Below are 144,179 nucleotides of genomic sequence, written 5' to 3'. Positions count from 1 at the left end.
TTGGGAGCCACGTCGCACGACCGCGCAATTGTCAGTTAAATTGACGCAATGCCACAAGCTGAAATTTCACCTGGTCAGGAAGAGGTATATGTGCCCAGTAAGGAAGTGGTTAAAGCAAAGGGAGATTCAACAAAATACTGACACAAGGGGCGATCCTTTTTCCTCAGTGATTCTGTTTTTTATGAGTTTCTGACATGTTGATGTTATATATTTCACTTGGATGTTGTATGTTGTAAATACAGCTGGATAAAACAAAAAACTGTGTCTGTCTTCATTTCTGGCTGCAAAGCAACATTATTTTAAAAGGGGGGGTTATTTTCGAAAACCCACTGAAGGCTTTAATATGTTAATCACTTATGTAATGTCAATCTAAATCTACTACCAGGGAGTGCAGAATTATTAGGCAAGTTGTATTTTTGAGGATTCATTTTATTATTGAACAACAACCATGTTCTCAATGAACCCAAAAAACTCATTAATATCAAAGCTGAATATTTTTGGAAGTAGTTTTTAGTTTGTTTTTAGTTTTAGCTATTTTAGGGGGATATCTGTGTGTGCAGGTGACTATTACTGTGCATAATTATTAGGCAACTTAACAAAAAAAAAATATATACCCATTTCAATTATTTATTTTTACCAGTGAAACCAATATAACATCTCAACATTCACAAATATACATTTCTGACATTCAAAAACAAAACAAAAACAAATCAGTGACCAATATAGCCACCTTTCTTTGCATGGACACTCAAAAGCCTGCCATCCATGGATTCTGTCAGTGTTTTGATCTGTTCACCATCAACATTTCGTGCAGCAGCAACCACAGCCTCCCAGACACTGTTCAGAGAGGTGTATTGTTTTCCCTCCTTGTAAATCTCACATTTGATGATGGACCACAGGTTCTCAATGCGGTTCAGATCAGGTGAACAAGGAGGCCATGTCATTAGTTTTTCTTCTTTTATACCCTTTCTTGCCAGCCACGCTGTGGAGTACTTGGACGCGTGTGATGGAGCATTGTCCTGCATGAAAATCATGTTTTTCTTGAAGGATGCAGACTTCTTCCTGTACCACTGCTTGAAGAAGGTGTCTTCCAGAAACTGGCAGTAGGACTGGGAGTTGAGCTTGACTCCATCCTCAACCCGAAAAGGCCCCACAAGCTCATCTTTGATGATACCAGCCCAAACCAGTACCCCACCTCCACCTTGCTGGCGTCTGAGTCGGACTGGAGCTCTCTGCCCTTTACCAATCCAGCCACGGGCCCATCCATCTGGCCCATCAAGACTCACTCTCATTTCATCAGTCCATAAAACCTTAGAAAAATCAGTCTTGAGATATTTCTAGGCCCAGTCTTGACGTTTCAGCTTGTGTGTCTTGTTCAGTGGTGGTCGTCTTTCAGCCTTTCTTACCTTGGCCATGTCTCTGAGTATTGCACACCTTGTGCTTTTGGGCACTCCAGTGATGTTGCAGCTCTGAAATATGGCCAAACTGGTGGCAAGTGGCATCTTGGCAGCTGCACGCTTGACTTTTCTCAGTTCATGGGCAGTTATTTTGCGCCTTGGTTTTTCCACACGCTTCTTGCGACCCTGTTGACTATTTTGAATGAAACGCTTGATTGTTCGATGATCACGCTTCAGAAGCTTTGCAATTTTAAGAGTGCTGCATCCCTCTGCAAGATATCTCACTATTTTTGACTTTTCTGAGCCTGTCAAGTCCTTCTTTTGACCCATTTTGCCAAAGGAAAGGAAGTTGCCTAATAATTATGCACACCTGATATAGGGTGTTGATGTCATTAGACCACACCCCTTCTCATTACAGAGATGCACATCACCTAATATGCTTAATTGGTAGTAGGCTTTCGAGCCTATACAGCTTTGAGTAAGACAACATGCATAAAGAGGATGATGTGGTCAAAATACTCATTTGCCTAATAATTCTGCACTCCCTGTAGTTCATCTAACACTACCCTCTTCACAGGCTGGAAATTATGCTATCCATATGGGACCACTTTGCTTCTCCGTAGATATAATGAAGGAGTGAGTGTATCCAGCCTAAGGAAGGAAGTGTGTTACTAACCAGACCACTAAGTGAAAAAAAAAAAGAAGCAAAAAAATAAAAGGATTAGTAAGCTGCAATACATTAAATTTTTGTTTTTTGGTTTCTACAGAAATTATTTGAAAGGACCCCAGGGGGGGCAATTTATTTGAGGAAGGGGGAATGGGATAACATCCTGATGTGCAGGACTGAACAACAGTTACCAGAAATATTTGGTTGCAGTTATTGGTGTCCAGGGATCACCACAGTTATTGAAAGCATGCCACACACAGTTTTGTGCAGTAACTTGGGAATATTTTACTCAAATACAGTAAATGGGTTCTCATGTAATTTTAGGATTTGGGTTAAAATCATGTTTTAGGCCGTTTATACAGAAAAATTTACAATTTAAAAGAGTTCATAGAGTTTAGTCAGCAATGATGATGTCTTATGATGGTAGGAACAAGTACCACTGCAAAGAATGGTCAGATCCAGTTGTTTAACTCCATGGGGCAGATCCACAAAAGGATTACGCCGGCATATCTATTGATACACCGGCGTAATTTTAAATTTCCTGCGTCGTATCTTTGTTTTGTATCCACAAAACAAGATACAACGGCATCTGGGATCGATTCGACAGGCATAGGTCTTAGTACGCCGTCGGATCTTAGATGCAATTTTTCGGCGGCCGCTAGGTGGCGTTTCTGTCGAAATCCGCGTCAAGTATGCAAATTAGCTATTTACGGCGATCCACGAACGTACGTCCGGCCGGCGCATTTTTTTTACGTTGTTTTCGTTCGGCTTTTTCCGGCGTATAGTTAAAGGTGCTGTTATGAGGCGTACTCAATGTTAAGTATGGCTGTCGTTCCCGCGTACAATTTTGAAAATTTTACGTCGTTTGCGTAAGTCGTTCGCGAATAGGGATTTGCGTAGAATGACGTCACCGTCGGAAGCATTGGCTTTTTCCGGGTCAATTTCCAGCATGCACACTGGGATACCCCCATGGACGGCGCATGCACAGTTAAAAAAAAATTTGTTTACGTCGGGTCACGACGTATTAACATAAAACACGCCCCCATTACATCCATTTGAATTCTGCGCCCTTACGCCGCTAGAGATGCACTACGCCGCCGTAACTTACGGCGCAAATTCTTTGTGGATTCGAAAAAATAAATAATAAGTTGCGGCGGCGTAGTGTATCTTAGATACGCTGCGCCCGGCGGAAGATTACGCGCAGGTACGTGGATCTGCCCCCATATCTTTCCCACAGGAGTTGTCCTTAGCTTAGAAAGTAACACGTCCACCTGTTACTTTCTCGTCATGTTCTACATTTACAATGAAGCACTGCAATGCCATACTGAACATCCATGATTGTAGCAGTCAGAAATGCACAGCCAGTTTCTTTCTGAATTGCATCAACTAGCAATCACCTGCAAATTACCCTAAAAGACCATAGTAAATTTACATATGCTCAGTGCATGTCCTAAGCTATTCATTTAGCAATAATGACATTCGTAAAGTGGTTGTAAAGACTTGTTTAAAAAAAACTAAAAGCAAACATATTATACTTATCTGCCCTGTGCAGTTGGTTTTGCACAGAGCTGCCCAGATCCTCCTCTTCTCGGGTCCCTCTGTGCTGCTCCTGGCCCCTCCCTCCTATCGAGTTCCCCCTCAGCCAGCAGATTTCTATGGGGGCACCCAAGCCGAGTCAGAGCTCTGTGTATCCATTCAGACACACAGCCCCCGTCCTGGCCCCACCCCCTTTCTCTCCCGATTGACTGACATTGATTGACAGCAGCAGGAGCCTAAGGCGCCACTGCTGTGTCTCAGCCAATCAGGGGGAGAGTCCTGGATGGCTTAGACATTCTTGGACATCGCTGGAGGGAGAAGGGGATCAGGTAAGTAATTAGGGGGTGCTGGGGAAACTGCTACACACAGAAGGTTTTTTAATCTTAATGCATAGAATGCATTAAGATAAAAAAAAACTTCTGCCTTTATAGCTCCTTTAAGGTTTTTCACCTTACTGCATTCTATGCATTAAGGCTAAAAACATTCTGTGTTGCAGCTCCCGACCCAATCACCATTGGACAGATTAATTGGCTTCTGCTGCTGTCAATCAAAAGCTGTGACACGGGAGCTGGGGACAGGGCCTAGTCCCACTGTCTGTGTCAATGGAAGTAGCAGTGAGACTCGTGAACCTGCACGGGAGCCACCATGAAAAGCAGCTTTTTTTCGGGGGCATCCGGTGAAGAGGAGGGGCATGGAGCACCAGCAGGGGGACCCTCAGAAGAAAATGATCTTGGGTGCTCTGTGCAAAACCATTGCATAGAGCAGGTTAGTATAGACATGTTTGCAATTAAAAAAAAAAAAAATCAAACGTTTACAAGCACTTTAGGAAACACTAGGAGAGGCTTACACCTTGAAAAATGGTCCACCCTGCAAAGACTTACTTCTATAAGTAAGCGGATGTTATCATTGACATGATTATTTTTCACACATGTGCTTCTTTAGATCAAGACAGTAAGGGCTCTTTCACACGGAGCGGACCGTTTCTCGGTCCGCTCCGTGTGTCCGCCAAAGCTCAGCGGGGATCCCCGCGGAGCTGTCGGCGGATAGGGCGGTCCCCGCACACAGTGCAGGGACCGCCCTGTCTCTGCTCCGCTCTCCCCTATGGGGGACCGGATGCAGACGGTCCGTCTGTCCGTCTGCATCCGGTCCGTTCTGCCGAACGGAAGAAAAATAGGGTTTCTTCCGTTCGGAAAAGCGGAACCCGACTGACGTGGACGCTAGCGGATGCTCCATCCGCTAACGGACGCGTCCCCATAGGGATTTATTACAAGTCCGTTAACGGACTTGTAATGAACGGACAGACGGAGCGGACGTCTGAAAGGGGCCTTAAAGCTGATATGGTACAGTAGATGTTTCACTTACTGAAGCTATAAATAACCAGATCCCTCAGTATGTACAACTGTAGCACGATGCCTGTGTTTTTGCTGCATGCTTTGGTATCTTCAGAGCTGCAGGAATACAGTAGGGATTTAGTGTCCGTCTGGTAAAAACACAAAGCATAGCCGGGAGTCACAGTTATCTGACACACATGGAAGTGTTGGATGCTGATGACTTTAGTGGCTGGGGTCAAGGAAGTAAATATTAGTGCTGGTAAGAATTCATAATGTACTTTTCCAAGCTTACATTTTTGTTTGTCTTATTTTTTTGTGAGTGTGTTTAACCGCTTGCCAACCAGCCGCCATTATTATACTGCGGCAGGACGGCACGATCCCACAAACCATCATAGCCGTACGTCGGTCCCTTTAAGCAGGATAGCAGGTGCGCATCCTGCACAGCGCGGGTACCGATGCTCGTGACTGGTGGTCAAGATGACCGCCGGCCACTAGTGATCGCGGGAACAAGAGGCAGAACAGGGACGTGTGTAAACACACACATCACTGTTCTGTGAGGAGAGGAGAGGAGAGGAGAGGAGAGAGAGATTGTGAGTTCCTATGAGCTGGGATCCACGATCTCTCATCTCCTATAGTCAGACCCATCCCCCACAGTTAGAACACACACATTAGAGAACACATTTAACCCCTTGATTGCCCCCTAGTTTTAACCCCTTCCCTGCCAGTGACATTTACACAGTAAACAGTGCATTTTTAGAGCACTAATCGCTGTATAAATGCCAAAGGTCCCAAAAATGTGTCAAAAGTGTCAGATATGTCCGCCATAATATGATAAATATGATATAATATGATAAAAATCGCAGATCGCCACCATTACTAGTAAAAAAAAAATAATAATAATAAAAATGCCCTAAATCTATCCCCTATTTTGTAGACGCCAATCAATATACACTTTTTGCGATTTTTATTACCAAAAATATGTAGAAGAATACATATCAGCCTAAACTGAGGAAAAAAAATTGTTTTTTTAAAAAAAAAATAGGGATATTTATTATAGCAAAAAGTAGAAAATTCTGGGCCAGATCCTCAAAAGAGATACGCAGACTTAACTGCTGTTCAGTCTGTGTCTAACTTTGGAAACGATCCTCAAAAGGCTTTTTCCAAAGTTAGGCAGAAGATCAGGCATGTGTAATTGAATTACACTGCCGAATCTTAGGATGCAGTACCGCATCCGCCGCTGGGGGCATTTCGAGTCGAAATGCCATTGCTAGTATGCAAATTAGCACTTAAGGCGATCCACAAAGCTTTCCAGCTTCGTTTTTTCGCCGTAAGTGTTATTTTGCAAGTGTAAAACTAGGGCTGATGTTACAAAGTGTAAACTAGTCACACCATGTAAAAGCCCATTCCAGCGACGGCATTTGGTATGCATTCCCGAGGGAGAACTCCACGGCAATTTGTAAAGACAAAACCGGCATGGGTTCCCCCCCAGGAGCATACCAGGCCCTTAGGTCTGGTATGGGTTGTAAGGAGACCCCCCCACGCCGAAAAATTGACGTAGGGGGTCCCCCTACAATCCATACCAGACCCGTATCCAAAGCACGCTACCCGGCCGGTCAGGAAGGGAGTGGGGACGAGCGAGCGGCCCCCCCCCTCCTGAGCCGTGCCAGGCCGCATGCCCTCAACATGGGGGGGTTGGGTGCTCTGGGGCAGGGGGGCGCACTGCGGGCCCCCCCACCCCAGAGCACCCTGTCCCCATGTTGATGAGGACAGGACCTCTTCCCGACAACCCTTGCCATTGGTTGTCGGGGTCTGCGGGCGGGGGCTTATCGGAATCTGGGAGTCCCCTTTAATAAGGGGGCCCCCAGATACCGGCCCCCCACCCTAAGTGAATGGATATGGGGTACATCGTACCCCTATCCATTCACCTGTAGGCAAAAAGTTAGTTAGTAAACACACAACACAAGGCTTTTTAAAATATTTTATTATTCTGCTCCGGATGCCCCCCCTGTCTTCGTTATTAGCTCAATTAGCAGGGGGGGCTTCTTCTGCTCTCCGGGGGTCTTCCACTCTCCGGGGGTCTTCTCCGCTCTCCGGGGGGGGCTTCTCCGGACTCCGGGGGGCTTCTTCCATCTTCTCCCCTCTTCCGCTGTTGACTCGGCGAACCCCGGTTCTTCTGCAGCTCTCCGGTGCCTTCTTCTTCAGCGCTGGCTGCCTGCTATGTTTGTGTGTTAGCTCGATTTCAAACAGGCAGCCAGCGCGGTCTTCTGTGACGTCAGGGTCTTCTGTTCTTCTCTCCTCTTCCGATGTTGACTCGTCGCCTGTTGTCGCTGTAATGATGGAAGCGCGCCTTGCATCCCATTTATATAGGCATCACCGTCCCATCATGCTCCGGCAGGTACCCACCACGTGGGTACCTACCGGAGCATGATGGGACGGTGATGCCTATATAAATGGGATGCAAGGCGCGCTTCCATCATTACAGCGACAACAGGCGACGAGTCAACATCGGAAGAGGAGAGAAGAACAGAAGACCCTGACGTCACAGAAGACCGCGCCGGCTGCCTGTTTGAAATCAAGCTAACACACAAACATAGCAGGCAGCCAGCGCTGAAGAAGAAGGCACCGGAGAGCTGCAGAAGAACCGGGGTTCGCCGAGTCAACAGCGGAAGAGGGGAGAAGATGGAAGAAGCCCCCCGGAGTCCGGAGAAGCCCCCCCGGAGAGCGGAGAAGACCCCCGGAGAGTGGAAGACCCCCGGAGAGCGGAAGAAGCCCCCCCTGCTAATTGAGCTAATAACGAAGACAGGGGGGGCATCCGGAGCAGAATAATAAAATATTTTAAAAAGCCTTGTGTTGTGTATTTACTAACTAACTTTTTGCCTACAGGTGAATGGATAGGGGTACGATGTACCCCATATCCATTCACTTAGGGTGGGGGGCCGGTATCTGGGGGCCCCCTTATTAAAGGGGACTCCCAGATTCCGATAAGCCCCCGCCCGCAGACCCCGACAACCAATGGCAAGGGTTGTCGGGAAGAGGTCCTGTCCTCATCAACATGGGGACAGGGTGCTCTGAGGTGGGGGGGCCCGCAGTGCGCCCCCCTGCCCCAGAGCACCCAACCCCCCCATGTTGAGGGCATGCGGCCTGGCACGGCTCAGGAGGGGGGGGGGGCGCTCGCTCGTCCCCACTCCCTTCCTGACCGGCCGGGTAGCGTGCTTTGGATACGGGTCTGGTATGGATTGTAGGGGGACCCCCTACGTCAATTTTTCGGCGTGGGGGGGTCTCCTTACAACCCATACCAGACCTAAGGGCCTGGTATGCTCCTGGGGGGGGAACCCATGCCGGTTTTTTCTTTGAAAATTGGCATGGAGTTCTCCCTCAGGAATGCATGCCGCTGTCATTTTTTTTTTCCCGACGCAACTTTTTTAAGCCGTCGCGATCCTCAAAACTCGGCGTAACGTAACTTCGCGCATGCGCAGTACGGCCGGCGCGGGAGCGCGCCTCATTTAAATGGGACTCGCCCCATTTGAATAGGAACGCCTTGCGCCGGCGGAATTTTAGTTACACAGCCTGAAATTTCTAGATAAGTGCTTTGTGGATCGGGCACTTAGGTAGAAACTTTAAGGCAGTGTAACTTAAATGGGATTTTTTAAGTTACGCCAGGTTTTTGTGGATCTGGCCCTCTATGTTTTTTTCAAAATTGTCGATCTTTTTTTGTTTATAGAGCAAAAAAAAACGCAGAGATGATCAAAGACGACCGAAAGAAATCTCTATTTGTGGGAAAAATATACGTTAATTTTGTTTGGGTACAGTGGTGCGCTTTCGCAAAAAATGGCCCGGTCATTGAGCAGCCAATCCTTCCGGGGCTGACGTGGGTAAAAAGAAGCTTTACCCTGTACACAAACATTTGAAAAACACACACTTACCTGTCCCAGGATCCAGCGTTGTCCTCCCCAGATTCTCCTCTTTGCTGCTCTTCGGGTCCAGACGCCAACATCTTAACTGTGTGCAGCGGGCAGCCGACTGGGACTTCTTGCAGGTTCACAACTGGCTGCCCACTGCACATGCACGATCCATGCTGGGCCTTGTGAATGGTACTGCAGTCTCCTGGGACCTGGGACGTTTCCCAAGAAACTACAGGGGAAAGAGGGGTGCTAACTTCTGCTCAGATCACCACAGCAATCTGACCGCAAATGGGAGTGGGTACCTGTCAAAATCAGTAGGTACCTGTAAAAAAAACTATATATATATTCCAAATATGGGAGAGGAGGGTGGGAGGTGGAGGAAAAGCATAAGAACGTTTGGGTGAAGTTACACTTTAAGTGCTTCTATAACAAAAAAATATATGGGGGTTTCCACCAAAGGTCTTTCAGTAACAGATAACTGCGCAGACATTATTTTCCAGCTAAGCTCCTACTTATGGTTTATGATGCCAAAATTATTAGTCATATCACATTCTGGAGGGATATATTCTTTCTACATATATTATTTCATCGTAGTTAAAGCTGGATGAAAACAAAGTTCTGATTTTAACCAAGTATGTTTAAGAAACAATTTGCTAAGTCATAAAAGAAAGCATTATGGAATGAAAGCAAAATGGAGAAATAGGGACATACAAATTGTAATCTCTGAAAACCATTTTGCAGCACTCAGTTGCTGCTAAAAATAACTGACATTAAGTGGGCTCTGCTCTTTGTCTAATCCACATTATGTAATTGAAATTCCTTTGTTATCTTGTAAGAGCATACAAGCCCATACAATAACAAGATGATCCTTGAATTTTTATTCTGTAAAATGTATTTACTGTCTGACATTGCTATTATTTCTTACTCTTATTCCTTTATTTACATACTTATCCATTTAGACCATTTATCCTTGCTGCAATCAAAACATAATGCCATAGTTATAGCAATAATGATTTTAAGTTACAGTATTTATGAGTACAATATATATAATATATTCTGTTATATTTCTCAAATGTTATTGGGGTTGGTTTACTAAAACTGGAGAGTGGAAAATCTAGTGTAGCTCTGCATAGTAACCAATCAGCTTCCAGGTTTTATTGTCAAAGCTTAATTGAATAAGCTGAAGTTAGAAGCTGATTGGCTACCATGCACAGCTGCATCAGATTTCACACTCTCAAGTTTTACTAAATCAATACCACTGTGTCTGCTCTTTAATATTTTATATGCATAGTTATCCCCTCCCACCTGCATAACCATTATGCCCCGTACACACGGCCGGGTTTTCTGATGAGAAAACTGCGAGGAGAGCTTTTGGTCGGGAATCCCGGCCGTGTGTAGAGAGTAGGTTTTTGGCTTTCCCCTCCGGATTTCCGACAGACCTTTTCCCGTCGGGAATCCCGATCTTGTGTACGGGGCATTAAATAGCTATCCCTCTCTTGCTTATCTCCCATAATCCCCCTACAATATTCTTTATGCCCCTTTAGATCAACTGTCTTATATTTCCCCCTTTCCAATCCAGTTGAATTGCCAGCTTCGTATATCACACAATTATTCATCAGACTGACTAGCAGTTCAATTTTAGGTACATGGAGTCATGGTATATGGAGACAGGGTAGGTGAACTTTAGGTACAAAATATACTACTCCTCCAAAAAAGTGAAGATATAGATAGATTGCTTAAACAACATACAGTAATACGCATTTAACTGCATGCTGCACAATGCATGGGCACCTGCCTATGTTGGCTATGCAGAAATGCAGCCCCGCTTCCAGCTCCAGAATGTGAAAGTAGTAGACAATTATTTGATGCTCACCAGAAATGTTGGTATGTAAAATGTATAACCTTATTTATTAAGTCACTGGTATTCCAAATGATATTCTATTTTACAGTATGCTTAATTTTTAGGTAATAGGATAGGTAATAAGGATACCCCTGCTTACTTACAACTGTCTTGCCTAGCTGCATCAGCCAAAGGCTGCCGATCACCCTCCAAACACATTATCCACTCTGTTTTTACTTTGAGTCCTTTTTGCATTTGAGTATCTGGAAAGGTGGCATGAGAAAATGTTCCCCTACAAGTTACACTGTTGGTGAATTGCACACAATGTGGAATCATGTTAGTGCTCACAAACATATGCAGGGGTTGGACAAAAATAATAAAAAACACCAGATAAAATAATTAAATAGTTGCCTAATATGGTGCTGGACCACCTTTGGCATCCAAGATGGCCTGAATGCTTCTGGGAATTGACAAATCGTATTTAGGGTCACAATCCTGCGCAATGTCCTTTTGTTCTGGGGGGTCCTCTAGGATAGGTCATTTAAGGTCACCTGACCCCCCCCCTCCCCAGAACATTTCAGAAATTACCAGGACCCCTATTTAAGAAGATGGTTGAGAGGATTCGTTGCCAGTTGCCAGAGGGATATTTAAAGAGTGCCCCACTGATTTTTACTGAATTGTTTATATTTGTGAAAAACAATAAACAAGGCCGCAGCCGTTATTAATCCAGTTTGGTGTCTAGTGTTCTATGTTTGGAGTTAAGGCCGCCTACCGTCCCATGTTACATCACATTCACTTTCCACACAAAACATGTCGTTACTTTCACAACTGAAAACCATGTAGTGCAGGGGTGCACAACCAGTGGTCGGGGGGGCCACATAATAGAGTGGATTCTAGTATTTTACAAGCACTTTTACACAGTTCCACAAGGAATTCCTGACAGGCAGGGAGGGAGAGGGGGAGAGAAGACAGCACATGGCACGATAAGACCTAGCCCAAAAATAAGCCGTACTGTGTCTTTTTTTGCGAAAATTAATATAAGACCCAGGCTTATTTTTGGGAAAATATAGTAGTTACAAAGGGGGCCTGTGATTTCTTTTGAGTGTGAGTTAGTGTTATCAATATAAAAAATAAATAAAGTACACAACTTATAGTAGTGCACACACACATGTAATCACACAGTCTACACAACTCTTGGTGGCCATCCTATTTTCCACTGGCAACAAAAGTGAGTACACCCTTAAGTGAAAATTTCCAAATTGGGCCCAATTAGCCATCCCCCCCCCCCCGGTGTCATGTGACTTGTTAGTGTTACAAGGTCTCAAGTGCGAATGGGGAGCAGGTGTGTTCAATTTGGTGTTATCGCTGTTACTCTCTCATACTGGTTACTGAAAGTTCAACATGGCACCTCATGGCGAAAAACTCTCTGAGGGTCTGTAAAAAAGAATTGTTGCTCTACATAAAAATAACCTAGGCTATAAGAAGATTGTCAAGACCCTGAAACTGAGCTGCAGCTTGGTGGCCAAGACCATACAGCGGTTTAACAGGACAGGTTCTACTCAGAATCAGTCCTCGCCATGGTCGACCAGAAGTTGAGTGCACATGCCCAGCGTTATATCCAGAGGTTGTCTTTGGAAAATAGAAGTATAAGTGATGCCAGCATTGCTGCAGTGCAGAGGTTGAAAGGGTGGAGGATCAGCTTGTCAGTGCTCAGACCATATGCCACACACTGCATCAAATTGGTCTGCATGGCTGTTGTCCCAGAAGGAAGCCTCTTCTAAAGATGATCGACAAGCAGTTTGCTGAAGACAAGCAGACTAAGGACATGGATTACTGGAACCATGTCCTGTGATCTGATGAGACCAAGATAAACTTATTTGGTTCAGATAGTGTCAAGCGTGTGTTACGGCAACCATGTGATGAGCACAAAGACAAGTGTGTCTTGCCTACAGTCAAGCATGGTGGTGGGAGTGTCATGGTCTGGGGCTGCAAAGTGTAATTTCTTTAGTGTTGTCACATGAAAAGATATAATAAAATATTTACAAAAATACAAGGGGTGTATTCACTTTTGTGAGATACTATATATACACATAAATAACAAATTATCCGAAAACAAAACAATAAAACAAATCGATTCCTTATAACGAATATCTATACTCTACAGAAATAATGAATTATCCGGAAATGAATTAACGAAACATAACAAATATAACAGAACAAAATTATGTATTTTACGAATAAAAACGAAAGGACAATTATATAATATGCTGGCTTCAACAATGCGCCACACACCTACAATAGTTTATCATGTATAAAAGAGTCTTTTTTAGGAAAAATTATTGAGGCACAACTTACACAAGTCATAATCTAAAATTATCATTTTTATTATACAATCTTAATTGATTAAAAATTCAGACACTAAAACGTGAAGTACAAGTGACATCCACTAATCAAGATTCATACACATATCTCTTATAATATAAAAGAATATCTAGTGGGTAAAAAAACCAACACTTCTCTTCCATTCTTTATATTTCATTAACAGGTATTAGCAGGTATTTTTATGATCCTGGCTTGACAAATTTCATGGATAGTCATAGGTGTGCGCAGCCTATTGCATTAGGGTGTGCACCCTAAAGCTCAAACACACACTACCGATCACTCAAAATCTTCATTCAGAAAGGGAAGGGTCCAGTACATTACATATTTACCGGCCCCTTCCCCCACTCATTTAAAAACATCCCCACAGCAACAGCCGACAGGAGAGGAAAGGAGGGAAGCCAGAAGGGCTGTAGGGTGAAGGGGAGGAGCTACGGCAGTAGGGGAAATTTGTGCTGCACAGGGTGATTAAAGTGTGCCTGGGCACACCAGGCACACCCTGTGCACACGTCTATGTGGATAGTATTCCACTTCTTCAGGGGCAAACAGTGGGGGTACAAGGAACATGAAAACAAATACATTATAAAATAAATACAAGGTAAATTGACATGGTTTGTCAAAACAAATGCTGGGTGGAAATATCTACTGTATTTATTGGCGTATAACGCTCACTTTTTTACCCTGAAAATAGAGGGTAAACTGTGCCTGCGTGTTATACGCAGGGTGCTTTGGAAGGTTTTTTCCCTGAATCTTCCCTCTTAAAGTTAGGGTGCGTGTTATACGCCTGTGCGTGTTATACGCCGATAAATACGGTAATTCCTACCAAGAATGGCCCACATGCAGCTCCTAATATCCAAGGGGGAACTACATAGGGAAAGTGTTAGCCCGCTGGGTGAACATAAAACACCCCTTTAAGATGACACTTAGGACAGCTCTCCAAATGCTAGTTTAGGCCTGGTTCCCACCTAAGTGTGTTTTTTTGGTGCTTTTTGCAGAAGTGCATTACAGTTCATTTAACATGGTTTCCTGTGGGGCACATTCACATCTCATTTCAGCAGCTTTTTTCAAAGGTCGGGAATTTTTTTTAAATGCAAAACAGTGCGTTTTTGGTTTAATAGACTTCAATGGAGACGCTGCAGAAAAGCTTGTACTTTGTTCTTGAAGCTTTTTGGGTTTTGTGGATTTAATATGCTCAACGACAAATTGGAAAAAAAAGGCATAAAAAACACAAAACACATAAAAAAAAACACGGAAAACACATAAAAAACTTATGTGCAAAACATACCGCAAAATAGCACTGCAGAAACGGATCAAAAGCAAACTGCATAGGTGTGAACCAGGTTTTAAGCTGTGAAAAGAAATGAGGCAGCACTGATAGTCAGCACTGGTGGGCATTAATAATCAGCACTGATGGGGTTGCACTGATAATCAGTGCCCTGATTATCAGTGTAAACAATGTACTTACTGTGCCGTCAGACTTTCCAGTTATCAGCTCTCCTTTCCTGACACAGGGACAGGGTCTGTTTACATGTGACCAGTTGTGATTGGACACAACTGATCACATGGTAAAGGGCCGCTGTGATTTGCCCTTTACCATTATCTTTAATTGGCTGTGTCACAAGGACAGAGCAGTCACAGAGCGAATCCGATGCAAGGGAGGCACAATCGTGGGAGGACCTCCTCTCAGAAATGGTAGCTGTTGGCTACAGCACAGGCAGGAACCAGTTTAAGGTCCGGTTCACACTGGTGCGAAGCGGGAACACTGCAAATACACTGCGGGTTCCCACATCGCACCAGACCCGCACGGCAGCTTACACTGCCATATGCAAACTGCTGGGAAGTGTTATTATATGTTAACAACACCCCCATTTCAGCTTGCGTTCTGCACTGCGAACTGACAGTTCACACATGAATCGGATCGCATATGTATGAACACACATGCAATCCAATTCTGGTCCGAACAGAAAAAAGGGCCCTGTGCATGTTTGGACCGAATATGGTGCGATATCAGCCATACTATCTGTATGGCTGATATGGCACTGCACAGATATTGCATGTAATGTGAACAGCAGTGCGTTGCGAATTACATGCGATGTCTGGCATCGCACAAGTGTGAACCGGGGATAAATAGCATGATGTTTCTTGTAGCATTTGACAACTGTAGTTGCCCTCAAGAGGCTCAAACAAACCATAGTTTTTTCCCCCTGTTAAATGTAATGGGGTATTATTCATTTTTCTGTGTTTGGTTAAATGCCCATGAATCAAAGTGTTGCTTTCAGGCAACACTACGTACTCAATTTTAGAAACTTTACTTGTATTTATTAGTGGCATCATAGCGCCATCTAGTAGCAAAAAAAAGCCAGTGCAGCAGCAATATATATATATATATATACACATTGCAGCCCATGAACATGTGAATAAACAAAAAGTAAATACCTTGGGGATATGATTTTTATTTATTTTTTATTAATTCACTCTTTATTAAATTTTCCTTTACATATGACATTTACAAATGAAACACATAGATGAAACACATAGATGATACATTATTATATAAATATACAGATAATGAGTGGTGGCCTCTCCGATTGCCTCCTCTCCTTCAAAAAGAAGGAAACAAAACAAGGATGAAACAAGGGGGGGAGGAGGGAGGGGGGAACATAACAATGTGAGTGTCTTCTTGTGATATTTAAGTGTATTCAATTTAGTATTTTTTTTTTTTTATCAAATAAAAATAAGGGGAAAAAGGGGAAGTTTGATATTTCTCCCTCCCTTCCCCTTCATACTATCCTTCCCCATATGTGTATCCTTTGGGGATATGATTTGGTTGTCTGCACACGATCGATGTACCAGAATACGTACACACTTTGGGGCAGATCCACAAAGATCTGCCCCGGCACATCGTATCCGAGATACGCTACGCCGCCGTACCTTCCCTGGCTTTAAATCGAATCCATAAAGAATTTGCGCCGTATGTTACGGCAGCGTAGTGTATCTCAAGCGGCGTAATGGCGCGGAATTCAAATCGGCGATTAGGGGGCGTGTTTCATTTAAATGAAGCGCGTCCCCGCGCCAAATGAACTGCGCATTCGCCGTCCCTAAATTTCCTGCCGTGCATTGCGCTAAATGACGTCACAAGCACGTCATATTTTTTAACATAGACGTGAATTACGTCCATCCCGATTCACGGACGACTTACGCAAAAAAAAAAAAAAATTCTAAATAAACACGGCAACGACGGCCATACTTAACATGGCAAGTCTAACTATACACCGCAAAACACCAGCTTTAAAGGGTCACTAAAGGAATTTTTTTTTTTAGCTGAAATGATTGTTTACAGGGCATAGAGACATAATAGTTAACTGATTCCTTTTAAAAATGATTAAAAAATAGATAAAAAAACAATCATATAATGTGCCTGCAGTGTAGTTTCGTTTTTGCTGTTGTTTCCTGGTTCTCTGATGTACAGAGAGCCACTAGAGGGCAGTCAGCCAATAGAGAGCAGTGATACTTTGTCTAAAACTCCTCAGCACCAATCCAGTTTCGTTTTACACACAATAATCACATTAGTGACCACCGTGAGAAATCTCCCAGCACTGTGGTTATCAGGAAACAGGCAACCAGGAAGTGTCCAGAACAGAGAGGATTTACAGCAACATTAAAAGCAAAAACGAACAATGAGGACATGAAACCAGGACTGCAGTAAGGTAAAGGAAGCTATTTAGCTAAAAAAAAAAATTCCTTTAGTGACCCTTTAACTATACGCCGGAAAAAGCCGACTAGAGACGACATAAGAGAATGCGACGGCCGCGCGTACGTTCGTGGATCGTCTGAAATAGCTAATTTGCATACTCGACGCAGAAAACGTCGAGAACTCCACCCAGCGGACGCCGAAGTATTGCATCTAAGATCCGAAGGCGTATGAAGCCATACGCCTGTCGGATCTAACCCAGATGCCGTTGAATCTTGGTTTGAGGATTCAAACCAAAGATTTGTGCACTTGGTAGTTTTAATATCTGTCTATACTTCCACTACTCTGATTCTTTATTCATACAAGCCTACAAAAGTACATGATACTCACAATACTTGTACAGGTACATTAAGCTAGTAAAGGGTATGAGATTATTAACCTTCATAAGTTTTTAGACTTATGCCGCGTACACGACCATTTTTAGAGTTCTAGAAAAAAACTATTTTTTTTTCGACGTGATTCTTGTCAAGCCTGCCTTGCCTACACACGATCGTGAAAAAAAAATGCTTGAGCAAAGTGCGGTGATGTACAACACGTACAATGGCACTATAAAGGGGAAGTTCCATTCAGATGGCGCCACCCTTTGGGCTGCTTTTGCTGATTTTGTGTTAGTAAAAGTCTGGTGAGAGAGGATTTGCGCTTTTCAGTCTTCATGCTTTTCAGTCTGTTACAGCGTGACAAATGTGCTATCGCCATTACAAACGCAAATTTTACCAAAACAAGCACTCCCGTCTCATAACTTGCTTCTGAGCATGCATGTTTTTCCACATCATTAAAGCTTACACAAAACCGTTTTTCACGACGTGAAAAACAACACGAAAAATTAGAGCATGTTCTTAATTTTTAATGCCCACTTTTCACGTAGAGAAAAATGCTCTGGAGCTCAAACACGATTGTTTTTAATGACCATTTTAAAAAAATAATTAATTTTAACGTCATGAAAAAACGGTCGTGTGTACGCGGCATTACAGTTTTTTCCAGGCAAACATAATAATAAATAATATTTGTGTATTATAATAAACTCCAGGGGTAGGGAACCTTAGAGAGGTGGAGATCTACCTGAACAACACTGGTGAGGTCAAAGATCACCAGACACGGTGTCCTGTTGTTAGGGTCGGTGCACAGCAGAATGAGGTGCCAGAAAGTAATGTTCCATGTGCATTTCCTGCACTGTGTTAAAAAAATGCACTGTGTTTGCGATCTACTGTGGGTTCCAATACTTTATTAACCCCAAATGTAATCCCAAACCTGCAACCTGTTTGTGGGCATGAGATCGCATGGCACTGCAGTATCATGTGATTTGGCACAGTGCATTTTTTAAATGTAGTGCATGCGCATTTTTTTGTGCAGTCTGATGCGACTTGCCGCCCCTTCAAATGAAGGGATTGAAAAATCCCACCACACTGAATCGCACAGGAACGCGGAGCAAGCTCCTCTGAAAAGTGATTTACGTGCAGCTTGCTTTTCATATGTGTTTGGCAGGTGGTGAGGAGGAGATATATCACTTCTTCTCTGCCTGGTTTAAACCTACAATGGTTGTACTACCAAATTATTGGTTTAAATCAGCATCTTCATCACCTGTCAAACATGTTAAGATCACTTTTCAGAAGAGCAGCACTGCCTGTTGCACTTGTAAACCAGCCCTTGCATTTGGTGATGGCACCCTTAGGGCTTGTTTACATGTGAGGTTGGGGTTGGTAAAATCCTGCGGTTAAGCTGCGGTTTTACCTTACTGAATTCCTATCCTTTTAAACTGCAAAGGCAGCAGCTTAAGGTATACACATGCCATGTTGTGCCCATATAGCTGTTATTGTGCATCTATATGGGCACAATAGTATCTATATTGGCACTATAGCATATTTATGCTATTGTGCCCACATAGATGCTGTTGTGCCCATATAGATGCTGTTGTGCCCTATAGCTGTTGTTGTGCCTACATAGATGCTATTGTGCACGAATAGCTACTGTTGTGTATCTACAGTATCTTTTCATGTGACAACCCCGAAGAAATTACACTTTGCTACAATGTACAGTAGTGAGTGTACAGCTTTTATAACAGTGTACATTTTCTGTCCCCTCAAAATAACTCAACAGACAGCCATTAATGTCTAAACTGCTGGCAACAAAAGTGAGTACACCCCTAAGTGAAAATGTCCAAACTGGGTCCCATTCGCCATTCTCCCTCCTTGGTGTCATGTGACTCGTTAGTGTTATAAGGTCTAAATTTATAAATAGGATTTTTTTTTATTATTGTTTATTCGTTTTTTTTTTCTCTCTTTTCCTCTTCTTTTTTTCCTTTTCTCTCTGCTTCTGTTGAACTGGCTGGGAGCAGTAGTCCATCAGTTACCATATGCTATTAAACTGCTAGGCCGCCGGGGGGGGGGGGGGGTTGACCTCAGGCCTAGTAACTGCACTCAGGTAACATCATTCAAGTAACACTACAAGAGTAACTAAGTACAGCCTGCCAGCTGGGGTTATTCAGAGTATCCCCTTTTGACATACTGAAGATGATGATCCAAGAATCTTTGTGTAGGAGAAAAGTCCTGGGAGCGATATTCTGCAGGAGCTAGTGCGGAGGAGAAGGATCAATAGTCTGCAAGGAGATATGCTGGGGAAGAGACTGTGAATGTTAGAAGTATATCAGTTCTTCAGGGCTAAATCTACTAATCAATGTTCTGTAAATGTGATGGCTAGGGATGAGCTTCGAGTTCGAGTCGTTCGGTGAACAGCGAACAATTTGGGGTGTTCGCGGCAAATTCGAAAAGCCACATAACACCCTGTTAAAGTCTATGGGAGAAATCTAAAGTGCTAATTTTTAAGGCTAATATGCAAGTTATTGTCCTAAAAAGTGTTTGGGGACCTGGGCCCTGCCCCAGGGGACATATATCAATGCAAAAAAAGTTTTAAAACAGAAGATTTTTCGGGAGCAGTGAATTTAATAATGCTTAAAGTGAAACAATAAAAGTGAAATATTCCTTTAAATTTCGTACCTGGGGGGGGGGGGGGGGGGGGGGTTTAAAGTATGCCTGTAAAATAGCGCATGTTTCCTGTGCTTAGAACTGTTTCTGCACAAAGTGTAATTTCTGAAGGAAAAAAAGAAAATTCATTCATTCATAAAAAAAAGCATGGTGGGGGTCCTCCCAAATTCCATTACTTCAGGTCTGGTATGGATATTACCTGGAACCCCGCCCAAATATCCATTCCAGACTCTTCAGGTCTGGTGTGGATTTTAAGGGGAACTCCACCCCAAATTAAAAAAAAATGGCGTGGAGTTCCCCCAAAAATCCACACCAGACCCCTTATCCGATCACATAACCTGGCTGGCCGCAGAAAAGAGGGGGGACGAGAGAGCGACCCCCCCTCCTAAACTGTACCCGGCCTTATGCCCTCAACATGGGGAGGATGTCCCCATGTTGATGGGGACAAGGGCCTTATCCCCACAACCCTGGCCGGTGGTCGTGGGGGTCTGCGGGCAGGGGGCTTATCAGAATCTGGAAGACCCCTTTAACAAAGGGGACCCTCAGATCCAGCCCCCACCTATGTGAATTGGTAATGGGGTACATTGTACCTCTACCAACTCACTAAGGAAGTGTAAATAATAGTAAAAACACACACACACACCGTGGGAAAAGTCCTTTATTAAAAAGAAAAAAAAAATCCAGCGGTGGTAATCCACTCTCGATCCCTGCTCCAACGTTGTCGGTATCCAGCGATGGGTGATCTCCTCTCCGCCGGGGTCCAGCGATGAGAAGATCCATCCAGGTCAAGGATCCAGAGCGCACGCATCGCCGGCCACCTGTCTCCACCAGAGACAGCCCGGCGAATGACACGGCTTGAGCCAGTGACAGCTCTTATATAGGTGAGGCAGGGCCACCCGTCACCTGACCACGCCCCCCTCTGACGCAAGGGAAAGCCTGGGCTTCCCCAGTGATGTAGTCAGAGGGTGCGTCAGAGGGGGACGGGTCACGTGATGGGTGGCCCTGCCTCACCTATATACTAGCTCAAGCCGCGTCATTCGCCGGGCTGTCTCCGGTGGAGACAGGTGGCCGGCGATGCGTGCGCTCTGGATCCCGGACCTGGATGGATCTTCTCATCGCTGGAACCCCGGCAGAGAGGAGATCACACATCCCTGGATACCGACAACGTTGGAGCGGGGATCGAGAGTGGATTACCACGGTGTGTGTGTTTTTTTTACTATTATTTACACTTCCTTAGTGTGGACCCCCACAACCACCGGCCAGGGTTGCGGGGATGAGGCCCTTGTCCCCATCAACATGGGGACATCCTCCCCATGTTGAGGGCATGTGGCCTGGTACAATTTTTTGCATTGATACATGTGCCCTGGGGAAGGACCCAGGTCCCTAAACACTTTTTAGGACAATAACTTGCATATTAGCCTTTGAAATTAGCACTTCGAGTTCGAGTCCTATAGACTTTAATGGGATTCTAAAGTTCACATAAACTTTTGGTCTGTTCGCAGGTTCTGGTGCGAACCGAACGGGGGTGTGTTTGGCTCATCCCTAGTGATGGCAATTCAACAAGTTCTATGGGCATCCCATATCCCCCTTTACCCCAACCAAGTTATATCTCCCAAATAAACAAAACAAAACAATGCAAATGACTGCTTATTGTCTCAGAAGTGATATATACGGGGGGTCTGGCAGCAGGGTGATTTGGTGGATGTTTGTTACTAGTAGCAATCAATAGACATGTGCATTTGTTTTCGTCCGAATTTCAGGTATTTTCGTTATCGTTTTAACAAACGATAACGAAAGCACAGAAAACGAAAAACGAAAGATCCGACATAAACAAATGCTTTATTTTCGTTTTCGTTGCGGTTGAATGTGCCTAACCTTAACTCTATTAGTCCAATATTACTCTACATAAAGAGAAAAGATTAGACATTATAAAGACATGAAGAAGAGTCGACATAGAGAGAAAAGATTCGACATAGAGAGACATGAAGATTCGACATAGAGAGACATGAAGAGTCAAAATTTTTATTTTATTTTTAAGATTCTGTCGAATCTTCTTTTTTTTTAGAACATTCGACAGACACCATAAGCCTTCAATGACAGATTCGACCTTAATTTGGATTTTCGGACGAATGCATTTTTTTTACGAAAAACAAAATAAATAAAAACGAATTTTGAGAGCAACTAAATAAATGTATTTTTCGGACGAAAACGAAATTACGAAACAAAAAAATTCAGTGTGCACATGTCTAGCAATCAAGTGCTAAAGTCACAATAGCAGTTACCGTATTTATCGCGGTATAACGCGCTCCCGCGTATACCGCGCACCCCTAAAGTGGCCCCCAATCCTGTGGAAAAAAAGTTTTTTTGTTTTTTTGTACTTACGGTTTTGGTGTCTTGCGCGGCGTCCATCGGCGGCCTCGTCGGGTCCGGCGTCCTTCTGCGGCTTCGGGTGTCCTCTTCGGCGGGTCCGGCGTCCTTCTGCGGCGGGTCCGGTGTCCTCTTCGGCGGGTCCGGCGTTCTTTCTGCGGCGTCCTTCCCGCCACGAGTTTGAATACTGCACCGGCATATACCGAGCGCAGTACACTCGTGAATCTTCGGGCAGGCTCGGCAACTGTCGCGCCGACGTCCTGTACGTACAGGACGTCAGTGCAAGAGACGCCGAGACTGCCCGAAGATTCACGAGTGTACTGCGCTCGGTATATGCCGGCGCAGTATCAAACTCGTGGCGGGTATCGGCGTATATCGCGCACTCACGATTTTGCCCTGATTTTCAGGGCAAAATATTGCGCGGTATACGGCGATAAATACGGTATATGGGCACAACATATAGATGTTTTTGTGCCGATTTTACTGTGCCCTATTATGCCCACTGACCTTAACCACTTGCAGAGCTTCCAGACGTTGTGGATCCCACTACCAAGAATGAGAGATGAGAAGCCCGATCTACCAGTCAATTGGATGCGATCGACTGGTCCATGGGTTGTCCATTGGTTGCTCACTCGGGATATTATATATATCTATATATAGATAGATATATATATATATATACAGTTGGGGGAGACAGGGGCGTTGCTAGGGGGCGCGGGGGGTGCAGTCCGCACCGGGTGACACCCACTAGAGGGGTGACACCATCCCGATTTAAAAAAAAATTTTTAGTTGACATCCGGGGGGGGGGGGGGGGGGGGGCGGCTCCCCCCCCCTGTGACTGCAGCGATGAGCGCCACGGAATCGGAGTGCCGAGCGCCGTGGTACAAGAGGAGGGTGGGTTGCGGGGTGACACCACAGCACCATCCATCGCCTCCTCTCACAGCCAGGGCTGTTAGCGGTGCTCGGCAGTCGGCACACAGGCACAGCCCCCTCCTCTCTGTTTGTGTGTACAGAGGGGGAGGGGCCGAGGGGACCTTCTGTCCATGTGCCGTGGCGCTGCCTGCGATGATCTGAGGTACTGAATGGGAAGAGGGGGTGTTTGCACTGAGGGGGGGTTGTACTAAGGGGGTGTTTGCACTGGGGGTCTTTGCACTGGGGGGTTGCACCGAGGGGGTTTGCACTGAGGGGGGTTGCACTGAGGGGGGGGGATTTGTACTGAGGGGGGTTGCACTAAGGGGGGGGGTCTGCACTGAGGGGGTGTCTGCACTGAAGGGGGTCTGTGTAACATGCAGGGGTCCAGAGGTGCAGGTGGCTGTGTAATGTAAAAGGGGTGCAGCGATGCAGGGTGCTGTGTAATGTAAAGGGGTGCAGAGGGCTGTGTATTGTAAAAGGGTCCATAGGTGCAGGGGGCTATGCGATGTAAAGGGGTGCAGAGGTGCAGACGGCTGTGTAATGTAAAAGGGGTGCAGCGATGCAGGGTGCTGTGTAATGTAAAAGGGTCCAGAGATGCAGGGTGCTATGAGATGTAAAGGGGTCCAGTGATGCAGGGTGCTGTGTAAAGTAAAGGGGTCCAGTGATGCAGGGGGCTGTGTAATGTAAAGAGGTCCAGAGGTGCAGAGTGCTGTGTAATGTAAAGGGGTCCAGAGGTGCAGGGTGCTGTGTAATGTAAAAGGGTCCAGAGGTGAAGGGGGCTGTGAGATGTAAAGGGGTCCAGTGATGCAGGGTGCTGTGTAATGTAAAGGGGTCCAGAGGTGCAGGGGGCTATGTGATGTAAAGGGGTCCAGTGGTGCAGGGGCTGTGTAATGTAAAGAGGTGCAGGGTGCTGTGTAATGTAAAGGGGCCCAGAGGTGCAGGGTGCTGTGTAATGTAAAAGGGTCCAGAGGTGAAGGGGGCTGTGAGATGTAAAGGGGTCCAGTGATGCAGGGTGCTGTGTAATTTTAAAGGGGTCCAGTGATGCAGGGTACTGTGTAATTTTAAAGGGGTCCAGTGATGCAGGGGGCTGTGTAATGTAAAGAGGTCCAGAGGTGCAGGGTGCTATGTAATGTAAAGAGGTCCAGTGATGCAGGGTGCTGTGTAATGTAAAGGGGTCCAGTGATACAGGGTGCTGTGTAATTTTAAAGGGGTCCAGTGATGCAGGGGGCTGTGTAATGTAAAGGGGTCCAGTGATGCAGGGGGCTGTGTAATGTAAAGGGGTCCAGTGATGCAGGGGGCTGTGTAATGTAAAGGGGTCCAGTGATGCAGGGGCTGTGTAATGTAAAGTGGTCCAGAGGTGCAGTTGTGGAGAGGGGTACACAGTAGAAACAAAAAGATATTGAAGGATGCAGAGGTATGCAGGGGGCACAGTGGGGTGTTTTTACATTTTAACGTGGGGGGGTGCCAGATATTGGATCCGCCCCGGGTGCCAAATGCTCTAGGTACGCCCCTGGCCTATAGGCTCCTGAGATGTGAATTCCGGTTCTGGAGAAAGAGAGGTGGGGGGAGGGGACAAAGAAAAATGGAGAGAAAGAAGGGATAGAACGAACAAGAAAGATGGATAGGGAGAGAGAGAAAAGGGGAAGAAAAGAGAACAGAGAGCAAACAGTAGGGTAAGAAATAATTTTAACATTTTTATTGGGGGGGGGGGGGGTGACACCAGGTGACACCAACCCTAGTGACGCCACTGGGGGCAGATGTAGACCATATTACAGTCGGGTGATGTCTGTGTATTACAGTGGGGAAATGTCTGTGGATATTACAGTGGGGGAGATGTCTGTGGATATTACAGTGAGGGGAGATGTCTGTGGATATTACAGTGGGGACTATATATGGTGGTGATCCAAAAAATGTATGTGCGTTATAATTAATCGAAATTAGTTGATTAATCGATAATAAAAAAAAGAGATTGATCTAACACAAAAATTGTAATCAGTAACAGCCCTAATATATATATATATATATTGTATATATTATATATACATATATATATATATATATATATATATATATATATATATATATATATATATATATATATATATACATATATATATATATATACATATATATATATATTGTATATATTATATATATTATATATATATATATATATATATATATATATATGTATATATATGTATATATATATATATATATATATATATATATATATATATATATAATATATACAATATATATATATATATATATATATATATATATATATATATATATATATATATATATACAGGGCTTTTTTTCAGGGGGAACTTGGTGGAACTCAGTTCCACCACCTCTGGCTCAGACTCTTTGGTGCCTGCTCTCCACAATCACTTGTAAACACAGAAGTCTGGTTTATGTGTTTACAAATGACAGCTCTGTCCTGTGTGTAACCCCCCTGAACTCTGTACTCTGTATGTAATGCAATCCTCATATTTAATGCCCCTTTAAGACCCTTCTACTGTTTGTGAAATCTGAACGGTGTCGTGGTTGAGTTCCTGCACCTATTTTCTGAGAAAAAAAGCTCTGTATATATACATTTTATATATAATATTACATTGCAGTAATTGTCTTCCTATTTGTCCGTTTGTAATCTCCACAGATTCTAGAAGTAGTAAAATGTGTGTTGATAATAAATAAGTGTTAAAAAATTACAATTATAACTTGAACAGACATTATTCTTTTAGTGTACATTTTTTGTGGCATTATTTCAGATTAACACTGTGGGAGAGATTTACAAACCATTACACTGTATATTTTTTATGCATCTGCTTACAGTTCTTGCTGTAATAACAGCAGTTCATTTACACATTTTATCCATATTCTAAAAATGTTCTTTTAATGTGCATGCTTGCATACAATTCTCAAACATAATAGTACATTTCCCAAGGGGAAATGCTATTTACTTTCTCAAATAATTAAAACAAAGAGACAATATAAAACAGCGGTAGCAAATAATACAGAACACAAATAATACAGAACACAAAACCCTCATTGACCTGTTTCTTTAACTATAATCAAAGAATGTTAAAAATTAAAATGTACTTTTAATCTAAGAAAGTAAAAAAAAAATTACTAACTTTAAATTGATTTATGTAATGGTAGAAACCTTAAAACAGAACTCCAGGCAAACAAGTGGACCTGAATTCAGGAAAATGTATCCTTCAAATAATGTAAGATGAGTCCGTTGTGCATGTTACAACACTTACATTAGGTATTCCACATATGATCTTTGAGTCACTTTTACATTTATTATAGTGGAACATCTGTTTCTGTTCCTAGAAGCCATCCCTAAATCACACTGTCCAGTAATCAGATGCAGGAGAGGGCAGGGTATGACTTTTAAATTCCTGATAGGCTGTTTTGAGGCAGTGGGCCTAGCCACTGTCACGTGTAGAAGTTCTCTGCTGCTGTTTATTAGAACCATACGTATTTATTTCACACATGATACTGTACTGATGAATCCCTATTAGCCATCCAAAGTTTAGATTTAAAGTGGTTTTGAAGACTCAATGTTTTTTACCTTCATGTATTTTATGCATGAAGGTAAAAAACCTTCTGTATGCAGCAGGCCACAGCAGTCCGGCTAAAATATGCCATGCAGTGCTTCAGTTGATCTGCCTAGGAAGCAGGAGCCACACTGGGGAAGAGATTATGTCAGCTCTGCAGGGGCAGGCTCAGAGGTGGATGGTGCCACTGCAGCTTGAGCCAGGAATGGCTGTATGCGACAATGGCACCAACCTTCTCTCTGCCCTCTGACAGGGACACTTGACACGTGTTTCATGCTTGGCACATGTCCTGAATTTGGTGGTGCAGTGTTTCTTGAACAGATATCCCAGGCTTACAAGATCTTCTGAGGCAGAACAGAAAAGTCTGTGGCCTTTTTCCGGCGGTCATAGAATGCCAGTGCTTGGCTGGCTGACATTCAATGGGAATTCCACCTGCTCACCAACAGCCTCATTTGTGACATGCTCACCAGGTAGAACTCAATGTTGACAATGCTGCTGCGGCTGCACACGCAACAGAGGGTCATCAATGAGCAGATGTGAGAGTATGGCAGAAGGACAGGCTCAGGGGAGCTTGGTTTCTTTCCGCTATGTCAGTGGCTGCTGATAAAGGATGCATACACTGTCCTGTCACCATTTAAGAAGGCCAGAAGGATGGTGAGCGGTGACAAAGCATGCATCAGTGACTCTAGTCTTCCTGCTGGAGCTCATGCTTCATTGAATCATAGACAGGGCAATTGAGGCAGAACAGCGGGAGGAAGAGGAGGACCTCCTTTCCTCTTAAGGCCCCCTTTATGCAGATACCATTCCTGCTGGGCCGCCAAACACACAGGAGGAAGTGGAGGAGGAGGAGGATTGTGTCAGCATGGATGTAGAGGATAACATACAGCAATCTTCAAGGGATGGTTTTCAGTCCCCAGAAACTCCAGGATTTATATGTAACTGGGAGGAGGTAGTTCCTGACAATGTCATCCTTAGTGACCCAGAGGACTCAGAATCTCATGCTTCCTCAAACTTACGTTGCATAGGCTTCCTGATTCTGCAAAGCCTGTGAAAGGACCAAGGATTTGTGGTATCAAGGAAAGGGATCATTACTGGCTGGCAACACTTCTTGATCCATATTACAAGGGTAAAGTTGCAGAGCTCATCCTGCCTTCGCAGAGGGAGCAGAGGATGAAACATCTTCAGGACGCCTTGAAGGAAAATGTGTTTAAACACCTTTCCAGACACTAGGAGGTTCAGTTTCCTGGACAATGTGTTTCTGAGGCTTCATTCGATCAGAGGAAGAGCAGTGGCGAAGGCGGCTGGCTTGCCGATGCCTTTAAACAATTATTTTAGTCCTCCTCAGTGCCCAGGTCTGTAAGGTTTAAGCAACCATCGGCAGAATCTGCATCATATGGTGCAGGATTATCTAGGGAAAAGAGCAGACTTGGAGACCTTTCCAACTGAGCATCCACTGGGTTACTGGGTCTTGAGGATGGACCACTGACCAGAACTTGCTCTGTATGCAATCATGAGTCTTGATTATGCTAGCTTCCAACAGTAATTTTGGTTTAGGGCACCATCAACACCCAAGGCCCAATTTATCTGCACCTGTTTGACAGGTACATGTAATTTCAATTATTTTTTTAAATTTTTAACAGCAGGGTCCGTTCCTGCATCCAGCAAGAGTAACTGTGAGGGGTTACGACGCGTTTCGCATTTACGCATGCGTCATCAGGAAGCCCATCAGGCTTCCTGATGACGCATGAGTACATGCGAAACGCGTCGATGCTCATGGGTAATACTCTTCCGTGAACACGTCACACGACTCACACCTCCTCCACGGCATTGCACAGGCACTTCCACCCGCTGAAACGCACAACGACTGAGGCTTGGAGCGCACGCCAAGGAGTAAGCAGTAACGCTGGACAGGCTAGTGCCGGCTTGGGCACACGAGCATGTGAGTGAACAATTCTTTTATGTTTTATAAATAAATCGCCTTAAAAAACGTACTGCACCATATGGGGTTTTTCTGTTTTGGGAGCCCAAAGACCCCATGAGGAGTTGGAGCGCAAGAGTCCTGAACCAGCAGTGGGAACGTATATCAACATATGATTACATGCTGTATATCTTTTCGGATCTGGTGAGCGCATAGTAGAATAGGAGGTGGTGGTGACACTTTAAATAAGGGTGAAAAAGTCACGAATTTTACGGCAAGGCACCATTCCTTCACTTTTGGAAGCATATTCTGAAGACATTGCATCAGTGCACGATTATATTGGACTTTTATTATTATCACAATTTTTTGTTTCTTTATTTTTCATTATTTATTATTTATATCACATATATATATTGTTTCATTGCTAGCGCATTGGCGCTTTTTTGATGTTGATTAAGTTTGCGCAACAGGGTCACTAGTTTATAAGGGGGTCCACAAGACATAGATTGACTCACTGACATGAGTATACCACATTTTAGAGACTGCACGTTAAATTTGGTAATATTTGCATATTTTATGAGTTTATGTTTTTTGACTGGTATTTGAAGTTCAATCACACTGTATAGGTGATTTAAGTATTTTGAGGTCAGCGCAGTAGTACATGTTATATGTACGAACACTTATAATTTAGTACATCAGGTGTGATCATATTTTTATGATTTGTACCATAGCTTGTAGAATAAATAATATCCAATAATTTGGGTTATTTTTAACAAAGATATGTAGCAGTATAAATTTTGGTCCAAATTTATGAAGACAAATTACTTATTTGCCAATTTTTTTTATAGAAACTAAAAAAAGAGGGGAACTCAACACCATAATTTTAAAACAAAACGGCGTGGGGTTTCCCCAAAATCCATATCAGGCCCTTTGAGTCTGGTATAGCTTTTAAGATGAACTTCATGCCCAAACTTTAAAAAAAATGGTGTGAGGGCACCCCCAAAATCAATACCAGACCCTTATCTGAGCATGCAGCCAGGCAGGCCAGGAAAGGGAGGGGGACAAACGCGTGCTCCCCCCCCCCTCCTGAACCATACCAGGCTGCTTGCCCTCAATAATGGACTTGTCAAAAACAGTTTCCCCTGTGTTTCTTACTTTTTGACACTTTTTTTGGTGAATGGGTAGGGTAAGATGTACCTGATACCCATTCACATAGGGGGGGTTGGGATCTGGGGGGCCCCTTATTAACCACTTAAGAACCGCCTCCTGCACATATACCTCGGCAGAATGACACGGCTGGGCACATGCACGTACAGGTACGTCCTGTGCAAGTACCCATCCGTGGGTCGCGGGCGCGGTCCGAAGCTCTGTGACAGGGGCCGCGGGACTCGATCGCCGCTGGAGTCCCGCGATCGGTCCCCAGAGCTGAAGAACGGGGGATCCCGAAGGGCCTGGTATGGACAGGGAGGGGACCCTATGCCTTTTTTTTTGTTTTTCTTTACCTGTATTGGCAGGAGCTAGCAATAGATTACAGCCACAAGTAAGTTTAAATAAATTCCTTTCGAAATTTCATTATTGCTGCAGCATGTTCTATACACACAGATGTGGCAATTTACAGGCAGACTAAGGGGACCCCCCAGGCACGATATTTAAACATAATTTTTATTGTTTAAGCATCATTAAAATCACTGTTCCTTTAAAAACTATTGTTTAAAAAAAATTGCATTGATACATGTTCCCCAGGGCAGTACCCAGGTCCCTGTACCCTTTTTATGGCATCAACTTGCATATAAGCCTTTCATGTGCGTGGCCTTTAAAATGAGGACTGCCTATAGACTTTAATAGAGTTTGCGTGTTCGCTAGAACTTTTTTCCCTGTTCAAGATGTTATGGTGCGAACCGAACAGGGGGGTGTTTGGGCCATTACTAGTTGCTATGAAGAAATAGCTGTTTGTTTAACAGAATGATTTTATAGTGATTCTGCATAAGAGGGTCTGGTTTATTTATAATCAGCTGGCGCACTTTCTGTGTTGCAATGAGAAACGCTGCAGTGTCTGCCTCCCTTTTGAAGTATTTAACCCTTAGGTAATATCTCACCAAAACCTACATTTGTATTACAGGAATGGCCTAAAATTTGCCTTGTATTCTAGAGCAGACTTCTGAGAAAATCAATGAGCCATTTATACAAGCAGGAAATTATACTAGTTCTGTATACTAATAGTGTACTAATAGTATGAGTGTCTCCAATCTGTATGCAGGAGCAATGGAGTGATCCTTGGACAGCAGCATTGTCTTAAGTGGGTAGCGTTAGATGGAGCTTCTAATATTGTACTGCAGCGCTGTGTCATTCATGGCTGGGCTGTGTACTGTATGTGTACAGCCACTAATAGAGACACAGAGCAGCAGGCTGTGTGATTTTTTATTTTTTATTTTTGAATGGCAGCGCTGGTCTCCAGAGTGGTCTCTGATGCCAGAGCTGTCACTCAGTAACCTGCCTCCTGTCTAGCGGCACTGGCAGACAGATGGAGGGGGGGACCTGTCTGACTACGGCGCTTAGAAACAAAGTAATGGATTTGAACAGGATCAAATGTTATATGCCCTTAGTCCCATGCAGAGTTAGACAAGATTAAAAACATAAAGATAAAGCTTTTTAAATGACCTGCTGACAGGTGTAACAGTTCCCTAAAATATCTTCCCTTGATCACATTTCCATAAAGTATGACAAGATACCAATAGACATGTTAAAATAACATATGGATCCATATGGAATGAGTCAGCATCACTCTGTGAGAATGCTTTACATAAATCATTATATTACAAGCAAGTTACATAAAGAACCAGATGTAAGTGACAGCCATTACCAATATGTAATTTCAAAACATAAAATGTTTATAAACCGCTCTCATGAGCTTTTTTATTCTGCACATTTAGGTTTTTAACCAGGCATATAACTAGGTCAAGGATAGCTAATAGAAAGATCTTTGATTTTTGTAAGAAAGATCTTTTCCACAAAGTGTAGGAGGTACCAGTATTTTAAATGATATATACTGTATATATATATATATATATATATATATATATATATATATATATGCCGTTTACCGGCACTTCCTGTTTCACGCTGTGATCAGCTGTGATTGGTCACAGCTGATCACATGGTAAGATGCCTCTGTCATTGTTAGCAGGGGTTCCCCTGCGTTGAAAAGGTTGAGAAAGGCTGCTCTAGGTTTTACATGTCTAAACCAACACTCCAGTCCCTGCCTGGTCTCTCAAACTTTTACCTTTTTATAACTAATTCTGTCCAGCTCTGGACTTCAACTATGTTTCTCTCCATTGGATTTAACACTCAAGAATTTCAAAAAAGCCATCAGATCATATATACCCAGCAGACCACTTATCCTTATGAGTGGTTTAGAACCTTTGCTAAGTTTGTGTTGCTGCATGCCTAATTTAGCTTAATTTAGCTGAAAGGAACACTAAAGGTTCGTTTTTTATTAGATCAATTGATTGCTGTAAGCTAGAGCATTTAAATATCACTTACCTCGTTTTTCCTTTTGACCTCCAAAATACAGTAATCCAGGATTGAAAATGCCATTTCCTTTCTCTCCTCTTCTTGCTTTCCACCAGCATCTGAGCTGTTTTGCATGGTGGAAAGCAGAATGTGCTCACCCTCTCCCTATGACTACAGCCCTGCGTGAAGATGCTCTCTTATCCCTCACAGGCATGGAGGCCTAGCCTAATGGGAACTGTAGTTCCCATTAGGCCGTGATGTAGCAAGAATGAATGCACCGCAAACCAGGAAGTCAGTGAGAATAATGATTCAGGAGTGACGGAGGTGAATAAAAGAGCTCGATTTCAACAGGTATCAAACTAGTTATAATGCAAAACATTACTTTTTACTTTATCAGCTACTGTCAGACTTTAATTTAAAGGGTCACTAAAGGAAAAACATTTTTTAGCTAAATAGCTTCCTTTACCTTACTGCAGTACTGGTTTCATGTCCTCATTGTTCGTTTTTGCTTTGAAGTGGCTGTAATTCTGCTGTGATCTCCACACTTCCTGGTTTCCTGTTTCCTTATAACCACAGTACTGGGAGATTTTCACTGTGGTCTAAGCTGTCATTACTGTGTGTCTAAAACTCCTCAGAACCAATCAGATTCATTTTAAAAACAAAACACTGCCCTGGATTTGTTGTTTTTGTTCTGTGAGTCTTCCCGACTCACCTCTCACCCGGAACTTCATGTATGTACCTTTGAAACCGAACGTGAAACTAGAGGCACATTATATGATAGATTAAATTCAATTTTTAATCATTTTTAAAAGGAATCAGTTAACTTTTATGTCTCTATACCCAATAAACAGTCATTTCAGCAAAAATATATGGCCTGAATAGAAAGTGAAAGTGACTTTTGTATAAAGCAGCCGCTGCGCCTGCTAGTACATTTAAACCTGTGGGAGGTTTATTTGTGTACTGCGCATGCGTGAGCGGCATTTTTGGCCATTCAGATGTGCCTCTTCACTATGCCGGAAAAATATTGGTAAATGTTAAAGCGGGGGTTCACCCAAAAAAAATTTTTTAACATTACATTTAGGCGAGTTGTTAGAATGACAATCGGCAGTTTTTTTTTTAAATCCTTGCCGTACATACCGTTTTATATATATATGTTCACCGCGGCTTCTGGGTATAATCTGCGGGACTGGGCGTTCCTAATTGATTGACATGCTTCCGGCCGGCGCATACAGCGCGTCACGAGTTGCTGAAAGAAGCCGGACTGCGAGTCGGCTCTATACGGCACCTGCGCACTGACGTTCGGCTTCTTTCGGCAATTCGTGATGCGCTGTATGCGCCGGTCGGACGCATTTCAATCACTTAGGAACGCCCAGTCCCGCAGATTATACCCAGAAGCCGCGGTGAACATATATATATATATATATATATAAAACGGGATGTACGGCAAGGATTTTTAAAAAAACAGCCGATTGTCATTCTAACAACTCGCCTGAATGTAATGTCAAAACATTTTGTTTTGGGTGAACCCCTGCTTTAAGTGGCGTAGCTGCCTTTGCATGGGTTGAAGAGGCGCACCTGAATGGCCGAATCTTTTTTAAGTTACGCTGACCATGAAGGGAAACTCCACGCCAAATTTTAAATAAAAAAACGGCGTGGGTTCCCCTTCAGGAGCATACCAGGCCCTTAGGTCTGGTATGGATTTAAGGGGGAACTCCTATGCCGAAAAAACGGCATAGGGGTTCCCCCAAAATCCATACCAGACCCTTATACGAGCACGCAGCCTGGCCGGTCAGGAATGGGGGTGGGGACGAGCGAGTGCCCCCCTACTGAACCTTACCAGGCTGCATGCCCTCAACATGGGGGGTGGGTGCTTTGGGGCAAGGGGGGCACTGTGCCCGCCACCCCAAAGCACCCTTGTCCTCATGTTGATGGGGACAAGGGCCTCTTCCCGACAACCCTGGCCGTTGGTTGTCGGGGCCTGCGGGCAGGGGGCTTATCGGAATCCGGGACACCCCTTTAATAAGGGGGCCCCCAGATACCGGCCCACCACCCTATGTGAATGGGTATGGTGTACACAGGTTTTTAAAGTAATTTACTAGTTAGCTGGGGAGGGCCTTCTGTCGGGGCCCCCGCTTTCTTCTTTAAGCTCTTTTACAAGCGGGGGAGCGGACCTCTTCTCCGTTTTCTGCCGGGGGGCAGACTTCACCGCCTTCTTGTTGTGTTCTACCTGGGCCCTCTGCTTTCTTCTTTAACCTCCCTGGCGGTATGATTCTTTCAGAAAAAAGGTGCTGAAAGCGGTACCATTATTTGCAAGGAAATTTGGCGTTTTATACTGTAGGCCTGTAATTTTTAGAAATAACTCACTTAAATCTGACCAAACAAGATTCTAATAGGCATCCCGGGTATGACATTTTTTTAAAAACAAAATTATAAATTATAATATAATAAATAATTATAAATAATTATAACAAATAATAATATAATTATAATAAAAATTATTCAATAATGTAATCAAATCAAAATCACTGAAATTTGCTCAGTTGCAGAATTGTCGCTGTCATTATTATTATTTTTTTATGACGAATTTCCCCACAAATCGCTATCGCACAATTCTGCAAGTGATTATAATTTATTATCGCTGTTTTTTAGCTGATCTAAAACTATTTTTGACATAAAGGGACACTTTTGGTTGCTATGGACAATCTACAGTTTGCAGGGAGAAAGAAACGTTTTTATTATATAAAATAACATGTAGGGCACTGGGCAGACCACTAGGGACAAGGGGGGTGTTTTTTTTTTACATACAGTACTGTAATCTATAGGATTACAGTATACTGTATGTAAGGTGTTTGTTTACTTTTTTGAATTTGGCGCCGTTCTCCGTCCCCGTGCGTCGTAACGTCGCAGAGAACGGAGATTGGCGGCACAGGAGGACGCTGTGTGAATCGAGCGAGGTCCCGCTCGCTCACACAGCGCGGTGGCATCGCTGGATCCAGGGACAAGGTAAGTAAACACTCCCTGTGGATCTAGCGAGGCAAGCCCGAGTCTAACTCGGGGTTACCGCTCGCAGCATGAAAATCTAACCCCGAGTTAGACTCGGGAATACCGCCAGGCAGGTTAAGCTCTTCTACAAGCGGGGCCCCAAACTTCTTCGCCATTTTCTGCCGGGGGGGCCCGGACTTCGCCGTCATCTTCTGCCGGGGGGGGGGGGGGGTCCTGAACTTCTTTGCCGTCTTCTCTGTTCTCTCTTCTACCGGGCTCAACTGCGGGGGCCCGGTCTTCTCTGCCGTCTTGTTCCCTCTTCTCTTCTAGCGATGTTTACACAACGAGCTCTCCCGCTGTAATGCCGTGTGCACGTTGCGCAACAACTTATATAGGCATGGGGCGTGGTCACTGGGTGATGCTACCCGGCGACCCCACCCCTTATTACATCACATTCCCGGGGGCACGGTGGGAATGTGATGTAACAAGGGGTGGGGTCGCCGGGTGGCCCCATGCCTATATAAGTCGTTGCGCAACGTGCACACGGCATTACAACGGGAGAGCTTGTCGTGTCAACATCGCTAAGAAGAGAAGAGGGAACAAGACGACGGTGAAGTCCGGGCCCCCCTGACAGAAAACGGCGAAGAAGTTCGCCCCCCCCCCCCACTTGGCAGAAGCCCCCCAGCTGACTAATAAAGAACTTTAAAAACCTGTGTACTGTGTTTTTTAAATTAACATTTTCCCCCCAGGTGAATGGGTGGGGGGGCCTCTTTATTAAAGGGGTGTCCCGGATTCCGATAAGCCCCCCGCCCGTAGACCCCGACAACCAACGGCCAGGGTTGTCGGGAAGAGGCCCTTGTCCCCATCAACATGGGGACAAGGGTGCTTTGGGGTGGGGGGGCGCAGTGCCCCCCTGCCCCAAAACACCCACCCCCCATGTTGAGGGCATGCGGCCTGGTACGGTTCAGGAGGGGGATGCTCACTCGTCCCCACCCCCATTCCTGACCGGCTAGGCAGCGTGCTCGGATAGGGGCCTGGTATGGATTTTGGGGGAACCCCACGCCGTTTTTCCGGCGTAGGAGTTCCCCCTTAAAATCCATACCAGACTTAAGAGTCTGGTATGCTCCTGAAGGGAAACCCACACCATTTTTTTTATTAAAAATTTGGCGTGGAGTTTCCCTTCATGATCAGCATAACAAAAACCCATGCTGGTGTTTTATTTAACCACTTCCATACCACGCCTATTCTGGAACTTCTGCCCTTCATGTATAAATCAGCACTTTTTTACTAGAAAATTACTCAGAACCCCAAACATTATATATTATTTTTAGAAGACACCCTAGGAAATAAAGTGACGGTCATTGCAACGTTTTATCTCCAACGGTATTTGCGCAATAATTTTTCAAACGTCTTTTTTTTGGGCAAAGAAAACGGTTTCATGAATTAAAAAATAACAAAACAGTAAAGTTAGCCCAATTTTTTGGGATAATGTGAAAGATGATGTTACACCGAGTAAATAGATACCTAACTTGTCACACTTTAATATTGCACACACTCATGGAATGGCGCCAAACTTCGGGACTTAAAAATCTCCATAGGCGACGCTTGAATTTTTTTTACAGGTTACCAGTTTAGAGTTACAGAGAAGGTCTAGTGCTAGAATTATTGCTCTCGCTCTTAATGCACGCGGTAATACCTCACATGTGTGGTTTGAACAGCGTTTACATATGTGGGTGGGACTTACGTGCGTGTTCGCTTCTGAGGGCAAGCTACTAGGGACAGGGGCATTTTAATTTTTTTTTTTGCGTAATTTTTTTTGCACTTTTATTACCTTTTTTTGTGATCACTTTTATTTCTATTACAAGGAAAGTAAACACCCCTTGTAATAGGAATAGTGTGTGACAGGTCCTCTTTTAATGGAGAGAGGCGGGGTCAATAAGACCCCACTTCTCTCTTCAAGGCTGAAAAGCATGAGATTGGGAAAAAAAGTTCACTGATCTCATGCTTTCAGCCGCGATTGCAGCTTTGTTTATGTTTATGTTTTTAAATCTCTATGCTCCTCATTTGGCAGCAGACGATTCGTTCTCCGGGCCTCCGATGGCACGGGAGAGCCCGAAGAAGCACCGGATGGCGGTGGGAGGGGGGATGTCGCCTGTAAGAAGGATCAAACGGCGGAACTGTAGCTGCAGGCATCATTTAGATATCCCCCACTGAAGTCCAGGACGTCATATGACATCCTACAGTACGGAAGTGGTTAAAATTTGCCTTGGAGTCAGGGCCGGTGCTACCACAAAGCAGCCACCTAGGGTGCACTGGAGAGAGGTGGGGCACTACCACCCAAAGTGCCTGGCCACCGGTGATCCTACTCTCAGCAACTAACTCAACTGGCACTTGCTTCACTCTAGAGTCCCTCCGTACATTGTTAGAGGAGCTGGCACAGCAGCGCTGGAGGAATGGAGGAAGGAAAGAAAACATCCCCCATACCCAATTTAAGGCCAAATACTAGAAGATAAGCCAGCCAAGTGGGGTCTAGCAAAATGAACAAGTCAATTCCCATAGACTTCAATGGTATTTATGGTATAACTTTTACCCATGTTAGGCTCTTTGTTTGCCCACCCGGACCAGGGGGTGTTTGTCCCATCTCTAATTTTGTAGCATGCTGGATGATGTGATTCATTTTGGACAGGGGTTTGCCTTATTTTCTGCTAGCTGCATTTCTGTTGACCTGAGCATGTCCAGGGACTTAGATTTTTTGATGTTGCTTCTTGTGTGTGAACAGCACTTGGATGTTTCTGGGCATGCTCATAGAGTGTGTTTTTTGGGTTAGTAATGTAAGGACATCCTTAACAGGTGTACCCACTTTAAAGTTCTGTCTCTACATTGGGTGAACTTGCGTTTTGTGTGTTTCATGGGCTGTGCATGTGTTTTCAATTGCCTCATTAGCACACAAGCCTATGTTATATAAAGCTTGCAGATAGCAGTCTTTACCTTGCCCTGAAAGAGGCAAGATTGTGTGTGTGGGGGCCGGTCAGAGTATATTTGGGTGTCCTTATTGAATGTCTATTTTTTTGTTGCATTTTATTTATGTCTCTGCAAAACAGATATGCTTTTGATCAAGGATTTTTTGACTGGTTTATTTATTTATTTTGGATGGGGGCTATCTTCGCCTGAAATATTTGTGAGGTTGTCAATGTATGTGGTTTTTAGGGTGTTCACTTTGATGTAATTGTCTGTGCTGCATTATTTTGCTAAATCTTTCTCAAGATTTTGTGATTAAATAATGTTTCAATCCTTAATAGATGCCTGTTTGTGGGTGCAGTCCTTTTTAGAGTTGAGCGGACACCTGGATGTTCGGGTTCGGGAAAAAGGGTAACCTCGCCGTCAATTAAAAAAAAAATGACGTGCGGTTCCCGCTAAATATCCATAACCAGACCCTTCAGGTCTGGTATGGATATTAAGGGGAACCCCGCCGTCAATTGAAAAAAAAAATGACGCGCGGTTCCCCCTAAATATCCATAACCAGACCCGTTATCCGAGCACGTTGACCTGGCCGGTCGCAGAAAAGAGGGGGGAAAAAGTGCGGCCCCCCTCTCCTGAACCGCACCAGGCCACATGCCCTCAACATTAAGAGGGTGCTTTGGGGTGCCCCCAAAGCACCTTGTCCCCATGTTGATGGGACAAGGGTCTCATCCCCACAACCCTTGCCCGGTGGTTGTGGGGGTATGCGGGCGGGAGGCTTATCAGAATCTGGAACAAAGGGGACCCCCAGATCCTGACCCCCCCTGTGTGAAATGGTAATGGGGTACACTGTACCCCTACCATGTAAAAAAAAAACACACACCGTAGAATAAATTCCTTTATTAATAAAAAAAAAAAAAAACTCCAGCGGTGATAATCCACTCGTTCCCGGCTTCCTGCTCCAACGTTGTCCTGATCCAGCGACGGGTGCGGGTGATCTCCAGCGATGAGAAGATCCATCCATCCAGAGCGCAGCAACGCCGACCTCCTCTCACCGCTGGACACAGCCCAGCGCTCTGGATGGATGGATCTTCTCATCGTTGGAGATCACCCGCACCCGTCGCTGGATCAGGACAACGTTGGAGCAGAAAGCCAGGAACGAGTGGATTATCACCGCTGGAGTTTTTTTCTTTTTTTTTTTATTAATAAAGGACTATTCTACGGTGTGTGTTTTTTTTTTTACAAGAATGTACACTTCCTTCGTGAAATGGTAGGGGTACAGTGTACCCCATTACCATTTTACACAGGGGGGGTCAGGATCTGGGGTTCCCCTTTGTTCAAGGGGTCTTCCAGATTCTGATAAGCCTCCCGCCCGCATACCCCCACAACCACCGGGCAAGGGTTGTGGGGATGAGACCCTTGTCCCCATCAACATGGGGACAAGGTGCTTTGGGGGGCACCCCAAAGCACCCTCCCAATGTTGAGGGCATGTGGCCTGGTGCGGTTCAGGAGAGGGGGGGCCGCACTCTGTCCCCCCCTCTTTTCTGCGGCCGGCCAGGTCAACGTGCTCGGATAACGGGTCTGGTTATGGATATTTAGGGGGAACCACGCGTCATTTTTTTTTTAAATTGACGGCGGGGTTCCCCTTAATATCCATACCAGACCTGTTTTTTTTTTTTTTTTAATTGACGGTGGGGTTTCCCTTAATATCCATACCAGACCTAAAGGGTCTGGTTATTGAATTTGCGGGGACCTCCGCGCATTTTTTTTCCCGAACTCCGAACCCGGACCCAAACTTTTTCCAATTATTCGGGTTCGGGTCCGGGTTCGGGAAAAACCCAAAGTCCGTACCGAACCCGAACTTTACAGTTCGGGTTCGCTCAACTCTGGTCCTTTTATCTCCTGTTAATTTCCATTGCATAAACCAAATTCTGTTTAGTGTCTCAAATGACCCTATGTTTTTTTTTATAATATTTATTTAATTTTGTTTATTTGATTTTTGTTTGTTTTTGCTTTTCTTGCTCTTTTTTTCAAAGTCATTGACTGTCTTTTAAAGCACATGTGCAAGATGAATGAAAACCCACAAACATAGCCTGTTGGGGGGGTATTGGCAAACAGGCTTGAAGTGCTGATTTACAGCACTGTGCTAAAATCTAGCTCAAAGCAAACCAATTCTAATTGTGGGTGTTTGAGGAAAACCAAGTGAGTGAGGGAAACCCTGCTTGTGTTTTTTTGGTTGGGCTTTGTGTCCCTTTTCTTAAAATTGGATTCACTTCCTGTCACACAGCTGAACAGGAAGTGAGGGTAAAATCCTACCAATGTCTTTTCTTGGGGACACACAGGTCAATCTAACTAGTGTCCCCATTAAGCAAATTGCACTCCAGCACTTTGTTGTGTACACCCCAAATGATTAGGTAGTTTTTGGTTTAGTAAAGGCAAAGCAACTCTGCAGTAAAAGTGTAGTCGCTGAAAATCAGAGGGGAAGCACTGATGATTTTAACATCCAATCATGTAGAAGCAAAGAATTATTTTTTTTTGTTCTTTTCTTCCTTGCTTGTCCACCTCTATCTACAGCAAATGTACTTGTAGTGCAAAGTGGATTTGCCTTTAGTAAATGGACCCCAAAGTCCAAGATCTCTAATAATTTGGGGTGTACACAGCAAAATGCTAGAGTGCACTTTACATAATGGGAAACTATTTAGATTGATCTGTGTGTCCCCAAAAAAGACACTAGTAGGGTTTTACCTTCACTTCCTGTTTGGCTATGTGACAGGAAGTGAATAAATTTGAACTAGAAAGTGACAAAATTTGGGAGGTGTCTTCACCCTATCAGGGGTGCAGACATCCCCAAAAAATGAGCAGACTTTTAATTCCTCTGCACTCTAGCCCCAAGCAAAAATAAGAAAGGATTTAATTTAGTTTAAATTTGCAGACACATTCCTCAGATCAACTGTGATGCATGTCAATGGCCCATTTAGCCCTTGTTTAATAGAAAACACCAGTTGCCTTTCACTAGAAACATTTGTTAGTCCAATCCTGGAAATCTGTATCTGCTTTACTATCACTTTTCCTAAAAATTGGGTTCTGCACGTAGATGCGTGACCACCGTGTATTGGATATGCGCATATGTTGTTCTCGGAAAGCGGTGGCCAGCACACAGGACATCACGCCCCTACAGGAAGTTGCTTGTACTGCTGCTAAGGTCTCTGAGGAAGGGATGATACTTATTTGCAAATTAAGAAAATTGTTAATTTAACATTTGTTGGTGTTTGTGAGGGTCCCTAACATACATTCATACATATTAGCAATGCTGTATCCTGGCCTATTGGCATGGTTATATTTTCTTAGTCCTCTCAATAAAATTATCTGAAATTTGTGCTTAAAGTCGAACTATAATCAACACTTTATTTTTTTTTTTCCATTTTGGATAGAGTAAGGGAGGGTTATAGCTCCTGTCAGTTTATTTTGTACCATCCCTGTCCGATTGCGGAGATTTCCCTTAACTTCCTGCCCCATAGCCAAACAGGAAGTAAGAGAAAAACTATGCAAATTAAGGGAATCCAATGCCCCCCCCCCCAGGGCCCTCAGAACTAGTGTGTCCCCTATGAAAATTTCTGGGCAGGTCTTAAAAAACAGGGTGTGGCCTTGACAGGAAGGGGTGGGTTATTTTTCAATTAGGGGGTGCAGAAGTTTAGTCAGGCCTAGGGCAGCACAAAACCTAAATATACTACTGCATATTAGGGCTTATTTAGACAGGATCTGATTTACAGCATGTTTTTAGATTGTGGGAGGAAACCCACACAGGCACAGGGAGAACATTCAAACTCAAGGCAGATGGTGTCATGGGCGGGATTCAAACCAGCGACCCTTTTTGCTGCTAGGTGAAAGTGCTATCCACTACACCACTGTGCTGAACGAACATGTATCTAGAGATGTAGGTTCTTGTGTCCACTTGTGAAAATACAAGTGGGTCATGGCTAGGGATGAGCCAAACCCCCCCTCCCCTCCCTCCCCTGGTAGGGATGAGCTTTATGTTCGACTCAAACATTGGCTATTTGGCGAACAATTCGAACAATTTGGGGTTTTCGCGGCTAATTCGAAAAGCAGCGGAAACACCCTTTAAAAGTCTATGGGAGAGAATGATAGAATGTTAATTTTAAAGGTTAATATGCAAGTTATTGTTTGGTGAGTTTACATAGGCTTTTTATCTTTGCTTACAAATAGGCTTCCTATATGTCTAGGCCAGGCTAGCATTTAGTATTTCTTTTGGACGTATATTGTATGATGTGTTACTCTGTATATGCCTAGAAATGGTTATGTTGAATTAGACTTGAGGTTTCTGTCCTAACGTTTCTTCCTCATACTTACAGTTTGTATTTTTACTCTGCTTGAACCTCAGTAAATCTTTGTTTGAACGGAAAAAAAAAACTTGATGGATTTGTGTCAAGCTGTGAAGGATAAGTCATTGTGCATATACTGTATATGTAAGTCATTACAGAAGTCGTCATAACTGTTACCATACATAAAACACTGTATTTCATAGAACGATTTCATAGATGCTATATTTGCTGAATTTAGTTTGGCTCTAGGTGCAAATATGAATTAAAACACTAGAGGGAGGTATTGTATAGCGTTTGGGAAATGTAGAAACATTATCTGTGAAGATCCGTTATTTGAAGAAAAATACAAGATTCTTTTAAAGGCAGACAAAGCCTTTGAAATAGTTTGTAGATGTTTACAATCTTCTATGAACATTAATTAATTCAAAAATGTTTTCACTTTAACACAAGACTGGCGCACAAAACTTTGGGGGCAATTGTAAGGAGGTGAATTTTCAAACAAAACAAGGAAGCAACTATCCAAAATAAATGTATCTCATGATTAACAATAATATTGAGTTTAATAAAAACTGCATTAAAAGCACATGTGTTAGTCAACACAGCTCCAAAACATGGACAAGGCAAAAAGCCTTATTTTCTATTATGCAGACTTTATTTTATTGCAGCAAGTGCCTTGTGACACACTGCAGCATGCATTAAGTAAGATAGAAAATAAAAAGGCACCACAATTCATGTAAATAAAACACACTGAAATGCATATCGTTAGCACATGTCAACACAGGCTATGGTGTCAACCTACCCTACAAATACTACTTTAAATTTGTTTTTTCTAATGTATTTATTCTTATGTCCCCAACCAAAAACTAGTTATGCACCAACAAGATAATGGTACAGATATATAAAATTCTAGCTAGTCTAACTATTCTTAAAATGTTCACTTCTCCCTTCTCCTACCCATCCAGGCTAACCTGCATAAAAAAAAATGCGTGTACTTCCCTACAACCCTGACAGCGGCTGGGCTTTGGGACCCGCGGCTCTAGGAATTCCCAGCCATTGCCAAGTGTTCCGTGAATCAGAGCTACGTGATCACATGACCTGATTGGAGCAGATTTAAAAATAGGTAAGTACACACATTCTTTTATACAGATTAGACAGGAGAGGTAGGAGGAAGGGGAGGGAACATGTTTAGGAATAGTTAGACTTAGGCCCCGTACACACGGCCGAGGAACTCGACGTGCCAAACACATCGAGTTCCTCGGCCAGTTCAGCCCTGAAGCCGCCGAGGACCTCGGCGGGCCGAGAGCTCCCATAGAACAACGAGGAAATAGAGAACATGTTATCTATTTCCTCGCCGAGGTCCTCGTCGGCTTCCTCGGCCGAAAGTGTACACATGGCCGGGTTTCTCGGCAGAATTCAGCCAGAAACTCGGTCGGAAGCTGAATTCTGCCGAGGAAACTGGTCGTGTGTACGGGGCCTTAGACATTTCTTTCACTAAAACAAGAATTGCAAAAACGTTGTTTTGATTTCAATTAATAATCCACTCTACACCCATCCTATATATGGAACATAGTCCTATTTAGAAAGAATGGCTTGATTACTAAATAAATATAGGCTATTCAACTATCATAATAAATGTTCACTTTGGAAAGGTGTATGTTCACTTTCCAAAGTGATGATTAGTGTAGAAGGTGAAGATGTGTTCACTTTGAATATCCAGTTGTATACTAACTGTTTTTCAAATTTCTTTCATATTGTTTTAGGTATCTAGTGTACGCACATCTTCACCTTACTTGCTATTACAAGTGAGCATACACTTTTCAGGCAGTGGCCTGTAACTATCAAAGCACAGGGAATAAGTGGCTGCATATAAACCTTGTAGTGAAGGTGGCAGCTCCACTGCAAGAAAGAATGTTCTCTTTCACTGGAGTTCAGGTTTAAATATTTGTTGACTAAAAAAAGTCAGCAAAGCCTTGAATAATTAACCTTATGTGAATATAAATTGTTCCCAAATAGTAGACTATACCCTTTACTCCATATACAGGACCGGAGTCGATTGCTAATTCATTTCTATTATTACACTTTACTGTAATTTCAGTATTCATGAGGCCCATGTTTGACTTTTAATATCATAATGTTTTAAATAATTATATTCATAAAAGTCAAGATTATTTTAATAAGTTACCATAGTATAGCTAGATCTAATGCCTTTATATACCTGCTCAGAAGAGGGGTACTTATAGTGAGCCATCACAGGAAGTTCTTATATGTGATGACATAACCCAGAAGTTTGGGACTATCTGGCAGAAATGATATGTAATACAGATGAGCAGCAAAAATCTTCAGCTTGTCTTCATATTCATATTTATTCTACAAAGCAAAATAGGATATCCCATTATATCTCTGATTTTTATAGTATTTTAGAAACTTTTTACCCATGTCTATATTGTGGCATTCATCAATGCTATCATTTATGTGACTTGACTTAACATTGGCCTTTCAGACTTTCTTTGGCATTCAGGTCCAAAAAAAGGGTGTTGGTATACTCTGCACAATATATATGTATAATATTTAGTACAATGTTGTATGAAATAGTTATTTGGTGTTTTGCCACTACTGTAAGAATGGCTCTGATTCATTGCAACCGGTATTTGTTATAATTTTTAGCCAATAAAATATATACTGGTATCTCTTTTTTTCTGAGAACTGTATTTAGTTCACCTAGTTATTTGTAGTTTATTTTACATTATTTTTCTGCACTATAAAAATCTCTGACATTACTTCTATGTTAATACTAAACACCACCACAAGGTGTCAGGCTCAGCTAAAATGTAATGTTATATAATACTGATGCTTACCTTCATGGAGTAAATAGAAATACAGTAAACTTTGTGTTTGTATATTATGGTGTAGGTGTCATTATTCATAGTTAACCAAATTGTCAACAACAAACTATAACTATTGATAATGCTTTTTACTCTATATCAAGTCAAATTAATGTAATATTTCAAAATTAAATATTTCTTGTGCAAGTAAGTAAATAGGAAAGCAAATCAACTCTTCTGAAAGTTAACTCACATAGGGGAACCTGCTCATAGAGAAACAATTGTGGTTGATAATAAATTTGATATGGTTGCATATTTGGTAGTTATGTTTTTGTTTTGTTTTTTGTTTGTTTTTTACAGTAAAACCTTGGTTTGAGAGTAACTTGGTTTGAGAGTGTTTTGCAAGACAAGCAAAATGATTTAATTAATTTTGCCTTGATATACAAGCGATGTCTTGATATACAAGTAGCGTCATCTCACAACTGAGTATAAAAGAGAAGAAAGGACCCTCTAAGTGTAGCAATATGGTTATATTTAATGAAGGTACAATATTTAGTAACTTATTGCTACACTTATAGATGTCTCTCTTCTCTTTTATACCCTGTAAAAAAAATGCTTTGATATACAAGTGCTTTGGATTACAAGCATGTTTCTGGAACGAATTATGCTCGCAAACCAAGGTTTTACTGTACTGTTTTTTTTTTATTTCACTAAATCAATATAGTGTAGAAAAAAAAGGGCATTCACAAATTATCTACTAGCTAAATTCTGTTACAAAATTCCTGCTATGGTCTTGTCCCAACACACAGTGCTGCAACTATATCTAAATTGCAAGAACACTTTAGGAATTTAGCCCCCCTCTTCTCAGATTTTGGAGGGAAAAGAACATTTTAATTCTTTCTTTGGAGGCAGTAATGAAAGTGCATGTCTGGGTAAATAAAATAAAAGTATGTTTTTGCATTACATTGCCTCATGCATATGCATATTAATCTTGACTGAAATCCAATGAGCTTTTAACTTCCCTCAGTGAGCTGACAACTATGCTTCTGCTGCACTGAAATCCCAGACACTGTTGTCAGCCCTGCTTGAGTTCTTCCCTGCTGCAATACTATCCCCCCTACCCTTATGCTATGGAGATGAGTACAGGGGGGTTGTGTTTTGTTATCCAGCAGGAGAAAACTGGGTAGAGCACCCAGACAGTTTTATCAGCCCTATTTGAGTTCTTCCCTTGTGGACTACAAGCCCCCAACACCCTTTTGCTTTGGAGATGAGTAGATTGGGAGGTGTTCTCTTCTCCAGCAAGGGAAAACTGGACAGGGATGGCACTATTTTGGATTTCCCTCAATATTGGGTCAAGTGGTAATTATCACCATGACAAATTGAGATGGTGACATAGACAACAATAAAAACCTGATGGGGTTCTCACCTTTCCCTACTCTCCAAAAAAAAAAAAAAAAGAAGGTTGGGCTTTAAATACACTTTAACTTAAACACTGCAATAATGGCTTAACACATATAAATATATAAATATATACTATGCTTTCCCTTTATGTAGGCGAAGTACCATAGAGTATATTGCCTTTCATTTATTTTTGCATTAACAATTAAAAGAGATTATCTGGATATAAATAATCAGTATGTACCAAAAAATTAATGAAGAAGGGTAAAACAAATCCTAACAAATTTTTCAAATTTGACATGTGTTATATGAATATGCCTTAATTAATTAATAGCTCTTGCCTATTTTATTATCATTGGAAAACTGGCGATAAATAGTAAAAAAAAAAAGAATAATCATTTTCAAAATTTTACCTGAATGTTTCTTGCCATTGCCATGACCGAAACTACAAAGATACAGTTAGGTTTATTTATTAAAGACAAAGGGCCAAATCCACAAAGATCGTGCCTAACTTAATTTTTTGCATTTAAGTTACACTGCCCTAAAATTTCTACCTAGGTGCCCGATCCACAAAGCACTTACCTAGAAATTTTGGGCTGTGTAACTTAAATTCCGCCGTCGCAAGGCGTTCCTATTCAAATGGGGGCGATTCCCATTTAAATTAGGCGCACTCCCGCGTCGGCCGTACTGCGCATGCTCGTGACGTCATTTTCCCGACGTGCATAGCGCGAAATTACGTTACGACGAGCTTTGTGGATTGCGACGGGTCAATAAAGTTGCGTCGAAAAAAAAAAAAGATACGGCGAAAAAAAAAAAATTCCAAATTTTAAAAAAATCGCGTCGCTGGACAGAAAGGTCTGCTTTTACATGGTGTACTAACTTTACACCATGTAAAAGCAGCCCTAATTTTGCGTATGCAAACTAAAACTTACGGAGAAAAAACGAAGCTGAAAAGCTTTGTGGATCTCCGTAAGTGCTAATTTGCATACCCGAGGCGGCATTTCGACACAAAATGCCCCCAGCGGCGGATGCGGTACTGCATCCTAAGATCCGGCAGTGTAATTCAATTACACATGACGGATCTTCTCCCTAACTATGGAAAACTGATTCTGTGGATCAGTTCCATAGTCAGGAACAGGGATACGACGGAGTAACAGCAGTTACACCGTCGTATCCCTTTTGTGGATTTGGCCCAAATAGACTGATCTCTTAGCAAGAGAAGCTTTGCAAGGGGATTTTATCCCAGGGATTAGTGAATTATGTGCAAAAAAAATAAGTTGCCTTGCCTCATGGAAAAAACAGAGGACAGAATTAGAAATAGACTTGAAAAATGTAACAATAATAAGTCAATGGGTCCAGATGGCTTGCACCCAAGGGCCATTAACCCTCCTGGCGGTATCACCGAGCGTGACTCGGGGTGGATTTTTTAGGCTGAAATCGGTAACCCCGAGTCACGCTCGGGGTAGCAATGCAGAGCCTGCAGCGCGCGCTGGCTTACCTTGTTCTGGGATCCAGCGATGCCACCGCACTGTTTGAGTGAGCGGGACCTCGCTCGATTCACACAGTGTCCTCCTGTGCCGCCGACCTCCATTCCCTGCGACGTTACGACGCACGGGGGCAGAGAACGGCGCCAAATTCAAAAAGGTAAACAAACACTATACATACAGTATACTGTAATCTTATAGATTACAGTACTGTATGTAAAAAAAACACACACCCCTTGTCCCTAGTGGTCTGCCCAGTGCCCTACATGTACTTTTATATAATAAAAACCTTTCTTTCTCCCTGCAAACTGTAGATTGTCCATAGCAACCAAAAGTGTCCCTTTATGTCAAAAATGGTTTTAGAGCAGCTAGAAAACAGCGATAATAAATTATAATCACTTGCAGAATTGTGCGATAGCAATTTGTGGCGAAATTCGTCATAAAAAAAATAAAATAATGACAGCAACAATTCTGCAACTGAGAAAATTTCAGTGATTTTGAGTTGATTACATTATTGAATAATTTTTATTAGAATTATATTATTATTTGTTATAATTATTTATAATTATTTATTATATTATAATTTATAATTTTGTTTTTAAAAAAATTTCATACCCGGGATGCCTATTAGACTCTGGTTTGGTCAGATTTAAGTGAGTTATTCCTAAGAATTACAGGCCTACAGTATAAAACGCCAAATTTCCATGCAAATAATGGTACCGCTTTCAGCATCTTTTTTCTGAAAGAATCATACCGCCAGGGAGGTTAAGGAACTCAGTCAAGTGATAGCCAAACCATTGTTCCTATTTTTTATGAACAGCCTACTGACTGGAATGGTACTAGCTGATTGGTGAAAATCTTAATGTAGCACCAATATTTAAAAAAGAGCCGAGATACATCCCTGGGAACTATAGGACAGTTAGCCTAACATCAATAGTCTGCAAGCTAATGGAGGGGATGATAAGGTACTATATACAAGATTTTAGCAATGAAAACTGTATCATTAGCAGTAATCAGCATGGATTCATTAGGAATTGTTCTTGCCAAACCAATCTATTAACCTTCTATGAGGAGGTGAGCTGCCATCTAGATAAAGGAAGGCATGTAGATGTGGTGTATCTGGATTTTGCAAAGGCATTTAATACAGTTCCCCATAAATGTTTACTGTACAAACTAAGGTCTGTCAGCATGGACGAAAAGCCTGAGTACTCGCTACGGGGGGTAAGTCCAGAGGGTGGTGATCAATAGGGAGTACTCTGAATGGTCTGTTGTGGAAAGTTGGGTCCCCCAGGGTTCTGTGCTGGGACCAATCATATTTAATTTATTCATAAATGACCTTGAGGATGGGATAAACAGCTCAATCTCTGTATTTGCGGATACAAAGCTAAGCAGGCCAATAACTTCTATGCAGGATGTGGAAAACTTGCAAGAAGATATAAAGAAATTAATGGGGTGGGCAACTACATGGCAAATGAGGTTTAATTCAGAACAATTTAAAATAATGCATTTGGGTGCTAAAAATATGAATGCAATTTACTTGCTAGGGAGAGAACCTCTGGGTGAATCTAGGTTGGAAACGGACCTGGGGGTCCTAGTAGATCGTAGATGATAGGCTCAACAATGGCATGCAATGCCAAGCTGCTGCAAGCAAAGCCAACAGAATATTGGCATGCATTAAAAAGGGGATTAACACCAGAGATAAAACAATAATTCTCCCATTCTACAAGACCCTGGTCCGGCCACACCTAGAGTATGCTGTCCAATTCTATGCACCAGTCCTCAGGAGGGATGTGCTGGAGCTGGAGAGAGTCCAGAGAAGAACAACAAAAATAATAAAGGGACTGGAGGATATCAGCTATGGGAAAAGTCTACAAGCATTGAACCTATTCTCTCTGGAGAAGAGATGCTTGAGAGAGGATATGATTTCAATGTACAAATACCATACTGGTGACCCCACAATAGGGTAAACACTTTTCTGCTCAAGCACACACACACAGGTTGGACTGGATGGACTTTTTTCACCAACTATGTAACTATGAATGAGCCCTAAAGGAGTTAGAAATCTTTACTTAATAATTTGCATGATGATTCCCTTTAACTATCCAATTTTCCTCCACATCCAGAATGTGTTAAATCTGCAGATGATTAAGTATTTAAAGTGAACATGGCTACAATTTATTTAGAGAAGGTTCTCAAGTCCTTTAGCAAATAAGCCTCACAGACACCATGACAGCTGGCAACAATGTGATTACTCATTTTATATGGTTCTGTATTTGTTACTATTTTTATATTCTTAGGGGCTTTCTGTGGTTGTGACCTAAACATAATACATGAGCCAGGGGCAGATCCAGGGGGGCAACGGGGCAATTGCCACCTCCAAGAAATGTGTTGCGGGCCGGGCAGATGAGAGAGCGGGCGGCTCTGCGAGCACTCCGTAAGCTGCTCCACGGGTCTCTCCACTGGGGAGCCCAGCGGAAGCAGGTTGTGGGCGGGCGGGCCGGGCTGCCGGGTCAGTGTGTGGGCGGGTCGGCATGAGCGCGCAGCTGGCCAATCAGTTAGCTGGGGGAGCAGAGAGATGAGATCATCTCTCACCTCCCTACATCCCTGCAGTAGCTTCCGCCCTCACTGTGCAGGCAGCGTGGGCATCAGAGAGATTACATTATCTCTCTGCTGCCTGACTGGGAGTCTGGGACACAGCAAGAAACAAGCAAAACACCACCTTAGCAGGCAGGTGACATTCGGCAAGGTGTGGCAGGTGACGTGGCAAGTGACAATCCACAAGGTGTGGCATGTGACGTTGCAAGTGACAATCCACAAGGTGTGGCAGGTGACGTGGCAAGTGACAATCCGCAAATTCTGGTAGGTGACCTGGCAAGTGACAATCCACAAGGTGTGGCAGGTGATGTGGCAAGTGACAATCCACAAGGTGTGGCAGGTGACGTGGCAAGTGACAATCCGCAAGGTGTGAAAGGTGAGGTAGCAAGTGACAATCCGCAAATTGTGGCAGGTGACGTGGCAAGTGACAATCCGCAAGGTGTGGCAGGTGACGTGGCAAGGTTATACTTGCCTACTCTATGTAGTGGATTTGCACAGAGCAGCCCTGATCCTCCTCCCTATCCTCCTCATTGGGGGGGGGGGGGCTGAGGGGGGCTGCTGCATACAGAAGGTTTTTTATCTTAATGTAAAAAAAAACTTCTGCCATTAACAACTTCAATATATTTTAGTTTTTTCTTTACCTGGTGATCAGGCCAGTAACACACTTCCTATTTCAGTGGTAATTTTCTCGATGACGGAGTAACAGAGCCACTCTTGGTCATCAGCATTGTCAGTCTAAGGAGAGGGTAGTGTAAAGCCAGCCATAGACGGTTCAAATTTTGGGCAGTTCAGCAGGGACCGGCCAGGGTGAGCAGGTGGACTGTACACAAGTAGATCCATCAATCGACTGGGGAACAACCATTATGTCTGATTTTTAAGATGCAATTATTGCCAGCAGAAATAGCTGCTATTAATAATCACTGTGTTCAGCTCCCTGCACCCCCCTCCCCCCACCCTCGCAGGGAGAACACAATAACTCCATGGGAGGGATTCCCCTATCAAAACTGACTGTGTTAACTTGTGACTGCCTTAAAGGTACTTGCAGATTTAGATGGACTTAACTATCAAATTAGAGCTGCATTCTAGCTAACACTTTTTAAGCAGTTACAGTGGGGGAAAAAAACTATTTGAGATAAAGGTTCTATATAAATGAACAAAAGATGACCATTGTAAGCACCCCTGTAGGTGTTAAATGGTTTGTCTCATCCCACTAACTGCCACTTTTGCTGGACAGCTCATGGCTCCATTCACACTTGTACGACTCCAAAGTTGGAGTGCAACTTTGGTATAACTTTTATGCAACTTTGACGCAATTTTGGAAGGGTCCAACTTGGATACGACTTTGGCTTTGTGATAATGTGATCAGTGATAATGGACAACTGTTTCATTGAATAACATTCAGATATGAATTTTATGCAACTTTTAAGGGTTAACATTGAAGTCTATGGCCCTCAAGTTGCATGAAAGCCGGACCACCAAAGTAGTGCATGAACTACTTTGAAGTCGCTGCAACTTTAAAGGGACACTAAAGGTAAAATTGTTTTTGTTTAAAAATAACAAATAGGGGGGGGCGTGGCTTGGCGCTTGATGGCGACGGACGCACACTAGAGGAGCTCCGTGAGGAAACCCGGCTTACAGCCTGAAACCCTGCTTTCTCAGAGCCAGACATGGGCAAAAAGCTGTTCCACACCCCACAGACCCGCTCTAAGCGAAGCACAGTGGCGTTATTAACTAGGAACATAACGGATCTCTTTAAAAACACTGCGGTCTCAGGCGGCAGCATGGCGGGGAACAAGATGGCGCGCCAGCAGCGGGAGGAAGACGAGACTAGCGAGGACTCACTCTCTGTGGCGGAGGACTCAGGTAGGGGTTATAATCACCCAAACCACCCCCTGACATACGCAGACATGACTGGATTCGCTGCGGATATCAAATCCACGTTTTCTGCAGCCATCACTGACCTAAAGTCCAACCTGCTTATTCTCACAGAGAAGCTCACGACTGTTGAAACTGCTGGGAGACACAGGGACAAGAGACTGCTTAAATTGGAGACCGTAGTGACCTCTCATGCCTCCCACCTCATCGATATAAATCGCCATTTGGAGGACTTAGACAATAGAGGGAGAAGGGCGAATATAAGGGTGAGAGGGATCCCCGAATCAGTAGAAAATGCGCAGATTATCCCCACTTTACGGAGAGTGTTCAACAGCCTCCTGGAGAGACAAGAGGATGCGGCCATTGATTTTGTCCGCGCACACAGGGCCCTGAGGCCTAAAGGCCCTGACACAGCTCCCCCACGTGACATTATTTGCTGCCTACAGAATTACCCATTGAAGGAAGAGATTATGATCAAGGCCAGGAGGAACGACAGAGTGGTGTTCAACGGGGAGACTATCATGCTATTCCACGATCTATCTCAAATCACCCTACGGAACCGCAGGGCCCTGCGACCTTTATTAGAGGTGTTGAGAGAAAAAGAGCTAATCTACTCTTGGCGCTTTCCGTTCGCCTTGGTGGTCACAAAAGCGGGCAGGCAATATGTACTACGCTCCCCCGCCGATCTCCCTGAATTCTTTGAGGCTTTGGACTTAGACCCTGTCGCTGTACCGGAGTGGTATCAGGAGTTTGCCCTCCCCAGGATGGATAATGGCTCTTGCCGCTCCCCACTCTCCACACCAGAGAAGAGGCTCACCAAACGACCCAAACAGAATCGGGGTCACGGCTCGCAAAGTGGCACGCCTAATCTCAGACAAGGCCCTTCTAGGGCCCAGGAGGAAGACTAGATGGATCACATCCCCTTCTAGCCGCTTGTTGTCACATTTTTGATGCTCCCCCCTTCTTTATGATTTTTACTTTGGTTTGTTCAATGCCCACAGTCCAAGCTCTTCTGATACAACCTTCCTTTTTTTTTTTATTTAGCCCATATACGCTGGATGGCACACAGGAACATGATGGGCTTTTGTTAGCCTACATGGGCTTTTTTCTAAAGACTGTACGGGCACACATCGCCATCTTCTGGCCTTGTAGGAATTTGGCACGTTGTACGTGAGGCACCAGCGCAGACGGACTAAATGGCTGCTCTCAGGGGAGTGTGCTCCACGGGAGTCTGAGGTGCTATTGCGACGCATCACCCAGCGGTTTGAAGTACCTAGATCACCCGGCCGGGTGATCCTCTCCTACTCAGATGTGACTCAAACCAGGGGTTGCTGCAATACAGCTCATAACTGCTAACCTATAGGGTATACTAAGAGACTGTTAGTATAAGGGGGTTTATTGTGCTTGCTGTTTGAAAGTCTGACTCCAACAGCTGGTTATGTTTCTTATTAATACTTTGTTGAGTTCAACCTGTTGGGAGATTCAAACTAAGACTGTTAATTTTTGCCGGTTAATCATTTTTTTTTTTTTTTTTTTTTTTGCTTTTTGCTTTTTGCTTTTTGCTTTTTGCAGGGTTTCTATTCAGCACCACCAGTCCGCGTGCCACATACGCAGGTGGACTGGTTATACAGTTTTCTTTTTCTTTTACAAGCTGGGTTTCCTCTCTTCTCACCTGTGCTGTGACAGAGAGTGTTATCCTTTTGTTTTGTTAATTTGTACTAGTAAAACGCTAAACCACCCAACTGTTGGTGGTGAAGGCTGTCTCGGGCTGCTGTTCACTGCGGTGTCACAGAACCCTGGGACGCCTACTCAGAGGTGATTGAGTGACGTCTGCCTTCGTCGCTACCGTTCAGTCACACCACGACCTCGCAGAGTGGGACCCGCAGGGGTTATTGCGCTTGCGGGCCCACTACTTCAGACCTCGGGGTGCTTGACACATCCCGTAGTGCTATTTGTATACTCTCCTTACCCTTCCCCCACCTTCTATCCCTTCCTCCCTTTTCTTTGCTTGTACCTCTCTTTACCCCATCTTCCCTATCTGTATCTATACACCTTACCGAGATATTCAGTGTAAAACGGACCACTGGTTCACCACATCAGTGCTCTACCTAACTTGTTGTCTTATTTTCAGGTATAGTCAGCCGTGGTACGGGTGGGCGCCTCAGATGGCATACTCATCAGTAGGCCTGGGCCCTACGGTCATTTCGCACAACGTTCAGGGACTGAACATACCAGAGAAGCGGACCACGCTGCTCAGGGAACTCAAGAAAGGTAAACCGCATTTCGTTTTTCTGCAGGAGACTCACTTCCAGACTAACAAGATACCGACACTGACCAACACATACTTCCCGACGGCCCTACATGCGACAAATAACTTGGCCAAGTCTAAAGGGGTAACGATCCTAATAAGTAAAAATGCGCCTTTTCAGTTAACTGACAGGATGACCAACCCAGACGGTAGATACTTATTTATCAAAGGCAGCTACGCGGGCACCCCAATCACGCTGGCAAATGTCTACTTTCCCAATTCTGCACATGCTACTTTTTGCCAGCGTATGATACGGGCCCTGGCAGGCTTTACATCAGGATGTCTGATATTAGGGGGAGATTTCAACGTCCCATTGAACCCCTTGGTGGATACGTCAACAGGTAAAACTTGCATTTCGTACAAAATCCTCAAAAAGATAAAAATTCTTCTACAGTCCTTGCAACTGGTGGATACGTGGAGATACCTTCACCCGTCAGAAAGGGACTTCACGTTCCACTCTGCACCCCACAAACGATATTCTCGTATTGACCACTTATACATCTCACAGAGGGATCTAGCTAGAGTGACGGCGGCTAAAATAGGAGCTCAGATCTTATCAGACCATGCCCCCACGTCCCTGACGATTGCTGAGTCCTCTCTTGGGAACCATTCAGCCTCCTGGAGACTAAACGCGTCGCTCTTGACAGACCCAGCACTACTACCTCAGATTACTGACAAGCTAGTGAGTTTTTTCACGCACAATGATTCTGCGGAGGCAGATCCTATGATGGTTTGGGGTGCCCATAAATGTACGCTGAGGGGCGACCTGATTCGTATGGGGGCTAGGCGAAAGAGACTACAGGAGGCTGAAACCACCAAACTTTTTCACACAATTTCCCTACTAGAGACTAAGCACAAACAGTCCCTATCTGAACAAACGGCAGCGAGCCTCTTGGAGGCCAGGAGGCAGCTACAAAACATCCTGGCTACTAGGACGAAACGCTTCCTTTTCTTCAGGAAAAAAATCTATTACGAGACAGGAGATAAGTCAGGTAGGCTACTGGCGAGAGCTCTACGTGACCCCCGCTCCTCCACCCACATTACCGGGATCAGGAATGATTCTGGTGTACTGGATGTTAGGACGGAGGACATTGCAACACACTTTCATAACTATTATTCTAAACTCTACAACCTTGCGCCTAGAAATAGGCCGCCTGGATCGGAGGGGTCCAGGAAACAAGAGGTCCTGGACTATCTGAAGCAGAGTGGTCTACCTAAACTTCCAGCTGAGGCCATTGAGGCCCTGGAAGAACAGATTTCGCTATCAGAAATCCGGGGGGCCATTGGGGCCTTGAAGTCAGGGAAAAGTCCGGGACCGGACGGCTTCAGCTCGATCTACTACAAGACCTTTAGTGACATATTGGTGGGCCCTATGCAGAAAGCCTTCAACTCACTGACAAACCCCAGACCCCTGCCGAGGGACTTCCACGCCGCGCATATCACGGTTATCCCGAAAGCAGGCAAGGACCCCGAAACTTGTGCTAGCTACAGGCCTATCTCCCTCTTAAATATAGACCTGAAGCTGCTGGCAAAAATCTTGGCCAACAGGCTGAGGCCACTTCTACCTGCGGTGATTGGTCCGGAACAGGTAGGCTTTATGCCCGGGAGGGAAGCCAAAGACAATGTCATCAAGGCCCTTCTGCTCATGCAGGCTGCCCGCACACAGAAAGTCGAGAGTCTTCTCCTGTCCACAGACGCGGAGAAGGCTTTCGACAGAGTGTCTTGGGACTTTATGTTCGCGACCTGCTCCCATATAGGCCTTGGTACGAGTATGATGACGTGGATAACGTCGCTATATCATCATCCAACTGCCAGAGTCAAGATCAATGGGTCACTGTCGGACGTAGTTGAAATTCATAATGGAACGCGCCAGGGCTGCCCCTTATCCCCACTGTTGTTCATCCTTACCTTGGAACCGTTCATCCGCTCGGTAAACAACAACAAATCAATTCAGGGGATCTCAGTACAAGATAGGATGTACAAAACAGCGGCTTATGCGGACGACCTTCTTTTTTTTGTGACAGGCCCGCATATCACCGTCCCAAACCTCCTGAGAGCCTTTGACCAGTATGGCTACCTCATCAATTTGAAAATAAATTTGACCAAATCCGAAGCCCTGAATCTTTCACTCCCTGAACCGACCCTCACTAAGACACAAGCCAACTGCCCCTTTAGATGGGAAAACAAAGCTTTAAAATACTTGGGTATTTGGCTGACTCCGTCGCTGGCATCGCTGTACGACGCTAACTTCACACCATTGTTACGTAGCTTTGAGGATGATCTAAAACGGTGGAATGAGAGATACTTCTCTTGGTTCGGAAGAGCAGCCATCATCAAGATGGTGATGCTACCCAGGCTTCTGTATCTGCTTAGAGCACTGCCGATAGTCCTACCTAATAGGTTCTTTAAAAGACTCCAGACAGCACTGCTGACCTTCTTGTGGTCTCGCGGAAGGGCACGGATTAGGTTCGCTCTCTTGACTAGACCAAAGGAAAATGGGGGAATGGGACTACCCGACTTTAAAAAATACTACATAGCAGCTCATGTTACAAGGGTCGTGGACTGGCACTGCCATAGAGAGACGAAGGACTGGGTGACCCTGGAAGATGACCTGAGTCCTCTGCCGCTCCTTTTCTCCCCCTGGAACCCTGGGCTGAAAAAAGCCCATATAATGCCCCGCCAGCCTCTTCAGGCAAATACCCTGACGGTTTTTGCTTTGGGGACCAAATGCTCCTCCATATTCTCGGTCAAGGGCCCACTTACCCCGCTGTCTGAGAATCCAGATTTTCAGCCAGGACTAGGCTCGAGGACACTACGTAACCTATCCACCGACAAGACACTCATAGCAGGAGACTGCTTCCGGGGGGGAACGTTTGTGGAATACCAAACACTCAAGCAGGCACAAGACCTCCCTTCCCTACCGTTCTGGACGTACCTCCAAATACGTAGTTACACCAGTGACAGGCAGAACAAACCACACTTCACCAGACCAATGACCGACTTAGAAGAAGTTTGTATCAAGGGTGAGCCCCTGCAGAGAACGACATCGGTCATATACCAATGGCTACAGAAGCCCTCTACCTCCACGGTTGATAGGTTTCAGAAAGGCTGGTCCAGGGCACTTGAGAGGGACATCACAGAGAAACAATGGCGGAGCGCCTGTGTGCTGGCACACAAATGCTCTATTAGCACAAAAATGCAAGAAACGTCCTACAAGCTGCTAACGGACTGGTATGCCACGCCTGCTAAGTTAAACTCCTGGTATGCTCAGACCTCTGATAAATGCTGGAGATGTGGAGAGGGAGTAGGTACGTTGATACACATTTGGTGGCATTGCCCTCGCCTGGCTAACTATTGGCGCCAGGTCACAAATTTAATTAAACAAATCACAGAGACCAGCTTGATTCTTGACGCAGCGTGCTGCCTTCTCCACATCTCCTCCTTCTCCCTGAAGAGATATAAGAACTCACTGACGAAACACATGTTGAATGCCGCGAAGGCCTTGATCCCTGGCCTCTGGAAGACCTCTAGGGTCCCCACTATTGCACAATGGCTCGGAAAAATCTCTGAAATCCGAGAAATGGAAGACACACTTGCACAAGCCTCTGAAAACGTGGATAAGTTCCACAAGACTTGGTCGCCCTGGTTTGAATTTCGTTTCTCGAAGGCCTATGAGACGCTTATGGGCGCTGACTGAGAGCCCGCCCGTCACTTCGTGACGATATGATCAGACCCTGAGTCACAGAACTGTCTTGTTCACTCATTACACTGCTGCATTCACCTTCCTACCCCCCTTTACCTTTCCTTTTCTCTTTTCATATCTGTCCCCCCCCCTTCCTTTCCCCACACCTGTCCCCCCCAATCCGACCATCGCTAGATGGTGGGAATACTAAGCCCCACTTTATGGTATGGTAGTGAAAATACACATGAAAAGCGATGGATAATCTAGCCGAAATATAACGTCAGACGGCTTTAGGTGGTAGAGGTAAGGCCTATTCTCGCAGCAAGAGGTTATATGTAACGACAGCTTCTTGGGAATGGGCCACACTCTACAGACAGCAGAGTACGCCTCAAGCTTAGTCGCTAATTGTGAACCTGTTAGTCTTACATGATTTGAGAATTTACAGACGTCAAATTTGTTGTTTGAGACTTTTGTGTACGACTGTCATTATCATGCTGTACTGTTTTGATAATTGCACTATATTTTGTTCTTGACTGGAACACTAATAAACTTTGGAATGTTAAAAATAACAAATATGTTATACTTACCTCTGCCCCGATCCGTGTCTTAGGGGGTCCCTCGGCGGCTGTCTCTGCTCCTCCTCGCAAAAGCTTTCCACGTTTATGCGAGCTCCCTCGCATGGTGGAAAGCTTTTGCAAACACGCTCCCGTGATACAACGCCGGCCATAGCCGCCGACGGTATCACTCGGCCCCGCCCCCCGGCGCGCCACGTCATCCGCTTTGATTGACAGCGGCGCCAGCCAATGGCTGCGCTGCTATCAATCCGCCCAGCCTAGCCAATCAACGGTCAGGCTGGGAACCGAATAGCAAGACGAGAACGCGCACGGGACTTTCGAGTGGAGAGGTAAGTAAAACGGGGGCTCAGGGGGGGGGGGGGGGGGGCGGTGCTATCAGATATTTCAGGTAAAAAACTTTTACCTTTACAACCCCTTTAAGTTGCATGACAAGTCACACAAGTGTGAATGGAGCCTTAGGGATTATTTACACTTGGCTGGGCCTTAACACACATTAACGGCTAGTATACACTTGCTTCAAAACAAGGCTTCGGACAGGCTTTGTTAAAGCTCTTTCAACGCTAGTCAAAGCCCCTTAACTCTAAAAAATGGTTAGCTTACAGTCCTGTTTACATACTTGCTTTCACTCTGCTTTCCCTCGACTTTGCTTCAAAAACTATACCCAATGTAGCTTTAGTGGTGCTTCAAAGCATCTTCAAAGCCTCCATAGAATTCTATGGCAAAGCTCGCTTAAAGCCCCACCGAAGCCTCACAGAAGCCCCACCAAAGTCCCACCAAAGGCTTATCGAAGCCCCATCGAAGCTCCACCAAATCCTCATCAAAGCCCCACCGAAGCCTCATCGAAGCACCAAGCAAAAGCAAGGTGTAAACAGGACTGTAAGCTAACCATTTTATTTAGTCACAGGAGTTTTAACAAAGCGTGTCCGAAGCCATGTTTTGAAGCGTAAACTAGCCCTTAAGGGAGTTGAAAAAAAATTGCTGGCCATGAAGGACATAAAGGAAGAAAAGCCTAAAAAAAGGTATCTTATGAAACCACAACATTTAAGGACTAGTAATCTGCAATATATTACATTTCTGATTTTGGGTTTTAGATACGCTTCAATTTCCTTTACATTATAGAAAATCCACCAGAGGGATCATGATGACACCATGCTTTTATAATGGTTGGGTGACAGAAAAATAAAATAAAATGAAAATGTATTGCTACTGGAGATTCTGACAAAATTGAAAAGAGTTCAGTGTGTAACTAAACACAAGAATATCCACCTGAAACATAGTTGGTGGACTTACACAATACTTTGAATGTGGTTAGTGTTGGGAAATATCCTTCAAATGTAGGGTAAGTTGACATAAAGCAGTATTAACCCCACAAAAGCAAATATTTACTATATTGCAGCTTACCGATTCATAGATGTGATGGCTGCAAATATGTATATATTTTTCAAATGCACAAGCTCTCCTGCAGAAGTTTACATGGATGAGACAAACCACCTAACACTGGCAGAGGTGACCAACATGTTCAGCTTTATTTTATTCATACAATACTTTTATACAAAAAGGAAAAAAAATGTTTGCTGTAACTGCTTATAAAGTATGAGTTGGAGTTTGGCTTTAATTTGTTAGCGTATCTAAATCTGCCAATACATTTAACACTACCCCCCCCCCCCCACAGACTGCAAAGACTTGCTGTCTGCTGTGCACCTTGTGCTCATTCATCCAGAGTTGTGTCTCATTGATACAGGAGTTGCTTTACTGGTCAGATCACCAGGTAAAAGCAGAGGGAAAAAAGTCAAAGAAAAGAAAACAGATGCAGCCACCTCACCCAATGATTGCTAAGCTGCAATATAATACATCATTGGTTTTTGGGTTTAATACCACTTTAATTATTATACTGATATTAAATACATGTTCATTTATACTTTTTTACTTCTCAGTCTTCTGTCTCTTACTCCCATATCTAGCAGACACAACATTAATGAATGATGAGTTGTTCACCACTCCATATGCTTCATCAGAATTCCCAGTGTGGTTTGCACCTCAGTAAAATCCATAGCAATTAAAATGACAGCACATTTAAAAAGCCTATAACTTCAAAGCAACTTAACTGCAAAATACATGAGTGTAACAAATATTACTAACTTTATTCTGCACAGCTAAATGCAAATGTATTTAATACTCAGAATAAACATTAAACAGCTTTTCAAAATATTAGATCTTGTATAAATTTCAAAATTAATAAAGCAGCAATAAATATGTCAAGCGCATCACAGCAATTTAAACACATTAATTCAAAAGTGAAGGAGATCTCTTAAATCTGAGTGCTCGTTAAACTCATTGGGGATTTGACATAAAATCCAGAAAGTTCCTAATGTGCTTCCTGTCCTAATATTAAGACTGACACTTTTTAATTTGTACATATTTAAATAGGGTGGAAGCAAATCATATGGATAGATAATATGTAAGGATTTCCCTCTGAATGCAGCTAATAAATTGAAACAATTGGTTATCCATGTCTTTCTACTCTAGTCATATCATTTTAACCTTTCTTCTTCCCCAAATTAGTCATATATTATATATACTGCTGCAGTTATCAAACCATTTCTAGTGAATGTGTTAGACCAATTCATGGCATAGCTATACTGTATATACGAAATAATAATAATAACTATAAGTGCAAGGGCATATTTCTTGTTTATATCACTCTTCAGGAGAAGCTGGCTTTTGTTAAATCCAAGCCTTTTTTACAATGGGAGGAGGACTTAAACCAGGTGCACAGGGGCCGAATTTCAGGAGACATTTACCAGTTAAAAAAAAAAGTCTGACAATCGACCCGCGTGTATGTCGGTCTATCCGTCAGAAGCCGGCTTCTATCTGACGAGCATGCTGGAAAACCAACAGCCGATCAGTGCTCTTAGCCAATAGCAGAAAGCACTGATCAGAGCGTTCTGGCGGGGGGGGGGGGGGGGGGCGTTCCCCTGTCAGAACACAACAGCTCAGCAGGGGAGATCGCTGTTCTTACTTCGCACAGTGAGTATAGTGGCTCTAACCAAAGCTAACAGTGTTTTTTTTCCATTCAACCTGCTGGGTTGAATGGAAAAAAAACTATAGGGCCAGATCCACGAAGCGCGGCGCTTCTTTACGGCCGGCGTAGTGTATCTTAGATACACTACGCCGCCGTAACTTACAGCGTATTTCCCGTATTCTCAAGGAATTTGCGCCGTAAGTTACGGCGGCGTAGTGTAACTGTGTCGGCGTAAGGGCGGGCAATTCAAATGGATGAGATGGGGGCGTAATTTATGGTAATACGTCTTGACCCAACGTAAATGACGTTTTTTCTGAACGGCGCATGCGCCGTCCGTGGGGGTATCCCAGTGCGCATGCTCGAAATTAACCCGCAACAAGCCAGTGCTTACGACGTGAATGTCATTCTACGCAAAGCCCTATTCGCGAACGACTCACGCAAACAATGTAAAATTTCATACTTAACATAGGATACGCCTCATATAGCAGGGGTAACTATACTCAGTACGGAAACGACATAAACGGAAATGACGTAAAAAAATGCGCCGGCCGGACGTACGTTCGTGGATCGCCGTATGTAGCTAATTTGCCTACTCAACGCGGAAATCGACGGAAACGCCACCTAGCGGCCAGCGTAAATATGCACCTTAGATCCGACGGCGTACTAAGACGTACGCCAGTCGGATCTAGCCCAGCTTCAGGCACATATTGTTTTGTGGATACAAAACAAAGATACGCCGGAGCAAACTAGAAGTTACGCAGCGTATCAATAGATACGCCAGCGTAACTTCTTTGTGGATCTGGCCCATAGTGTGTACCAGGCTTTAGCCTCCTGCTTTTCCTCCCTACAGTGGAGCAATGCCATTAAGATGTCCAACACTTGGAGTTGATGCAAAAAATCTCCCTTCATTGTTACTTTACCCCCTACCACTTAGCCTAAATCTCCTCCTCTAACTCACCTCTGTGTTGGCAAGGCTGTGGTCAGACTGGAAACCTATTGCACATTTTCTGGTCCTATAAATGCATTGTTAACTACTGAAAGAAAAATATTCCAGATAATTTCAGATGTGACTGGTATATTGCTTCCACCTACTCCTACCTTGGTCATCCTGCAATATACCCAAGTCCTTCTGCATGGTGGTTGCGCGCATCGCTGTCAGACTCATGAGTGCCAAGCAATGGAAAGTGCAGTATGCTCCAAAACTTTTAGAGGTCATTACACCCAATAAACTTCATCATTCTTATAAACATACCCTTGCCCTGTGGCATGGAAGGGTAACAACTTTTGATTCCCTATGGGAACCCTGAAATACCTAGATTGCTAATTGACCTATGTTGACTTGTACCATACTGTAAGCTTGATCTTTTACTGAATACGTTATATCTTATGGACTACCGTTGTACCAACAAACATGTTGTTCTGCTTTGTTCTCTCATGTTTTCCTTGTTTTATGTTGATCATGGTATCTTCATGAATACCTGCTAACAGCAGACTGCTTTGTACATTTGATAAAACTGAATAAAAATGTATTGACAATACTATATATATATTTATAGCTGTATATATATATATATATATATATATATATATATATCCATATTTAAATCATTTGGGTAGGCAATTTAGTCTAGTAGTCATGGTCAAATTAACATATCCTGCTAATTTTACCTTTAAATCTAAACTCCAATTACCACTCCACCTAAATGGGGCCTATACTGTAAGTACTCCACATGCAGAGGCAACATGGTGTCACACATAAAACTGGAGAGAAATGGTGAGTCCCATGCAGGTAAACAGCTGTAATTTTTATTGCACAGAATAATAAGCAAAACCAAAAAATCAAACCCAAAAAATACAAATAAATAATAATAAAATAAAAAGTACCCATGGAGAAGTATGGATTTTTTATTTATTTTGTTCTCTCCATTCCAGTGGTATTTTATGGCCAGTCTTTCTGGTTACCACGACAAATACATTGAAAAGCATTTTCCAGTAGCTGATTATAATACAGGTTTTCCTTAAAGTGGTAGTAAACTCAGATACTTCTACATGAAATTACACAGAATGACGTGTGTTAAGTTATTTTAACCACTTGCCAACCAGGCGAATGCTGACATTTCTCTCATACATGTAAAAATCATATTCTTTTTGCTAGAAAATCACATAGAACTCCCAAACAATATATATGTTTTTTTTTTAGCAGAGACCCTAGAGAATACAATGGCGGTCATTGAAACTTTTTATCCCCCATGGTATTTGCGCAGCAATTTTTCAAACAATACAAAAAAAAAAACAGTAAAGTTAGCCCAATTTTTTTGCATAATGTGAAAGATGAAGTTACGCTGAATAAATAGATCCCTAACATGTCCCACTTCCAAATTGCACACGCTTGTGGAATGGCGCCAAACTTTGGTACTTAAAAATCCCCACAGGCAATGCTTTAAATTGTTTTACTGGTTACATGTTTTGAGTTACAGAGGAGGTCTAGGGCTACAATTATTGCTCTCGCTCTATCGGCAACACCTCACATGTGTGGTTTGAACACCATTTTCATATGTGGGCGGGACATACGTATGCGTTCGCTTCTGCATGCGAGCACATGGGGACAGGGGCACTTTAAAAAAAAAATGATTGTTAATTCTACTTTCTACTTTTTAGTTTGACACTTTAAATAATAGAATAAAAATTTTGATCACTTTTATTCCTATTCCAAGGAATGTAAACATCCCTTGGAATAGGAATATGGCATGATTGGACCTCTTTACAATGACATATGGGGTCAATAAGACCACACATCTCACCTCTAGGCTGGGAAGCCTGAAATAAAAATAAAAAACGATCACGGCTTCCCAGTCAAGGCAGCGCTGTTTTTTTAAATGCAGAGGCCGGGTGTGACATCATAAGATTGCGCCCGGCCTCCGACGATCCTAGAGACTCCGGCGGACCAGATCCCAGAGTCTCTAGGATCGTCTGAGTCTCTAGGTTCTATGGTGAACATCCAGAGACAGCGGATCTGTTCTCTGACTCACCGATCGCAGCAGTGAGTCGGTAGAAGCACCGGAGGGCGGCAGGAGAGGAGCGGTTTAAATTGTCAAAGATAGAGTCCAAGAAAAACACTCTAAAGCCCTGTACACACGGTCGTTTTCATCAGACAAACCGATCGTGTGTGGGCCCCATCGTTTTATTTTCCATCGGTGAAAAAAAAATAGAACATGTTTTAAAATTTTCCTATGGATAAAAACCGATAGAAAAAAACAATCGTCTGTGTGGAAGTCCATCGGTCAAAAATCCACGCATGCTCAGAATCAAGTCGTCGCATACTCGGAAGCATTGAACTTAATTTTTCTCAGCACGTCGTAGTGTTTTACGTCACCGCGTTTGGACACGATTGGATTTTGACCGATGGTGTGTAGGCAAGACTGATAAAAGTCAGCTTCATCGGATATCCGATGAAAAAATCCATCGGATTAGATTCCATCAGATATCCGATCATGTGTACAGGGCATAAGGAAACCAAGCAATAAGTAAACATGCATCTGAACATTTCATTTTCTCCTACATAACACTGTAATTTAGGACCAAATCTGGGGAAAATTCAGCACTACAAGCAGTGGACAGAGCAGAACAAAATAACTATTCTCTAAGATATGGTTATTATCTAAAATGTTTTCTATTCATGCTAAAACTGTTGACAACTTTTTTTAAATTGTTTAAATATTACAACATAACTGGAATGTTATCATTGTGCTATGTGCTCTACAAACTTGTGTAAAACAAACACAAAACAATGTTTTCTTTCCTTTTCTTTTCAGTGCTGTTAGGAAGTAACACTTTCTCAGCACATATTAGCAGATACCCCATTTCTTATTTTTTTGCTTGAGGAAAAATCCAGCGTTTCATACAAGCCATCTGGTCGTCTAGTATCTGCTTATTAGAGATTGCAGAGGTGGGTTTATTAACCAGGGACAGCATCGGAACTCACAAGAATATGCTTTATGTGTAACATATGGCTGTAAGCCAATGTGCTAATCATGATTGCCTCCGAAGTGGTTCTAATCATCTGTAGGAGACTGTATCGTCTCTTATGATGTTTGAACAAGCTGGTTGTTTAGACCATGTTTTGTAAGAGATATTTGTAGTCATAATTTCTCTAAACAGGTTAAGACAAACATTACAAAAATCAGCATATTAATTTGCTGCGCTTGAAATTAGAATTATAAACATTGGAGGCCTAATCTGCTAGAAAGAAGCCAGATGTTTTAATAATGAGAACATTATTTGGAAGAAACAATAAAAAATAACAGCTAATTAGTATTGCTTAACTAAAGGAAAGGCAGACATTTTTTTTCAAAAGGCTTAGCAGGCTACAGTCTTGAAGTCTTGGCTATTTTTGTAGACCTGTACTGAGGGCACTGAGTATATTTTCTAAGATGCACCTATAGTTTTAGGGAAATAAAATGATCTTTAATCTATGCATAGATAGGGAAAGAAAGCACTGTCTTCTTAAAAAATGGATGTTTGGGGGAATTACATTTAATATTAAAGTGTTCGTATAGGGGGTGTGTCCAAGATGGCGCTGTAAGCCGCTGCTTCTGCCAGAGCTCTGCTGCATGATCGGCTTTTCTCCGGATTCTACGTGTCTTTACCTCCTACTTTCTTGGCCGAGGTTCCTGATCGAGGCTCAGACAACCGGGGTCGGCAACCGGTGAAAGAAAAAAATGCGAATTCCGACTGTTCTCTGAGCTTTCGTACACGCTTAGCAGTCCCCACGTGGAGTCCCGCAATACCCACAGCTCATACAGGGCCTCACAGGCAGGCTCTGGGACAACTGAATGAGACGCAGGTGATCAGGTGCAACAACCGGTAAGGGAAAAAAATAAAATTTCCGCCGATCCTGGAGAACCCCCAGATGCCTGCCGCACCACCCCTATGGAGTCAGCTGACTCCCGACCCTGGTTGGCAGAAGTAATGGCGGCTATAGCCACATGCCAATCCACCCTCACTGTCAAAATAGAGGCCATGCAAATGGAAGTATGCCTCCTGTGGCAAGACATGGACAAACTTAGGACTAGAGTTGCAGAGACTGGACAGAGAGTCAGCAACACGGAAGATATGGTCGCAGAGCACAGCGCAGCCCTCCACACACTCCAAACTAAAGTGAAAGCCCTGGAGTACAGAGCTGAAGATGCCGAAAACAGAAACCTTCGCAACAATCTCCGCATTGGGGGCATAGCTAAAAGTTCAGAGGGAACCAATCCCGCATGCTTTGTGGAGGACATGCTGTGCAACCTCCTGCCTGATGCCCGCCTGTCCCCGCCTGTCCCCTCACTATGCTGTGGAAAGGGCACACTGAATCCCACCTAAACCTGGCCCCCCGGTAGCCCCTCCGAGAACCTTCATTCTTTGCCTGCTCAACTTCAGGGATATGGATGAAATTCTCAGTGCATTCAGGAGCGTGGGGGACCTGTGGTACCAGAACAACAAGCTAATGATTTTCCCTGATTACTCTGTGGAGACCCAAAAGCTTTGAAAATCGTTCGACCATGTCAAAGCAGCGATGAGGGTGCACAACATCTGGTACAGTGTTCTTCTCCCAGATTGTCTGAGGGTTCAGGATGGTTTGCTTCTTCAACTCCCCCAGAGAGGCCTCTATCTGGCTGGACTCGCTATCACTGACTGGGTGATTAGTACGCGAGTACCTGTCAACTCCACCTGAGGTGCATCATTCTTGCACCTAGGCCTATGTAATTTTTAGGCATGGTCTTTTCTTGAGACACCACCAACTGGATGACTGCCTCTGTTGCACCTGCTGTGCCATGTTCACACATTTGGGTCCAGCTGCACCAGGTGTGCGTGTATGCCCCTTCTGTGGAAACCCAAGATAGCGTCCCTGACAGAGACAAGGTCAGGAGAACCCTGCGGCCTCAATACTTCCCACTGTTGTTTTCCTCCTCAACAATGTTATAATATAGTGTACGTACATTTTATGAATGTGCATTTTTGAGAAGTGTACTTTCAGTTCAATTATCCTAATTAGGATCAGACACCCCAGCACTCCTTCCATGCCTTATGCTGCGTACACACGATCGGAAATTCCGACTAAATTTTGGCTCAAACTTGTTGCATACACACGGTCACACAAAATTCCGACCGCCAAAAACGTGGTGACGTACAATACTACGAGCCGAAAAAAATGAAGTTCAATGATTCCGAGCATGCTTTAAATTGATTCCGAGCATGCGTGTGTAGCACTACCCCCGAAGGAGTTGCTGGTTTGTTTTGGGTTTGTTACTCTGGCTATTAACCCCTGAAACTATCTCAAACCCTCCCTTGGCACAACTGGTATCAGTGGGAATTGTGGACCCCAATAGATATTGGAGGGCACAATGTCCTATCATACCACAGTAAATTATGTAAGTAAATGGTTACCTTGAGTTGTATTGATCCCGTAGGATGACAGATGGACTGCACCAGTGCCGGCTGGTGCTCAATTTTTTTTTGGGGGGCGCAAACAGAAAAAATAATTGCAGCATCACTGTGCCCATCAGACGCAGCCACTGTGCCATCAATTATCACCACTGTGCCATGCCATCAAACGCAGCCACTGTGCCATCAATTGTCACCACTGTGCCATGCCATCAAACACAGCCACTGTGCCATCAATTGTCACCACTGTGCCATGCCATCAAACGCAGCCACTGTGCCATTAATTGTCACCACTGTGCAATGCAATCAAACGCAGCCACTGTGCCATCAATTTTCACCACTGTGCCATGCCATCAAACACAGCCACTGTGCCATCAATTCGCACCACTGTGCCATGCCATTAAACACAGCCACTGTGCCATGCCATCAAATGCAGCCACTGTGCCATCAATTGTCACCACTGTGCCATGCCATCAAACGCATCCACTGTGCCATCAATTCGCACCACTGTGCCATGCCATTAAACGCAGCCACTGTGTAATGCCATCAAACGCAGCCACTTTGCCATCAATTGTCACCACTGTGCCATGCCATCAAACGCAGCCACTGTGCCATCAATTGTCACCACTGTGCCATGCCATCAAATGCAGCCACTGTGCCATCAATTCGTACCACTGTGCCATGCCATTAAATGCATCCACTGTGCCATGCCATCAAATGCAGCCACTGTGCCATCAATTGTCACCGCTGTGCCATGCCATCAAACGCAGCCACTGTGCCATGCCATCAAACACATCCACTGTGCCATCAATTGTCACCGCTGTGCCCTTTAATTGTCACCGCTGTGCCCTTTAATTGTCACCGCTGTGCCCTTTAATTGTCCCCACTGTGCCCATTGTCCCCACTGTGCCTATTGTCGCCACTGTGCCCATTGATGTCGCTGCTGTGCCCTGTAAAGTGCCCCTTCCCCCCCCCTGCTCGGCACTTACCTTTACTGGAGTCAGCCATCAACGTCCCTCGTTGTCTTCTACCACCCTTGATGCCAGAATCGGCCAACCTGATTGGCTGAGATGCCTGTCAGTCTTATCCAAGGAGCGCATCCCTAGGGCGTTCCTTGTATAAGCTTCCGGGACCCAATGGCTGTGCTCGGAAAAGCCTATCAGAGCCAATGGCTTCCGTACAGCCAACCAGCTGCCGTTATTCAGGTGGCCGGACAGGAGCGCCGACCATCTGAATAGAACAGCGGCAGCGGCGATAATAACATAGATTCGTGCAATGCATGAATCTATGTTATCAGACTCAGTGGCGGTGAGAGCCAGAGGGGATGGCGCTCCAGCGCCCTCTATGGATGAACCGCCACTGGACTGCACACAAATTCAGCTTAACCAGTGTAACTTTTTACTTGTTAAAATAAAAGCAAAGAAACAAAGGTAAAACAACAGTGGACTTCTTGCAGGGCCCTACAAGAGTCAGAATTAGTGATAACAGATAAATACAAAATAAGTTATAACAACTATGCGGACCTGTGTAAGCACACAGCAAAGGGGCTCCTTCAGCAAGACATTCACACTGAAGCACCTCCTTGCCAAGCCTCAGTCTCTAGATAATATACTTCACTAACGTGAAGTACAAATTATCTCAGCAGTTTTGCACTCCCGCGTAGGCATGCGTTGGCGCGCAAAGAGTAATTTGTAATCCAAAAAGGGGAATAAATCAACTGGGGTAAAATGCCTGAACAGCTAAATCATAGTGGTGAATGTAAACAATCCACCCTCCTGCAACACAGTCAGTAGGTTTGGGAAGGTGCCTGTCTCACCCAACCGGATTAGGCCTTGTCCTTCCGGAACACTCTGTCTGCGAACTTCGATTCACAGTCCTTCAGGATGACACTCTCCGGTTCTCTCACAAGTCACCGTCGTGCTGGGACACTGTCCGATCACTCCGTCAGGGATGCTCCCTCTGTTGCTGGATGGTGATCCACTCGGGTATGGCTAGGCCTCAGGCTTCAGCCTAGGTTTCCAGTGAGACACCTCAACACAGGCGTCCTCCTGGGTTTGAGAAGCAGTCCCTAGAGAGCGTGCCAAGAACGTCCTCTTCCTTAAATTTCCTCCCCAAGCAGTCTGTGTGGGGAGCAAAGCATTCTGGGGTTGTACAGTTGCTCTCTGGGTGTTGTAGTCTATAACTAAACCAGGGCAAAGGAGTCTCTTTCTCCCTGTACTAAATTTCCCAGCATTCCTTGTTGTAACAATGCAAAGTAAATAGAAGGTGGCCATTTCACAACTTGACCACCGGAGGGAGCCGAGATCCTTCTTGATCAGCAGATGGTAGTCTTTAGATCACATAAAAGGTGATGCCCCGCTACACGTGTTTTTTTGCGCGTCGGCATTGCATAAAGACGATTGGAATTTCCGACAAAAAACAGCTCTCAAATTTTTGCTGACGGAAATTCAGACAGAAAAAGTCAGACGGGGCCTACACACAGTCGGAATTTCTGATCAAAAGCTCACATTGAACTTTTCTTGTCGGAAATTCCGATTGTGTGTACGCGGCATTGGACTTATCTATCACTGCTCTATCACTGTTTTTCTGAGATCTTGACTGTACACCCTGCTCAGTGCCACAGAGCTTTGTCTCAAAATTATTCCAGCTGGGCTCTTCCTCTCCTGCATGAGTGTAGCCTCTGTTCATTCCTACAAAAATGCCATACACTGCTTAAAGGGGTTGTAAAGATAAAAATATTTTCCTCTTAAATTAAAGTCTGTTAGTAGCTGATAATGTAAAAAGTAATGTTTTGCATTATAACTAGTTTGATACCTGTTGAAATCGAGCCGTTTTATTCACCTCCATCACTCCTGAATCATTATTCTCACTGACTTCCTGGTTAGCGGTGCGCATTCATTCTTGCTACATCACGGCCTAATGGGAACTACACTTCCCATTAGGCTTAGCCTCCATGCCTGTGAGGGATAAGAGAGCATCTTCATGCAGGGCTGTAGTCATAGGGAGGGGGTGAGCACATTCTGCTTTCCACCATGCAAAACAGCTCAGATGCTGGTGGAAAGCAAGAAGAGGAGAGACAGGAAATGGCATTTTCAAACCTGGATTACTGTATTTTGGAGGTCAAAAGGAAAAATGAGGTAAGTGATATTTAAATGCTCTTGCTTACAGCAATCAATTGATCTAATAAAAAACGAACCTTTAGTGTTCCTTTAAATGAGCAGTGAATGGTGTAACCCAATGGTGTCCACTTAGAGAGTGTGTACATGATAGTAGGGACCACACTGAGCAGAGGTGTCATGGCAGTGGTGTGTGATTTTCTCATATCTTGAGAATGTATGAAAAGGGAGACTACTGTTTTTAAGGAAATGTTTGAGAAAGATTGTATTATGGCTTTTGCAAGTGACAAGGTTGGAAGTTGGAGAACATTTTCATTTCTGTTGTTCCTCTGCATACAAGTCAATAGTGTTTAGATACTTTACCTTGGTGTTGGGACCTAAATATAAAGAAATAATTGGAGGTTCCCTTTTTATTGTTGAACCAAATTTGTGAAACTTGACCAACTTAGTTAAATTTTTTATAGATTAGGCAGAAAAATTGTGTTGAAATTAAGATTGTTTTCTTAAATTTGAATGTCTTGTTGACTTTAATTTATAATGAACATGATGTTAATGAAGGTAATCTTGTCTTTCTTAGTCTGCTTTGAGACCCTTTAGAAAACTCTTGGGTGTATTGCATATAGCACTGAAGTAATTCACCATATGGAGAGTCGTCCAATTACTTATTCAAAGCAAATGCAAAACAATTACAAAAGAGTGTTTATTGCAACATAAATGAGGCAAGAAAAAGAAACAAATATCGTTCTTTTCCCAAAAGCCAAAACAGAATTTGCAGACTGCAGACCATATTTTCTTTAACCACCTTTTTAATTCCAGCATCTCTGTGTAATATACTGAAATGAAGCTTAGCACTAACAAGACAGTCTAAAAGGAGCTGGGATTGCAGAGGCCTGGAAGTGTAATGAACATATTTCTTATTTGTCACATCTTTGATTGCCTGTTCAGATTTTGATTTTGTAATTTTATATACAAATTTAGTGCATCACAAATTCAATCACCTGGAATCAGTGATGGAAAACCATCCATATAATTATGTCGTGCAATGGTCTGTTACAAGGCATAAATCTATTAGTAATACAAATACAAAAGCAAATAATTGTGATAGTGATCATTCAAGATAGCGAGATTCAGCAACACAATATGGTGGTTTAGTAAGTTATGACAAAAATTCAACATTTGCAAGACCAACAGAATTGGCAATGATTTCCTTCAATGAGCAAAGTCATTTCTGCTGTAAAATGTCTTATGGAAAAATTGGTATAAAATGTTTAATATAAAAGACTAGCAAAAGAGTACCTCTGTGTCCCTTCCAGTAATGGCAACATTGGGAACATTAAGACACTTAACAAGCAGTATGTGCAGGAGATGTGTGCAGAGGGTAGGGCAGTGGCAGTATGTGCAGGAAAGGAGTGCATAGGATATGACAGTGACAGTATGTTCAAGTAGGTAGTGTTTACAGGAGAGGAGTGTGGAGAGTAAACGGCAGGCAGAAGAGGAGTTCAGAGGGAATGACAGTGGGCAGTATGTGCAGGACAGGAGTGCAGAGGATATGACAGTGGCATTATGTACAAGAGAGGAGTGTAGAGGGTATGACAGTGGCAGTATGTTCAGAGCATATGATGGTGACAGTATGTACAAGAGAGGCTTGCAAAGGTATCAGTGGCAGTATGTGAATAAGAGGATCTTAAAGGGTATGACAGTTGACAGAATATGCAGGTGAGGAGCGCAAGAGGGTAGAACAGTAGGTAGCATGTGTAAGAGAGGAGAGCAGAGAGTATGAGTAGTATGTACAGACGAGCTAAAATGATGAAGGGGGATATGTGCAGGAGCAGGAGTTATGTGCAGGAGAGGAATGTGGCATGAGATAGTGAGTACAGGAGTGTGGAGGTTCTGACATAGGGCAATATGCGAAGAAGAGGAATGTGGATGGTCTAAGATGAGACATTGTGTGGAGGGGTGCAAAGATATGACAGCATGTAGTGTGTACAGGAGAGGCATACAGAGAGCTTGGCATGGGGCAGTATGTACAAGAAGACATGGCATAGTATACAGAGGGGAGAAATGTAGAGATGTGAAAAGAATGCGTAAAGAAAATTGCGCTTGTGTATCCAAAATATCTAAAAAAGCTGCAACCACACTATGAGATATTTATCATAGTAACCAGACTCATATAGCGCAACACAATGTTTATATGAACACATAGGAGTTGATCTACTAAAACTGGAGAGTGAAAAATTTGGTGCAGCTGTGCTTGGTAGCCAATCAGTTTGTAACTTCAGCTTGGTTAATTAAGCTTTGGCAAAAAAAAAAATCAAAGCTGATTGGTTTCTATGCAGACCTGCACCAGATTTTTACTCTCAAGTTTTAGTAAATCTCTCCCATAGAATTTACAAGTGAGATATTTGGATGGTATTACAGTGGGAGCAGTGGTGGCTGGTGGTATGTGGGGCAGCAAACAATCCACCCACTTAGGCTCTAATTGTCACGCTGGTACTTTTGTGAGCCTACAGGCGAGCAGGTGACACGGGATCCCCCAGGGCGTGGAATCTAAGGGCCAGCCGGTATTCTGCCAGGGACCCCCTCATGAGGGTTTGGGCTTAGTTGCATGCTGACCCCAGGTCACGACTCCTAGGTTCACCCTGCTTGTGAGGAGAGTACCAGAAGACACAGATGCATGGACGGATGAAGCAAAAAGAAAGCCAGATAGCGATCCAAGATCGGGGCGGGCAGCAGACAACGTAATCAGAACTAGCCGATTCGGTACACAAGAGATCAGTCCATGAGAAGTCAGGTAAGCAGGTTACAGGAGGGGTGCTCAGAAACAAGTGTTGCTCAAGCAACCAGAAGCTGTTCTGAGTGGAATTTAAATAGAGAGGCACAGAGGGGCTCGACAGGAAGTAGCAGGAAGGAAGGATATATAAAGCAACAGGTGAAGCCGGCGACACCCATAGCTGCTGAGTGCAGCCAGAGCTGAACACAAGCTTGTGGAACAACAGGTGCCAGCCGTCCTACAGCAGTAAAGGTAAGACACAGATCAGCTCTGCAGCTGATCTGTGACACTAACACATGTAACAAGATAAAGAAACTGCGCTAGAACTTGCCTATCACTGAGAAAACTAAGCAGCAACTCTTGTGTAACACAGTCACAATAAACAACAAATATAAAATAGAATCATGCTAAATGTTTAAAAAAGAGAAATAATTATATATTACATATATATAAAGTATGATAATACATCAAAACTCCATAGGTGAATCCGCATGAAGTGTGATAAACCTCCTTAATCAGAGCCTCCTTAGTGACAATATCCACCATCACCTTAAACAACAGTGCCTCCACCAACAGCTGAAGAAACTGCTTACCAGCTCCTGTGCACCCCTTGTTACAGGGGGTCAGTCCAGGGGCGGACTGACCATTGAGGCACTCGGGCACTGCCCGAGGGCCCCATACCACTAGGGGGCCCCATCGGGGTTGCCAGGCTCAGTAAAACCAGGGACAGTATGTAAAAATCTTTTTTTTTTTTTACATCTGTCCCAGATATGTCCAAAACCGACATGCTTTTGATGTGAAAATCCCTGGAGGTAATCCCGAGTCTGGCTTGGGGTGGAAATCCAGTTCCATTAGCGCAGGGGTGTCCAAACTTTTTTGAAAGAGGGCCAGATTTGATGAAGTGAACGTGCCTGAGGGCCGACCATTTTGCCTGACATTCTTTGAACCATTAAAATTCTGTGTCAGTGTGTTCGTCCGAGCACGAATACACTGCCCAAAAATAATTCTCCTACCTTTGTGGCTGTGTGTGGTGAATATATATATATCTCCTCTTTGCCCCCAAACAAATCCCAGAGCTCCGCTCAGGGTAAGGATGAGGTCAGGTTGTAAAAAATATATATATTTCTCTTCTTTATCCCCTGAGAAATCTGGCCTTTATCTCTGTGGCCCCCAAGCTCAAGCACAAAAGTGATAAAAGCAATTTGCAAGTGGGGGCCATATAAAACCAGACCGCGGGCCGCAACTGGCCCGTGGGCCGGACTTTGGACATGCCTGCATTAGCGGTATCCCCGAGCCAGACTCGGGATTGCATCACAGTATCCAGGCATGGTTACTTACCTTGTCCCCTGGATCCTGCAATGTCTCCCCGCTGTGTGAGCGAGCTGTGTCCTCCTCGCTCGATTCACAGTGCCCGAGTGCCGCCGAGTTCCGTTCCCTGCAACGTTATAATTATTTATAATTATTTATTATATTATGATTTTGTGTTTCAAACTTTATCATACCCGGGATGTTTACTATACTCTTGTTTGGATAGATTTAAGTGAGTCAATCCATAAGAATTACAGGCCTACAATATAAAACACCAAATTTCCATGCAAAATAATTGTACCGCTTTCAGCACCTAAAATCTGACATAATCATACCGCCAGGGAGGTTAAAGTAGAGTTCCAGTCATATTTTTGTTTATTAAAAAATCAGCAGCTACAAAGTATAGCTGCTGACTTTTAATAAACAGCCACTCATCTGTCCCACAATCCATCGTGTACTTACCCGCACTGTGTTCTCCTCCCTAAGTGGAGTGGGCATCTCTACCATGGGCACCTAGCTGTGACAGCTAGCGGTTTTACAGCCGAGTGCCCACTGTGCATGCGCAAGCAGGGCTGCACATTTTGACTAGTCCCAAAGTCTTCTAGGACCTGTCATGTGTCCCAGAAGACTTTGGGAGGGAGAACTTCTGCTTCTGATCGTCTAAGGAGACCTAAACAGAAATGGGAGCAGGTACCTGTCAAAATCGGTTACCTGTTCCCCTCTTCCTCCCCAAAAGGTCAGTTTCAAAAACAGGAGCCGAGCAGAAGGCCTTAAAAGTGTTCCACTTTTGGGTGGAACTACGCTTTAAGGGGAGCTATTAAGCGTGTTGTAGGTAAAGAGTGTGGATGGTATGATGGCAGGCAGTGTGTAGAGAAGAGGAATGTGCAGGGGCAGTATTTAGAGGAAAGCAATGTGTAAGGGTAAGGTGGTGTTGTTTGTCAAGTTCTCCATGTTCCCCATAAACTCGTTGGGCTCCAAGTGTGAGTCACATATGAGGCCTACCCCAGGTTGGGTTCTTCAGGCTAAGCCAGGTGATGAACAAGGTCACTCATCACAGCACAGGGGTAACACCTTGCCTGAAGATGTGCTCACCAGGCGAGGGCCACACTCATTTGAATGTCAAAAATGAAAGCAGTCTCTTAACTCAGAGATGAGCCAATTGTGTGCAGTGTTATATGCAAAGTTCTTCCAAAATGTTGTTCCTTGTGCCACACACTTAAAGCGGTGTTTCACCCTAAAAACAAGTTTCTATGACAACATCAAGCATACTAGCGCGAGCTACAGTATGCCGTTCTTTTTTTTTTGCGCCATACTCACATTTTCCTGCCGTAATGAAGTTTCAGACTCCCTGCGGGGAATGGGCGTTCCTATGCACAGGGAAGATGATTGACGGCCGGCTATGGCGCGTCACACTTCCCGAAGATAGCCAAAATAGGACTTGCCTCTTCACGGCGCTATACGGCGCCTGCGCACAGACATCGGAGCTGACTGCGCAGGCGCCGTGAAGAGGCAAGTCCTATTTCGGCTATCTTCGGGAAGCATGATGCGCCATAGCGTCATCTTCCCTGTGCATAGGAACGCCCATTCCCCGCGGGGAGTCTGAAACTTCATTACGGCAGTAAACTGTGAGTACGGCGCCAAAAATAAAAATAAAATAAAGGCGTACTGTAGATCGCGCTAGTATGCTTGATGGCATGCTAGAAAAAACTCCGCTAGTCAGTGTACTCCTGTTACCTCACTCCCAGACAGCAAGGAAGGGAGCCAAATGCTGATCATCCTCTCTACCAGAGAACCTGCCCCCATTCAGGTTACTGTTCTTCTTTCTGGTTACCCATAGCAACTTTTTTGCAAGTTAAAACGTTTCATAGGCCCCAATGTGCTAGTTCAGCTGACTTAGACTCTTTAGATATGCCGGGACCCCCCCCCCCCCCACATGTACCCCTTGAGTGGCTGCAGACCAGGCTTTGAGGAGAGTAAACAACTTTACTGAACATTTTAGAAAAAAAAGGGGCCACACAAGAATGCTGCCACACTAACTTTGATGAAACATCAAATACAGATACTATTACAAATGAGCAGTGCTGGGCACAGCCCACTTTCTAAATTAATGCTACTATATCCCCAATACTTCACAAATATATTGTGTTATATTGTGCCTCATCAAACATATAAAGTGCTAGTACAAAAGATAAAATCCCCAAAAAATGCAAAACATATGTTCATAGCAAATAAGCAATACATGAATTATAAAGCGATGTATATGAAAATCAAATAAATACACACAAAGTATTATAGTGCATATATCCAATCATAATAAAAAGCGCTGCAAAAAATAATCCATCAAAAATCAGAAATACAGAAAAAAGAAAAGTCCCAAACAGCCAAAATACATGATGTAATGAATGTGATTAAGCTCCTCAGAAAGTGCTCTTCATTCATTGTGCATATAACTTGATGTGATCCTTCACGATTCACTAATGCTACGTTTCCACTGAGCGGATCGGTTCGGGTCGTTTAGAATGGAACGGGTTTGAATGGTCCGGTCTATTCTGGTGAGCGTTTCCACTGCAAATCGGACCGCCAGGGCCATACAGGTTTTAGAAAAAATGCCTCTCATGATGTCACACTAGTGCGACGAGAAACGTGATGCAGCGTCACTCAGCGTCAGCCAAACAACAACAACAACAATGGAGGTCATTCAGCAGCTCGTCTTTTCTCTGCTAGCCTTTTGGTTCTTTATAGGCAAAATTCATACCGCACTGTATGAGAGAAGGTTGCGAGCGGCAATGAGAAACACAGCCGAAAAGAGAAGAAAACTTTTAGCTTGGATGTGTAGCCGGGAGGAGAAGTATACATTTGTGCTGCTAAGACAAAGACGGCAGCGCTATAGGGTAAGCACAACTGACTGACTTACCTGAAACACACACACACACATACACTGACACACTGAAACACACACTGACCTACACACACACTGACACACACACTGACCTACACACACACACTGACACACACTGACACACACACTGACCTACACACACACACACTGACACACACTGACACACACACACACACTGACCTATACACACACTGACACACAGACACACACACACACTGACCTATACACACACTGACACACACACACTGACCTATACACACACTGACACACACACACTGACACACACTGACCTATACACACACACACTGACACACACTGACCTATACACACACTGACACACAGACACACACACTGACCTATACACACACTGACACACACACACTGACACACACTGACCTATACACACACACACTGACACACACTGACCTATACACACACTGACACACAGACACACACACTGACCTATACACACACTGACACACAGACACACACACTGACCTATACACACACTGACACACACACACTGACACACACTGACCTATACACACACACACTGACACACACACACACACACACACACTGACCTATACACACACTGACACACACACACACACACACACTGACCTATACACACACTGACACACACACACTGACACACACTGACCTATACACACACTGACACACAGACACACACACTGACCTATACACACACACACTGACACACACACACACACACACACACTGACCTATACACACACTGACACTGACACACACACACTGACACACACTGACCTATACACACACTGACACACAGACACACACACTGACCTATACACACACTGACACACACACACTGACACACACTGACCTATACACACACACACTGACACACACTGACCTATACACACACTGACACACAGACACACACACTGACCTATACACACACTGACACACACACACTGACACACACTGACCTATACACACACTGACACACAGACACACACACTGACCTATACACACACTGACACACACACACTGACACACACTGACCTATACACACACACACTGACACACACTGACCTATACACACACTGACACACAGACACACACACTGACCTATACACACACACACACACACACACTGACACACACTGACCTATACACACACACACTGACACACACACACACACACACTGACCTATACACACACTGACACACACACACACACTGACCTATACACACACTGACACACAGACACACACACTGACCTATACACACACTGACACACAGACACACACACTGACCTATAGTGTTGAGCAGAATATGCCATATTCGATTTCGCGATATATCTCGAATATATATTCGAATATTCGAGATATATTCGCTAAATTCGAATATTCGTGATATTTTATCGAAATTAATTGAATGCGATTTTTCGCTATTGCGAATGCGAAAATAATTGCGATTTTTTAATAACTGCGGTAGGAGCGCTCTGATTGGCTTAGAATATTCGTGATATTTTATCGAAATATCGCAACATGCGAATGCGATATTTATTGCGCAATTTCGAGATATGCTGGAGGAGCGCTCTGATTGGCTCAGAATATTCGTGATATTTTATCGAAATATCGCAACATGCGAATGCGATATTTATTGCGCAATTTCGAGATATGCTGGAGGAGCGCTCTGATTGGCTCAGAATATTCGTGATATTTTATCGAAATATCGCAACATGCGAATGCGATATTTATTGCGCAATTTCGAGATATGCTGGAGGAGCGCTCTGATTGGCTCAGAATATTCGTGATATTTTATCGAAATATCGCAACATGCGAATGCGATATTTATTGCGCAATTTCGAGAAATGCTGGAGGAGCGCTCTGATTGGCTCAGAATATTCCAGATATTTTATCGAAATATCGCAACATGCGAATGCGAAATTTATTGCAGATATTTCGAAAACTGCTGTAGCAGCACTCTGAAATCGAATATGTATGATATTTTAACCAAAATACATATTGCGATTGCGATTTTTCGATCGCGCATGCGCAATTGCGCGAACAACACGCGACCATTTCCTGGAGCCTTGCCAGTTTCCAACTTATGATCGCAGCGCAATCACACAGCAACATGGTTGGAAGCAATTTCACTAAGTCTGAGGAAAAGTTGCTGATTTGTGTAAGTATTTTGACCACTGTTATTTCATCATCTTCAACTGCATTTTAGTCTAGTTTAAAAGTTAGTATATATGATCAGATATTAGTATTTCACAAAAAATGTGTCTCCTGCTTTTACAAAACTACAAGTCCCAGCATGCCTGGACAGCTGCAGACACCCTGGTTGGCAAATGTGTATTTAGGCACTTTTCCTTGTTATTTAGCATAATGAATTTAACATTTTATTGGACATAGGACGTATGCGAACGTCCTGACTTCAGTGTCCTCAAGGCCCAAGGACGTTCGAATACATATTGCCCTTTAGATGTTGCAGAACTACAACTTCCAGCATGCCTGGGAATGCTGGCACTTCTAGTATTGTAAGTTCTGCAGGCCCACATTTTTCAGGCCTTTATGCACGGGTCTCTAAACTGTGGCACCCTAGATGCAGCAAAAGTAAAATTCTTAGCATGCACTGACAGACCGTGGCTGATGGGAGTAGTAGTTTTGCAACAGCTGGAGGTGGACTGGTCTTGAAACCCAGAGTTAGGTAACAAACCCGTAGTGTTTTGCAACCATTCTGCCTCCAGCTGGTTATTTTCTGTTGAAAAGCCTGTGGCGTGCAAAACACAACCCAAAAACTCCACCCGGTGCAAGGAAAAATTTGCACACACCTAAAGAGTGACATCACAAAAAACTGCGACGGTTGCATACGTCAGTGGTCCTCCGAAAAGGTCCCGTCTCTGACCCCCCGGGGCGTTAGGCTCCTAGGCTCCTGACAGGGAAAAGAGTTACTGTGGTCCATACAGCCGAAGCCATATGGACCCATCTCGGTCCAAGCAGCGCAATCAACACGCGAACAACACGCGACCATTTCCTGGAGCCTTGCCAGTTTCCAACTTATGATCGCAGCGCAATCACACATCAACATGGTTGGAAGCAATTTCACTAAGTCTGAGGAAAAGTTGCTGATTTGTGTAAGTATTTTGACCACTGTTATTTCATCATCTTCAACTGCATTTAAGTCTAGTTTAAAAGTTAGTATATATGATCAGATATTAGTATTTAACCAAAAATGTGTCTCCTGCTTTTACAAAACTACAAGTCCCAGCCCAGCCCAGCATTTTAGTCTAGTTTAAAAGTTAGTATATATGATCATATATTAGTATTTCACAAAAAATGTGTCTCCTGCTTTTACAAAACTACAAGTCCCAGCATGCCTGGACAGCTGCAGACACCCTGGTTGGCAAATGTGTATTTAGGCACTTTTCCTTGTTATTTAGCATAATGAATTTAAAAAATTTTTGGACATAGGACGTATGCGAACGTCCTGACTTCAGTGTCCTCAAGGCCCAAGGACGTTCGAATACATATTGCCCTTTAGATGTTGCAGAACTACAACTTCCAGCATGCCTGGGAATGCTGGCACTTCTAGTATTGTAAGTTCTGCAGGCCCCCATTTTTCAGGCCTTTATGCACGGGTCTCTAAACTGTGGCACCCTAGATGCAGCAAAAGTAAAATTCTTAGCATGCACTGACAGACCGTGGCTGATGGGAGTAGTAGTTTTGCAACAGCTGGAGGTGGACTGGTCTTGAAACCCAGAGTTAAGTAACAAACACGTAGTGTTTTGCAACCATTCTGCCTCCAGCTGTTTTTTTCCTGTTGAAAAGCCTGTGGCGTGCAAAACACAACCCAAAAACTCCACCCGGATGCAGTGAAAAATGTGCACACACCTAAAGAGTGACATCACAAAAAACTGCGACGGGTACATACGTCAGTGGTCCTCCGAAAAAGGTCCCGTCTCTGACCCCCCGGGGCGTTAGGCTCCTGACAGGGAAAAGAGTTAGCAACGCATATCTCCCCTATACGTGTATCCTGTGTTGTTAATAATATATTCATAATTATGCAAATGATAATGGCTGCTATATTTATGCAAAAAAGGTGGCGACCGAAATGGCAGGATATAAAATCTTTCATGTTACCCCTGTCATTGATTAATAAGGCGAGAATGCTTCCAATTGTTGAATAGCATACATTTATGTCATATATCCATAAGGCTGTCAACAGAAGTATTACAATATACTTTGTTCTTCATCTTGCAGAAGTTCCTGGAAACAGGATACGATGAGCTGCGGAGGCAGCCAGAGAAAAGGGCTGTGGTCAGCGCCCTAATCGCTGACTTTGGCGGCCAACATGACCACAAGGCCATTGTTAAGAAGTGGTCTGACCTGAAGAGGCGCCAAATGGTTCATGTCAGACGTCTTCGGGCTAAATATCATCCAGGTAAGTTATTGTTGACAGTTATGTTTTTTTTTAAAAAAGTGTATTTTGTGCGTGAACTCGAAAGAGAGAGGAGCCGGCCTGCAGGAGTTGGGAGGCCTCCCCCAGAGGCAATCTGCCACCTTTCTCCATGCCCCGGTTGGCAATGGCGGGTGTGAGGGGGTCCTCCCAACCCAACCTCGCATAGCACACCCACCACGGGCGGGGCTGAGACCACCAAACTCAATTCACAGGTAGCCGAGAGCGGGATCCGAACCCCTAGCTGCAGAGGTGAATCAGTTGTCAGTGCAGTGGCAATCGCGTGGAGCCACCGCAGCTCCTTTGGTGACAGTTATGTAAGGTCATATGTAATTCATGTAAGGTCAGATGTTGTTAACCAAGATGCCATGTTGTGCTAACATATATCACCACCGGCCAAGGTATTCATAGTACTGTTGAAAAAAGACATGGGGCAGCAGACAGGAACACAGAAGTTATGTGGGAACATAATTTTCCCATTGCTTTGCATGGGACTTTAAAGAAAAACCCCGACCATGGCAAGTGGGGGTGGGTAAGGTTTAAACCACCTATCCTATGTTTGTGGCTGACATATAAGTAACCTGTGTGCCAAGTTTCATATAAATATCTTTAGCCGTTTGTACGTGATGCTGGAACATACATACATACATACATACATACATACATACATTTATGCACACACACACGTTGAGTTTTATATATATAGATTACCACTAAATTCCTGTGTTAGGAGTGGGGTTGTTATAGTAATCCCGTGTGCTCCATCAGGCCCTTTTTTTAACATGAGATGGTCTGAACAAAACAAAGGAGACAAAAACAGCTCATTTTAACATGGTTGCATCCCAGCTCACGCTCAGTCCCCTGTAGTGCCCACAAGACCCTTTAATATAACATTGTCCCATTGGTTAACTGTCTATATAAATCAATTTGTATTCATATACAATACAGCACAGTACACAGAATTTGCATACGTCATTAGAAAACATTTTTATAATATATGAACATTGTGTTATTATAGGAGCTCCAATGCCAGTTGTCCGCGCCAAGCGCAGAAGGCGCCAGGCCGATGAGGAGGAGGAGGATGCGGCAGAGGAGGATGCGGCAGAGGAGGAGATGCATGAGGAGGAGCAGCCAGGGCCCTCCCACTCCCCAACCCCAGCTCCTGTTGAGGAGCAAGCTGAGGAGCTTCCCCCCCCACCACCCCAACTTCTCAAGCAGAAGAGCAGGAGGAAGAGAGCGGTCCTGTGAGCCTCATTCAGGAAGGTAAATATGTGCACAATGATTAATAACATTTCAACAACAAAATGTAGATATAAAAATGGACAACATATAAAGCGCACCTGTCAGATTGTAGAACCATAATATGGTATTGATGCTAGAAGTATACAGGTAGTGCATAATTGTTAGGCAAGTTGTATTTTTTGAGGATTCATTTTATTATTGAACAACAACCATGTTCTCAATGAACCCCAAAAACTCATTAATATCAAAGCTGAATTTTTTTGGAAGTAGTTTTTAGTTTGTTTTTAGTGTTAGTTATTTTCGGGGGATATCTGTGTGTGCAGGTGACTACTATTACTGTGCAGAATTATTAGGCAACTTAACCAAAAAATAAATAGATAGCCATTTCAATGATTTATTTTTAACAGTGAAACCAATATAACATCTCAACATTCACAAATACACATTTCTGACATTTAAAAACAAAACAAAAACAAATCAGTGACCAATATAGCCACCTTTCTTTGCAAGGACACTCAAAAGCCTGACATCCATGGATTCTGTCAGTGTTTTGATCTGTTCACCATCAACATTGCGTGCAGCAGCAACCACAGCCTGCCAGACACTGTTCAGAGAGGTGTACTGTTTTCCCTCCTTGTAAATCCCACATTTGATGATGGACCACAGGTTCTCAATGGGGTTCAGATCAGGTGAACAAGGAGGCCATGTCATTACTTTTTTTTATTTAATACCCTTTCTTGCCAGCCACGCTGTGGAGTACTTTGACACGTGTGATGGAGCATTGTCCTGCATGAAAATCATGTTTTTCTTGAAGGATGGTGACTTTTTCCTGTACCACTGCTTGAAGAAGGTCTCTTCCATAATCTGGCAGTAGGACTGGGAGTTGAGCTTGACTCCATCCTCAATCCGAAAAGGCCCCACAAGCTCATCTTTGATGATACCAGCCCAAACCAGAACTCCACCACCACCTTGCTGGCGTCTGAGTTGGACTGGAGCTCCCTGCCCTTTACCAATCCAGCCACGGGCTCTTCCATCTGGCCCATCAAGACTCACTCTCATTTCAGCAGTCCATAAAACCTTAGAAAAATCTTTCTTGAGATATTTATTGGCACAGTCTTGACGTTGCAGCTTGTGTGTCTTGTTCAGTGGTCATCGTCTTTCAGCCTTTCTTACCTTGGCCATGTCTCTGGGTATTGCACACCTTGTGCTTTTGGGCACCCCAGTGATGTTGCAGCTCTGAAATATGGCCAATCTTGTGGCAAGTGGCATCTTGGCAGCTGCACGCTTAACTTTTCTCAGTTCATGGGCAGTTATTTTGCACCTTTGTTTTTCCACACGCTTCTTTTGTTTGATGATCACGCTTCAGAAGCTTTGCAACTTTAAGAGTGCTGCATCCCTCTGCTAGATATCTCTCTATTTTGGACTTTTCAGAGTCTGTCAAATCCTTCTTTTGGCCAATTTTGCCAAAGAAAAGGAAATTGACTAATAATTATGCACACCTGATATAGAGTGTTGATGTCATTAGACCACACACCTTCTCATTACAGAGATGTACATTACCTAATATGCCTAATCTGTAGTAGGCTTTCGAGCCTATACAGCTTGGAGTAAGACAACATGCATAAAGAGGATGATGTGGTCCAAATACTCATTTGCCTAATAATTCTGCACTCCCGGGATGTGTTAGACACATAACAAGTGTATACACATGATAATGATTGATTAATAAGCAAAAAAAAATATTTATTTATTTGGTAACGTTATTTGAAATCCAAATGTTTTTTTATTATATCCTAAAAGCATCAAGAGATCTGAGGAGGCAAAATATACTCATCGAAAAGACGCACCAGAAGATCCTTCAGAACCAGCGGAAGATGAGCTACCTCACCCAACAAAATGCTCTGCTAGAGCAGCAGCTATCGGGTCAGATTGCGGAAATGCACCGCATTCAGAAACGGATTGAGAGCTATATTTAAATTTATTTTTGTATTAAAAAAACTTATTTTTTGGAAATGTTTCATTTCTTTTTGAGATAGAGTTGTAGGTTTTTCAACACATCTAACTTCACATCAAACAAATCAACATCAACACATTTAACTTCATAATAAGCAAAAACATTTTATACTATTATTTTATTTAACATTAACCTAGGACAAACTAAAGCACACGACACAGACACGACGAACACAAAATAAACTGTTGAAAAATGAACATAACAAAAGCAACAATATATATATATATATATACAAAGAGAGAGAGAGGGAGAGCAAGAAAGAGAGAGAATGCAGATGAGCTCTTGCAGTCAGCCCAATGGTTGCAGTATAAATGCCGCAAAACAGGGTTTAACATAAGGTTCATTGTTATAGTTACACTTGCTGTTTAGATCCGGTCTGGTAGTCCGGTCTGGTAGCTTGTAGCGGAGGCTGTTGGTGGATCCGCTGTGCCAGAAAGGTCATGAAGCTTTACTCAGCATGGAGGCAGCAGCAGGAGTATTAAAATATAATATAACTAGACAATGCATTTCCTGAGGAAAATGCGAGTGGGAATGCTGAATAGCTTAATTGGTGAGCCCCTTGCCAAAGACATTCACCATAACCACTACACTATCTTTAGGACACACAGCTTCTTTCTCTATCTGCAAAGTATAGAGTATGCTGACTTCCTGGTCGCCCCTCCCCCCTCAATAGGTTTCCCCTCCCCCCCAGGTCAGTGAGGAGGAATATTGCACTGAGGTCAGGAAAGTTATTTATGGAAAGAAATAACATTACAAACGCTTTTAATTCACAGATCTAATACATGATTTAAGCCTCCAAACAAAGCTTAATAAATCCTCAAACGTACATGCAATTGATACAACGACTACACCGTTTGAAATACACGGCCCTTGTAAACGCATCGATATGAAATTTATGTAGATAAACTTAAAAATGTGGCCATTTCTGCGATTTAGAAAAGAGCGTCTTTGTGAGTTCTGCAGCAACATTTTTTAGATAATTTCACATGAGAGTCTATGAGACATAATTTCTGGCTGTTGCTCCAATAATTAAAACTAAAATACGTATCGCAGAATTGGTCACATTGCCATAAACCAGACAAGCATAGCTACGTTTTGATATAAAAATTGTGTATGAAAAGTAGATCTTGTGGGCGTGAGACCAATTTGTTTCCCCTTTTTGTAAAGATATTTTTAATTACAAAGATCTCCAATGTTAAGGTCACATGACAGACTCTAAATCCCCTCCATAGGATTACATTATAACCTATTGCATTTTTGTGAAAAATTCGCAAAACGTAAATTGCGTTTTCACCAAAAAATTGTAAACGATAACGATCTGAAAAGTCATAGCCGGATAGCTAAATATTTTGTGACCGCTTTAAAGTTTTTTCAGTGTCTGTAAGTGAAAGTATGAAGTAGCTGAAACTTTTGGCATGGCATGTGAATTCAAAGGGGAAAAGGATGTTCTCATTGACTTCAATGTTTAAAAAAAGGGTCTAAAAGCTTAAAATTTATAAAAGTGTAAAAAGTAGAAAAAAACTTGAAGAAGTCCCATCATTAGCTGAACGAGACGAACATTTTTACAGTTGAATGGTCTCAATAGCTGAAAGTATGCCGAAGTTACGCAGAACCAAAAAACTTAAGGAATAATAAGATTACTAAATTTACGGATATCAATACTGGAAATGTTTATTAAAGCATTCACACTAATTAAGATTAATACATTTACGGGTATCCATACTAGGAATGCTTATTAAAGCATTCCCACTAAGTATCACACAGGCATGATTTACAAGCAGTAGTGGTAATAGTAATACATAGCATAAAAACACTTGGGGAATACTTTACAGCATCAGTAGTGGTCATAGTAGTCAATAGTGTACCAAAAAATTGGGACACAGGTGTCTTGACTGAGCTGTAATAGTAGTAGTAGACATTGACAATACAGTGTCAAATCACTCGGGCAAGAGGTGCCATGATGAACAGCAGTCTTAATAAGAGTATATAGGGTGTGAAATAACTGATGACATAGGTGTCTTGACTGGGCAGCAGAAGCAGCAGTAGTAGTATTAACAGTAGTAGTTGATACAGAGTCATATCACATGGGCAGGAGGTGCCATGATGAACAGCAGTAGGAATAGGAGTATATAGAGTGTCAAATAACTGCTGACATAGGTGTCTTGACTGGGCAGCAGCAGCAGAAGCAGCAGTAGTATTAACAGTAGTAGTTGATACAGAGTCATATCACATGGGCAGGAGGTGCCATGATGAACAGCAGTAGGAATAGGAGTATATAGAGTGTCAAATAACTGCTGACATAGGTGTATTGACTGGGCAGCAGCAGCAGAAGCAGCAGTAGTATTAACAGTAGTAGTTGATACAGAGTCATATCACATGGGCAGGAGGTGCCATGATGAACAGCAGTAGGAATAGGAGTATATAGAGTGTCAAATAACTGCTGACATAGGTGTCTTGACTGGGCAGCAGCAGCAGAAGCAGCAGTAGTATTAACAGTAGTAGTTGATACAGAGTCATATCACATGGGCAGGAGGTGCCATGATGAACAGCAGTAGGAATAGGAGTATATAGAGTGTCAAATAACTGCTGACATAGGTGTCTTGACTGGGCAGCAGCAGCAGCAGAAGCAGCAGCAGTAGTATTAACAGTAGTAGTTGATACAGAGTCATATCACATGGGCAGGAGGTGCCATGATGAACAGCAGTAGGAATAGGAGTATATAGAGTGTCAAATAACTGCTGACATAGGTGTCTTGACTGGGCAGCAGCAGCAGCAGAAGCAGCAGCAGTAGTATTAACAGTAGTAGTTGATACAGAGTCATATCACATGGGCAGGAGGTGCCATGATGAACAGCAGTAGGAATAGGAGTATATAGAGTGTCAAATAACTGCTGACATAGTGTAACGCTATTGGCGTTATGTTGAGCAAAACGAGCGCAGCCTCACCTGTTACAGAGAGCTGCGCTCATCTCCCTGTCTCTGCAACGTCACTCCCTGTGCGCCGCGGCTTGCGTTCCACGCTGGAACGCGGAAGCGCGCCCCAGCGAGTTTCCTGGTTTCCCGCGTCGCACGGGCTATTTAAACGTGCAGCGATGACGGCAGGGTGTTCCGCTATTTTGTTGGACCCCTGCCGTCACCTGGGACCTTCTGCCTCACGCCACGATCTGCTGCCAAGCACCCCTGATGCCTCTGAAGCTCAGTTTATGAGCCTCATTACCGGATCCTCACCACCTTACAGGAACTGGACTTCCCCCTTGCTACAGCGCTCCCAGCAAATCCTGCAAACTTCAGGAATTCCCTGCAAACAGCATCTCCATTACTCAGAGTCCATACACCTACTCCAGGATTCAATCCAATCTTCTACAAACGCAGATTGCAACAGAACCGCAAGTATTCCTATATGAGCATAACATTACTAAGTTAATTCCTGCAGTACTCATCTATAGACTGTGTGCTTATTAACCCTTATGCTGCATACTTGTGACACTAACTCTAACAACAGGATACCTTTAACATTGCTGCTGCTTCTCTTGCTATTGCAAACCATAGACATTGCTGCTGCTTCTCTTGCTATTGCAAACCATAGACATTGCTGCTGTTTTTCTTACTATTGCAGACCATAGACCTTTCTATTGCTTCCACACACACATATGATAGCTTATGCAGTAATAAGCTTTGTTATACATTGTGATTCTCATATAGAGGTTGTGATGAATAAAACCCTAAACTCTTTGATCATATAAAAGAGTGAAGTAGTGGTTATATCTGAGAAACCTCCGCATTTGAGATCCTACTTCAATCAAATTAATCGCAGGAGTGTTACATAATAGCGGAACCATAAAATGGATCCAGCGGAGATTGCAAACCACTTAGTGGGACTGTCACAACGTGTGGACACACTTACTGTTAATCTGAATGACCTGCGCTTAGAAAATGAGGCCCTTAGGGATCAAAATTTTACTCAAGCCAGGGAACGCCCGGAACCTAAAGTCTGCCCCCCAGAATGCTTTTCTGGTGACAGGAAAAATTTTCGCCAATTTATCAGTTCATGTCGGTTAATGTTTGATTTACGTCCACGGACTTATTACTCTGACAGAGTCAGAATTTTGACTTTAATTTCATACCTAAAAGGGGAACCCAGAGTCTGGGCAGATGCCTATGTTGAAGAGCATGGCGATCTATTAGGCGCCCTCAATACTTTCATAGATGAAATGTCCTTACTTTATGAGGATCCTAACAAACAGCTTACTGCTGAAAATACCATCAGGAACTTGAAACAAGGGAAGAGACAAGTGGAGGACTATATCTCAGAGTTCAAATGCTGGTGTCGTGAAACTTTATGGACAGACATAGCTCTCAGAAATCAGTTTCGCATTGGTCTATCCGAGTCCGTCAAGGATGAGCTTGCACGTGTTGAAATTCCAGCATCCCTGGAAGATCTCATGCATCTCTCCCTATCAATTGATAGACGCATCAGAGAAAGAAAGGCTGAACGAGCTAATTACTACCAACCAGCACCAATCAGGAGGTCCAGGTCACCCCCCAAAGAGGTTCCTATGGAAGTCAGTATAGTTAGAGGTCCACTGACCCCAGCTGAGAGACAGAGACGCAGAAGCAACAATCTATGTCTCTACTGCTCCGCCCCTGACCACATGGTCTCTACCTGCCCCATTCTAAGGAATAAAACGGAAGGTAACAACTTCAATATTAGTAGTTTAAACTTGACTAAACCCAAAACTCGTACAAACATTAACCAATACATCTTTCTCACCCTTACTTTACAGTGGGACCAAGATAGTACCACCATTGATGCGATGATCGACACTGGTGCTTGTGGCAATTTTATTGATTTAAGTTTTGTTAATTTAAATAAAATTCCTTTTGAGTCAAAGCAAAACCCCTCGTCTGTCACCTTCATTGACGGATCCGAATCCTCCTTCGGTCCAGTACTGTCTCAAACTGCCCCATTATTAGTTACTTGTGATAATACACATATGGAGAATTTGGTGTTTGACATCATCCCATCACCCTTATTCCCAGTCGTTCTAGGGTTACCATGGTTACACATCCATCAACCAACCTTTCATTGGTCCAAAACTTCACTTTGTTTAGATTCCCCCTACTGTAAAAACATGTGCTATCCCACACATAACTCTCTTTTAAATAATGTAAACGCTGATGGGGTTCCGTCTTATTTAATGGACTTCTCTGATGTCTTCAGCAAAATCAATGCCGAGACACTTCCACCCAATAGAATTTATGATTGTCCTATTGACCTGATTCCAGAAGCTCCTATTCCCACTGCAAGAATTTACCCACTATCACAGCCTGAACTGGGTTATCTTAAGGAATACCTGGATGATAATCTTAGAAAGGGGTTCATTAGACCCTCTACCTCCCCAGCTAGTGCTGCAATATTTTTTGTTAAAAAAAAGGACGGATCTCTTAGACCCGTAATCGACTATCGTTCACTGAATAATATTACGATAAAAAATCGTTACCCATTGCCACTAATTCCAGAACTAATAGAAAGACTGCAAACCTCCAAAATTTTCACCAAGCTAGATCTCAGGGGTGCTTACAATTTAATCAGAATACGTCCAGGCGACGAGTGGAAAACTGCCTTTAAAACCCGTTACGGGTTATTCGAGTGCTTAGTGATGCCGTTTGGCTTGTCAAATGCACCTGCAACCTTTCAACGTTTTATTAATGACATTTTCCGAGATTTACTGGACGTTTGTGTTGTAGTCTATCTGGACGATATTTTAATTTATTCTGACACCTTTGAAGAACATACTAAGCATGTCAGATGGGTTTTAGGCAGGCTCAGAACACATTGCCTCTACGTTAAACTCGAAAAATGTGTCTTTAGTCAGACCAGTGTTTCTTTCCTTGGGTACCAAATCACCCCGGAAGGAATACAGATGGATGATTCAAAGGTTGATTGTATTCTCTCCTGGCCAGTTCCCCAATCTAGGAAGGCCTTGCAGCGCTTCCTTGGCTTTTCAAATTATTACCGTAAATTCATCAAAAACTTCTCGCAGATTGTGAAGCCTCTGAATGCTTTAACAAGTAAAAATGCACCTTTCAAATGGACAAATGAGGCACAAGTAGCGTTTGAGACACTCAAACAATCCTATACTACAGCTCCAATCCTCCAGCTACCTAACCCCTCATTCTTCTTCATTTTAGAAGTTGATGCATCACATTTCGCATTAGGCGCGGTACTCTCGCAACAACAAAATGTGTCTGAACCTTTACATCCAGTGGCTTTTTATTCCAGAACCTTAACCAGTGCAGAAAGGAATTACCCAATTGGAGAAAAAGAACTCCTAGCAATTAGAGATGCTCTGGCCAATTGGAGACACCTTCTTGAAGGGTCCACTCACCCAATCACCATTTTGACAGATCATCGAAATTTGCAACACCTAAAGGCCTGCAAGACCTTGTCTGCCCGTCAGGTGAGATGGAGCTTGTTCTTTGATCGATTTGATTTCCAGATCTCCTATAGACCAGGCACGCAAAACTTAAAAGCAGACTCCTTATCCCGCATGAATGAGGATCGCTTTACCGAGTTACCACCTCATTCTATCATTCCTGATAACCGATTCATAGGAATAACTACTTCTTTTAAACAGTTACTCTCTCAATCCATATCCACAGATGCTTCTGAACTTCCTAATGGTGTTACGAAACAACCAGATGGATTATACACCTATAAAGAGAAATTATATGTTCCTCCTGATTTACGGTTATTGTTACTTAAACAATTACATGATTCTCCTTTGGCTGGTCATCCCGGAATCACCAAGACAATACATCTTGTTAAAAGACACTATTGGTGGCCCCATTTAACTAAAATGGTTCAAGAATATGTCTCTTCCTGCGAGATTTGTGCTAGCAACAAACCTTCTAGGCAACCACCTTTTGGTCTTCTTACCTCCATTCCAATACCCAACAGACCATGGGAGGTTGTATCAATGGACTTTATAGTTGAACTTCCCCGATCGAATGGGGCTAATACCATCATGGTCACTGTAGACCTATTCACTAAAATGGCACACTTTGTTCCCTTAAAAAATCTTCCAACCTCACTAGAGACAGCAACAGCCTTCATAAACAATGTTCTAAAACTACATGGGTTACCTGCTCAGATTATTTCTGATCGAGGATCTCAATTCGTTTCCAAGTTTTGGAAGGCTTTATGTAAGACATTAAAAATTGATCATAGGATGTCCACTGCGTATCACCCCCAAACGAATGGGCAGACAGAGCGCATTAATCAGATCTTAGAGCAATATTTGCGCTGTTACTGCACTCACCTCCAGGATGACTGGTTTCAACTGCTTCCCCATGCAGAATTTGCATACAATAATTCAACCAGTTCTTCGTCACTATTCTCACCATTTTTTGCCAACTATGGGTTTCACCCAAACAGTTTACCAACTTCATTCCTTTCTAACGAAGTACCTGCAGTTGACGATTATCTCACCACTCTAAAAAACACAATTCCAATCATACGGTCGAACCTAGAAGCTGCGCAAACACGACAAAAACGTAATTATGACCTTCATAGATCAGTACCTCCTTCTTACAACGTTGGTGATCTAGTTTGGCTTTCTACCAGAAATCTACGTCTAAATTTACCATCGAAAAAGTTGGGTCGTCAGTTCATAGGTCCATATCCTATCTCTCAAGTGATTAACCCTAATGCAGTAAAACTACATTTACCCCTTGATTGGAAGATACATCCAGTTTTTCATGTCTCTCTCATTAAACCGTATGTACCCAATCCATTTCCCAATAGGACTGCACGACCTCCTCCACCAGTTGAAATTCTGGGTGAAACAGAATATGAAGTAGAAAAGATTCTGGACTCTAGAAAAAGAGGTTCTGACACCCAATATTTAATACGTTGGAAAGGGTACTCCCAACTTGAAGATTCTTGGGAAAATTCTTCTCACATTCATGCTCCTCGTCTAATTAGACAATTCCATCAGAGATACCCCACTCGTCCTTCACCTATTACTGGAACTGGTGGTGCCCCATTGAGGAGGGGAGTATGTAACGCTATTGGCGTTATGTTGAGCAAAACGAGCGCAGCCTCACCTGTTACAGAGAGCTGCGCTCATCTCCCTGTCTCTGCAACGTCACTCCCTGTGCGCCGCGGCTTGCGTTCCACGCTGGAACGCGGAAGCGCGCCCCAGCGAGTTTCCTGGTTTCCCGCGTCGCACGGGCTATTTAAACGTGCAGCGATGACGGCAGGGTGTTCCGCTATTTTGTTGGACCCCTGCCGTCACCTGGGACCTTCTGCCTCACGCCACGATCTGCTGCCAAGCACCCCTGATGCCTCTGAAGCTCAGTTTATGAGCCTCATTACCGGATCCTCACCACCTTACAGGAACTGGACTTCCCCCTTGCTACAGCGCTCCCAGCAAATCCTGCAAACTTCAGGAATTCCCTGCAAACAGCATCTCCATTACTCAGAGTCCATACACCTACTCCAGGATTCAATCCAATCTTCTACAAACGCAGATTGCAACAGAACCGCAAGTATTCCTATATGAGCATAACATTACTAAGTTAATTCCTGCAGTACTCATCTATAGACTGTGTGCTTATTAACCCTTATGCTGCATACTTGTGACACTAACTCTAACAACAGGATACCTTTAACATTGCTGCTGCTTCTCTTGCTATTGCAAACCATAGACATTGCTGCTGCTTCTCTTGCTATTGCAAACCATAGACATTGCTGCTGTTTTTCTTACTATTGCAGACCATAGACCTTTCTATTGCTTCCACACACACATATGATAGCTTATGCAGTAATAAGCTTTGTTATACATTGTGATTCTCATATAGAGGTTGTGATGAATAAAACCCTAAACTCTTTGATCATATAAAAGAGTGAAGTAGTGGTTATATCTGAGAAACCTCCGCATTTGAGATCCTACTTCAATCAAATTAATCGCAGGAGTGTTACACATAGGTGTCTTGACTGGGCAGCAGCAGCAGAAGCAGAAGCAGCAGTAGTAGTATTAACAGTAGTAGTTGATACAGAGTCATATCACATGGGCAGGAGGTGCCATGATGAACAGCAGTAGGAATAGGAGTATATAGAGTGTCAAATAACTGCTGACATAGGTGTATTGACTGGGCAGCAGCAGCAGAAGCAGCAGTAGTATTAACAGTAGTAGTTGATACAGAGTCATATCACATGGGCAGGAGGTGCCATGATGAACAGCAGTAGGAATAAGAGTATATAGAGTGTTAAACAACTGCTGACATAGGTGTATTGACTGGGCGGCAGCAGCAGCTGAAGCAGCAGTAGTAGTATTAACAGTAGTAGTTGATACAGAGTCATATCACATGGGCAGGAGTTGCCATGATGTACAGCAGTCTTAATAAGAGTATATAGAGTGTGAAATAACTGCTGACATAGGTGTATTGACTGGGCGGCAGCAGCAGCAGAAGCAGCAGTAGTAGTATTAACAGTAGTAGTTGATACAGAGTCATATCACATGGGCAGGAGTTGCCATGATGTACAGCAGTCTTAATAAGAGTATATAGGGTGTGAAATAACTGCTGACATAATTGTCTTGACTGATCCAAAGGAGTCATGGGAGAAAATCATGTGGTCAGATGAGACTATAATATAATTTTTTGATCATAATTTCACTAACCGTGTTCGGAGGAAGAATAATGATGAGTACCATGCCAAGAACGCCATCCCTAATGTGAAGCATGGGGGTGGTAGCATCATGCTTTGGTGGTGTTTTTCTGCACATGGGACAGGGTGACTGCACTGTATTAAGGAGAGGATGACCGGGGCCATGTATTGCAAGATTTTGGGCAACAACCTCCTTCCCTGAGTTAGAGCTTTGAAGATGGGTCGAGGCTGGGTCTTCCAACATGAGAATGACCCAAAGCACACAGCCAGGATAACCAAGGATTGGCTCTGTAAGGAGCATATCAAGGTTCTGGCGTGGCCTAGCCAGTCTCCAGACCTAAACCCAATAGAGAATCTTTGGAGGGAGCTCAAACTCCGTGTTTCTCAGCGATAGCCCAGAAACATGACTGATGTAGAGAAGATCTGTGTGGAGGAGTGGGCCAAAATCCCTCCTCCAGTGTGTGCAAAGCTGGTGTAAAACTACAAGAAATGTTTGACCGCTGTAATTGCAAAGAAAGCCTACTGTACCAAATATTAACATTGATTTTCTCTGATGTTGAAATAGTTATATTCAGCACTGTAAATACATCAGGTCCGGGGCTTCATCAGGGAATGCATGGCAAGGGACCCTTCAGCGCCCTGAACCGACGACGGGTGCCAGAAAGTCACCGCCGATCCAGGACTCATTCATCTTTATGAATGTGAGTCTGTCCACGGAGTCTGTGGACAGACGGGTCCTCTTGTCCGTGACCACCCCACCTGCCGCGCTGAATGTCCGCTCAGATAGTACGCTGGAGGGGGGGCAAGACAATAACTCCAGCGCATACTGAGCGAGCTCGCGGCAGGTGTCCAATCTGGCAACCCAGTACTCCATGGGGTCGTCGGTGCTCATACTGTCAGAAGCACCGACGGACGCCATGTAGTCTGCCACCATGTGGGCCAGCCGCTGGTGGTGACTGCTGCTGCTGCTGGTGGTGGTACTGGGTCGCTCGGTTTGGAAGAACATCCTCATCTCTTCCATTAGGTCCCCTGCTCGGCTGCAGCTGGGTGCAGCCACCTGCTGGGTGAGATGAGGGGGGACAACTGGAGGCCGGGGAGTTGCCTGCTCCAACCGTCTGACAATGGCTGCCTGCAGTTCCTCCATCCGGTGCTGCCTCCGGCTGGCTGGGATGAACTGCTCCAGTTTCCCCTTGCACCTGGGATCCAAAAGGGTGGCCATCCAGAAATCATCCCTCGTCTTGATGGTCTTAACCCGGGGGTCCCTCCTGAGGCATCTCAGCATGTGGGCAGCCATGGGGAAGAGCACAGCCCGCTGTGACTCCTCAATGCTGGCCAGGTGAATGAGGTGCGACTCTTCTTCCCTGAGGCGCTGCTGGTCAAACTCAGACATGCCCAACCCCCGGACTATCGGTGCCCCCAACACCGGCTCTCCCTCCTGACCAGGCCCTGACTCCGGGACGACACCAGCAACCACCTCCTCCTCCTCTTCATCATCATCCTCCTCCTCCTCCTCCTCCTCCTGGTCCTGGCCCTGGTCTCGGTGGAGCATTGCTGACTCCTCCTGCTCCACCAAGGCACTCTCCCCAGCCTCGAGCAGGCGATCTAGTGTCCTCTCCAGCATGAACAGTATTGGCAGCACGCTATTGAGGCCAATTTGCTCACTGCTGACCATCTTGGTCGCCTGCTCGAAGGAGGACAACACTTGGCAGACCTGGTTTATCTGCCCCCACTGCGCACAGGCGATGAAAGGGAGTTGTGGTGAAGCCCTCTCAGTGCCTAGTTCCATCAGGTACTCCCTCACCGCCCTTTGCTGCTCCCACAACCTCTTCAGCATGTGGAGGGTGGAGTTCCACCGCGTCACACTGTCCACAATCAGCCTGTGAAGGGGCAGATTGTACTTCCGCTGCAATTTGGACAGGGACGCGGTAGCGGTTGGGGAGCGCCTGAAGTGGCTGGCAATCCTACGCGCCTTTGCCACAATGTCACTCAACCCTGGATAAGTGCGCAGGAACTTCTGCACCACCAGGTTGAGGACATGTGCCAGACAGGGCACGTGCGTCAGACTGCCAGCATGGAGGGCGGCGAGTAGGTTGCTGCCGTTATCGCAGACAACCATACCTGGCTGGAGCCTTCGGGGTGTCAGCCACTTCTGGACCTGAGCTTGAAGTGCTTTCAGCACTTCTTCTGCAGTGTGTCTCCGGTCCCCTAAACTAACAAGCTGGAGCACGGCCTGACAGCGCACGTGCCCCACACTTGAGTAGCTACGGGGGCGCTTGCTGGGAGGCTCAGCAGCTGCGGAGACAGTGGCTTGAGGGAGACCAGCAGTTCTCCCCTGGACACCCCGGGGCGGCACCACAAGATCGGTTGCCGACGATCCCTCACCGACGCCTCGGAGGGAAACCCAATGGGCCGTGAAGCTGATGTAGCGTCCCTGCCCATGCCTGCTGGTCCAGCCATCCATTGTCAGATGAACCCTGTCGCTGACAGCGTGATCCAGCGACAGGGTTACATTCTGCACAATGTGCTGGTGTAGGGCAGGGACACCAGTCCTGGCAAAGAAATGGCGGCTGGGGACACGCCATTGGGGTTGGGCCTGCTCCAACATCTGCCTGAAGGGGTTGCTGTCAACTATGTTGAAGGGCAGCAGATGTTGGGCAATAACCCTTGCCAGGAGCCCATTGAGGGAACGCACACGTCGGTCTCCAGGGGGGAAGGGAGTGGTGCGGTCAAAGGCGTCTGAAATCGACGCCTGGCGCCGGACGGCAGTGCGGGACACAGACGTGGAGGGTGCTGTGGAAGTAGAGGTCTGGCTGCCGGTACCAGTACCTCTACTAGAGGGAGCGGGGGGGCATGACCTGCTGGAAACAGATGAAGATGTGGCAGGGGCTGCTGTACCCTGCTCACTTGTGGTGGTGGCGCTGCTACCACCACCACGCTTCATCTCGTCATACAACGCCCAGTGGTTTATCCTCAGGTGCTGGTTCAGGGCTGTGGTACCCACCCGAGCCAAACACTTCCCTCTCTTCACCCTCACTTTACAAATCCGGCAGATGGCCACGGTAGGGTTGTCTGCCACCAGGGTAAAGAAATTCCAGACAGGTGACTTCAGCACCGCCCTCCTGTCAGATGGGGTGACACTTACTTGCACCTGCTGGGATTCGGTGCGCACAGGTGGAGCTGCCTGCTGCTGCTGCTGCTGCTCCTCCTCCTGACACCTCCTGCTGCCATCACCAGTGGAGACCCTGACGATGGTCTCCCTGGTGGTGACCTGGCGCACCGTTTCACCAGGGTGCCTACCTTCCCCGTCGTCACTGACGTAGTGAGCCGACGCGTCAGATGGCAACCATGATGGGTCACCCTCTTCGCCCCCAGAGATGTCAGACCAAGGGCTGAGATGTGTTGGTCTGAGGGAACCACGTGACATGGAGCCTCTAGCCTGGCTCCGCTGTCCCCTCACCCACGCCTGGGTCTGACTAGGTGCTGCTGTTTCCTGCACCAAAACAGCAGCACCAGTTTGAAGGGATGTCTCTGGGATACTGCCAGCAGGTATCCCATCCTCCTCATCCATCCCTTCAAAAAGGTCCTGACCATCAGGACAGAGCTGGAGGTCTGCCTGATGCATGGCCTCCCCCAAGAGATCCCTCTCACTGTCGCTGTCGAACAGTAAGATGCTGGACTCTTGGGGGCTGGGGGGGGGTAGTACAGGCAACGGTGTAATGGTGGTACTACTGTGAGTCGGGACCGACGACTCAGTGGCACTGCTGTGCCCCATGTAGTCCACCACTACTTGAGCCTGAGATGGCAATATCGGGCGGCTGCCCGATGGGAAGAACTCCCGGATCAGGCGTACTCCCCTTGCACCCGATCCTCTACCACTAGTAGGGGCACGAGAGGTACCCCGTGCTGGCAGCGATCCAGCACTGGGAGTAACTCCCCTACCCCTACTGCCACGGCCACGGATGCCGCTCATAATTGCTGATATGTGTGTGGGGGGGTTAAACTTTATTGGGGGGGGGAAATGTGAACAAAATGTGTTTTTGTGTATTTTTTACAAGACAGGCACGCAGACAAAGACGTACACAGACAGCTACTAAACTATAAGAAAAGTAGTACACCAGACAAGGACTACAAAATTAAAGAAAAAAAAAAAAGCACTAAACAAACACTAACTTTTTTTTTTTTAAACACAAAACACAGACACTAAACACACACTAAGCTAAGCTAGATGAAATAAATGTACACTAACAGTGTGTACACTTACTACACAAAATTTAACTAAACTGAACACAAAACTTAGCTTTTATAAAAGCTCTTTAGGGAAAACTAAACAAAATTTGAACTGAGATGCCTATCAAATATCACTGAACAGCGAACCTGCAAGATCTAACAGTAACACAAGATGAACAAAACTTAGCTTTTAGAAAAGCTCTTTTATAAAGCTCAGCAAAATGTGTTCTGAAATCTCTTGCAAATATAACTGAACAGGGAGGATTGCAGGATCAAACAGTAACACAAATGAAAAAAACAGCACAAAACAGCACAAAACGTAGCTTTGAAAAAAGCTCTTGGGTCTATTGCTTTGAAAAAAGCAGTTGATATACTGGAAAAGATCCACTGGAATCACTAAATAGCAATGCTGGTGATGATCTAAATCAATCAAGAACAAAGACACAGGAAACCAGGAAACCAGGAACACAGAAACAGCCTCCACACTCTATAGCAAGCTTCTGAATCTGCAATGAAATGGTGCTGGGAGTGAGCTTATATAATGTCCATGCAGGCAGGTTCCTATTGGTTGCTAACCTGTGACGAGTGTGGAAGGAGAACTCTGATTGGCTCTGATGCAAAAGGGCGGAGCAAATAATCGCGCAATATTCCTATTGCCGAATATTCGCATTGCGAATATTCGGCAATATAAAATGATCGCTTCAGCTACTCGGCCCAATGGCTCTAATCATACCAGCAATGCTTTCAGACGTCTATGGAGATCACTAGGATGTGATCTGTTTTAAAAATGAAACTGTAAAAATCGCTCTGATGCGGAAGATCGGGGCGAGGAAAATAATCGCGCGATATTGCGTTTGCCGAATAATCGCATTGCGATCTTTCTGGAAAATTCAATGAACGCTTCAGCTACTCGGCCCAGGGTCTCTAATGATACCAGCAATGCTTTTAGACGTCGATGGAGATATCTAGGATGTGATCTGATTAAAAAAAAAAATTGTAAAAAATCGAATATTCGGAATTGCGAATATTCACCGCGAATTTCGAAATATAGCGCGATTTCTCGAATATGCTATATTCGAGTCGAATATTCGCAATGCGAATATTCGTGAGCAACACTACTGACCTATACACACACTGACACACACACACTGACACACACTGACCTATACACACACACACTGACACACACACACTGACACACACTGACCTATACACACACACACTGACACACACTGACCTATACACACACTGACACACAGACACACACGCACACACACACTGACCTATACACACACTGACACACACACTGACCTATACACACACTGACACACACACTGACCTATACACACTGACACACTGCATTTTTTACAGATGCTTCTCCTTTTGGCAAAGCAGCGCCGCCGACCAGTGATTTGGGCATTCCCTCGTGCCAATGAGTGGTGGAATGTGACCGTCCCAGGATTCACCCACAGACAGTGGGTGCAGAATTTAAGGATGTCAGAGGAAACCTTCTCATTCCTTTGTGCCAAGCTACGTCCAGTGATGGAAAAGAAAAGCACCAACTTCAGAGCCTGTTTGCCTGTAAGGAAAAGAATTGCCATTGCACTGTGGAAGCTGGCTACCAACAGTGAATATAGGAGTATAGGTCATCTTTTTGGTGTCAGCAAATCATCAGTGTGCCGGTGTGTGCAGGACTTCTGTAAGGCTGTGTGCACATTGCTAGCTCCTGAAATTGTTCATTTTCCTAACAGGGAAAAGCTCAAAGACATGGCTGAGTACTTTGAGAACAGGTGGGGCCTTCCACAGTGTGTTGGTGCTATTGATGGCTCACACATACCAATAATAGCACCACAAGAATACCACACTGACTACTTCAACCGAAAAGGCTGGCATTCCATCATCCTCCAGGGAGTAGTGGATGGCAAGGGACTATTCTGGAATGTGAATGTAGGAAAGCCTGGGAGTTTGCATGATGCTCGGGTTCTCCGATTGTCAACATTTTGGGATTGGGTTGGCCAGGGAGGCCTGTATCCTGTTAGCACTAAGAACATTTGTGGGGTGAATGTTGGCTATTATGTGCTTGGGGACTCTGCCTATCCTTTACAAAATTGGCTCCTGAAACCATTTTCTGACAATGGGCGCCTAACAACAGAGCAGAAAATCTACAACAAGAAAACATCCAGGGCACGTGTTGTAGTGGAAAATGCGTTTGGAAGACTAAAGGGTAGATGGAGGTGTCTTATGAAGAGGAATGACAGTGACATTCAACTTACAAAATCCATGGTCCTAACGTGCTGTACTCTTCACAATCTTTGTGAAAGCCATGGAGAAGACTTTGACCAGGATTGGAATACATCTCCAGAAGAGCCAGTACCAGTAATAGCAGCACAGGATATGGAAGAAGAGTGCAGTGAAATACGTCAGGCTCTGATGAGGCACCTTAACGTTAACGTTGTTACCGTGAATAATTAAAATCTTTAATTACTTTTTGCTAAATGCTAAATAAAATCAGACATACTCAGAGAAGTCGTTCTTGTTTTTTATTCCACAAAAAAAATCATCTTCATACATATTTTGTAAAGGCAAAATTTTGATAATGTAGAAACATTGTTTACAATAAAGAGCTTGTAAAGGTTTGTTTTTTATTAAGCTAGTGCGGGGATACGCAATTAGCGGAAATCCAGCTGTTTTGCAGAACTACAAGTCCCATCATGCTTTTGCCTCTGGGTGTCATGCTTGTGACTGTCAGAGTCTTGCTATGCCACATGGGAATTGTAGTTCTGAAACAGTTGGATATCCACTAATTGCATATCCCTAAGCTATTGCATTGTAGTTTTTTTCTTCAATTTCACTTCCAATAAATGTTTTTTTTTTTGTTTTCTTTGTATGAATTTCTCACTTCCTGTTCCTCCTTAGTAAGCTGTTCAATAAGCTGTGCTGACTGACTAAACACAGCTCAGATGATGTTGTCAGGTTTACTGAGAAGGAACAGGAAGTGAGAAATTCAGACCAAGAAAAAAAAATGTACAAACATTGTTTACAATAAAGAGCTTGTAAAGGTTTGTTTTTTATTAAGCTAGTGTGGGGATACGCAATTAGCGGAAATCCAGCTGTTTTGCAGAACTACAAGTCCCATCATGCTTTTGCCTCTGGGTGTCATGCTTGTGACTGTCAGAGTCTTGCTATGCCACATGGGAATTGTAGTTCTGAAACAGTTGGATATCCACTAATTGCATATCCCTAAGCTATTGCATTGTAGTTTTTTTCTTCAATTTCACTTCCAATAAATGTTTTTTTTTTGTTTTCTTTGTATGAATTTCTCACTTCCTGTTCCTCCTTAGTAAGCTGTTCAATAAGCTGTGCTGACTGACTAAACACAGCTCAGATGATGTTGTCAGGTTTACTGAGAAGGAACAGGAAGTGAGAAATTCAGACCAAGAAAAAAAAATGTACAAACATTGTTTACAATAAAGAGCTTGTAAAGGTTTGTTTTTTATTAAGCTAGTGCAGGGATACACAATTAGCGGAAATCCAGCTGTTTTGCAGAACTACAAGTCCCATCATGCTTTTGCCTCTGGGTGTCATGCTTGTGACTGTCAGAGTCTTGCTATGCCACATGGGAATTGTAGTTCTGAAACAGTTGGATATCCACTAATTGCATATCCCTAAGCTATTGCATTGTAGTTTTTTTCTTCAATTTCACTTCCAATAAATGTTTTTTTTTTTTGTTTTCTTTGTATGAATTTCTCACTTCCTGTTCCTCCTCAGTAAGCTGTTCAATAAGCTGTGCTGACTGACTAAACACAGCTCAGATGATGTTGTCAGGTGTCAGGTTTACTGAGAAGGAACAGGAAGTGAGAAATTCAGACCAAGAAAAAAAACATCTAAAAAGGAAATTAAAGGAAAAGGTAAACCAAAAATGCCAAGTATATTCGCAATTACATCTACAATGCAAAAATGACAAGAAATTAAGCGATCGGGGGTGCCCTTTGTTGAAATCCAGGCTCCACCGTCCAAGGGGGGTGATAACGCAAAGGAGGCAGAAGGGAATCAGAGCAGCAGCACAAAGAAAGCCATGTGCAGCAAGGAGCAAATGTGTCCAATCTTGTGTGATCGCTGATGGCTCAAAGGAGCCTATTAAAAAAAAAAATCTAACCTTTAAAACCCACTCTAATTATATATTTTTAAACGTAAACATGGGTACAGGTCCTGTGCTGCATGAAAGGCACTACTGTCTGGGTGGTGACCTGGGTTGACGATTGGCTCCAATCACTTGAACAAGCTGACCAAGGACACCGAGGAAGGCCTGGTTGAAGGTAGCCAACTGCTCCATCTGCTGCCGGGCAATTTCTGCCTCCTGGCGCATAGCTTCCTGTGCATCCTGACGTAGTGCTTGAAACCGCCTCTCAGAAAGGTTATCCATTCTTTCCAGCTGCCTTTCTTCTGCTGCCCGCATATCCTCCATGACTGTGCGCAGATCCAACTGGAACCTTCTCCTTTCACCTGTAATATACAAAAGACCTAAATATTGCTTTTGGTAACATCTGCCAAACCAATACTGTAAGCTCCTTTCTCATCTGCCCCACTAGACTGTACCACACTGATTCACTGCCACACCTCTGTTCCCCCCGCTCATCTGCTACACCAATACACAGCACTGCTCATCTGCCCACTGCTGAACCCCCTTCTCATCTCTTCTACCACTGTACCTCCTGCTAATCCCCCCTTCTCATCTCTTCCACCACTGTACCTCCTGCACATCTCCCCCACAGCTGATCTCCCCCTCCTCATCTATTCCACCACTGTACCTCCTGCACATCTCCCCCACAGCTGGTCCCCCCCTTCTCATCTCTTCCACCACTGTACCTCCTGCACATCTCCCCCACAGCTGATCTCCCCCTCCTCATCTATTCCACCACTGTACCTCCTGCACATCTCCCCCACAGCTGGTCCCCCCCTTCTCATCTCTTCCACCACTGTACCTCCTGCACATCTCCCCCACAGCTGATCTCCCCCTCCTCATCTATTCAACCACTGTACCTCCTGCACATCTCCCCCACAGCTGGTCCCCCCCTTCTCATCTCTTCCACCACTGTACCTCATGCACATCTCCCCCACAGCTGATCTCCCCCTTCTTATCTATTCCAACACTGTACCTCCTGCACATCTCCCCCACAGCTGATCTCCCCCTTCTTATCTATTCCAACACTGTACCTCCTGCACATCTGCCCCACTGCTGTTTTAGTTTAAGAAAATGCAGTTAAAAATTACTTTATTATCATCATGTCTTACCATTGTGCCTTGGTGCATTGGGAGTACTCTGTAGTTGGCTACTCTGTGGTTGGCTACTCTGTGGTTGGCTACTCTGTGGTTGGCTTGAGGAAATACTGCTGCTGTTGCTGCTGAAAGACATTGAAGGTCCATCTTCTGATAAGTTTGATGCATCAGTGGAGAGTCCATCAACTGTTTCTGAAAATAAACATATGGTTAGATATTATATTTTAAATGGTAAGCAGAGCGATATCCTATGCCAAGTTTTTAAAAAAAAAATTACCAAAGGGGTCTACCATAGATTCGAGAATTACAGTTGCAGAGTCCAGACCTCCCTCCCTGCCTTGGTTTGCTGGCCGATGACCGTAAATGGCGTCCATGGCGTCGTACCACCTCCAAGCAGTTGGACAGTTTCCACTACGGCTGTTGGCGTCCTTAATTTTTTTATATTGTGCTTTAAGCTTTTTAAGCTTTGCCCTACACTGGCCCGACGTCCGTTCAAATCCCTCGGCTGCCATCCGCTGAGAAATATCTTTATAGACCTTTTCATTTCTCACTGATCCATCAAGCTCACTCTGAATAACGCCATCGCCGATGATTGCTAAGAACGTAGATAGTTCCTCAGATAACCAGACCCTGCTGTTGTTTGCTGGCATCCTTCTCCTTTATATGGACTAATAAGGCGACGTGGTGATTGTTTGGCGCTTTGCTTTGACGTCAGCATTGATGTTTTCTGACCACCAATCAGTGGAAAGTACTGTGTGACGCCAGTAGCTCCGCCCTAACCGTACCGTTCCATTTTCTATGGACCCACATGAGAAGCAGGACCCTGAATGGTGCGGTACGGTTCGGTTTTATGGCACGCTTTCATAATGGAAACACCCAAAATAGCGTACCGTACCGAACCGTACCGAACCGATCCGCTCAGTGGAAACGTAGCATAAATGCACTTGTAGCACCCTCTAGGTAGGTAGGTGCTAGGTGATAGAATTTTGGAAAATAGGTAACTTTAGGCAGGCCTGTCTGGCAGCCTGTTTATTTTGACCTGATCTGGGCTGGGTGTGGCTTAGGGTACAAGCTGCTGACTCACAGGCAGCATCGCTGAGACCACCCTCTTCTTGTTAGAGTTTGCTGGAAAGCTCTGGAAAGAGAGGAGGAGATGATAAGATGATAGATAAGATGATAAGCTGCCTGGGGCGTTTTACGGAGCCCTGACCAATCCCCATCTTGGCAGGGGACAGGACACCTTAAAAACCCAGGGTCAGCCCAGCTGGGGAGGAGTTGTCGGGTGAAAGAGCTGGAGTGAAAGAGTGTGGAGGCTGTCGAGCCTTTGAGGGAGCTCCCCAGTCTGGGGGGGTTTGTGACCTTGGGCCTGGGCGCCAGTGCAGTTGGGACCACTTTCAAGAACACATAGAGAAGACATCAGTGGAGGGAGAAGAACTGGACTAAGAGGACATCCACGGAGGGAGAAGACACATTGGAGCTATAATGGGGACATTCTTCATTTTTAATAAAGGACTTTGTCAAAAGCCTGTGTACTGTTTTATTACATGTTTACACTTTTTTGGGGTGAATGAGTAGGGGTACAATTTACCCCATATTCATTCACATGAGGGGCAGGATCTGGGGTCCCCTTTTATAAAGGGAGCTTCCAGAATCCAATAAGCCCGCTGCCCGCAGACCCCCACAACCACCACCCAGGGTTTTCGGGAAGAGGCCCACCTGCCTCAAAGAATGTCCTGATCTGCTGAGCTGCATGCTCGGATGAGGGTCTGGTATGGATTTCGGAAGGGAACCACGCAATTTTTTTTCCATGGGGTTTTCCCTCAAAAATTCATACCAGACCTTTTTGGTATGGCCTTCAGGGTGACCCCACGCCATTTTTCCTCCCTCAAGATTCATACCTGACGCAAAGGGTCTGGTATGGTCAGATCAAAGTCTGATCTTGTTCATTGAAGTCGCATGGAAGTTGGACATAAAGCCGTGGGGCAAAGTTGGACTGGAAGTCGTCTGACTTTCATGTCGGAACAGTGTGCCTTAAAGAGTAACTCCACTTTTGTTGAGAAAAAAGCATTCCCTCTGGGTGATCTATGTACATTACAAGGGTTTTAACAAACTTTGTTCCAGATTCCTACCTTTGTGTGTTTGTCTGTGTGAATCTGTATGGGAGTAGTTTCATAAATACCAATCAAGCTGCTACACCTGCAGGGCTCTAATGAGGAATATTGCAGCATCCCTTTGGACGTGATTTCCTATTAGAGGGGTATCTTACCAAACATGACATTTGTGTTGCAGGGGATGCCTAAAATCTGACTTGTATCCTAGTACAGAGTGACTTCTTGGAAAATTAGTAAGCTAATCACACAGGCAGGAGATTATGTTTCTTGGGGGCGTTCTGTACACATTCTTTGTACAGAACAATTCCAGGTAGCCATATTGCATTGCATTTTACAAAAAATGACAGCTCTGCAGATTGAAAGGGAAGGGTAATGTTCAATATCATTCAATTACAATATGACTTGTGTCGCAATTGTATATGCCAGGGGTCTCCAAACTTTTCAAACAAAGAGCCACTTTATTGTACTTCAGGCTTTAGGAGGACCGGATTGTGGCCTGCGGGGGCAGAAAATGTCACAGGCCAGACATCAGTGAGAATCAATATGGCCTCAGGGTAGGTGGTCAATAAGAGGAGGAGTATTCCCCCTATTAGTTGGAGGAATAGTATCCCGTCATTGGTATCGGTGGAAGATATAGTGCCCCATTGTTGGTGTCAGTGGGTGGAATTGTACCCCAAGGACTGGATAAAGGCTAGCAAAGGGCCACATATGGCCCTCGGGCCACAGTTTGGAGACCCCTGGTATATGCTATAGTGTGAACCAGGGCTTAAAGATTTATTGAAGATCAATGTTGAATTCTGAGCAAAATCTGCAGCAATCTACTTGCAGCAATCTACTTTTAGTGCAGCAATCTACTTTTCTAAATTTCCAGGTATTTCCCCCTGTACTTAATTAGTAAATTGTGCCAGAGAACTGTTATGCAGCCTACTTTCAGCCAACAGACAAAAAATACAGATATTTCCATAGCATTTTCCCTTATTTGGCAGCAGGTCCTACCGAATTGCAGCATGCCAGCAAGTGCACTAAGGGCTCTTCTGGTGTTTTGATTTCTGTGGCACCACCCATTTTGAGATGTGTGAATTTTTGCAGATGATTTGCATTAAACCTAGCGTTCTACTTTCATAGTTTTTTTTTAGGTTTGAAAAAAACTTCACTTTGTCCATGCAGAAGCACCCTACCTTTCACCCGACCCCACTTTACTTAACATAAATCCCTCACTATGTCTTTCTTCACTGCGTATGGCACTAAACTGACTGCTGTCAGTGACCTAGTCCTCAAGGCTTATGGACTGGAGTTAAGAAACACTGATCTAGGGAAGGGGTGGGGTCACTTTTACAGTCATGTGACCAGTTTTAGTAAATCTACCCCTTTTTGTTTTTAGTAGATCAACCCACGTGTCTCTTTAAAATTAGGGTTGGGGTTAAGTTGCAGGGAAATATGAATAAACAAAACGCAGCACTGAGAAACTTAGTAGTGCACACACCACTACAAAAAACAGGTGAGTGTCCAGTAAGTGATACAAAATGATAAAAATACCAGAAAATTAAATGTACAGTGTAAATCGCATAATCATGCGACACAGTGCAAATCGCATAATCATGCGACACAGTGCAAATCGCATAATCATGCAACAGTGCAAAAACATGCATAAATATCACAAAAATGGTAATAAACAATAAAGAATGAATAAATATTGACACACAAATCCTTGTATAAGTATTCTTTAATTGCTCCAGTGCATATAATGAATGTTCCAAAGTGCTTCAGTGCATGTGATATTCAAATAGCAGCATTTCTGGAATGATAAGTATTACAGTTCATAAAACCACACAGCCCAGTGAGTGATCCAAAAATCTGTATCAGAGTGCTGTCACACAGGTGCTCCCCCAAGGAAATGGGCGCTCACCTCAGAACGTGCGACCTTGCATCTAAGCTTGGTCTGTGCACGCTTATGAACCACACCTGGGTTCTATTGGGCAATCCTGTGATCCAGATCTCCTTAGTATATGTTCCAGATCATAGAAGATAGAAAAAAACTTGGATGGTGCAAGTAACGTTTTTAAAGGTTTATTAAATAAAGAAATCCCCTGCCGGGGTACTAGGCGTAGGGGAGTAAACAGGATGGCAAGAGAGCCGGTGTGAGGCTAAGGAGGACTCTACCATATCCTGATCTCTGTACATCATTACGGGCCTGTTTTAGAGTGGTGCACTTCCGCACCCACGATGTGTGAGTACCCTAGCAGGGGATTTCTTTATTTAACCTCCCTGGCGGTATGATTCCTTCTGGTTTTAGGTGCTGAAAGCAGTACAATTATTTTGCATGGAATTTTGTCATTTTATATTTTAGGCCGCCAAATCTTAGGAATAACTCACTAAAATCTGTCCAAACAAGAGTCTAGTAGACGTCCCGGGTATGATAAAGTTTGAAACACAAAATCATAAATTATAATATAGTAAATAATTATAACAAATAATAATGTAATTATAATAAAAATTATTCAATAGTGTAATCAAATAAAAAACACAGACATTTGCTCACTTGCAGAATTGTCGCTGTCATTATTTTTATTGTTTGATGACGAATTTCCCCACAAATCGCTATCGCTCAATTCTGCAAGTGATTCTAATTTATTATCACTGTTTTCAAGCTGGTCTAAAACCACTTTTGACATAAAGGGACACTGAAAATCTCCAGTTTCAAGGCAGAAAGGACAGTTTTTATAATATAAAACTGCATGCAGAACACTGGGCAGACCACTAGGGACAAAGGAGGTGTGTCATTATTTGATACAATACTGTAATCTGTAAGATTACAGTATACTGTATGTGTATTGTGTGTTTCACTTTTTGAATTTGGCGCCGAACTCCGTCCCCGTGCATCGTAACGTCGCAGGGAACGGAGCTCGCCACTCGGCACTGTGAATAGAGCGAGGAGACACAGCGGGGACAAATCATAGGATCCAGGGACAAGGTTAGTAACTTCCCCTGTATCCTGCAATGCAGTCCCGAGTCTGGCTCGTGGATACCGCTTTTGGTATGAAAAATTCACCCCGAGACAGACTCGGGAATACTGCTAAGGAGGCTAATAAACCTTTAAAAATGTTACTTGCACCACACAAGTTTTTTTCTATCATCTATGATCTGGAACATATCGTAAGGACAGTGGCGTCACTAGGGTTGGTGTCACCCGGTGCGGTAAAACATGGTGTCACCCCCCTCTGTCTAGGCTGCCCAGCACCAAGCAGGCAGCGCACAGGCACGGGGCGCACCCCAAACCAGCCCCTGCAAATGATAGTATAGGGCAGTATAGTGGCTGGTTAGGGTATTATAGAGTGGTATAGTGGCAGGTTGGTGTAGTGGGGTGGTATAGGACAGGTTAAGGTGGTATAGGGCATGTTGGGGTGATATAGGGTAGTTTTGGGTGGTATAGGGCAAGTTAGGGTTGCATAGGGCAGGTCGGGGTGGTATAGGGCAAGTTAGGGTGGCATTGGGCAAATTAGGATGGCATGGGAAAGGTTGGGGTGGTACAGGGCAAGTTAGGGTGGCATTGGGCAGGTTGGGGTGGTATAGGGCAAGTTATGGTGGCATAGGGCAGATTGGGGTGGTACAGGGCAAGTTGGGGTGGCATGGGAAAGTTTGGGGTGGTACAGGGCAGGCTGGGGTTGTACAGGGCAGGCTGTGGTGGCACAGGGCAGGCTGGGTGGTACAGGGCAGGCTGGGGTGGTACAGGGCAGGCTGGGGTGATATAGGGCTGTTTGGGGTGGTACAAGGCAGGCTGGGGTGGCACAGAGCAGGCTGGGGTGGTACAGGGCAGGCTGGGGTGAGAGAGGTCAGGCTGAGAGAGAGAGATGGGGCTGAGAGAGAGAGAGAGAGAGAGAGAGAGAGAGAGGGGGGGTGGGGATGAGAGAGAGAGGTGAGACAGAGAGAGGTGAGGCTGAGAGAGAGGTGAGGCTGAGTGAGAGAGGTGAGGGAGAAAGAGAGAGGTGAGGCAGAGTGAGAGATGAGGCAGAGAGAGAAAGAGAGAGGTGAGGCTGAGAGAGAGAGAGTAGTGGATAGAGAGAGGGCTGAGAGAGAGAGAGGGTAGTGGACAGAGATGGGGCTGAGTGAGAGGGGCTCAGAGAAAGAGGATAGTGGACAGAGAGGGGGGCTGAGTGAGAGGGGCTCAGAGAGAGGACAGTGGACAGAGAGGGGGGCTGAGTGAGAGAGGTTGGGCTGAGAGAGAGGGGGGCTGAGAGAAAGGGTAGTGGTCAGAAGGTGGATCTGAGAGAGAGGGGGGCTGAGAAAGATGTGGGGCTGAGAGAGAGGGTGGTGGACAGAGAGGGGGCTGAGAGAGAGAGGTGGGGCTGAGAGAGAGGGTAGTGGACAGAGAGTGGGGCTGAGAGAGAGAGGGGGGGGCTCAGAGAGAGGGTAGTGGACAGGGAGGTGGATCTGAGAGAGAGGGGGGCTGAGAGAGATGTGGGGCTGAGAGAGAGGGTGGTGGACAGAGAGGGGGCTGAGAGAGAGAGGTGGGGCTAAGAGAGAGGGTAGTGAACAGAGAGTGGGGCTGAGAGAGAGAGAGGGGGGGCTCAGAGAGAGGGTAGTGGACATGGAGGTGGATCTGAGAGAGAGGGGGGCTGAGAGAGAGAGAGAGAGAGAGAGAGGACGGCTGAGAGAGAGAGAGAGAGAGGACGGTATCTGAGGATAGGTCTGTGTCCATGTATGATGCCAAGTACCTTCTTGATCTGGGAGGTGCTCTGTTGCTTCTTACAGCAGCTCCCTGGCATCACATTAGTGTCACTGGTCTGACTCTGGCTGCACAAGGGGTTGGTGCAGTAGCTACAATAATAGCCCCCAGCATAGATGGTCAGTGGCATTAGGCTATTTTAAATCCTGCAGCATGAAGGGGCTTATTAACCCTGGACACTAATTCAGCACAAGGGGGTTAAATAACACTGCCATTGATCATTAATGCAGTGGTGGCCAGTGTTAATTTACCCTTTTGTGCTTTATTAGTGGTTAGTGTTATTTAACCACTTTGTATTAGAGCATGAATGGGTTAATTAACACTGGCCACTAATGCAGCACAAAGGGGTTTATTAACTGCTACTGGTTACTAATGCATTTGAGATCAATGGTAGTGTTCATTAAGACCTCATACTGAATTAGAGGCCAGTGTCAGTACATTAACCCCTTCATGCTACACATTACTAGCTAATGGCAGTGTTAGTTAATTGAAACCCACTGACAAAACCCACCACAGTTCTCAAGACAGTAACCAGTCCAGTCAGTGCAACATTACACATACATTCTGCTCTGTATGTCACTGCTCACTTACCTGATAACAGCAACATGCAGCTCCCTCGCGGTGCCTCTCTCTTCCTGTCCCAGCCTCTGAATGACATCATGACAGAGGCGGGGACTAGAAATGCTCTGTCCAGTGGAGTTCACTCCTGATAGAGAAGTGTCTGAAATAGATGTCTACTAGTGCCGAGTGTAGGAGGCACACAGGGAGCGTTCCTGCACTCAGCACCCTGCTGCAGCTCTGCAAGTGCTCTTCAGGGTCTGACTTCAGCAGTGATTTGTGTACCGATGTACATGATGTTAAACTGCCATCGGGCAGACATAAGCCGGCACACTCTCATCTCTTCACGCCCCTCCTGTCCTGCTCTTGGTGTTACCCTCTGGTGGGTGCGTCCCGTTTTTTTTTTTTCCTTTAATGTTTTTTTTTTTTTTTAGCTGACATGCCTAGCAGTGTTGGGCATGTCAGCTAAAAAAAAAAAAAAAAAAAAAAAAATGTTTTTTTTTTTTTTTTTTTTTAAAACGGGATGGTGTCACCCCTCTAGCGGGTGTCACCCGGTGCGGGCCGCACCCCCCGCACCCCCCTAGCAACGCCTCTGAGTAAGGAGACCTGGATCCCAGGATTGAACAGTAGAACCCAGGTGTGGTTCATAAGCGTGCACAGACTGAGCTGAGCACCTGTGTGACAGCACTCTGATTGCACTCTGATACAGCTTTTTGGATCACACACTGGGCTGTGTGGTTTTATGAAATGTAATATTTATCATTCCAGGAATGCTGCTATTTGAATATCACATGCACTGAAGCACTTTGGAGTATTCATTATATGCACTGGAGTACTTAAAGAATATTTATACAGGGACTTGTGTGAATATATATTCATTCTTTAGGATGTATTGTTTATCACCATTTTGTGATATTTATGCATGTGTCACATGATTTTGTGATTTGCACTGTACATTTAATTTTCTGGTATTTTCTGATATTTTTTTATCATTTTGTATCACTTACGGGACACTCACCAGTTTTTTTTGTAGTGGTGTGTGCACTACTAAGTTTCTCAGCGCTGCGTTTTGTTTATTCATTTAATTGGGCACTAAAATTATGAGAGGTCTTTCACACTAGCAGCTTTATTTATATTGATTACATTTAAGCCTATAGGAGTGGTGGCTTGCAGGACTATTGCTATTTCAGGAAAATTAACATACTAAGTTCAGAATCTCCAAATATAGTTACATTTGCACAAGCTACAGCTACCCACCCTTCACTGGCAAATTCTATCCGACCCCAATTGTGCATGACATTTCATTTCATGATTATTACAGAAAATAGTATTTATGTACAGAAAGGGCCGGATTTGCTCTCCCTGCCTCCCCAAGGCCAGGTTCCGCAATGCACCCCCTCCCCGCCAACCGAACCGGGGAGGGGGTGCAACGGAGAATGGCAACTGGATGGCAGGGATGGCATAGTTAGTTAAATATTTTTTTGTTTATTTTTTTTACTTTTTTATCACTTTTTTTATTTATTTGTAGCTTGTGGTTTACTTTTTTATTTTTGTATAATTGTTTGATTATTTTTAATATCATGTTTCTTATTCTTTACTTTTTAATTACTTTTTTTATTTTATTAATTTAATTATTATTATTTTTATAAATTTTTTTCACTTAACTTTATTTCCTTAACACAGGAGAAAACAATTTCCTGTGTGATAGCAATTGGAGGTGACAGGTTCTCTTTATTGACCCTGTTACCTCCAAAACAGGAGTCTTAGCAATGTGCTAGAACATCTGTCACAGCTGAGATGGGAAAAGCACAGCTCCCCCCTCTCACTGTGTACATCGGGTGCTGTGGGGAAGATGGAGTCATGAAGAGCTAGCAGAGAGAGGTATGTGTGGGGGGGGGCAGCACACATTTGACAAGTGATTTAGGCGACATCACCACAATCACCTAACAAGCGAGCGGATTCTCCCACACAGCAACTTACCGCCCTCAGGGGACTCCATGCCGCTGCCGCCCCGAGGCACCCTGCCCCCCCGAGGCCTGACCTCGGTGGCCTTGTAGGAAATCCGGGCCTGTGTATAGAGGCGTTAAAAAGGTATCTGCCTATGGTAACAGATATGCTGGCACACCGCTGCCTGAAATTACCTGGTTTTCCTAATCATAAGCAAGTAAGAATAATGATAGGACTGTAAACCCAAAATGATAAGCAAGCTACCAGGTGGTGTTCTGAGTATACCCTGAGCTGTCTCATGTCACCTAATTTTGTAAAAAATGTTATAAAAATAAAAAAAGTGGGTTTATAAAATACTTAAAGTGGTGGCTTTGATAATATCATATATAAAAAATCTTACCAAAAAAGAATGAGATGTTCTCTGATCAATTAGTTTTTTTCCAGACAATTATCCATTAGTAATAGTAATCTCTAAGGCCCCTTTCACACTGAGGTGTATTTCAGGCATTTTAGCGCTAAAAATAGCACATAAATAACGCCTGAAATACTCTGAGGGCTTTCACACTGTAACGATGCGCTGGCGGGAGAAAAAAAATCTCCTGCAAGCAGCATCTTTGCAGCAGTGAGAGGAGCGGTGTGTACACCGCTCCTTCACCGCTCCTTTCCAGAGGCGCATTGCCGGCGGTATTAACCCTTTTTCGTCCGCTAACGGGGGTTAATTTCGCACCGCTATCGGCTGAATACCGCCGCACTTACACGGCAATTCCGACGGTATAGCACCGCTAAAAATAGCGATGCTATACTGCCACCGCACATCCTGCCCCAGTGTGAAAGGCAAAAGTTGAGAGATTTACCCCCAGTCCAAATACTCTACTGTAAGTAAAACATTTCCAGCTAAAAACCATACTTATTTTGACCCCTCTGCCATAAGGTAATCTAGCTGCTACACAGTCCATGTCTGCTACTAAGTATGTCTCTCCTGATTCTCTTATCATATAAGTTAGGTTCAGTGGCAAGACGTCTGTATTGGATTATGTTGTATATCATAATCCAACTATGACTTAGGCCTTGTACTCACGACCGGATCTGTGCGCTGGAAACTGTCTGCCCGACAGTTTCCGGCGTACAAGGCTGATTTTTGTTTTGTTCCGCTGGCGTGTACACACCAGCGGACCAAATTCCCGTCGTACCGGAACGCGTGCACGTAAACTACGTACGACGTCACTATAAAGGGGAAGACCAAAGTTAATGGCGCCGCCCTCTGTTCCTCTTTTGCTAGTTACGGGTTTGCTCGTGTTAGTGAAGGTTTGGTTAGAGCTGATTCGCGCTTCTCGGTCTCCAGGCTTTGACAGCGTGTATTCACGGGTTCAGTGCGTGTGCTTGCGGTAACGTAGTTGTCATTCGGCTATAGGCAAGCAGGTTGTTTCTGCTTTAGCAGTTGCATCCTGTGCGCTCGTATCTGTTTGTCACGCGTTTGTCGCAGGTAGTGCTGGATTTGCGAGTGCTTTCTGTTTCAGTGTGTTCTTGACTGACCAGCCGGCCGGTTTGAAGCCATGATGGAGCAGCAGCGTCAATTTTCGCGAGTTGGTGCTGTTTATGGGATGGCTGCTGGATATGTTCATTTGTCCAGTACTTTGGCCAGAAACAGGGGGCGGAGGCGTTTCTGGACCAAGAATTGGTTGCGCCAGCGTGACCAGTTCTCACATATGCCTCTGCTTAGGGAACTCCAGGAGAATAATCCTAATGACTTTAGGAATTTTCTCCGCATGACGGACCCCGTATTCAACAGTCTGCTGGAACTTCTGTCCCCCTATATCACGAGGCAGGACACTGTGATGCGCCAAGCCATCACGGCCGAGCAGAGGCTTATTGCCACGTTGCGGTACCTGGCGACTGGGAGGAGCCTGCAGGACCTCAAGTTCTCGACAGGCATCTCTCCGCAGGCGCTTGGGGTCATCATACCGGACACGTGTGCTGCCATCATCAAAGTTATGCATGAGGAGTATATTAAGGTAAGTTTCCTGGCTCTAATAATGTGGCCAACTAACTTTCTTTTTATTTTCCCAGATATGCTGTGTGTTTAACTAACGTTACCTTTTCTCCCTATGCATGTTGATATCAGCTTTACATGTTTTATTCTTGGCCTACCTGCATATTTGTCCCTTACCCAATATTAACCTGTCCAGCATGCTATCCTAGGGACAAACCCACCTTGCCATTTTTTCAAACAGGACTTTTTGGTTTTTGTGTCCCCCCCCCCCCCCTTCAAACTTTTATTGTCCCCATCAGAGGGCTGTGGAGTCTCTTAATGAAGTGGCCCTATATATTTCATTTCCAAAATTCTCCATGCACATTTTTCTAATGCAATTTTAATACTGTGAACTGTCACAAGGATGCTTGTAGGATGTATTTGTTACAAAGTACTAAATCTCTAATTTTGTTTGTCCCCACAGCTACCCTCCACACCACAGGAATGGCAGTCTGTGGCTTCCCAATTTGCCCAGCGGTGTGATTTTCCAAACTGCGGTGGAGCAATAGATGGGAAACACGTCCGCATTGTGCCCCCACCCCGCTCGGGGTCCTACTATTATAATTACAAGGGTTATCATAGTATTGTGTTGATGGCGGTGGTGTCGGCACAGTATGAGTTTCTATATGTGGACGTGGGGAAGAACGGCCGGATGTCTGATGGGGGAGTGTTCGCACGGACTGATTTCTATGATCGTCTCCAAGCTGGTGGTCTGGCATTGCCACCAGATGAAGATAATGTGGAAGGACTTCCGTTTGTGTTCCTAGCGGACGAGGCTTTCGGGCTTGGTCCTCACCTCATGCGGCCTTTTCCCCAGAGGACCCTCACCTCAGAGAGGAGTGTGTTTAATTTTCGGTTGGCCAGGGCTCGGAGGGTAGTCGAGAATGCCTTTGGGATACTCACCAACCGGTTCCGCCTGTTCAGGACATCGATACATCTGGCGGAATATAAATTGGACACCGTTGTATTTGCCTGCTGCATTTTGCACAACTTTTTACGCAGGCACTCCCAGACGTACCTACCCGACATCGGTTCTGAGGCAAGACTACCCTCAGATCCCCTTCCCGGGCTGGACACTGGTCGCGCTGGCTTGGCCCCCCAATCAGCTCGTGAGGTACGCGACAAATATGTTGAGTACTTCATGGGTCGGGGGGCCATTGCTATGCCAGATCATATTTCTTTCTAATTCGGCCCCCAAAGAAAGGAATATTCTAAAAAATAATAAATAATTAGACCATTGGACTTTATACAGTTGTTTGTCATTAATGCTTTTTCTCTTTTTCTGTCTTCCTGGTTCTCTAACTAACTTCTTCAATTGTAATGCATAATTGATTTCTCCACTTTTAGTAACTAACCACATTTTGCACAGTATTCACTCATCTACAAACAGGGTATTGAGTCTAGAAATAAGAAGCAACTCCATTTGTAAATTTTGAGGTCAATTTTTTTAATTTTTGCTTGTTCATGACCACAAAAATTATTTTATATTTTTTTCATTACTCCCTGCTTTTGTACTTAGGAGTCTACAAAATTTTTTTATACTTTTTTTTTTTTTTCAGGTAATTCAACCAAAAATATTATGCAGATTATACATTTATTAACAAGTTCACTTTTTTTTTTAGCAAATATAGTTAGATTTATTGTTTACATATATATATATATATATATATATAGATTATTTTTGGTGGGGTGTTTACCGCCTTAATTTTTTTTTTTGGCATATTTTTTATGCACAAAAAACAATAATTTTTTTACCATTTTTTTTGTTTTTGGTGTGTTTTTCTAAAAGTAAATTTTTAGGTGATAATTTGGAGTCAAATCTCTACTTCACTAAATTCAGTGATTAGAGAGATTTATAATTCTATATATATATTTTTAAAAATTTTTGGCGTTGTTTATTCTTTATGGTCTAAACTTTATAGTATCCCAAAATTTTCAACATGGTCAAAAAGTAAGAAAATCCAATTCCAAAAATCTTAAAAACTCACAACAGCAGTCAGTCATGGTGTGCTTTCACACTGGAACACGCCAAAATTGGAAGATACACACATTCAGTGCAAACTCGCCAAATGTCATTGGTTCAACAGACAAATGGCCACATGTGCTATCTGACATCATGGGTGATCAATGTCTGTGTTTTGTGGGAGCAAACCCTTCCTCTCAACTACTTGAGGATGGAGGAGGGGGTTGGACCCACAAAGCACAGACATTAGATATTCTGTGATGGCAGATAGCACATGTTGGCACACTGTGTGTGTATCTTCAAATTTTGGCGTATCCATTATTCAAACTGTAAAAATGTTTGTGGGGGCGGGGGATGGGCGGGGGGTGTTTCAGTCTTTGACACGGCCCATCATGTCAATAATGTTCTTAAAATTAGATTCGATGACCATCATTCTTTGCCGCATATTGTCCATTTCCGTGCTGCATTCCAAAAGGACATTTGTTACATTCTGTTCCATGAGAAACATCCTTTCACGCATATTGTGCATTTCAGTGCTGCACTCCATTACCTGCTGAATAATTATAGCAGCACTTGCACGTGAAAATATTGGCACACCATCCTCCTCCCCTAAAACAAAAAAAAAAATGGCATTTACAACATTATTTTTCGATGAGGCCTATCTACATATGTTTTTTTGAATCAAGCTAGGGTGACACTGACCTGATGGGCTTCTCCTTTCCACCTCTTCGACATCTTCTATCACTCCTCCTTCTTCCACCACCTCCCCATCATCTTCAATCACTCCTCCTTCTTCCACCACTTCCCCATCATCTTGGACTCCTCCTTCATCCATCAATCCACCTTCTTTCAATTCGCCAAATTGTTCTTCCGCCACTTGCCCTTCATCTGCTATGACTTCTAAGTCCAAAATTACTTCTTCCTCCTCTCTTCCTTCCTCCTTTCTTCCTTCCTCCTCTCCTTCCACATCCTCTTCTCCTTCCACATCCTCTTCTCCTTCCACATCCTCTTCTCCTTCCACATCCTCTTCTCCTTCCACATCCTCCTCCTCCTCCACATGTTGAGATGGCAGATTTTGGCCTTGTCTGGCCCTCTCTGCCTCCTCCAAATGCTGGCGACTTCTTTCCCCTGAAATAAACCAAAAAAAATGTAGACTCATCAGCACACAGATATTGGAGAGCATAAATCGCACACATTGCTTAGAAGATGCTTTCATTTAGTTACTTTTATCTTTCACCAAACCTACATTTTGCAATTACTTCTATATGGCAAGCTCTGATCCTGCCCCTTTTTAGCAAAGTGACACACATGGATGTCCCCCCTAAACTGTATTTCTGGGAGACCCTACCAAAACCCATTTTTGATTTGGGGAGACACAGGTGCTCTGCATTGCAGATGTGAAAACATCTGCTTTAGTACCACTGTTTTTAGAATGAATCCTGTTTGCCTTTCCCATTCTCATACTTTTTTTTTCTAGAACTAGCTTTTACACAATGTTTACAAACAAAGTTTTTGGCCAGTGAGCCATGTCCAGGTGTGTTGTTCCTGGAATAACCGAGCCTTTATGATAAACTATGTGATGTTACGTTGTTTACTAAGAACACTATTTGTAAATATGTAGTTATTTATGTCCTAAAAAATAAATGACAAAATGTCTTTAAAATTACAAGCAGGCCAAGGAGGCAGATGGTGAAATATACATGGCAACACATTATTGCAGACAATCACCCCCCCCCCCCAACCCCAAAATATATTTACTTACTTTTACGCAGAATTTTAAGTATTTTCTTCATCTGATGTGGCTCCCTCAATTTTAAGTCTGACCATCGTTTCCTCAGCTGTTCCTTGGACCTGGTGATCCCAAACATCCTCTGCATTCTCCTCGCCACCTTGTCCATAATATGTGCCTTTCGGCGGTTAGGGGTCTTGTATGGCCCTAATTCACCATCATAGTCCTTCTTTCGCATGATGTAAACTAACTCCACCATTTCCTGGAACCGCATATTAGTGGCTTTATATCTTCTTTTCCTTGATCGGGACGTCCCTGCCTCTGTCCCTTCACTTGTGGCATGAGAGCATCGTGCCCGCTCGTGTGACATCGCCATCTTTCCTTTCCCACAGTGATTATGGGCGTGGAAAAGATGAATTGTTACGCCATGGGCGGAGAAGAGGGCGGCGTTTAATACATACGCGGAGTGTAGAGAATGCAAACAACGTGTTTACGTCCGTTACGCGGAGAATCTTCGAGCGCATCCAGAACATACACAGTTAACGCCATATTTCCTAAACTCATTGATTAGGGGCCTCGCAAAGGTGACGAGGGCGGGGTTTCATAAATACGCGGAGTGTTTAAAAGGTTTACGCCGTGATTACGCATCTTACGCGGTAATTAGGCGAGCGTGAGAAACGAGGAGCGAGAGACAGGAAGGTAAGGAAATTAAAAATGTGATCAGCAGAGGCCTTGAAAATGTAGACACATGGGATGGGGGTTTGGGCTGTTGGTTGCACCCTTTTTAAGCTATTCTGTCTATGGGGTACCACAATGTTATTTTGGTATCCAAATGCTTTTGGACACCTCACAAAATAGAGATGTGAACAATGCTGTACCTCATTGACACGTTTTTGAATGGTGTATTCAGATCAGGCAAAGTATTGTTCAAGTGTTGGTTGTACAGAGGTCATTAGGAAGTGTCTTTTATGTCATCCATTGTCAGGGGCATGAGATTTACACATGAAAGAGTGCCTAGATGAAAACTGTCATTTGTAAGCATTGTTTAATTTTATATATTTAAAATATTTACTGCAATGTGAACAATGGCTCTGCATCTAGCAAATCAATGTTTGGTACAAGCAATGCGGCCGAGCTGCCAATCATTGTTTAAACAAGAGAGACTGTGTTTGGAATTAGATATAGGTAATAAATTTGAAGACACATATTAGATCAAGGTCAACGCTGATCCTTTGGAATATTTATTTTTCTGTGGTTTATGTTTTTGTAATCTAGACTCAAAAAGAAATATAATTTTGAAACAATTGCAATGGACCTCCTACAAAGCAAGGAATCTATAGAGGCCTTACTTCAAAAATACCAGGACACGCCCATCCTGTGGAATTCTAAGCACTCTTTATATTGCAATAAAGAGGTACGAGCGGCAGCACTAGAAGAGCTAGCAAATTATATGCAAACTTGGGTGCCAGGATGCACTGCCAACATGGTGAAGGATAAACTTGCCAACCTCAGAAGCACATACAGGAGAGCATACAAAGCTAATAAAATCAAAAAATCGGGAGCAGCAGCAAGACAAGCAAAGGAACCCAAACTGTGGTATTATAAACAGATGGCTTTTTTGCGGGACGAAATGGAAGGCAGGAAAACGATGTCCAGTCTTTCTTCCAACCTTTCCTCCATGCTACCTTCCAGCGGACATTCCCCAGATGACCACAGCCCTGCAGAGTCGGAGGAAGAGGGCCTGGCTGACAGAGATGCAGATCTGCCACCCTTCGATGAGGAGGTATAGTAGTTTCCTGTATATTTATGGCGTAAATAATTCTTGGTGGATTAATGATTAGATATTGTAAAAAAAAAACCAAGCTGGGAAAAAGCAAACAAAAAGGTGTACAGACAAATAGGTGTCAGGGATGACAACTGCAGGGGTCAGAAGTAGAGTGTATTCAAGTAAGAATGAACAGAAAATACTAAACGAAAAACATGAAAATGAGTGTGGTTTTATTTAGCGAAATTGTAAAAAAATTCCTTTTTTTTCCACACAGGAAGAAGAGATCAGCCAGGAGGTGGCAGATCCTCAGGTGTCTGTCAGCCAGGAGGAGGCCGGGGTCAGTGGCAGCCAGGAGGAGGCCGGGGTCAGTGGCAGCCAGGAGGAGGCCGGGGTCAGTGGCAGCCAGGAGGAGGCTGGGCCCAGTGGCCTGCAGCAGGTCCACCCGGCCAGGAGAACCACCACCAGCCAGTCTTCTCCCCCCCAGGTGAGGCCATCAGGCCGAAGGAGGCAGTTGAGGCCTGTGGAGGAGGCAAGCCTCCGCATGATCCAGGAGGCAAGCGCCATCATGAGGGCCCCCCTCAACCCCACAGAGGCCTTCAGTGCCTCATTGGCCCATGATTTAAATGAAGGGGAGGAGGACCAGAGAAGACTGGCAAAGGCCCTGATGAACCAGGTCCTTTGGTGGATGCAGAGGGGCCTGCTGACCCCAGACACTGGGCTATGTGACCCGGCCCGGCTTGCGGAACACCATCCTCCTGCTGCCACATCAACCCCACCTGCAAGACCCCGTGTTCGATCCGCTGGAAGGCTGCCTGGAGGGAAGGCTGGAAAGAGGAGGAAACGTTGATTTTCTGCCTTCCATTTCCTTCCACATAAAGGACATCTTGTTTGTACTACCACAGTTTGGGTTCCTTTGTTTGTGTGCTGCTGCTTCATATTTTAGTGTTTGGCTCCTGAGGCTTGGAAGTTTATCCTTCACCATGTTGGAAATGCAAGTTTGCATATAGTTTGCTATCTATTCTAGTGCTGCCGTTCTTTTTATTTTTTGTGCTGACATTTGCCAGAATAAAAGGCTTTTTGCTTTCATTTGAAAACATGTCTATTGTTTGATATACTGTGGGGATTATTAGGCAGCAAACCTTTAATAAATATACAATGGGTAATTTACAAAGGACACACTCCTTGGGGGGGGGGGGGACATTTGGTGTGCCAACATGGTTTAATATTCTCTAATGAAACACCAAAAAAAAAATAAAAAAAAAAAAATGAAAAAAACATGTTAAAAAAATATAGTTTAAATGGTGACATAACTAGAAACCAAAAAAAAAATTAAAAAAATGCACATTCCTTTACAAAAATGACTACTCTAAATTATGGAGGACCACCAACCAAAACACACGTCTGGCATAGAAAACATTATTAAAGGATTACATCACAAGCAAGAAATGTGACATTTCAGTATGGGACAACTCTATTGAAATTGCATCAGCAAGAGAACGGGGTTATTCTAGCAAGAGAAGAATTAATAAAACGAGGCTTTAAAATGTGGTTTAGTGCGCCTTTTTAAGACATTGTTCTCTTGCTAGAATAAAAGGTTTCTAATGACGAATGTGCCATATCCCAAAGAAACGCGAGTTTTACCTGAACGAGCGCTCCCGTCTCCTCATTTGGACTGAGCATGCGCGGGGTTTTTGTACGCTGCTTTTGTGTACAGACGACCGAACATGTCTGACGGACACGATTCCAGCAGACTGTTTTAAAGCAAGACCAGGAAACAGTTGTTCGTTGGAAAACGGTCTGGCCGACGATTGTTTGCTGGAATTCAGTACGTTACTGCCTACACACGAACGAACATGTCCGCTGAAACTGGTCCGCGGACCAGTTTCAGCAGACATGTTTGGTCGTGAGTACGAGGCCTCAGCCTTGCATACAATGTTTTTCCAGTTAAAACATGTGTACTAAACATTAGTATGTAGCATCTCTGCAGTTTATTTTCACATAACTTGTGCATCTCTAGTTTTAATTACAAAATATTTGAAAAATCAAATCTAGAAATTATAAATTAAACATAATTTCCACAAACATATATTGAATACATTATTAGTAGAGAATATGTTAATTGCATTAGCACTTTTCTATTCACTAGAGGTTGCTTTGTTACACAAAACCTTAAATGCTCAATTACTTAGTAAATTCTTTGGAGACTGGAATCATTTTTTTCCCATTTTAATTGTCATATTTGTTACGGCAATGTGCAGAGTTAAAACAATTGGGTGTAGGCATTGGGGAGTATAACAAACAAAACAAGCAAATTTGTCTTATCTTTACAGATAGCTAAAATGTTATGAATACTTTGTATCATATACATATTGGTATAATAAAATGACCTACTTATAAAGGTTTTTAAGCTTGCAAAAGTTCAAGAATTCATGTTTTTCAAGTTGGCACAGACCAACAGCATAGCAGTAATTTAACCTTTAATATGAATTTACTTTAGCACTTTACGTTAGCATGCAGCAGTGCAGTATTTCTCAACCATTTTTCAGTCAAGGCACCCGATTATAAAATGTAAAAACTATTCTGATAGCTTTACATAACGCAGCAACATCCACACATGTACTGTAGCATTAGAGGTAAATAATTCTTTCAAAGCAAATTCATTTTTGCAAACTGGTACTGATTAGTATTCCAATTCTCTTCTCCATCAGTCTGTTAATGTGACCCCAATGCTTATGGAAAAAGGCAAGGGAGGTTCAAACAAGGATGCCATTGGTTGTTAGGGCTCCAGCAGCTGGAAGCTTGTAATGGTGCACAATGAAAACCCGTGGCTTTGTGTAACTAAAAGGCAGACTTCATCCACACGTCGGCTTATCTACAATTTTGGGGTAATTTTTGTCAAGGCACCCCTGAAGAAATCTCAATGAACCCCATGATGTCTGGGCACCCTAGTCAAAAAAGGCTGCAACAGAGAGTGGACTAGTCAGCATAATGTGATCTAGACCATAGGTGTCAAACATAAGTCCCGCGGGCCGAATCTGGCCCTCCAGGCCATTTCATGTGGCCCTCACACCTCTCCTGTATCTGCAGGAAAGCTCCAGCCCTCCTCTGGTCCTATTCTTGACCCTTACTTTCTGCTTTCAATCAATGCATCCAGCTTCTTCCCAGTAGTAATGTAGAGAAAGGGGGTGCACTGTGATGTAAGGGAGAGTGGGGGACTCAACTTCTGATGTTGGGATGGCTCTTGACATCTAATGTAAAGGGGAGGGGATGTGCTGGACATCTAATCTTATAGATACAATTGGCCCTTTTGAGGGCAATCATAATGCTGATGCGGCTCACGATGAAATTGAGTTTGACACCCCTGATCTAGACACTTTTGTAACGAACAAGTGCCGATGGCACAGAGTTAGAAATGGACGTGGCAAGGAACTCCAGAGTATCAAGGCAGCTGTTGGAAGAGAATATCACACAATTCAAATGGAATTAAGTTTTAAGATCTTTTTTCTCAGGATGTAATGTCCAAACTTGGTGGGGTGACTTTAATGCATGTAAATAAACAAAGGTATTATAAACATTTCATTCATAATAATTAACTTTTTTGGGGTGTTGCAGCACTGCAACAAAGCATCAGTATGGACCCATGAAGCAGATAAGATGAGACAGGAATAAAGTATTTTGTTTTCAAAGAGAAAATATCTTTCAAGTTGTATTTAAGAAACAGAGCTGTAAAGCATTGTCAAGGTCAATACAGGGTAGTCAGTGGAATAAAAAAAAATATATATTTTCTTTTTCTTTTAAAATATATTTTACTTTTATACTTTTTAAGTTCAGATGAGACTTATTGCTGCACATTACCTTGAAGAAAAGCTGTGAGGGCAAAAGTTAAAAAAATAAGTTGTTTTTAAGGTTTAAGGTGATAATATTTCATTTCATATGTATTCATATTTAAAAAAAAGATGATAAAATAATTATAACCATTATTGTAGTTGGTTTCCTTCCTTGCTCTGTAGCATTAATGTCAATGATACTTGTAGTGTAATCGGTGAAAGCTATATTTACCCACTCTGGGCCAATTCTGACATTTCTCTCATGCAAGTAAAAATCTGCAAATTTTTGCTAGAAAATTACTTTGATCCCCAAACATTAAAAAAATTTAAGCACAGGCCCTTGAGAATAAAACGTTTGTTGCAATTTTTCAGGTACAACTACACTTTAATAGATATTAGTGCACACTAACACAATATAATGCCCAATTCTTTGGTAAAATATAAATAATAATATCATGCCAAGTAAATAGATACATAACATGTCATGCTTTAAAATTGCATACACCAGAGCAACAAACTACGGTACCTAGAAATCTTTATAGGCGATGCTTTAAGAGCCTTTGCAGGTTACCAGTTAAGAGTTACACAGGAGCTCTGATGCTAGAGTTATTGCTTACACTGATATTCGACACAATACCTCACATGCATGGTGTGATCACTGTTTACATATGCATGCGGGACATGCGTTTTAATTTTTTTATTATTTATTTTATTATTTGTACCTTTATTTATTTATTTCATTTGAACTTAATTGCTATCACAAGGGATAAACAATGTCCCTTGTGATAGCACGGGCCATAACAGGTCCTCTTTTTGGGCAGATCTGTGGTATATCAGACCCCATATATTTACACTGGCCTCCAAAGCATCTGATCAAACTGAGATTAGTTTGATCAGATGACTTACAAGCCAGTAATGGCTTGTAAACAAACAAACCAAAACCGGATGTGATTTAATCCTTGTTGCTTCTAGGTCTCTGATGCCACTAAAAGGGAGGAACAATGGAAGTTCCTCTCACTCTGTGTAGTGCATCCACAGTGACCTGTTACGGTGAGATGTTAGAGCCCGGAAAAAGCAGTGTGCAGCAGCGGGAGGGGTGTTACCCTCTTACGCCTCCTGTATAGCCACTTTTACATGAAAGCCCATTGCATGCTTCAAAAAAAGAATGCAGCTGCAGCCATGATCGTCATATCACCACTGCCGTCCAAGAATGCAAATATCCGTACGGTAGACGGGAAGTGGCTTATGCCACTCATTTACGAGTTCACAATGTCAGAAAATTAGATGAGTTATTTCTCAATGAAACAAATGGAATGAAATGGATTTCAAGATTGTTGTTTTAATTCATATAAACAGGGAAGATCCTTTGAGTCAGTTACAGAAGACAGTGCTATGTGTGCTATGTGCATGTCACTATGTTCCTTGGTGTTGAATTTCATTGTATTAGAGAAAAGTCACAGTAAATTATATTTATTTTAAAAAAGTACCGGTATTTATTAAAAAAAAAAAATATATATATATATATACACGGAGCAAAATTATAAATGCAACACTTTTGTGTTTGCCCCTATTTATCATGAGCTGAAAGCAAAGATCTACAACTTTTTGTATGTACACAGAAGTGTCTGTTTATGAAGCAGTGAACAGCGTTGATCCCAAGGATCACCACTGATCACAGCCCATAAACAGTTTATGAAACAGAGATACAGTAATCGGGGGGAGAAGTGTTTGAACTTGTTCTCCTGCCGATTTTCTCCACACACAGAGAAGTCTCATAGACTGACACAGAAACGGCCAGTTTATGAAGCTGTGATCTGAGCTCTTCACTGGTGATCTGTGTCAGAATTCACACTCCCTGATTCACCATCTCAGAGCTGGTGAAGCGGGGAGTGAAGAGAGAATCCCGGGGGTTCTGAGGAGGAAGGAGGAAGATTTTTAACTTCCTTCTACCTCGTTCTGACTCCCCAACACTGTAACTATCCCCCTGTAATATTTATGTGTATACATATATATATACATACATATATATAATGTGTACATGTGTATATATATATATATATAATGTGTGTGTATATACATGTTTATATAATGCATGTGTGTGTATACATGTATATATTATGAAGGGGGACTCATTATTTTAATTACACTAACCACGCCGCCTGTCAGTGTACTGAGCGGTGATAATTTATCACCGCTCAATAAACTGTCATCTCTGTGTTTCTGTGAATTTCTGGTACTGTAATCTCGTAAAGTCTCACAAGATTCCAGTATCAGGGGCCGTTCTCCAGTGTTAGAAGCATTGGAAGATCACTTCACTCCTCCGAGGGTGAAGCGATCTACACTGCTTCATAAACAGGCACCCAGAGGAGAAAAATCTCCTCTGTGAATGCAGGAGAACGATGCAGTGAATATATTTCACTGCTTCATAAAAATGCCTATTTCTCTCAATTATTGTTAATAAATCTATCTAAATCTGTGTTAGTGAGCACTTCTCCTTTTCTGAGATAATTCATCCACCTCATGGATGTGGCATATCAAGATGCTGATTAGACAGCATAATTATTGCACAGATGTGCCATAGGATGGCCACAATAAAAGGCTACTCTAAAATGTGCAGTTTTAAGGTATTAGGGGGGTCCAGGGGGTCCGAAAACCAGTCAGTATCTGATGTGACGACTATTTGCCTCACGCTGTGCAGCACATCTCCTTCACCTAGAGTTCATCAGGTTGTTGATTGTGACCTGTGGAATGTTGGTCCATTCCTCTTTAATGGCTGTGCAAAGATATTGGCAGGAACTGGAATATGCTGTCCTATATGCCGATCCAGCAGAACATCCCAAACATGTTCGATGACATGACTCAAGTGACATGTCTGGTAAGTATGTTGGCAATGCAAGAACTGGGATTTTTACAGCTTCCAGGAATTGTGTACAGATCCTTGCAACATGGGGCCGTGCATTATAATGCTGCAACAGGAAGTGATGGTCGTGGATGAATGACCCAACAATAGGCCTCAGGATCTTGTCATGGTATCTCTGTGCATTCAATATGCCATCAATAAAATGCACCTGTGTTCATTGTTCATAGCATATGCCTGCCCATACCATAACCCCACAGCCTCCATGGGCCACTCGATACACAACGTTGACATCAGCAAACTGTTCACCCACACAATGCTATACACGCTTTCTGCCATCTGCCATGTACAGTGATAACCAAGATTCATCCGTGAAGAGAGCACCTCTCCAAAGTGCCAGACGCCATAGAAATTTGTCCACTCAAGTCGGTTACGACGACGAACTGCAGGAGGGGGCAGGTAGCATTTTTAAGAATAAATGTGATCAGCCATTTTGAGCCAGAACATTGAACATATTCAAATATTTTATATTCTTTTTTTTCAAGGGTACATTTTTATAATATTCTTCTTTTTATTTTATTTTATGTTTTTATATCCATCTTGTCACAGTGGTATACATCTCTTTTACTCATAAGGAAACTCCTTGTTTTAATATCTCTGATTAAAGTGGCTTTGACATGTTTTAAGAGTATAGTGTATTAGAAAAGCTATCAAAATCATATCTATTGCATAAAAAGTTTGTGTTGTATCAATGCACTGCAAAGTTGATCATAGTACAACTCTGTATGAGCTACTTTGGGCTTATGTTGGAGTGTGAACAGTCACAAAGATGCATTATCTACTATTACTGAAGAATGTGGACTGTATCATTTATCAGACAAGCAATAGAGCTGAATGAAGTCCTATACCCATGTGGTCCATGACCTAAATAAAGTAATGCAAAGCTAAGTGTTTAAAATATTCCCAAAACACTTATAACATGCATACTTGACATGTTCATGCAACAATATGAATAATGAGACAAATTACGTTAATATGTATGATTTCATATATTCACATGAAATATTTAAACATCCTATACATTACTAAGGAGATCTAAAACATCTATGCAACTTATCATTAAATACCCCAGAGAATAAGTGTACCAAAACAAGTCAAACATTTATTTAACAAAATGCTATCCACCTTTAAGTGTTTTAGCAAAGCAGGTTTTAATTGGCTTTTGCATTAGTAAAATATGTCTTTAGTTTATGAGTAAATCAGATGCTTTTTAATGTCAGAGATATTGCAATATTATTAAATTAAATAAAATGTTTCACTGCCATAATGAACACAAAGTTTAGAAATGAGAATCTTTGTGTATGTTTGAGTAGAGATAAAGGTTAAAATTTGCATCTAAATGGTCCCTTTTAAAAGTTCAGTACATCGTATTATGGTTGTAGATTGTGGAACTGTTTAAATAAACGGCGTTGACTTTTTGCTTAAATGCACCGTGTTTTACAGTATGTTTTGCTAGTGACTCTAATCACAGTTTTGAAATGTTTTGATAGGGTTTGCAGAAGTTTTATTCTTAAAATGTATTAGGTTTAATGAAAAATCAAAAGGAGGCCCTGTCGTCAGACCACATTCATTTTACCAAAGATATTCCCATAAGAATATATGTGCATTTAATTTATTTATACATTATGATTTGGGGGAACCTGGGATCACCAGCCAGCTGACTTTGTAAAAGCAAAGCTGTATTTATAAAAAAAAAAAAAAAAAACAGCTTCTCTTACGCATAGGCAACACGAACAGTCCATAACTTCTGATTAACAATTAAAACTATGGCACCACTACCAGTAACACTCATCCCTTAACAAGGTTTTGAAATCCTCATCTGATTTGGAGTCAGCAAAGGTCGCAAGAGCAGGGCCTCAGCCCACCAACAGCCTTGAGCTTTCACAACTGTTGCTGACTGTTTCCTGCCCCTTTCAGGCCCATAGACAAGGTTGTAGGCTCTTTCCTACCCAAAGTCTTTTCAACCCTCCAAAGTTCTTTCCAAATGAGGACTTACCAATCCTGAGAAAACTGTAAACCATTTTTCTCCTTGCTAACCAAATCACGCCAGAGCTCCTCACCTTGCATGGCGGAAAACACCAAAATATTTATTATCCCTCTTAAAGGGACCACAACCCAAATTATTGGGCTAAGTCACCCTCATGTGGATATATAAAAGCCCTTAGGCTACTGCTGGGGGGCGCCATCTTGAATGTCATGTCAGCAGCTCCAGTAAGTGAAACTATAGAGTATCCCCTATGTTCCTCCCTTGGTTCTGTAGGGAGGTAAATGAGGGACAGATGAGCTCAACAAGCACAGACACTAACTGGACACTCCCAGAAGAGGAGAGGACTATGACATGCAAAAAGGGAGTTGTCAGGGAATTGATTAAACCTTTAGTAGTCAAAGGCACATTACAAGTAAATAAAAAATAATTTATGGAAAGGAAAAACACTGCATGTAAGCATTTAAAATGCTTAATCTTTCTGGGCTTCTATTTGGATTTTTTTTTTGTTCCAAAATGTGTTTATTAACTCATCAGCAGTAACAGTTTACAAGACATATGGCACAGCAGTATTCATAGATACATAGAGTGGGTACCTGCGGGCGCAGCCGCTAACCCTTACACTTATAGAACATAGGTAAACATCACATAGCGGCAGTCCATCAGTCGTATGTGGTAACCATCACATGGAGCCTCAACAATCAGTCCCATATGCTTGTGAGTGTGTGTTACGGCTGGTGACGATGATGCGCCGAATGCGGAAACAACGTGGAGTAACCTAAGCCTTGGGTAGGGCTTCCAGGGAGAGAAAGTGTAATAATCCCTATAACTAGCCCTAGGGCTTATCGAGGGCAGTGGTGGAAAGCCAACCACAGGTGAACACCTACATGTAGGATGAGTTTCTAGGCGTATCGCCCTAACCTTAACTCAGTTCTGGTGGCAGGGTCTTTCCGCATAGAGACGTCCCCGTGAACAGGAGAGGGCGTAAGTGTATTTAACCAAAAAGATAAAAAGGTAAGGAGGGAGGGGATTGGGTCGGTGGGGGAGGGAGCAGGCAATGGGGGGGGTGTGGACTGGAGGTGAAATCAAGGTCAGAGTCGTCAAGGTCAGGCTGTCTTGTAGTCTGCGGTCGTAGTGAAGTGTTTCCAACAAGCCCATGTCTCGTTGAACCTCGTAGGGTTGTCATTGGCTTGATGGATAAGATCTTCCATCTCCATTGTTCTTTGGATTCGTTGGAACCAGTCGACTAGCGAGGGTGGTTGTGGGGATAGCCACCTGATCGGGATGCACATCCTCGCCGCATTCACCATGTGCATAGCCAGTGATCGGTTGTAGCCCCTCGGGAGCGTCTGGGCATGGTGGAGGAGATATTGCGCAGGCGTAAACTCTAATGTATCTGTTGTTATGCGTGCAATGTGGTTGTGGACCTCTGTCCAGTAGGAGGTGAGTGATGGGCATGTCCACCACATGTGGAGGAAGGAGCTCGTCTCCTGGTGGCATCTCCAACAGATTTTCGGGAGCGTGGGATCAATTCTGTGTAGTTTGAGCGGAGTCTTGTACCACCGGGAGAGGAGCTTATACGCGTTCTCCTGAGTTTGGACGTTAGCCGAGCCCTTGTGGGCCCGTCTGCATACCGCTTCCCATTCCACCTCCGTGAGATCAAGAGCGATATCCCTCTCCCACTGTTGGTTGGCCCAGTGTATTTTGGACGAGTGCGTGGAAAACAATAAGCCGTAGATTATAGAGATAAGGTGTCTTTGTGGTCCCTCACTGGCACAAAGGTTCTCGAAGGGGGAGCAGGGTCTAGACCAATGGGGGCTCGGGGCCGTTCTGTCCAGGAAGTGTCTGATTTGTAGGTAGATCCAGAAAGGGAACTCGTCTTTGTCGGTCTTAGCTGCCAGTTCTGCTTGGAGCAAGAGTCTACCTGAGGTAAAGAATTGGCCCGCCCGTACCGACGCATGAGGCCAGCCATCTGCCAGAAAGGCAGGGTGCATACCTGGGGGGAAGTCAGGGTTCAGTCTGAGGGGGGTCAGTGGGCCGCTTTGGTCCGATAGTTTGTGTTTGGTGCATGCTTCCCGGAAGGCCCGCAGCGATGGAAGTATGAGGGGATGGTCCCTGCAGGCCGGGGGGGTGTTGCCCCGCGAGACCCATGGCAGGTGGGTCAGTGGGAAGGAAGAGAATGATTGTTCCAGCCCCACCCACTGTTTGTGTGTCCCATTGGTGGCCCAGTCCACTATTCTAGTGAGGCTGCAGGCTAGGTAGTATTTGTGGAGGTCTGGGAGGCCTAGGCCACCTAGTAGTTTGGGGACCGTGAGCCGGGCATAACTCAGGCGGGGGTGGGTGCCTTGCCACACAAAGGTCGTGCAAGCCGACCTAAAGGATGAGAAGAACGCCGGGGGGAGCTTGATGGGGATCGCTTGCATGGCGTACAATATCCGGGGGAGGATATTCATCTTCATCACCGCCACCCTACCGAACCAAGACAGGTGTTTCGAGGACCATCCCCTCAAGTCCTTCACTACCGTTTGGAGCAGCGAAAGATGGTTGAGGGCGTATAGGTTCGAGAGGGAGGCAGGGAGCTGTATCCCCAAATATGTGATGGCTCTGGCGCTCCATTTAAAGGGGAAGTTTACCTGACACAGGTCACACAGGGTTTGAGGCAGGGAGACGTTCAGAGCGCATGATTTGGATATGTTGATTTGCAGATTCGAGAGGAATTTAAACTCCTTAAGATCCTTCAGGAGGTTGGGGATAGTCGTGAGGGGATCTCTTAAAAATAGGAGGATGTCATCCGCGAACGCGGCGAGTTTGTAGGTCCGGTCTTTTATGTCAATCCCTTTGATCGTCAGGTTCGCCCTGAGTCGTCGTAGGAAGGGTTCTAGAGTGAGGACGAAAATCAGGGGAGAGAGGGGGCATCCCTGACGGGTCCCGTTCGAAATGGAGAAGGCGTCCGACAGGTGGCCGTTCACGCTAACCCTCGCCGTGGGGCCCGCGTAGAGCATAGTTATATAGTTCAACATGAGCGGCGGGAGATTGGTGGCTTCGAGGGTCGCACGCATGAAGTCCCATGCCACTCTGTCGAACGCCTTCTCCGCGTCGAGTGAGAGGAAAAACCCCGGGGACCCGGTGGAGGTGAGCCAGTGGTGTATATTTAGAGCCGTGACGGTATTGTCCCGTGCCTCCCGGCCGGGGACAAAGCCGGCCTGGTCCAGGTCTATGAGTTTGGGCAGATATGGGAGGAGTCTGTTCGCAATCGTCTTAGCGAACCACTTAAGGTCCACGTTGAGGAGCGAAATGGGTCTGTAGTTGGTCACTACGGTCAAGTCCTTGTCTGGCTTGGGAATGACTACTATGTGGGCGGACAATAAGTCTCGGGGAGGGGTGTGGGTGTTGGCGAAGGAGGCGAAAGCCGAGACGAAAAATGGTGTGAGGACCTCGGCGTAAGCCTTGTAGTACCCTGCGGTCAACCCATCTGGGCCCGGGCTTTTGCCCGCTTTCAGTTGTTTTAGGGCCAGGCCCACCTCATCACCGTTTAGGGGCCTGTCTAGTTCCGTCCTAGCCTCCTCCGTCAACTTGGTAGGGCCGTATTGGCGCAAGAAGTTGGCAATTAAGTCTTGTCGTGTGTTTCGAACGTTCTGCGCAGTCGGGGAGGGTAGATTATATAAGCTGGAGTAGTACTTTACGAATAGCTTAGCAATGTCTGGAGAGGACTGCACTTTTCAGCCTTGGTCGTCTGTCAGGGAGTGGACGGTCGCCTTGGCTCTTTTGGATTGCAGGGCTTTCGCCAGCATTTTGCCTGCTTTGTCACCGTGTTCGTAGAAGGATTTCTTAGCCAGGGCGTAGCTACGTTTAATCTTCCTACCGATAACCTCCAGGAGTTCGGCCCTGGCCTGGCTCAGTTCCTGCAGTGTCGCGAGAGCTAGCGAGTGTTTGTGGGCGGACTCCAAGCGCGCAATCCTCTTTAGTAAAGTGTTGTAGTGTTTGCGTCATTCCCTATTGCGTTTGGCGGCTGCGGCTATCAGAAGGCCCCGAACCACACATTTGTGTGCCTCCCAGTTTACGATCGGGGACGTGTCGTCTGGATTATTTTCCCGGAAGTACGCCGTGAGAGCTTCCTTCAGCTCCTTAGCTACTGTCGGGTCCGTGAGTAGGGACGGATCTAGCCTCCACACCCTCGCTCGAGGGTGGCAGGGGGGAAGGGTCAGTGTCGCTGATATCGGGTGGTGGTCCGAGAGGAACATGGGCTCTATGTCCGCAGCAGTCAGCTTGTGTAGATCTTCCTGGCTAACCAGTAGGTAGTCGAGTCGGGAGTAACGGTTGTGTGGAGCCGAGTAAAATGTGTAGTCCCTGCATGTGGGGTGTAAAGCTCGCCATGTATCGTGGAGGAGATGGTCCTGGAGGATCGTTTTAATCCTCCTCAGGGCTGCGTACGGGGTTGATGATGTGCCTGTGGACGTATCCAGTGCTGGGTTGAGGGGCACATTGAAGTCGCCCCCCAATATCAGCATTCCTGACTGAAAGGGCGTCAGTACCTCTGATACGGATCGAAAGAAAGGGACCTGGCGCGTATTTGGTGCATATATGTTGGCGAGTGTGACGGTACGGTTCAGGTATGAGCCTTTCAAAAACAGGTACCTACCCTCCGGATCAGCCAGCGACTCTGACACTGTAAAAGGGCATTTTCTAGCTACCAGTATGGAGACCCCCTTCGTCTTGGCGTGGGAGTTTGTGGCGTGGTGGACAAGCGGAAAATGAAAATTGTGCAGTTTGGGTGTGGCACCTGATTTAAAGTGCGTTTCCTGCACAAACACCACGTCTGCCCGGGCTCGGTGCATGGCCAGGAGGAGTTGGGCACGTTTCTCAGGGAGGTTCAGTCCCTGCACGTTCACCGAGATCACTTTCAGTGTGGGACTAGCGGTCTCTGTCGTCAAGTCCGTCATTGTGGTCGTCCCTACAGGCGTGCAGTAGCACGGGGGGTGGTGGGGAGTTTCTGAGCTGTGGCGGAGTGAGGGTAGGCCTCGGGCGGGGGTCTCCCGGAGGCAGCCCTAGGGTCAGAGACTAGACGGGAGGGAGGGTAGAGCCGCTGTCGGGGCTACCACCCGACTGGATCTTGAAATGGGATGGGGGGAGGGTCTTCGCGAGAGGGCGGGTGTTCGTGGGGAAGGGGAGGGGTCCGGAGTGGATACCAAAAAGCCCGCCTCCAACAAGAGGGGGTGAGAAAACCGATTAGATGGGGGGATCTATGTCCCACCACCTACCTAGAGTGAAACACACAATCGGTATGTTGCGGCCGCACGGGGCACCCACAGCTAGGGATAGGTCCAGGCACCACTGCGCGGTACCGTCCGGGGGCTGGCCGAGTCTCAGCCAGAAAACGTCCGCTAAGGGTGAACAAAAATAACAAGTGACTACTAAGGAGAACCTGAGCCCGTGTTGCCACCCCAGAGCGGTCAACCTTGCGTTGTCACAAGGGGTGAGATCCCAAGGGCACCTAGCTGAGGATGGGCGTGGTGGCACGGTTGAACCATGGGCCTATTCCGTTGCTATAGGGGGTCTGCTATTGGTGATACCATGCGGTCCCGGGTCCCAGCAACATGGCCCGCCGCAGAGCGCGTCGTCCCCCGCCCCCCCCCCGCGGTCGAGCCGCCACCGAGACGTCGGAGCCGAGCCGCCCGCGGGGGGGCGGCGAGAGAGAGACACCCGCACCCCCATCCCGCCACCAGCGAAACCTCCCGATCCCAAGACCCCGGTGAATCGTCCACTAGCACATGTGTATGCCCAGTAACCGGGCAGCAGTCCGCTCACGTTTAGTCTAGATCAGGGATATGCAATTAGCGGACCTCCAGCTGTTGCAAAACTACAAGTCCCATCATGCCTCTGCCTCTGGAAGTCATGCTCGTGGCTGTCAGAGTCTTGGTATGCCTCATGGGACTTGTAGTTTTGCAACAGCTGGAGGTCCGCTAATTGCATATCACTGGTCTAGATGAAGGACGGGATAGCGGGAGCACTGGACAACGAGAGCATACTTATCCAGAGTCCGGGTTGCGATCAGCTATGTCCGCTCCAGCGTCTGGTGTTGCAGAGGTGAGACAGTCTGTGGGGGTAGTCTGCGTGCGAGGCGGAACGGGGGCCCGTCGGTGCTAAGAGGTCTGGATGAGGGAGCGCTCGGGCCTCGTGTCGTTGCCTGTCCGCGGCCCCACGAAAGTGACACTGTCTGCCATGTAGGGGGAGTTTCCCCGGGCGGGGACATCGTTCCGACTCGCCGTGGGTCTTGCGCAGTGTAGCTGCAGGCCTCGCGCTAGGAGCGGGGGTAGAGGAAGAGTGGCACAGTCGTCATCATCGGTCCAGGCGATGAGAGGCGATCCGGAACGGGCATCCAGGGCTGGGGCTCCGGTGTCGAGGTCTCGGGTCCATCGGAAGCTATTTCTCCCCGGAAGTGGCGCGGTCAGGGCGTGCCGGAAGAGGATGGTTCACATTCCCAGAGGACCGGTGGCGAAGGCGGGCGCAGGGCATCATGGGGGATGTAGTGCGGAGGCCGGCCACGTCACAAGGATTCCAAAGAGCTGCAGGGGGAAAGCTAGCTCGTGATGTCACACTGCGGAGGCGTGGAGGCCGTTGGTGTAAATTGCTGGGCGTGGCAACAGTCAGAGCGGGAAACCGCGTATTCTAGCAGCCTCTGTGAGGCACAGGGAGTTCAGGCACAGTCTCCACAAGCAAAGTTTCAAAGTTAGTAAACACCGAACGTGGCAACTAACACGCCAACAACATAGTGGGTAACAGTTTCTGTATGCAGGTATCTGGGCAGTCAACGGTCTCTTCGGGCTCTTCGTGACCCCGGCGAGGATAGTGGACCTCGGTCCCCCCTGGGCCCCGGAGCTGCAGTCGAGTTGCGGGAGCCGGAGTGAGATCTTCTCCTACGGTATCCCGTCGGTTGCGTTTCCATGCTGTCTGCCTGAGGTCCATTCCAGCGGCCCACTGAACGGCGGTATATGGCATACCATTCAGGGACCGCGACGGGCTGTATACCCAGGGCTTCAAAAAAGTGCAGGAGGTCCTCAGGAACCTTCAGCTGTACGGTGCGGCCCTGGTGAGAGGCCGAGAGGCAGAAAGGGAACTTCCATTTGTATGGTATGTTTTCCGATCGCAGGACCTCCAGCAGGGGCTTGAGGTCCCTGCGGTGTTTCAAGGTGATCCCCGAGAGGTCCTGGAACAATTGGATCGGGGCTCCTCCATGCTGAAGGCGCTGTCCCCTGGCCCGCCTCAGGATCTCCTCCTTCAAGCCGTAGTCGTTGAGGCAGCATATAATGTCTTTGGGGGGGTCCGTGTCTCTGCCTCTAGGGCGCAGTGCCATATGGATCCTCTCCATGGTGATCTGCGTGTCTAGTGGTCTCTGGAGGATTGAGTTAAAGATGCTCGTCACTTCGGGCCGGATCCGGTCACTCTCCACAGTCTCCGGGAGGCCCCGCACGCGCAGATTGTGGCGTCTCCCCCTGTTCTCCAGGTCCTCCAAATGGCGGTTGACCTCTCGCAGCTGTAGTGTGTGGTCATCTATTTTCCTCGTTGAGCGCTGGTGGACTAGGTCGTGGTCCTCCAGGATGGTCTCCACTGCTTGCACTCTCCCGTCCAGCGCTTTAAATTCCAGGCGCAGGTCGGCAATGGCTGCCGCGAGCGCCTCTTTGATGTCCGTCGCCACCGCCCTCAGATCCGTGATGGTGATCGGCTGTGACGCCAGTACCGGGGTCGGTGCGGAGTCTGGTCCCCCATGAGCTCCCGGGGGGGGAGCGTGTGGAGTTGCTGAGAGGACGATCTCTGGCCCCTGAGATGAGGTCTGTGAACGGCTTCCTCGCGTTCCCTGGCGGGAAGCCGCCATGTTCCCGCGGCCGGTCCGGAACATCTCCGGGATAGTGTGCTCAGGAGCATCATTGTGTTCCCGGGGGGAACGGGAGCGGGAGGCGGAGGACTGCCTCGATGCTGTGCCCATGTTTCTGGTGGGGAAAAGCGGGTGAAAGGTGCCGCTAGAACTGATAAGGGCTCTGAGGTGGCAGGAGCTCTGTGATCAGGCAGCCATCTTCCAGCTCGGCTCGGCCACGCCCCCCTATTTGGATTTTTTTTAGGTTGGCGACAGGGTATTTTTAATCCTTATAAGGCTGTCATGCATAGGAAAACTTTATTAACTATTTTATTATTTTCACATATACTTTTATTTGGGATGTACTAAGAGGGAGAAGGAGAGGGAGAGGGGGATATTACCTAGAGGCAGTTGAAGTGAGAAATTACATTTTTTTATAATGACGAGTTAAAAGAGACCTTCACTTAGGCCAGGGGTAGGCAACCTCAGACCTCCATCTTTGGTGAAACTACAAATCCCATCATACCTCTAGGAGTCATGCCTGTGATTGTTAGGGTCTTGCAATGCCTCATGGGACTTGCAGATTCAAACCAGCTGGAGGGCCAAGGTTGCCTACTCCTGACTTTGGTGAAGGTGAAAGTATCCCTAAACCAACCCCCCCACCCCAAAACATATTTGAATGTTTTTTGGAGAGAGCAGGTACCTTTTTGACAGGGACCCACTTAAATTTCAGCAACTCTTGCCTAGGCAAGAAATACATACGTCTGGTCGCCCCTGTGGGACCAATCTGTGCAGTGGGGAGTCAGCTGTGAAATTGCAACCAAGATGGGGATTCACTGGAGATCCAAGCACTGGCAAAGAAATGGCACAGGTAAAAAAAACTCTGGTCTCCTGGGTTGACTTTTATATATATATATTTTTAAATGACTGGAGTTCCTCTTTAAGATTCAGTCAACCACTGTATTGTTATAAGGAATGCAGAAACAGGATTTCCCTGGAAGTATTCTCTCTCTTCACCCTCCTCTCTTAACAGCCATTGAGAAGAAAAGCATATCAATTTTGGATTATCATAATTTTAGTTCTGGGGAGATTTACTAAGGCTAGTACACACAGAATCTGGTGCTGTTGTGCATTATAACCAATCAGCTTATAACTTTAGCTTGTGCAGTTATGCTTTGACAATAAAACCTAGAAGCTGATTGGTTACTATGCACAACTTCACCAGATTCTGTGTGCTCCAGTTTTAGTAAATCTTGCGCTTTGTCTTTAAGTGATCCTGCTAGGTATTGATGTGTTTAGCTTTCATTAAGTCTCCCAGTAGAGATAAGCTATACTCATGCAGCATGTGGCTGAGATAGTTGTTTTTTGTTAAATGCCATAGAGAGAAGAGCGCACAATACTGCCCCTTAGTGACAGTAGCATTTTGTGTCATTAGTCCAGTATCAACATATGTGCCGTGACCAAAAGCTTTTAGTTTATGCTGCCAACTATGCATAACAAATGAAAAAAATCTGACATTAATAATATAAGATGTCAATCACAACTCCTGAACCCAGAATCCATTGATGTAACGATTATTTCATCTGTGAAAAATACTGTTTTGTATTTAACCATCAATTCAGTGCAATTTTACATATATATTTTTCTGTCTTATAAGTTTACATGAGGATTGTCATACTGACCTCTTTTTTGCAGCTGTGTATCAAATGCATATAATCATATTCCCATGTACTGGATTGTAAGTTATATGGTGGAAATAAAGATTCAAACTTTCTGACTGTTTAAATTTTCATGTTTTCCCAGCCATCTGTACTGTTTTTGTTTAATCTTCCCATTCCTTTTCTTCTTCATTGTATGCTTTTGTTCTTAGGGATATGCAAACTTTATTAGTCAGCTCTGCTTTCATGCTCACTGCAGTTTTCGTGTTTGAGAATTGGGAATCAGGTACATTTACAGTCAGCCCCGGGGAAGAACTGAGCAGGAGGAGCCTTTGGAGATTATCAGGGTTGACATCTGCAACATTGATCCTTCATTATAAATATTGTTAAAGGAATGGTGACCACCGTGGGCTTTGAGAGAACAGAGCAGACACAGAAAAAGATAGGCTTTGATATAAGTTCCCTACTAGTTATAATCATTCCATCACAAGTGCCAGGTTGTCTAAGGCTGCTAATATACTTGGTGGCTTTTTTAAGGAAGTTTTTCATTTATTTGATATGTTCAACCTTAAAACACTTACAAATAATATAGGTCAAGTTTCCTTTTTAAAATTGATCACTACCAAATCTCTATAGCATCATCATTTTTTCCTTTGATTTAACAGGAATTGGCAAAAAGGATACCAAGTAGAGGAGAATAATTCATAATTTTATTTATGAGCTAAACTAATATGAGGGTTATTAGGCACTACAACCGATCATGTGTATTGCTAATTGTGATGTATAATTTTCCTGCTTTTTTTGTTTTCCAATGTTTTTATTGAAATTTCACATGCAAAAAGATACAATATATCACATCAGATATTTTAATAAAATAAGATACAAAGATACAGACATATAATCTTTAAATTGTCTTGGTTGTTACATGAAGTCTTCATACAGGGTTAATACTTTGACTGAAGATATCATTTTAACTCTACGCATGGTCCAAGAAACCATTTAGTAACAATGCGTTAAATTCTGAAGTGAAAATACGTTTTTCCTGCTTTTTTTTATATAACAACCAGTACATTTAGTAAAAAGGCAATATGCTGTTTTAAAAAACCCACTGGATGCCTGTTAAACCTGTGATTATCCAAATGACTATTAAAGAAAAATTTTCTTATGCGCTATTTGAATTACAATTCTAAGTAAATCTAAAGCATGAGTCTAAAGTTTGCTGCTTAATTTAGAGCCTGTTGTGCCTAGTCCACGCTGCCCACAGCTTTTAGTACTCTACTATGGAGGAGGCATCCTGGGGAACAATTCAAATTTCAAATGAACTATGATTGCTACATGAGCACTGTTTTAGATTCTATTAATTTGAGGGTATCACAAATACACATTCCCATTAAAGGTTTGCCTAAACAGGTTCAATATTACCTTTTTCAAGAGAAAAATATCAAAGCAAACCTCCCAGGATGAATAAATATTTTCAGAACTCTGGTATGGAGTCCTGCTTTAAATTGATTAACCACTTGCTGACCACGCATGTATATATACATCGGCAGAATGGCACGACTGTGCAAAGGGACGTACCTGTACGTCCCTTTGAATTTTTCCGCCGTGCAGGCACGTGCGCCCCCACCGTGTGCTCGGTGAGCGTGCCCGTGGGTCCTGCGGACTCGATGTCCGCCAGGTGCCCATGTTCATCTCAGGACAGAACAGTGATCTACTGCTCCCTGTCATCGGGAGCAGTGATCACTGTCGTGTCATTCATAGCCCAGCCCCCCCCCACAGTTAGAATCACTCCCTAGGACACAACCACTTCCTCACCCCCTAGTGGTTAACCCCTTCCCTGCCAGTGTCATTTACACAGTAATCAGTGCATTTTTCTAGCACTGGTCGCTGTATAAATAACAATGGTCCCAAAATAGCGTCAAAAGTGTCCGATGTGTCCGCCATAATGTCACAGTCATGATAAAAATTGCAGATCGTCGCCAAAAATATAACATATTGTACATATCGGCCAAAACTGAGGAAACAAATTGTTTTTTATATATATATTTTGGGGATATTTATTATAGCAAAAAGTAAAAAATATTGCTTTTTTTTCAAAATGTACGCTTTTTTTTGTTTATAGCGCAAAACAAAAAACTGCAGAGGTGATCAAATACCACCAAAAGAAAGCTCTATTTGTGGGGAAAAAATAAGGTCAATTTTGTTTGGGTGCAACATCGCATGACCAGGCAATTGTTAGTTAAAGCGATGCAGTGCCGAATTGCAAAAAATGGCCCGTTCATTGGGCAGCCAAATTCTCCGGGGCTGAAGTGGTTAATGTGCGGTCAAGTCCAGAGTTTATTTTGTGGACACTATCCTGCTGAGGATACTACTGGATACTCCCCATGCAGTGCTTCCATCACACTTGCATTTTTAGGCACTCTTTTCTTTGTTCTTGGTAACTGTCCTCTCCCTTAGATGGTTGGTCACTGTGAGGGGGCAGTGTAAGCAGTTGTGGTTCTGTTGTTACCCCATTGGAGCCAAGTGCAGACATACAATGTACTGCCTGCACCTCAAAAACTCTTAGGCCTTGTACTCACGAGCAGACATGTCCGATGAAACTGGGCCGCGGACCGTTTTCATCGGACATGTCTGCCCAGGACTTCTGTTCGATGGCTGTACACACCATCGAACAGAAGTCCGTGTGTAAACAATACGCGGGGCGTGTCCGCGCCGTCGCCGTGACGATGACTGCCTTTTAAATGCTTCCACGCATGCGTCGAAGTCATTCGACGCATGCGAGGGACGGCGGGCGCTCGGACATGTACGCTAGGTCTGTACAGACGGCCGTACATGTCCGGGCGGACAGGTTTCCAGCGGACTGTTTTAAAGCAAGTCCAGGAAACAGTTGTCCGCTGGAAACCTGTCCGATCCGCCCGAAAATGGTCCGCTCGTGCCTACACACGGCCAAACATGTCTGCTGAAACTGGTCCGCGGACCAGTTTCAGCAGACATGTTCGGTCGTGTGTACGGGGCCTTATTGCTATGTATAAATTAGGATTGGTTGGAGAAACCAGCAACACTGCGCTGCTAGGGGTAAGTTTGTGGAGCAGCAGCATAAACAGTGGCTAAGGAAATGATGTAAACTACCATGAGTAAAAAAGCTGAGTTTTTACAAATATAACCCTTAAATGTCCTTATCTTACCCACATTCTTCTTTTGTATTCCTTTTTTTTATTATTTAAAAAACTTTTTATTTGTTTAGTGATTCATTACATTACCAGACCTCAAATTTTGCACTCGCTTACTCGTATTTTGCGAGTGGAAAAACGAGGTCTGGCGAGGAGCTGGGCTGCCTGGGAGTGGGGAGGGGGCGAGCACTGTGGTGGGCGGGGTCAGGAACTGTTCTCCCAGCGATCCTCCCGATGGCTGAGAACATGGAGGAAGAGGAGAGACGCGGATCGTAGAGCTGTAAAGCCCGCTGTTAGAACTTCCATTTCCTCCGCTCTGCTCGTTCACACAGCCCCGCCTCCTACTGACCCCACACCTGTGATAGACAGAATGCGGGTCCAATGCTGGGATGTGTTGTCTATCACAGGCGTGGGGTCAGGAGGAGGAAATGTAAGTTCT

Source organism: Rana temporaria, chromosome 3, assembly GCF_905171775.1.
Source record: "Rana temporaria chromosome 3, aRanTem1.1, whole genome shotgun sequence".
Classification (NCBI taxonomy): Eukaryota; Metazoa; Chordata; class Amphibia; order Anura; family Ranidae; genus Rana; species Rana temporaria.
Note: the sequence above shows the minus strand (reverse complement) of the source record.